This window comes from Nerophis ophidion, linkage group LG06, assembly GCF_033978795.1.
Source record: "Nerophis ophidion isolate RoL-2023_Sa linkage group LG06, RoL_Noph_v1.0, whole genome shotgun sequence".
In the NCBI taxonomy this organism is placed as follows: Eukaryota; Metazoa; Chordata; class Actinopteri; order Syngnathiformes; family Syngnathidae; genus Nerophis; species Nerophis ophidion.
The window spans coordinates 22,742,169-22,844,668 of NC_084616.1; the positions used below are offsets into that span (position 1 = coordinate 22,742,169).

General features: G+C 40.4%; 3 protein-coding genes, 1 long non-coding RNA gene, 3 other non-coding genes and 1 pseudogene across 8 annotated transcripts in view; 7 read left to right on the plus strand and 1 right to left on the minus strand.

Moving 5' to 3' along the window:
• The first annotated feature begins 33,859 nt into the window (after positions 1 to 33,859).
• On the plus strand, positions 33,860 to 40,386 carry rpl10 (ribosomal protein L10). Its single transcript, XM_061903109.1, has 6 exons — positions 33,860 to 34,008; positions 38,119 to 38,177; positions 39,378 to 39,485; positions 39,571 to 39,709; positions 39,776 to 39,938; positions 40,190 to 40,386. The coding sequence occupies exons 1-6, from the start codon at positions 33,986 to 33,988 to the stop codon at positions 40,343 to 40,345; spliced, it is 648 nt and encodes a 215-aa protein (XP_061759093.1). The 5' UTR covers positions 33,860 to 33,985; the 3' UTR covers positions 40,346 to 40,386.
• Positions 38,874 to 39,007, plus strand: LOC133555307 (small nucleolar RNA SNORA70). Its single transcript, XR_009807327.1, has one exon. It is a non-coding gene; the product is annotated as a small nucleolar RNA SNORA70 (small nucleolar RNA).
• LOC133555305 (small nucleolar RNA SNORA70) lies at positions 40,000 to 40,132 on the plus strand. The gene has a single exon (XR_009807325.1). It is a non-coding gene; the product is annotated as a small nucleolar RNA SNORA70 (small nucleolar RNA).
• A 146-nt stretch (positions 40,387 to 40,532) lies between the features above and the next one.
• LOC133554398 (large ribosomal subunit protein uL16-like) lies at positions 40,533 to 42,814 on the plus strand (annotated as a pseudogene).
• Positions 42,428 to 42,560, plus strand: LOC133555306 (small nucleolar RNA SNORA70). Its single transcript, XR_009807326.1, has one exon. It is a non-coding gene; the product is annotated as a small nucleolar RNA SNORA70 (small nucleolar RNA).
• Positions 42,815 to 46,360: 3,546 nt separating the features above from the next.
• Positions 46,361 to 85,870, plus strand: LOC133554400 (solute carrier family 46 member 2). 2 transcript variants are annotated; one of them, XM_061903110.1, is made up of 6 exons: positions 46,361 to 48,572; positions 56,463 to 56,654; positions 64,365 to 64,536; positions 69,304 to 69,387; positions 79,320 to 79,476; positions 81,202 to 85,865. In XM_061903110.1, exons 1-6 carry the CDS (start codon positions 47,823 to 47,825, stop codon positions 81,356 to 81,358), a joined length of 1,512 nt encoding a protein of 503 aa, XP_061759094.1. In that variant the 5' UTR covers positions 46,361 to 47,822; the 3' UTR covers positions 81,359 to 85,865. The 2 variants fall into 2 exon arrangements, with proteins under 2 accessions (XP_061759094.1, XP_061759095.1); XM_061903111.1 differs by lacking the exon at positions 79,320 to 79,476 and having other exon boundaries at positions 81,202 to 85,870.
• Positions 85,256 to 92,390, minus strand: LOC133554401 (uncharacterized). Its single transcript, XR_009807115.1, has 3 exons — positions 90,664 to 92,390; positions 86,765 to 87,041; positions 85,256 to 85,860 (listed from the first exon to the last, which is right to left on the minus strand). It is a non-coding gene; the product is annotated as an uncharacterized LOC133554401 (long non-coding RNA).
• A 4,669-nt stretch (positions 92,391 to 97,059) lies between these two features.
• dnase1l1 (deoxyribonuclease I-like 1) overlaps positions 97,060 to 102,500 on the plus strand; it is a 45,038-nt gene continuing 39,597 nt past the window's right edge. Inside the window, exon 1 of the mRNA XM_061903113.1 lies at positions 97,060 to 97,204. Within this exon, the coding sequence (XP_061759097.1) occupies positions 97,075 to 97,204 (130 nt within the window). The 5' untranslated portion in view covers positions 97,060 to 97,074. The remainder of the gene's footprint in view (positions 97,205 to 102,500) is intronic.

Below are 102,500 nucleotides of genomic sequence, written 5' to 3' on the forward strand. Positions count from 1 at the left end.
AAAGACATGCACCTGGGGATAGGTTGATTGGCAACACTAAATTGGCCCTAGTGTGTGAATGTGAGTGTGAATGTTGTCTGTCTATCTGTGTTGGCCCTGCGTTGAGGTGGCGACTTGTCCAAGGTGTACCCCGCCTTCCGCCCGATTGTAGCTGAGATAGGCACCAGCGACCCCAAAGGGAATAAGCGGTAGAAAATGGATGGATGGACATTTGAATTGGAAAGAGTCTAACTTCCTCACTTTGATCGTCTTCTACGTCTCACATCCATGCAGCAAAACTGCTCTGACGTTAAATTTGTACAGTTTCAATTGGGTTTTCTTACTAATATGATTTGAGTTCCAAATGTTATTTAGTTTTTTGAATGCTGACCTTGCTTTTTTCAATCTGGTATTCAGATCGTTTCTACTGTCGCCCTCCTTGCTCACAACTGGGGTGTCCAAACTTATATATATATACATACATATATATATATATGTATATATATATATATACAAACCCCGTTTCCATATGAGTTGGGAAATTGTGTTGTAATTAAATATAAACGGAATACAATGATTTGCAAAACATTTTCAACCCATATTCAGTTGAATATGCTACAGAGACAACATATTTGATGTTAAAACTGATAGATTTTTTTTTTTTTGCATATTATCATTAACTTTAGAATTTGATGCCAGCAACACGTGACAAAGAAGTTGGGAAAGGTGGCAATAAATACTGATAAATTTGAGGAAGGCTCATCAAACATTTATTTGGAACATCCTACAGGTGTGCAGGCTAATTGGGAACAGGTGGGGTGCCATGATTGGGTATAAAAACAGCTTCCATGAAATGCTCAGTATTTCACAAACAAGGATGGGGCGAGGGTCACCAATTTTGTATGCAAATTGTCAAACAGTTTTAGAACAACATTTCTCAATGAGCTATTGCAAGGAATTTAGGGATTTTACCATCTACGGTCCGTAAAATCATCAAAAGGTTCAGAGAATCTGGAGAAATCACTGCACAAAAGCGATGATATTACGGACCTTTGAACCCTCAGGCGGTACTGCATCAAAAACCGACATCAGTGTGTAAAGGATATCACTACATGGGCTCAGGAACACTTCATAAAACCCCTGTCAGTAACTACAGTTGGTCGCTACATCTGTAAGTGCAAGTTAAAACTCTACTATGCAAAGCCAAAGCCATTTATCAACAACACCAAGGAACTCCGCCGGCTTCTCTGGGCCCGAGATCATCTAAGATGGACTGATGCAAGGTGGAAAAGTGTTCTGTGGTCTGAGGAGTCCACATCTCAAATTATATTTGGAAACTGTGGATGTGGTGTCCTCCGGAACAAAGAGGAAAATAACCATCCGGATTGTTATAGGCGCAAAGTTCAAACGCCAGCATCTGTGATGGTAAGGGGGTGTATTAGTGCCCAAGGCATGGGTAACTTACACATCTGTGAAGGCACCATTAATGCTGAATGGTCCATACAGGTTTTGGAGCAACGTATGTTGTCACCCAAGCAACGTTATCATGGCTGCCACTGCTTATTTCAGCAAAACAATGCCAAGTCACTTGTTACAACAGCGTGGCTTTATTGTAAAAGAGTGCGGGTACTTCCCTGGCCCGCCTGCAGTCCAGACATGTCTCCCATTGAAAATGTGTGGCGCATTATGAAGCGTAAAATAGGACAGCAGAGACCCTGGACTGTTAAACAACTTAAGCTGTACATCAAGCAAGAATGGTCAAAAATTCCACTTTCAAAGCTTCAACAATTAGTTTCCTCAGTTCCCAAACGTTTATTGAGTGTTGTTAAAAGAAAAGGTGATGTAACACAGTGGTGAACATGTCCTTTCCAACTACTTTGGCACGTGTTGCAGCCATGAAATTCTAAGTCAATTATTATTTGCAAAAAAAAAAAAGTTTATGAGTTTGAACATCAAATATCTTGTCTTTGTAGTGCATTCAATTGAATATGGGTGGGAAAGGATTTGCAAATCATTGTATTCCGTTCATATTTACGTCTAACACAATTTCCCAGCTCATATGGAAACGGGGTTTTTAAGTTTTAGTGTTGTTTACTGGCGTCATAGTTAGGGATAATGTTTGTTCAGAAATTATCGAGTTCGAGCCCATTGTCGAATCCTCTTATTGAGCCCATTCCTTATCGAATCTCTTATCGAATCCAGATAGGTTGTTGTGTGTGCACTGAGTTCCAAAAGCCATAGATGTTATATGACTGGGCCGGCAAGCTGTTTGTATGGAGGACAAGTGGACGTGACTGAGGACAGCATGCGGCCATTATAGGGTCAAGATTTCAGGTGAGAGAGGATGCTAAAGGCACGCCCCCAGTGAGCATATAGTATTGCTATCTGTGTTCTAAATTGTGACGGGTCTCCAGCCGTCATGGTGTGGGTTGTGGTGACAATCGATACAAGATGCATCGTAGGAGGTTTGTCTCTGATTTATTATTTCGATAAACCTATCGTCTTGACAATCGGTCGCGTCAATTTCTAGCTCGCCGGCTCTTTCTGTTCGTCGCGGCGCACCTTTCGGTGGTCGGTGGCTAAGTCTGCTGCGGGGGCTCATCTCGCTCAGGGTCAATCTCGTCGCTCTCGTGGTCGTTGTTGTCCGTTGTCTTCTCGCCTACTTCTGCCACGACTGTTCCTCCCTCTCCCCTTTTATGCTGCAGCAGAATATGATGCGATTGAGAGCAGGTGTGTAGTTTACGCACCTGACTCGGCTGGCTGCATCGTCGCTCCAAGTGCATTCCGCCTCTCCTCTCTGCCGCATGCCCCGCCTCCTGGCTGCCATCTCGGGTAGGACCGCCGTCCGCTCCGTCTCTCCACATAAATAAAAACAAAAACTGCTGACAAAAACATTACCAACATGGACGAGGTGCCGCTCACTTTCGACATCCCGGTGAAGTACACTGGAGAAAAAGGGGACCAGCATGGTAGAGAATCGATACCCACAACGGGGCAAGAGAAATCGGCTATTACTGTGGTGCTAGCCTCCTATGCTACAGGACAACGAGACTGACTTTGAAAATGACAAGAGGGAATCTGGCGTGTTTGATGGAGAACTTGCCCAGCTGTTCATTTCGGACACAGAAGATGAGGACTTTGATGGATTTGTGGGTGAGGATTGATGAAAAAAATTATGTGAGTACATTGATAAATACTTCCATAAAGTGAAACCGAACTCAGCTTTGCTCCTGCTGCCTTTTTAAAACAGCGTCCATGCATGCTAGCGTATGCTTTAATATAGCTTATGTTTTAAGCTAGCGTATGTTTAACCATGCATGCGCCCAAAAATACGCTGTGCTATATTTATGCGTTAAAGGAGAACATTATCACCAAACATATGTAAGCGTCAATATATACCTTGATGTTGCAGAAAAAAGACCATACGTTTTTTTAACCGATTTGCGAACTCTAAAAGGGTGAATTTGGAGATTTAAACGCCTTTCAATTGTTCGCCTGTCGGAGCAATGACCTTTCACCCGTGACGTCACAACGTGAAGCAAACACATTACACACACCAAGTCAAATCAGCTCTGTTATTTTCCGTTTTTTCGACTGTTTTCCGGTACCTTGGAGACATCATGCCTCGTCGGTGTGTTGTCGGAGGGTGTAACAACACGAACAGAGACGGACTCAAGTTGTACCAGTGGCCAAAAGATGTGAAAGTCCCTCGTTTGTTCTGCACACTGTACCGTCGACAGCTATGCTACGACAGAGATGGCACATAGACGGCAAGAATGTGTGGATATCCTGCGACACTCAAAGCAGATGCATTTTCAACGATAAAGTCAACGAAATCACAAAGGTGAGTTTTGTTGATGTTATTAACTTATGTGGAGTGTGCTAATCAGACATATTTGGTCACGGCATGACTGCAAGCTAATTGATGCTAAGATGCTATTTAGGCTAGCTGTATGTACATATTGCATCATTATGTCTCATTTGTAGCTATATTTGCATCCAGCCTTTCCCTCCACCCACATTTAATGCCAAACAAACACATACCAATCGTTAGTTACAAGGCGATCGCCAAATTCTTCCACGCTTCCTCCTGTGCCGCTGTCTGTCATGATATGGCTCAAAAGCTTCTGTTTCTTGTTCAATTTCGTTTTCGGTACGTGCCTCCACACTCCCACCATCCATTTCAATACATGCGTAATCTGTTGAATCGCTTACGGCGCTGAAATCCGAGTCTGAATCCGAGCTAATATCGCTATACCTTTCTGTGCTATCCGCCATGTTTGTTTCTGTGTGGTCACGCTGTGACGTCGCAGGATAATGGACGGGTGGATATAACGACGGTTAAATCAGGCACTTTGAAGCTGTTTTTCTGGATATTGCGTGATGGCTAAAATTTTGAGAAAAACTTCGAGAAATAAAATAAGCCACTGGGAACTGATTTTTATCGGTTTTAACCCTTCAGAAATTGTGACAATGCTCCCCTTTAAATATAGAAATAGCACCCGTAACTGACAGCGCCTTTTATTACAGACGCCCTATGGTTGCAAAAATATGGTATAGTGGCTTCGATAACGGGAACCGGTTCTCAAAAAGGGATTCGGGTCTATGGAATATGTTCTTTTCTTGTCAAACAATCGGGAGAACTGGTTTCGAACATCAACCCTAGTCATATTGCAGTCGACACATATCTCTTATGTGTGACTACCATCTTCTGGTCACACTTATCATTACACCATGTATTAAATAAAATTGCTTCGAGGTTCGGTAAGCACAACCAAAATTATGCCGTGCATTAGGCGCACCGGGTTGCAAGACGCACTGTCGATTTCTGAGAAAATTGAAAGGATTTTAATTGCGCCTTGTAGTCCGAAAAATACGGTGTATAAAAGTTTCAATGCATACATAAAGTAACGTTAAAGGCCTACTGAAAGGAGATTTTCTTATTTAAACGGGAATAGCACGTCCATTATATGTGTCATACTTGATCATTTCGTGATTTTGCCATATTTTTGTTGAAAGGATTTAGTAGAGAACATCGACGATAAAGTTCGCAACTTTTGGTCGCTAAGAGAAAAGCCCTGCCTTTACTGGAAGTATGTGCGCGTGACGTCACGAGTTGCAGGGCTCCACACATATTCACATTGTTTATAATGGGAACCACCAGCATTAAGAGCAATTCGGACCAAGAAAGCGACAATTTCCCCATTAGTTTGAGCGAGGATGAAATATTCTTGAATTCAGATATTGATAGTGAAGGACTAGAAAAAAAAAAGAAAAAAAAAGTGACGGCTCCGGGCGGCGGCACTGTGAGCGTTTCAGATGTAATTAGACACATTTACTAGGATAATTCAGGAAGATCCCTTATCTGCTTATTGTTTTAATAGTGTTTTAGTGAGATTTTAAAGATTGTAAAGACATATCTCGAGGTCGGATGGCTGCGGTGAACACGAAGTGTCTCAGAGAGAAGCCGAGGAGCCAAGCTCACAGCTGCCTTTTAAACAGCTGCTGCAGGACGACGAATAATCGAATGATTTGTCCGGTAAGATATATGTCACAATTTCCCCATCCAAAAACATGCTGGTTGACGTAGAGAAAACATGTTAGGTTGACCGCTCTGTGTTAAAGCTTCACAACAAACAAAGAAACACCGGCTGTGTCTCTGTGCTAAAGACAGCTGCAATCCACCGCTTTCCACCAACAGCATTGTTCTTTGTAGTCTCCATTATTAAATTAACAAATTGCAAAAGATTCAGCAACACAGATGTCCAAAATACTGTGTAATTACGCGATGAACAGAGACGACTTTTAGCCGTGTTTGGTGCAGCGCTAATATTTCCTTACAGTCCGTGACATCACGCGTGCGTGTCATCATTCCGCGACGTTTTCATCAAGAAACTCGCGGGAAATTTAAAATTGCAATTTAGTAAACTAAACCAGCTGTATTGGCATGTGTTGCAATGTTAATATTTCATCATTGATATTTAACTATCAAACTGCGTGGTCGGTAGTTGTGGGTTTCAGTAGGCTTTAACATAATGCAAATGAGCCACAAAAGGGAGTATTTTTTTAAATACACAGATGGCCGCCATTGTTCCTCCTTAAAGCAAAATGACAGCATTACCCAGGATGCATTTCTGCTAAGTATTGATTTTTTGCTAATATCATACTAAATAAATTTATTTTTTTACTACAACAAATATATTTCCTGATAGTGTTGCGCATCTACTTGCAGTCAAAGTTCAGTTTTAGGATGAGAAAGTGCAACCGCAATTGAGAATGGTGGGAAGAGTACCAATTGTATTGTCCAGTATTTTGGAAAATAATGAATACTCTAAAAACTAGGAATTTTATGGTTCAAATAATACCAAATTATATTGTCTTAATCAAGAAAAATGTTTTGATGGAATGGTTGAAATTGGTTGAAAGATGTGGGAGGAGTAGTTGAAAGAAAAATTACGAGAACATTATAAATTAAAGCTGCAAGCAGCATTGGTCGGGTCCGCTTTGGCTGTTGCCGCCGCGACTTAAGCCCTGGTCTTAGTCAGACCTACATAGAGGTTTTTGTTTCATATCTCTACGACATTCCTAACAGAAGTTACAAGCAGTTTTGTCTGTGTTTTCTTCCTAGGAGCATTTTTTTTCTGTGTTTCAATCAAAAATTGCGCTAGAGCGCAATTTTGAGTTTTGGGGTTTGATTTTTTTCATTAGATCGCAATTTTAGCCAGTCGTGATGTGTGTGTCAAGTTTGGTGAGTTTTGAAGCATTTTAAGGAGGTCAAATTAAAGCTCAAAGGGACAAAAATTGCATTTTTAGCGAAAATTTTGCTTTGAATGGGTTTTGGCAAAATTTTGGTTGATTTTTGCCATAGGAAGTAAAATTATGCAATCTAGGTCTAAGTCAGCCCTACATAGAGGTTTTTGTTTCATGTCTCTATGACAATCCTAACGGAAGTTACAAGCAGCCTGTTTTTTTTTCTTCTTCCTAGGGGGCGCTAGCGCGCAATTTAGATTTTTGGGGTTTGGATTTTTAATAAGTTGGGAAGGTTTGCCATACCGACGTGTGTGTCAAATTTGGCGAGTTTTGAAGCATGTTAAGGGGGTCAAATTATAGCGGAATAAAGAAAGAATAATAATAAAGAATAATTATAAAACCTTACAGTTTCAATAAGGTCCTTTGGCCTGGCGGACCCTAATCACTGTAAAACTGGGGAACGTTTGTTGAATGAGCCCGCATGTCCTGAAAGCGCCAAACACTTTGACGCTTGAACAGGATTAATCGGATGAACAGTTTAGGAAAAACCCTGCGGCAAAATACGAATATATAAATGAAGTTTGGTGTAGAATAATATTGTGTGAATGCCAGTGTAGTAAAAACCTTAAAATACTGTATCCTAAATGGTAAATATCTCTGATAGTTTCCAGTCAACCTTAACCTATATTTCTGGAAGTCTTGTTAGTTGTTCTTTCTCCCTGGCTGCACTCACACGGGTTCAGCAGGAAGGGGATGACATCATATGATCTCATGACTAAAGCAGTTGAGCTCGGTGCAGACCTGCCGAGACATGACCTGCAGACTGAGAGACATGGACAGACGCATGGCGGTATCAAGCACATTTATTATTCTTTGTATTTCATACAGAGTTTGAACTGTTCTTCACGTGAATGTTGTGTAATACGAGCTGAGAGTCGAGTATCCACACGGACGCATCATGATCAGCACTGTCCAATATCCAGTCAGATAGCTCCCATGTCATCTCTAAGATCCTCCAAAGGTGGTTAGAGTCAGAAATTGGTGAAACGTAACCCATCCAAAACTTTTCTCATTGTCCAACATGGAGGTGGGAACAGTCTGCTTCTCTGGTGAAGGGTACGCGGTCTTGTTCCGTAGACTCTTGGATGACAACATCCTGGACTCAGCTGGTAGAGATGTGACATTTGCAAACAAATCAAGTATTTTGAACGCCTCTTTTAAGTGATAGATGAGAATCGATTGGACTATGTGAGCCCGACGAGCAACAAAACGACAATATAACTATATATATATATATATATATATATATATATATATATATATATATATATATATATATATATATATATATATATATATATACATGATAAATGATAAATGGGTTGTACTTGTATAGCGCTTTTCTACCTTCAAGGTACTTAAAGCGCTTTTACACTAATTCCACATTCACCCATTCACACACACATTAACACACTGATGGAGGGAGCTGCCATGCAAGGCGCTAACCAGCACCCATCAGGAGCAAGGGTGAAGTGTCTTGCTCAGGACACAACGGACGTGACGAGGTTGGTACTAGGTGGGGATTGAACCAGGGACCCTCAGGTTGTGCACGGCCACCCTCACACTGCGCCATATATATATATATATATCCATTCAGCCATTCATTTTCTACTGCCTGTCCCGTTATATATATATATATATATATATATATATATATATATATATATACTGTATATATATATATAAACAATATATATATATATATATATATATACTGTTCATATATATATATATATATATATATATATATATATATATATATATACTGTATATATATATATAAACAGTATATATATATATATATATACTGTTCATATATATATATATATATATATATATATATATCCCTGTGACCCCAAAAGGGACAAGTGGTAGAAAATGGATGGATGGATAGATATGGGTGGCACAGCTCGGTTGGTAGAGCGGCCGTGCCAGCAACTTGAGGGTTGCAGGTTCGATTCCCGCTTCCGCCATCTTAGTCACTGCCGTTGTGTCCTTGGGCAAGACACTTTACCCACCTGCTCCCAGTGCCACCCACACTGGTTTAAATGTAACTTAGATATTGGGTTTTACTACGTAAAGCGCTTTGAGTCACTAGAGAAAAGCGCTATATAAATATAATTCACTAATATATATATATACAGTACATACACACACACACACACACACACACACAGATATATATATATATATGTATATATATATATACAAAGAAGCAAAACCCTATAGAGACTGACATTTAAATGAGAATTTTTTCTCAGTGAAAGCTGAAATTTTTAAATAAAATCATTAAATATAAATACAAATTAAAATAGATATAAATAATATGATTGATATATATCACAAATACATTTTTTTTAGGTGAATATACAGGACATGTCCATCCTTTCCTTGTTTCTCAGCATGGTGACAGCATGTCACACATCTGAAAAGGAGCCGCAGTCTTTCGTCCTTTTAACTCCTCCGACATTTGCTTTGGCAACACATGTCGTGACATCAAATCAGGAACGTTGTAGGAGTGGGGATGGCACACTCCTTTGTTTGTTTTCACCGAGCTTTGGTTTCCACAGCAACAGTGAAACGACACTTCCTGATCTGCACTTATGGTTACAAAAGGTCCACTCAGCAGCTTTTGTGTGTTATTTACTGACAATATTCATTTCAGCACGTGTATTTCCTTCTATTCAGAAACAAATCAGTGACACAACTATAAAGAGACAAATTATTTCCATATGTGTTGCTTTCTTCGTCCCCCGCATAGCTCCTTGACTGACAGCTCTAACCTGGATTTGACCTGAATTTAGCGCCTTTATTTTTTTCCAATATTAGCGCGTTAATCTACATTTCAATATGTCATAGCTATTTGGCTTTGGTCTCAGCGTATGTGGTCCCAGTCGGCAACAACTTTAAAACTGTTATAGTTGGACCAAAAATGTTTGCAGCACAAGGGATTGGGACTAGTGTGGGGAGATTTTGACAAGCTCCAAACTTCACACCGGTCATTTCCTTTGCTTTCTTCCTGGATAACTGACGGATTATAATCAGAGGAAGTTACCTTTTGAGTTAAAAAAAATATATTTAATATTATTTTTCTCCTGGTCAAAAAAATATCGATAACTAGAATTTGCATTTCCTGTAAACCGGCGGACCGCCGATACGCATGATTGGAACTGAATGTCCAGGGTGAGTGGAGTGTGTGGATGTTGGAACCGTTTGAATCAGTTGAGAAATGTGGGATATGGAGAGGTTTTTATATTGGCCAATTCATTGTCGATGGGGGGAAATTCCCTGGTGATTCTGGGTAATCAGGGAATTTTCAGAACCAGGAAACATGCTTTCTTGAATGTCCATGGTGAGTGGAGTGTGCGGATGTTGGAACGGTTCAAATGGGATGAGAAATGTGGGATATGCAGTCGATTGTCTAATGCCCATTGATTTTTAAAGGAGAACATTATCACCAGACCTATGTAGGCGTCAATATATACTTTGATGTTGCAGAAAAAAGACCATACGTTTTTTTAACCGATTTCCAAACTCTAAAAGGGTGATTTTGGCGATTTATACGTCTTTCAATTGATAGCCTGTCGAGCGATGACCTTTCACCCGTGACGTCACAACATGAAGCAATACGCCATTTTCTCAATCTTATTACAAGCACCAAGTCAAATCAGCTCTGTTATTTTCCGCTTTTTCGACTGTTTTCCCGTACCTTGGAGACATCATGCCTCGTCGGTGTGTTGTCGGAGGGTGTGACATCACTAACAGAGACGGTTTGAAGTTGCACCAGTGGTCAAAAGATGCAAAAGTCCCTCGTTTGTTCCGCACACTTTACCGACGACAGCTAAGCTACGACAGAGATGGCACAGAGATGGCAAGAATGTGTGGATATCCTGCGACACTCAAAGCAGATGCATTTCCAACGATAAAGTCAACGAAATCACAAAGGGGAGTTCTGTTGATGTTATTGACTTATATTGAGTGTGCAAATCAGATATATTTGGTCACGGCATGACTGCAAGCTAATCGATGCTAACATGCTATATAGGCTAGCTGTATGTACATAATGCATCATTATGCCTCATTTGTAGCTATATTAGCATCCAGCCTTTTCCTCCACCCACATTTAATGCCAAACAAACACATACCAATCGTTGGTTAGAAGACGATTGCCAAATTCGTCCTCGCTTCCTCCCGTGCCGCTGTCTGTCGTGATTTGGCTCAATAGCTTCAGTTTCTTCTTCAATTTCGTTTTCGCTATCTGCCTCCACACTCCAACCATCCGTTTCAATACATGCGTAATCTGTTGAATCGCTTGCGCCGCTGAAATTCGAGTCTGAATCCGAGCTACTATGCTATACCTTTCTGTGCTGTCCGCCATGTTTGTTTCTGGTGGCTTCATGCTGTGACGTCACAGGACAATAGACGGTTGGATATGACGATGGTTAAAATCAGTCACTTTGAACATTCCGAGAAAACCAGGAAATTTGGGAAATAAAAAACATATTTTGCTAAGATCGATCAAAAAAGTAGTGTGAGTGGATGGTTAAAAGATTGGAATGGGATTCAAAAATGGTGCAACATTTTGAGAATTTAGGGCAATGTAAAACTATGAATATGTCCATTGATCTGAATGGGAATTTCCTGGAAATTACGGTATTTCAGGAAAACTTTTAATATTTGAAAATATTGATACTAGCAGAATTGTCCTAGATTATATGAATGGGTTGGTGTTGGAATCGTTGGAATCGGTTGAAAAATGTTGGCGTGGTAACAGTTTGAGTTGAGAATGGGTATTTCAGAATTCCTTGAATTTTGTGAAAACAGGGAATTTGTACCAAAAAATAAGAGTGTTTGTTATTCCATCCAAGAGCAATGTTTTGAAGGTGGATTAATAAAAAATGTTTTAAAAATGTAAACTGTGAAATCTTTCCATTGGGCTTTGGAAAACCGGGAATTTTGGGAATTCCTGGAATTTTTACGAACTTGGTAATTTGATTGTCCAAGGTAAGTGGAGTGTGTGGACAGGGAAACGGTTCAAACCGTGTGAAAAATTGGGCAGTCGTGCAATATTTGGAAATTGGCCCATTCAATTTCAATGGGCAAAATGTGTCTGAAAACCGGGAATTCTGGGTAATCCAGGATATACATTTTTTATTTTGGGGGGGAGCTCACGGTCAAGCCGAATGTTTAGATACTGAACGATTCCGATCGGATGACAACTGTGGGCTGTGGAGCGTGCCAAACTTTTGCGATGGAATAATAATAAATATATATTTTTTATGGTGTGGAATCTTATGTGTGTGAATGTGCAAAAAAAAAAAATAATAATAATAATAAGTATATTATTTTTGGTGTAGAATCTTGTATGTAAATTCTTATGCAGTCACACAATAACAATGATTATAATAATTTTAATAATAATAATAATAACAATATTACATAATTTTTATGTAGAATCTTATTTGTGTGAATGCTTGGACTTTCACACAATAATAATAATAACAATAGAAATACAACGATTATTTTGTTTGTGTATATTCGTATATGTGTGAATGCTTGGGCAGTCACACAATAATAATAATAATAATAGTAATAATAATAATAGTAAATAGATTATTTTTGGTCTATAATATTATTGTGTGGATGTTTGGGCAGCCACACAATAATAATAATAATAATAATGATAATAATAATAACAAATTGATTATATTTTTGGTGTACAATCGTATACGGTATGTGTGAATGCTTGGGCAGACATACAATAATAATAATAATAACAATAATAATAATAATAAATAGATGACTTTGGTGTAGAATATTATATGTGTGAATTGTTGGACAGTCACACAATAATAATACTAGTAATAGTAATAATAACAAATAGATGTTTTTTTTGGTGTGAAATCTTATAAGTGTCAATGCTTGGATATTCACTCAATAATGATAATAATAATTATCATTATTATATTAAAAAGATGATTTTTGGTGTGGAATCTTATATGTGTGAATGCTTGGACATTCACTCAATAATAATAATATAAGATAATAATAAATAGATTTTTTTGGGTGTGGAATCTTATATGTGTGAATGCTTGGACATTCACTCAATAATAATAATAATGATAATAATAAATATATAATTTTTTGGGTGTGGAATCTTGTATGTGTGAATGCTTGGACATTCACTCAATAATAATAATGATGATAATAATAATAATAATAATAATAATAATAATAAATGGATGATTTTTTTGGTGTAATATTTTGTATGTGTGAACACTTGAACATTCACACAATAATAATAATAATAATAATAATAACAAATTGATTATATTTTTGGTGTATAATAGTATACAGTGTGTGTGAATGCTTAGGCAGACATACAATAATAATAATATTAATAATAAAATAATAATAATAATAATAACAATAAATAGATGACTTTGGTGTAGAATATTATAAGTGTGAATTGTTGGACAGTCACACAATAGTAATACTAGTAATAGTAATAGAAACAAATAGATGATTTTTTGGGTGTGGAATCTTATATGTGTCAATGCTTGGATATTCTCTCAATAATAATAATAATAATAATAATAATAATTATTATTATTATTGTTATTATTATTTTAAATAAATGACTTTTGGTGTTGAATCTTATATGTGTGAATGTTTGGACATTCACTCAATAATAATAATAATAATAATAATAATAATAATGATAATAATAAATGTATTATTTCTTTGGTGTGGAATCTTATATGTGTGAATGCTTGGTCATTCACTCAATAATAATAATAATAATGATAATGATAATAAATAATGTATTATTTTTTTGGTGTGGAATCTTATATGTGTGAATGCTTGGTCATTCACTCAATAATAATAGTGATAATAATAAATAGATGATTTTTTTGGTGTGGAATCTTATACGTGTGAATGTTTGGAAAATCACTCAAAAATAATAATAATAATAATAAATAGATGATTTTTTTTGTGTAATATCTTGTATGTGTTAATACTTGGACATCCACACAATAATAATAATAATAGTAATAATAAATACATGATTTTTTGTGTCAATGCTTGGATATTCTCTCAATAATAATAATAATAATAATAATACTAATTATTATTATTATTGTTATTATTATTTTAAATAAATGACTTTTGGTGTGGAATCTTATATGTGTGAATGTTTGGACATTCACTGAATAATAACAATAATAATAATAATAATATTAATAATAATAATGATAATAATAAATGGATGATTTTTTGGGTGTATAATATTTTATGTGTGAATACTTGGACATTCACTCAATAATAATAATTTAAAAATAATAATAATAAATGGATGATTATATTGGTGTAGAATCGTATATGTGTGAATTCTTGGACATTTATACAATAATAATAATAATAATATGTATAACAACAATATGTATAATCATAATTATAATGTAATATTAATAATAATTAGAAATTTAAACATTTTTTGGGTGTAGAATCTTAAATATGTGAATGCTTGGACATTCACACAATTATTGACATAGACCGATATAAAACATTTATATAGTGAGTTATATCGCCCATGCGTCCTTTCCTCATTATTCGTTTGTTGCAAGAAAAGGTTTACTTTGATCTGATACAGAAATGAAGTAACTTGAGATTTAGGCAGACAAAAGTCACATTTAACAAAACATAACCATCAACCAAAGCTGAGGTGAAGAATTAAGTGTAGAGTTCTCTTACTCACTTCATTTCCTGCTGATGATAGTTTCATTTTTTTCATTCCTTCCCTTCTTATTTGGCCCCGTTGCCAATTTCATCCATCATATCCTTTGATAATATCATTTCCTCCTCTCTTTAATATTCCTACTATTAAAAGTCTTTCTTCTTGTCTTTCACTTATTCTCATGAAGCTGAATTTACCGACCTTCAGTTAGCTCTTTTAGACAGTGTATTATTATTATTATTATTATTATTATTATTATTATTATTATTATTATTATTATTATTTAAGAGCGGGGTTGTCCAAAGTTTGTGCCCTGCAGTTTGTTTTTATCTGCCCGCGACACATTCTAACGATGAAATTAAAACGCTCCGGGTAAGAACATCACACAAATAAACAAGAATATGCAATTTTGAGATAAATTGTGCGTAAATGCTGAAATGTGCAAGCCGCTATTATGCGCAAGCCGAACCTAAACGCTAACGTCAGCATGCTAACAGTTGGTATAGATTAAGTACCAAGCCATATGACCAGGAAGCGTACGCATTCAAGATTAGCTTAAAAAGTTAAAATGCTAACAGTTAGCATGTATCAAGTACCAAGTTGTATAACTCTTAAGTGTTCGGCTGTATGTGTGACGATCTGTCACACTCCTGTCGCACTCCTCAGTGCTCGAAGATTGATTTATGTTTGGTTTTGTTATATGCACGACTGCTTCACTTTCTGTTGATGTTATTAAAATCCTCTCATCAACTCATCGTCCTTTTGGTTCCTGCATCTTGGGTTCGCAAAAACTGCAGCTATGTGAGTTCCTCACAGAATCTTCGAGCTAGACTGTGATCCCGCAGAGACCTCTTCTTGACGTTCTGGACCGCACAGTCTTTGGGGACTTAAAAGCCAGGTTTGTGCGGTCCCAGACTACAGCAGGCTCGGACCTTCTCCCTCCTCCTCGGCCGCCTATTCTGGTTCTCCGACCGGCTAGGCCACCGTCGCCTACGTTCCTCCCGGCTCGGCCGATGGTTCTGGTTTTCCGACCGGCGCGGCCAGTGCCGCCATCTTCCCCGTCACCTGCTGTGCAACCTCACGGCGATCGCCTGTTCCGGCGCATTGACCACCGGTTCCCACACCGCGTTGAATGCCCGTCGCAGCCCCACGTCTAATGCCGGTCCCGGCGCCACGACGACCAACACCGGCTGAGCCCCCAGCACCCGCTCCTGCTCCAAGGCTGCTTCCAGCACCGGCACCACGGCTGCTCTCCTCGCCAGCACCCCCTCTTCCTGCCAGTGGAGCCCACCATGATGTCCTTCCTGGCGTCCAGCTGGGACTTGGCGAGGGACGTGTCGTTGTCCCTCCTCCTGGCCACCTTCCAACCATCCCTGGTTTTCGCACCCTAGGACACCGACATCCAGGAACTTCTTCTCCCAGTAGTGGACGGCGTCTGGCACCCGCCGAATGCAGGGGGGAGACTACCAGCAGTGATGTTGTTAAGCACACGCCCCTCCTCTCACGACATCATCTTCTCTGGCGGGCTTTTGCACGGCACCACCATCTTCATCATCCCCGGTGGGACTCCGCACGGTGCCGTGACACTCGTGATTTAGGGTTATATAAGTAAACATTGATTGATTGATCGTCGGCAGCGGATCCACCCGTGACGCCGTCAGCATAGTCGACAACTCTGCCTATGACGCTGACATCATCATCGTCGCAGCCGGCTCAGCGACCTCCTCCTCGTCGGCCAGAGAGGCGGTCGTATTATGGACTTCCTCCGGGCTATCGACAGCAATGCGCAGGACCTGGGCACGGACCTTTACGACTACTGGTACGCCGGTACCACACGCGACCTTGTCGGCCTCTGATGTGTTCGTTCCGTGGTCACCCGCCTCGCCAGATGCAGCAGCGTTCAATGCATCGCCGCCACCTGACTCTCCCTCGCTGGCTGTGGGGACACTTGGCCTGGCGACCCACCGCCAAGTCCTCCCTCAGCCCTACCTTGACTTTTGAACTATTTCCGTGTTTTTGGGGGGTGGGGACATCTGCAATCTGTCCCCTGTGGGGAGGGTCCTGTCACTGTCACTTCATTTCTGTTTGTTTCCTTGTTTTGCGTTGACTTCCTCTCAGTGCTCTTGTGTTGGTTTCCACTTCCTGCTTGTCACGCTGAGTGCTGTGTTTGTTCCCTCACCTGCTGTTGACTGGCAGCCGGTCCACTCCTCAGTACTCGAAGATTGATTGATTTTTGGTTCTTTTTTATGCACGACTGCTCCACTTTCTGTTTATGATATTAAAATCCTCTTACCTACTCATTGTCCTCATGGTTCCTGCATCTTTGGGTCGCAAAAACTGCAGCCATGCGAGTTCCTCACAGAAAGATTGGCTAAAAAAATAAACATGTTAGAATGCCAACGTTAACATGCTGACATGTGTGAAGTACCAAGTCATATGACTCTGAGGTAGTCTGCAGCAAAATTAGCTAAAAAGTTAGAATGCTAAAATTTTAATGTTAGTGTCCTAACAGTTAGCATGTGTCAAGTACCAGGTCATACGACTATAAGGTGTTCGGCTGCAAAATTGGCTAAAAAAATTAGCATGTTAGAATGCTAACGTTAGCATCCTAACAGTTGGTATGTGTCAAGTACCAAGTCATATTACTTGGAGTTGTTCAACTGCAAAATTGGCAAAAAAAAGTGTTAGCATGCTAAAATGATAACTGTTTGCAACAGTTAGCATATACCAATTACCTGGTTATATGACTCTGAGGTGTTTGGCTTCAAAATTGCCCAAAAAGTTAGCATGTTAAAATGCTAATATTAACATGTTAACAATTAGTATGTGTCAAGTACCAAGTCATACGAGTCTGAGGAGTTCGGCTGCAAAATTGGCTATGAACGTTCGCTTGCTAGAATATTAACGTTAGCACTCTAACAGTTAGCATGTGTTGAGTACCAAGTCATATGACTCTGACGTGTTAAGCTGCAAATTTGGCAAAAAAAAAGTTAGCATGCTAGAATGCTAACGTTGGCAACGGTTAGCATGTATCAAGTACCAAGTTGTATGAGGTGATTGGCTGCAAAATTGGCAAAGAAAATTAGCATGCTAGAATGCTAACTTCAAATGTAAGGAGGCAGTTCATCTCATGCTCGTCAAAGATGAGAAGGAAGTTATTAGCTCAGATGATGAGCCAATAAACTTGGTTGCAAGTAACAAGTTTTATGACTCGGAGGGGTTTGGCTGCAAAGTTGCCTGAAAAGTTAGCATGTTAGCATGTTAAAATTAACATTTTAAATGTTAGCATTTGTCAAGTACCAATTTGTATGACTCTAAGGTGTTCGGTGCAAAATTGGCTAAAAAAGTTAGCATGCTAAAATGCTAACCGTTAGCAATGGTCAACATGTGTCAAGTACCAAGTTATATGACTCTGAAGTGTTTGACTGCAAAATTGCCAAAAAAGTTTGCATGTTAGAAGATTAAAATAAAATTAAAAAATCGGTCTTAGCCTGGGCCCTGGAGAGGGGGTGCAGACTGAGGCCAAGGGGAAGAAAACAACTCATAGCCATAGTACACATCCCTCTTACATGTGTGTAAGAGTGAAACATCAAACATCAAAGAACACAGAGGACATTAAAGACATTAAAGCAGCAGATACAACCAGACACTTCTACATACAGCTATGAATAAAAAGTAAAAGAAACATATCCATGTCTCTGGCCTCTGCGGTGTTCAAAGCCATCGTCCGCTGTGGTGGAGGGAGCATGGCCAGAGACAGGAGCAGACCCATCAAAGCAACCAAGACAGCCGACTCCACTCTCGGCCAGTGTCCAGTCCGCATGGATGAGCGAGGATACGTCCAAGGTGACTGAGGTGTCCGACACCTGCTCACCCAGCCAAGACACCGCGAAGCCTCTCCGTCCCGGAGCTCAGTGCCAGCTCCGCAGCCCTGTCCCCTCATCCGCATCTCCTCCAGTCCCTCAAAACCGACTCCATGGCCAAAAGGCTCCCGGGAGGCAGACCCAGAAGTCCAGTATATGGCAATATCGCGAAATGATCAAGTATGACACATAGAATGGACCTACTATCCCCGTTCGAATAAGAAATCTCATTTCAGTAGGCCTTTAATTTACATTGAATTGGGATTTTGACTAATAATGGAGGTTTACACACACACACACACACACACACACACGCACACACACACACACGCATGCACACTCACACACTCACACACAAATATACATGATAAGTGTTTCTCAATGTTCCAGAATGTCTTTCAACTTGACAGAGCCAAGCCTGATGAACTTCTTGAAAGTGATCATGATTTATTCCAGCTAGTAGTGTCTCCTTGGCACCGTAAAAGGATTTGTTTGGCTGCACTCATCGATCTTCCAATACTCAACACTGGGCACGTCCAAAGAACTCGGTGAAGTCTAAGAAGGAGAATTGTAGATTTATACCAGTTGCACAATGCTTTTTGGGGGACATTTCTGAACAACTGCCGATTCCCAGACAAGAAATTATTTGTCTCCACTTTGCCAAGAGGGTTTCTTTGATGTCATCCGAACCGTAATAATACATTTGATACGACTTTAATTGGTTCCGTGACGCCGCTCATACTTGAAAAACTGTGTACTGCAATACAGTGTCGTCCATCCATCCATCAATCCATCCATCTTCTTCCGCTTATCCAAGGTCGGGTCGCGGGGGCAGCAGCCTAAGCAGGGAAGCCCAGACTTCCCTCTCCCCAGCCACTTCGTCTAGCTCTTCCCGGGAGATCCCGAGGCGTTCCCAGGCCAGCCGGGAGACATAGTCTTCCCAACATGTCCTGGGTCTTCCCTGTGGCCTCCTACCCTAAACACCTCCCTCGAGAGGCGTTCGGGTGGCATCCTGACCAGATGCCCGAACCACCTCATCTGGCTCCTCTCGATGTGGAGGAGCAGTGGCTTTACTTTGAGTTCATCTCGGATGATAGAGCTTCTCAACCTATCTCTAAGGGAGAGCCCCGCCACCTGGCGGAGGAAACTCATTTCGGCCGCTTGTACCCGTGATCTTATCCTTTCGGTCATGACCCAAAGCTCATGACCATAGGTGAGGATGGGAACGTAGATCGACCCGTAAATTGAGAGCTTTGCCTTCCGGCTCAGCTCCTTCTTCACCACAACGAATCGGTACAACATCCGCATTACTGAAGACGCCGCACCGATCCGCCTGTCGAGCTCACGATCCACTCTTCCCCCACTCGTGAACAAGACTCCTAGGTATTTGAACTCCTCCACTTGGGGCAGGGTCTCCTCCCCAACCGGGAGATGGCACTCCACCCTTTTCCGGGCGAGAACCATGGACTCGGACTTGGAGGTGCTGATTCTCATTCCGGTCGCTTCACACTCGGCTGCGAACCGATTCAGTGAGAGCTGAAGCCATCAGGACTACATCATCTGCAAAAAGCAGAGACCTAATCCCGCGGCCACCAAACCGGAACCCCTCAACGCCTTGACTGCGCCTAGAAATTCTGTCCATAAAAGTTATGAACAGAATCGGTGACAAAGGGCAGCCTTGGCGAAGTCCAACCCTCACTGGAAACGTGTCCGACTTACTGCCGGCAATGCGGACCAAGTTCTGACACTGATCATACAGGGAGCGGACCACCACAATAAGACAGTCCGATACCCATACTCTCTGAGCACTCCCCACAGGACTTCCCGAGGGACACGGTCAAATGCCTTCTCCAAGTCCACAAAGCACATGGCAAACTCCCATGCACCCTCAAGAACCCTGCCGAGAGTAGAGAGCTGGTCAGTGCCGTCCTTTGATGTTAACTCAAATCAATTTCATCGGCGCTTGCCCCTTCAAAGCAGCCCAATTTTAACATGGGACGTGCCTTCAAAAACTTTTAGAAAATTAAAAAAAGAATACAAAAGTACAAGCAACTTGAGTAATTTTTTTAAATAATGTAATATAATGTGCAGTATTTACCTTGGAGAGCGGACTTCGAGACTATCTCCTTCGCCGTCGAACACACCACCAGCAGCTTTTGCATATTTTCATGGATAAATGTCACGATGTTATTTCAACGTCCTCGGCTTTCGTTATCGACTCGTCCTGCTTCAGTATGGTGCAGGCTAGCAATGCTACGCATTTACACGCTCTGTCATGTTTTTGATGATTTCTTTCTTTTAATTTATTCATCTTAGCACTCTTTCTTCACAACGGCGCTTGGAAAAATAAATGTATGTTACCATTAGCTCGAAGCTAATGGTAGTGAGGAAGAGCAGATGTTTTAGTCGGACATTTCAGAATTCACAGTGACATTTGCTACAAAGCACGTAACCCGGATTTCTGTTTGCAAACAAACAATTAGCCGAGAAAGAGCTCATGCCCTCAAAAACTCATAAACAGGGGCACTAAAAAAATGTTTCTTTACCCAGATTCCCACCAATTTCTTCATAAATATTTGCTAAAAATGTTGGCCAAAATGTTTTTGTATTTTTAGTGTAATACTTTATAATTTAATGTATTAAAATGATTACTGTGAAAAGTGAATTCTAACCCAACAATGACTACAAAACACACAAAAACAATAACAACCGGCTTCTTTTAAAAACTTGTTGAAATCGCAAATGGCAAAAACAGATTATGGAATAGTAAAAGTAAAACAAAAAATTATTAATGTTCTGTTTTTGTAAATATAATATATCAATTAAATCAAATATGAAGAAGACGGAGAAAGTGTTTAAACTTAATTTTTGTAAATCTCCAACTAGTTGTACCGTATTTCCTTGAATTGCAGCCGGGGCGCTAATTAATTTAAAACCTCTTCTCACTCCTGCGCTTACCAAAGGCATGCGGTAAAAGTAAGCATGCGCTAATTATTTTAAAACCTCTTCTCACTCCGGCACTTACCAAAGGTATGCAGTAAAAATTTGAGTCTGATGTAAGCTTGGACCTTAAATCCTACTGAATAGCTCTTAATCTTCTTCCCTTTATGCGATTTCAAATGACCCGTATTGAAATCAGCCTCCTCCATTTTGAAAATGATGACAGGGGAAGTGTCACTCGTGACGTCACAAGTTTGACCAGGCGGTAATACTAAGCATGCGCTAATTATCTTGCGAAGCGAGTTTGACCCGGCAGTAAATCAAGGCAGGCGCATACTATATGCCCTGCGGCAATTCAAGGAAATACGGTATGTAGAATTGTACTTATACTTCTTTATTTATCCTATACTTAAATTTGATGTAATTGATATTTTAAAACATTTTTTTTTATTCTAAATTTTTTAATGATATACTTTTTTTTTAGTTTTTGTTTGTCTTTAAAAAAAAAAAGTTTCACTCGACATACTAAAGGCTCATATGAGATAGTATAACATAGCAAATGTTGATACTAGTGCTGGGCGATATATGGATGAAAATTATCACGATTAATATGTTCTTTATCGGTCAATATCGATAATTATTGTTATTTATATGACCTATGAAAAATAAGAAGCAAGAGAAAAATATATTTTATTTGAAATGTAACCTTTCTGTGATTAAAATCCCTCAGCTATCAACACTCAAAACAATGTCAACAAAATAGTGAAATCACATTGAACACTTAAAGGGGAACATTAGCACCAGACCTATGTAAGCGTCAATATATACCTTGATGTTGCAGAAAAAAGACCATACGTTTTTTTAACCGATTTCCGAACTCTAAAAGGGTGATTTTGGCGATTGAAACGCCTTTCAATTGTTCGCTGTCGGAACAACGACCTTTCACCCGTGACGTCACAACATTAAGAAATCCTCCATTTTCTCAAAAACATTACACACACCAAGTCAAATCAGCTCTGTTATTTTCCGTTTTTTCGACTGTTTTCCGTACCTTGGAGACATTATGCCTCGTCGGTGTGTTGTCGGAGGGTGTAACAACACAAACAGGGATGGATTCAAGTTGACTTACGTGGAGTGTGCTAATCAGACATATCAATGGTCACGGCATGCTAATCGATGCTAACATGCTATTTAGGCTAGCTGTATGTACATATTGCATCATTATGCCTCCTTTGTCCCTATATTTGCATCCAGCCTTTCCCTCCACCCACATTTAATGCCAAACAAACACATACCAATTGACGAATTCAAGTCGCACCAGTTGTCAAAACATGCGAAAGTCCCTCGTTTGTTCTGTTCTGTCGTAGCATCGCTACCGACGATAGCGATGCTATGAAAGAGATGTGTGGATATCCTGCGACACTCAAAGCAGATGCATTTCCAACGATAAAGTCAGCGAAATCACAAAGGTGAGTTTTGTTGATGTTATTGACTTATATGCTAATCAGACATATTTGCACACGGCATGACTGCAAGCTAATCGATGCTAACATGCTATTTAGGCCAGCTGTATGTACACATTGCTTCATTATGCCTCATTAGTAGCTATATTTGCATCCAGCCATTCCCTCCACCCACATTTAATGCCAAACAAACACATATCAATCGACGGATTCAAGTTGCACCAGTGGTCAAAAGATGCAATCGTTGGTTAGAAGGCGATCGCCGAATTCATCCTCGTTGCCGCTGTCTGTCGCGACATGGCTCAATAGCTTCAGTTTATTCTTTAATTTCGTTTTCGCTATCTGCCTCCACACTCCAACCATCCGTTTCAATACATGCGTAATCTGTTGAATCGCTTAAACCGCTGAAATCCGAGTCTGAATCCGAGCTAATGTCGCAATAGCTTTCTGTTCTATCCGCCATGTTTGTTTGTATTGGCATCACGCAGTGACGTCACAGGAAAATGGACGGGTGGATATAGCGATGGTTAAAATCAGGCACTTTGAATCAGTTTTTTGGGATATTGCACGATGAGTAAAATTTAAAAAAAAAAATTGAAAAATAAAATAAGCCACTGGGAACTGATTTTTATTGGTTTCAACCCTTCTGCAATTGCGATAATGTTCCCCTTTAACAATAAACTCCTAAAAATAAGGAATATGTAAGAAATGCTTCATGAAGTGTAAGTGCAATGTGTGAATATGTAAAAATAGCGAAACCTGAGGACTATTTTCTGCAGTGGCAGGAAGTTACAGCTGTGCTCTAAAAAGTGAGCGCGGCTAAGGTGAGGAGGTATTAGCGGTCTTGCCTTGCATCATTTACAGACCTCATTGATCTGACTACAGTACCTTTAGAAAAATCCATAATCCTGTGCTCAGGACTTTACGTCTTTCATCCACAATTTCTTCAACAAGATAGACTTTAGACTTCCTTTTTATTGTCATTCAAATTTGAACTTTACAGTACAAATAAGAACGAAATTTTGTTGCATTAGCTCTTGGTAGTGCAGGATAAAAAATTAAAAAAAAGCAATAAGGTGCAGATATAAATAAATAGATTGCTGTACAGATAAATACATAGCACTTTTTCACATGCATCCAGGTTTATGGATGTATGTTATATTGTCTTTTTATTTCAGCGAGTTAATCCATTTTGGGGGGAGTTGAGGGGATAATTTAATTGTGATGCGTTCAAGAGTCTTACGGCCTGAGGGAAGAAGCTGTTACAGAACCTGGAGGTTCTGCTATGGAGGCTGCGGAACCTCTTCCTAGAGCCCAGCGGTGAAAACAGTCCTTGGTGGGGGTGGGAGGAGTCTTTGCAGATTTTCTGAGCCCTGGTCAGGCAGCGGCTTTTTGCGATCTCCTGGATAGGAGGAAGAGGAGTCCGGATAAGCTTTTCCGCCGTCCTCACCACTCTCTGGAGAGACTGGAGATGACGCGACCAAACCTAATAGTTGATACTGTTACCTGATTGGCTGTTAACGTGTCACTCCCACTGATCAGTGATCACTTCCTGTGTTGCCCGGTTACCAGAGAGTGAGTGCCTTTGTTCATGTAACCAACCTTGCTTCCATACTTCTGCTTTCTTCCCACACATAAAAATGTATAAATATTGAACGTTTTAACCAACGCATGCACAGGGGTTATTGCATGTGCCTCACAATACGAAGGTCCTGAGTAGTCCTGGGGTCAATCCCGGGCTCGGGATCTTTCTGTGTGGAGTTTGCATGTTCTCCCCATGACTGCGTGGTTTCCCTATAGCTTCCTCCCACTGCCAAAAAACATGCACCTGGGGATAGGTTGATTGGCAACACTAAAATTAACCCCCGTGTGTGAAACTGAGTGTGAATGTTGTCCGTGTTGGCCCTGCGATGAGGAAGCGACTTGTCCAGGGTGTACACCGCCTTCCGCCCGAATGCAGCTGAGATCAGCTCCAGCACTCCCCGCGACCCAGAACAGGACAAACGGTAGAAAATGGATGGATGGATGGATGAATAGCCCAGCCCTAGTTTGTAGTTTGCTACTGCCCTTTTTAGCTGGTATTACTGACACACAATGGCAGATAATTCCTAAAACGTGCCACAGTGATGTCTCACGAGCCCACAATCTGTTTCTACTGTTCTGTCCTGAAGTCGTCTTGATCTTCTTCTACTGACACTCGACATTCAGTCTTGGGTCAAAGAAAACGGAGCACGTGATGATGATGTAAGACTTCTATGGAATTCTCCTGAGTGGCTGTGTTCCTCATTATAGTGTTATTCTAAACAAACACACACCTTTTTTCCACTTCCTGTAGGGTGAAATTGACTTTGACCCCCAGAACCACATTGTTCCCTTCAAATAAGAGCCACCCTTGCACCGAGCTTGTGCACCAACCACACACACTTCCTCTCACATGAGGTGTTTGCCGGCACACCCTGATGTGTGCATCTGTGTCAGCGGCCACCAGAACAAACACTTGCTGAAGAACCATCTTTGGTCTTCGGGCTCCCTTAAATGTCATCCTTGCCTCTCAATTTCCAGGAAAGTCTGGCATGTTTGAGACAAAACAGGACTAGACAAGATACCGCAGCCCATAGCTGATAGCTGACCTTCACAGGCAGGATCCCAGCCAGAGTTCATGAGATAACAAGTCTTTGAGGGGTGGTACTGGTCCAACCACAACTGACGTCTAAAAAGTATGACATCTGGACAATCATTAGGCTGAGTGATATCACAGACGTTTTTAAAATTCCTCTCGTTCTTCGAGGCTGTCTATTGTTCTGCGTTAGTTCAAGGATGAAGTGATGATTACTCAATAGGAAAAGTGAGCAGACAGTGGATCTTACCGTACAATAGTGCATTCTAGTGGTCATTCTACAGCAGGGGGTTTTCCACTGAGGGCCGCAGGCTTGACAATAGCTGGGATTCAAAACTGCAATAACAAACACACAGGGAACTGTTTGTGTTTGAGTCAAATTTGTCCATCCGAGGTTGTTGCGTTCTGGAGGAACTCATCCCCTCATGTTGATTTCAGACACATTTGGACTGACGGTAACAGATTTTCCCATATAGAGTAGTACACATTAAAATCCTTCACAAATTGTATCCCTGTAACTCAGTGGTTCACAAATGGGGGTACGCGTACCCCTGGGGGTACTTGAAGGTATGCCAAGGGGTACGTGAGATTTTTTCTAAAATATTCTAAAAATAGCAACAATTCAAAAATCCTTTATAAATATATTTATTGAATAATACTTCAAAAAAATATGAATGTAAGTTCATAAACTGTGAAAGGAAATGCAACAATGCAATATGAAGTGTTGACAGCTAGATTTTTTTGTGGACATGTTCAATAAATATTGATGTTGAAGATTTATTTTTTTGTGAAGGAATGTTTAGAATTAATTTCATGAATCCAAATGGATCTCTATTACAATCCCCAAAGAGGGCACTTTAAGTTGATGATTACTTCTATGTGTAGAAATCTTTATTTATAATTGAATCACTTGTTTATTTTTTAACAAGTTTTGAGTTATTTTTATATCTTTTTTCCAAATAGTTCAAGAAAGACGACTACAAATGAGAAATATTTTTGCACTGTTATACAATTTAATAAATCAGAAACTGATGACGTAGTGCTGTATTTTACTTCTTCATCTCTTTTTTTCAACCAAAAATGCTCTGCTCTGATTAGGGCAGGGGTCGGGAACCTTTTTGGCTGAGAAAGCCATGAAAGCCAAATATATCAAAATGTATTTCCGTAAGAGCCATATAACATTTTTCAACACTAAATACAACTATATTCATGCATTTTTAAGTATGACCAAAATTTGTAGAGTATAATAAGTCTCTTTTTCTTTTTAACAACATTGTTATTATAAAAGTTAACCAGTAATACATATAATACTTCTTACCATTAGTGCAACATCTTGAACAGGTGCGGTAGAAAATGGATGGTTGGATTAAAATGCATGAGAATGTTTTATAATTTGAATGTTATTTTTAACACTGTGATTGCCAGCGGAATTATTCATTACTTATCGTGTTAAGCAATGTCAGCTAAGATTTATCTGAGAGCCATATGCAGTCATCTGGCTCTAGAGCCATAGGTTCCCTACCCCTGGTTTAAGCATTAGACACCTTTTTACCTGCACTCTGCCTCCCGCTGTTTTCCACATCTACAAAGCAATAAGCTACCGACTGCCACCTACTGATATGGAAGAGTATTACACGGTTACTCGGCATACCTCGGTTGGTATAGTGGCCGTGCTAGCAATCTGAGGGTTCCAGGTTCGATTCCTGCTTCCGTCATCCTAGTCACTGCCGTTGTGTCCTTGGGCAAGACACTTTACACGCCTGCCCCCAGTGCCACCCACACTGGTTTAAATGTAACTTAGATATTGGGTGTCACTTTGTAAAGCGCTGTGAGTCACTAGAGAAAATCGCTATATAAATATTATCTGAGAGCCATATGTAGTCATCAAAAGAGCCACATCTGGCTCTAGAGCCATAGGTTCCCTACCCCTGGATTAGGGGGTACTTGAATTAAAAAAAATGTTCTCAGGGGGTACATCACTGAAAAAAGGTTGAGAACCACTGCTGTAACTCATATTAATCCAAATTCATTCAGGATGTTTTTCCGGAATACTACTTTTGTGATGTTAAAGAGAGTCAATTACTCATTTGATAGGATGTCCCATCTTGCAATTATTTGGGTCTGAACTTTATTTTGTTCTGTGTAGTAATTACAATACAGGTTTTGATTTCAAAGACCAAATGGTTCTGTTTTTACTTAGTAAATTTCAGCCAGACCTGAAGAATGCGGTCAAACTGTTCCCAGCAGGGACAAGACATTAAAACAATGTTGGGAACTTGTTGAATTAGGTCCTGACGCTGAGCAACTCAAACCTAACGTTGAAACAACATGCTCCTCATCGACGATTTATCAATGTTGGTTTCTGTCGTTTATTTTGCCATTGAATTTTGGTCATTTCATAACCAATATTCTAAAACACAAATACATAATTGAAACAACATGTTTTTTGACGGCATTTCATCAATGTTGGTTTCTGTCGTTTATTTTTCCACTGAATTTTGGTCATTTTTCCAACCGATACAACACAAATACAACGTTGAAACAACATACTTTTTGACAACGTTTATTCATTGTTGGTTTCTGTCGTTTATTTTACTATTGAATTTTAGTCATTTCATAACCAACATTCTACAACACAAATACATCATTGAAACAACATGTTTTTTGACGGCATTTCATCAATGTTGGTTTCTGTCGTTTATTTTTCCACTGAATTTTGGTCATTTTTCCAACCGATACAACACAAATACAACGTTGAAACAACATACTTTTTGACAACGTTTATTCATTGTTGGTTTCTGTCGTTTATTTTACTATTGAATTTTAGTCATTTCATAACCAATATTCTACAACACAAATACAACATTGAAACAACATTCTTTTTGACGACGTTTAATCAATGTTAGGTTCTGATGTTTATTGTACCATCTAATTTTGTTAATTTCCCAAACAATATTTTACGACTCAAACATAACGTTGAAATAACATGCTCTTAGACAATGTTCAATCAATGTTTGTCTCTGTCATTTATTTTACTATTAAGTTTTTGTCATTTCATAACCAATATTCTACAACACAAATACAACGTTGAAACAACATGCTTTTTGATGTTGAATCAATGGTGGTTTCTGTCTTTATTTGGTCATTGAATTTTGGTAATTTCATGACCAATAATCTACAACAAAAATACAACATTGGAACAACATGCTTTTTGACAACGTTGAATCAATGTTGGTTTCTGATGTTAATTTGACCATTGAATTTTGGTCTTTTTATGACCGATATTCTACAACAAAAATACAACGTTGAAACAACATGTTTTTGACGACGTTTAATCAATGTTGGTCTCCGACGTTTATTTTACCATTTAATTTTGGTAATTTTTCCAACCAATATTCTACAACACAAATACAATGTTGAAACAACATGCTTTTTGACGACGATTAATCAATGTTGGTCTCTGACGTTTATTTTACCATTTAATTTTGGTAATTTTTCCAACCAATATTCTACAACACAAATACAACGTTGAAACAACATACTTTTTGAAGACGTTTATTCAATGTTGGTTTCCGTAATTTATTTTAACATTGAATTTTGGTCAATTCATAACCAATATTCTATAACACAAATACAACGTTGGAACAACATGCTTTTTGACAACGTTGAATCAATGTTGGTTTCTGTCTTTATTTGGTCTTTGAATTTTGGTAATTTTATGACCAATATTCTACGACAAAAATACAACGTTGAAACAACATGCTTTTTGACGACGTTAATCAATGTTGGTTTCTGACGTTTATTTTACCATTGAATTTTGGTCATTTTATAACCAATATTTTACAACTCCAACATAACGTTGAAACAACATGCTCTTTGACGACGTTGCTTCAATGTTGGTTTCTGACGTTTATTTGACAATTGAATTTTGGTCATTTTATGACCGATATTTTACAACAAAAATACAACGTTGAAACAACATGTTTTTGACGACGTTTAATCAATGTTGGTCTCTGACGTTTATTTTACCATTTAATTTTGGCAATTTTTCCAACCAATATTCTACAACACAAATACAACGTTGAAACAACATGCTTTTTGAAGACGTTTATTCAATGTTGGTTTCCGTCATTTATTTTAACATTGAATTTTGGTCAATTCATAACCAATATTCTACAACACAAACACAAAGTTGGAACAACATGCTTTTTGACGATGTTTATTCAATGTCAGGTTGTGACGTTGATTTGTATTTTCCCAACCAACAATGTTGATTCCCCGCGACCCCAAAGGGAATAAGCGGTAGAAAATGGATCGATGGAACAACGTTGGTTCAATGTTAGACACCAACGTTGTCTCAATTTACAAGTACAACTATTTTGCAACATTGTTTCAATGTCAGTTTTAAAGGACATGTTGATTGATTGAAACTTTTATTAGTAGATTGCACAGTTCAGTACATATTCCGTACAATTGAGCAATAAACGGTAATACTCGAATAGGTTTTTCAACTTGTTTAAAGGGGAACATTATCACAATTTCAAAAGGGTTAAAACCAATAAAAATCAGTTCCAAGTAGCTTATTTTATTTTTCAAAGTTTTTTTCAAAATTTTACATCTCCCGGATTATCCCTAAAAAAAGCTTTAAAGTGCTTGATTTTCGCTATTTGCGATGCCACCGTCTGTTTCCCTGTGACGTCACATAACGATTCCAATCGGGGTCCACGTTAATCAATTCATGGTATGTATGTATAATCAATGTTGTATCAACGTCTTGTGCCTGCTGGGAATCTCCCATATTTTCATAATAATCTGGACTGAACATAACAGATTTCCCTAATAGAGTAAAAGAAGTACACATTGAAATCCTTCACAGTTTTTAATCCAAGATGTTTCTCCAGAATGCTCCTTTTGTCATGTTTAAAAAGAGTCATGTGTTTTTTGAATGTCCCGTCTTCCGGTTATTTTATTTCAAACTTTCTTTTTGTTGTTTAATACTTAAAATACACGTTTTGATTTCAAAGACTAAATGGTTCTGTTTTTACTTGGCACATTTCATCAATACCTGAAGAATGCGGTCAAACTATTTTGTCTTCTGGGAAAATTCCATAGTCATAAATCCAGAGGTATTTTACGCCAACCAAATAGTTTGTTTTATTCTGATTTTTGCAAAACAATAAATAACCCACTAATAATGACAAAGGAAAACAAAAAGTTATGGTAACTTCCCATGTTTCAAAATAAATTATAAAAAACAATTACCATCAAAGAAAAATTGAATGCGTAAATTGTTGTGTTCAGAAAAGGGAAGGAGGCGACAACCAGGGCAGAACTGCGGTTTTCAAGGTTTATTTTAAACCTTTGATGAATACGTGGCGTGTGTATGCTACACTATGTGTATGAATGTGGACTATGTCTAATATTAGTAATGTAAATGTTACCAAGGGTTGTTGTCTGTGAGTGTTGATTGAATCTTTTGTCGAATCCCGAGGGACAAGGCGAGGAGGCAGTTCGTAGACAGGCAGGAGGTCGTGGGCATGAGCGAGGCAGCGTGGTCTGGGTCCGAGCAGGGATGGTCGTGGCTCGAGGAGGGCAGTCAGGAATCCGGATGAATAACGAGTGACTTGGCACGATCACGGAAGACAGGGGAGGAGACCACGGGGGAGGGAATGCCAGACATGATGCTTACAGGAAGGTTAGCGGCGTTCTGGCAAAGGTTCCTCGGGTCTGCTGGTTTTTATGCTGCTCCCTTTCATCAAGTCCAGGTGTGTTGATTCTTGATTGAGTGCAGGCTCGTTGCTGCGTGGGCGTGCTGCGCTCAACACGAGCGCGGGCGTGTCTGAGCGCACTGTGAGCATTCTCCTTTTATTTGCTTTTTATTTTATTTTTCAAGCATTATCCCTTGCACATGTTTCTTATTTCTTTTCTTAGTTTTTTCTTCTTCTGTTTGTGTTTTACACTTTCTTGTTGTTGTATAAAATGTAATTATTTTCATTGGTGAATGCCTGATAATTAAAATGAAGTTTGAAAAACCAAAAAAGCATGCGGGGACCAGGTATTGGGAACAAAAAGGGATTTTAGTCATTGGAATATTAAAAATAGCAGTAGAATCACTAATTCTACTGCTAGAATTAGTGAGGCGTGACATAATGACCCAGTCTTCCCAGTATGGAGTAAATGTCTCCAATTTATGATTAATAAAGGCAGTTATCTTCTCCATTTTATATATATCCTTTGTTGTTTCCATCCATTGCTTCAAAGTTGGGCTCTCCTGGGATATCCATTTCCTAGTAATAGTCTTTTTACAAGCCACCTGTAGGATATTCATTAAGTGTTTATCATTCTTCAGCCAGTCCTGAGGTACATGTCCAAAAAAATAAGTTTTACTTTCAAGGGGTATTTCACGTTTGAAAATATCCTATAGAGCTGGTTGTATCTCTTTCCAGTAATCCTTTATGGCAGAGCAGTCACAGAAAACATGGTAGTGGTTTGCATTTGAATTCCAACATTTTCTCCAACAGGCAGGGGAGTTGTTATCATAGTGAGACTTCTGAAAAGGTGTAATAAAAAAATCCGATCAAACTTTTCCAGCCAAACTCCCTCCACTTGGGTGAGCTGGTACAAGTCCATTGATATTTACATATTTTTGTCCATTCTTCCTCAGATATAGTTATCCCTCCTTCCTTCTCTCATTTTGTTTTAATATATGAAGTTGAGTCTGATTTCATATTCAACAGACCCTTATACAAGCATGAAACAGTTCTATCAATAATTTCTGAATAGAAAGCTTTTGTAAACAGTTCAATCAAACATATACTGGTTTTTGTGACACTTTTCACCTTCATATTAACAAAATGCCGCAACTGCAAATATCGATAGAAGTCTTGGTTTGCTAATACATATGTCCTTTCAATAGCTTCAAAACAAAGCATTTTTTCATGTTTCATTACACTACATAAAAGCTTTTATACCCTTAGATATCCAGTCCTTAAATATTGAGTCTAATTTGTTAGGTGTAAACTCTGTATCATAGGCACACCATTTAAGAACTGCAATATCACTCTTGAGTTTGTATTCTTCTCTGATCATTTTCCACAATTTAAGGGTCCATTTCACCCATGGGTTTAAATGTTAATTATGTGGGTTTGTAAATTGCTATCCCCGAGGATTGCTTGTATGGGATGGAGGGCATTTCAGTAAAAAAATACAAATACATAAATAAAGAAAAAAAGATTACTCCCTATATATATATATATATATATATACATATATATATATATATATATATATATATATATATATATATATATATATATATATATATATATATATATATATATATATATATGTGTGTGTGTGTGTGTGTGTGTGTGTATTTATATATATGTATATATGTATATATGTATGTATGTATGTATGTGTGTGTGTATGTATATCTATATATATATATTATTTCTGATTATTATTATTAGTATTAATGTATTATTAATATTTATTTTTTGTTTATAAAGTTGATGTATTTGTAGATACTACTCTTTTGCAGTTTTTTCTTTTTTTGCAGGGGGGGTGATATGGTTGGGATATAAACAAAACATTTTTTGACATTTAGGGCATACAACAGATATAAGGTGTATGTGAATATGATGTAATAGATGGGAATGTCTGGTGCTGGATGTCAATAAAAATCAAATGAAAAACAAAAATTAAATGAGTCTTTTTTTTTATACTTCCAACACTTTTTCATATTTTATATCAATTGCCATATATATATATATATATATATATATATATATATATATATATATATATATATATATATATATATATATATATATATATATATATATATATATATATATATATATATATATATATATATATATATACGTGTGTGTGTGTGTGTGTGTGTGTGTGTGTGTGTGTGTGTGTGTTTCAAGCCCTTTTATTCAAAGAAAATCCTGTTTTCTGGCAAAAATACAAACCATGTAAGGTTTTCCCCCAAAAAAAGTTCCAAGTTGAAACTTGGTGTAAAATATTTTGGGCCTCAAATAGGTCAGTAATTCATATTAACATTGTTAGTGGTTTTTTGTTGTTGTTTTTTTTGTAACAATGACAGTTAAGAAAATAGACTAAAGGTCTCGGGGATACATAACCATACACTATTGTATTCATAATATGTACATAACCAGAGTGCAGTAGTCCTCATGAATAAAGATGGTGGACATAGTCGAGTCAACACGAACTACATTTCCCAGACTTCCGGTGAAACAAAACATACAGTTGCATACATTTTATAATGTATCTATTTAAAAAAAACGCTTCCATGCTTTTTGTACAAACACGGGTGATGTTATTTAAGAAAATAAGGTATTTGTCAAAAAGAAGGAAAAATGACGTCCATATGACGAAGCGGAAGTGCTTGAGACTTCCTTTCCTCCATTCGGTGAGTGCGTGGCCGCAGCGCCAAGTCTTAGGCTCTACATACATTTGTGCTATTTAATGTAATTTTTCGTAACACGGAACCAAACCGTAACCATATAACCCGTGATCGTTTGTTTATTTACAGATTGCAACCATGGGCCGCCGACCGGCAAGATGGTAAGTGACATTTTTAACCGTTTTACAGACAGGCCAAGGCGGACTAAAATGGCAGCTATTGCCGCCCCGAACATGTGGGCTGTGCTAACATTCGAGGATTTTGACACTTGTGATAACTTTGTTTCCCTCTAATCTTGACCATGTTGTAATTTGGTACATTTTTTGTTGTCACCCGTCTTTAGGCCATGCTGCTTTTTCACATCCTATAGAGCTATTGCGTAACTTAGTGTGCTAGTTGATAGCGAACACAAAGCTACGGCTAACTTAGCATACCGGTGTTAGCATGCGCTATTCCAAAAGTTGTTTAAATTTTCCGCTGTATTGAAATAAATGTATTAACTCAGTGGTTCTTAACCTTGTTGGAGGTTCCGAACCCCACCAGTTTCATACGTGCATTCCCTGAACCCTTCTTTTGTGATTTTATTTTTTTTAAATTCAAGACAAAGTTATATGTTGTTTTTCCTGGTGTATAAAAGGAACCGTGCATGAACTCACAACAAATTACACACCTGCTAATCAGTGTGACTTCTGCTGTTGCCGTATCCACGATACGCCGATATGGAGAAGTTTTTATTTACACGATGAGTCCATCTTGCCAACCCTCCCGATTTTTCCGAGAGAATTCAGAATTTCAGTGCCCCTCCCCGAAAATCTACCGGGGCAACCATTCTCCTTTAGCGTCCTCTACAACCTGTCGTCACGTCCGCTTTTCCTCCGTTCAAACGGCGTGTCGGCGCATTTACATCATTTATGTGGTTTTTACACACACATAAGTGAATTCAATGCATACTTTGTCAACAGCCATACAGGTCACACTGAGGGTGGCCGTATAGACAACTTTAAAGGCCTACTGAAATGAGATTTTCTTATTTAAACGGGGATAGCAGGTCCATTGTATGTGTCATACTTGATCATTTCGCGATATTGCCACATTTTTGCTGAAAGGATTTAGTAGAGAACATCCAGGATAAAGTTCGCAACTGGAGAAAAACCCTGCCTCTACTGTAAGTCGCAGTTGATGGCTCCTCATTTATTCACATTGATTTTAATGGGAGCCTTCAACAAAAACAGCTATTCGAGCCAAGAAAATGACAATTTCCCCATTAATTTGAGCGAGGATGAAAGATTCGTGTTTGAGGATATTGATAGCGACGGACTAGAGAGAAAAAAAAATGCGATTGCAATCGTTTTGCATTGAGACGGATTCATATGTTTTTAGAGACATTTACTAGGATAATTCTGGGAAATCCCTTATCTTTCTATTGTGTTGCTAGTGTTTTAGTGAGTTTAATAGTACCTGATAGTGGGAAGTGTACGTCCACAGCCGGGTATTGACGCGCAGTGGCTCGGGGAAGTCGACGGCATCTGTACGAGAGGCAAAAGCTCAGTTGATATCCGGTAAGAGGCGACTCTGACCACAATTTTCTCACCGAAACCTGCTGGTTGACATTCGGTTGGAATTCATGTTCGCTGTGATCCATAGTAAAGTTTCACGTCCGTGAATTTTAAACAAGGAATCACCGTGTGTTTGTGTGGCTAAAGGCTAAAGCTTCCCAACTCCGTCTTTCTACTTTGATTTCTCCAATATTAATTGAACAACTTGCAAAAGATTCAGCAACACAGATGTCCAAAATATTGTGTAATTATGCCGTTAAATCAGACTACTTTTAGCTGTGTGTGTGTGTGCAGCGCTCATATTCATAACAGCCCATGACGACACGCGTACACGTCATCATTGCGCGACGTTTTCAAGAAAAAAGTCCCCGGAAATTTAAAATAGCAATATAGTAAACTAAAAAGGCTGTATTGGTATGTGTTGCAATGTTAATATTTCATCATTGATATATAAACTATCAGACTGCGTGGTGGGTAGTAGTGGGTTTCAGTAGGGTTTTAACACTGTTACAAATATGCGCCACACTGAACCCACACCAAACAAGAATGAGAAACGCATTTCAGGAGAAAATCCTCACCGTAACACAACAGAACAAATACCCAGAAACCCTTGCAGCACCAACCCCGCCCACCTCAACCGACGCACGGAGGGGGGGACGCGGGGGTGTATAATATAGAGGAAGAGTCATGGATGCAAAGGATTCATGGTATTTGTTGTGTTGCGTTATATTGTTACTGTGAGGATGTTCTCCCGAAATGTGTTTGTCATTCTTGTCTGGTGTGGGTTCACAGTGTGGTGCCTATTAATAAAAGTGTTAAAGTTGTTTATATCACAACTTTCAGTGTAACCTGTATGGCTGTTGACCAAGCATGCTTGCAATCTCGTATGTGTGACGATAGAAGCAACTAAATGCATGCATCTGTCCGGCACGCAGATAGCATGGTGTAATGGCGAGCGCGATGACATGTTGTAGAGGACGTTAAAAATAAAGCCATCCCGGCAGGCCCTCAATATTGTAGTCAGAGTGAAAATCAATTAATCAATCAATGAATGTTCATTTATATAGCCCTGAATCACTAGTGTCTCAAAGGGCTGCACAAACCACAACACAAACCACTACGACATCCCCGGTAGGCCCACATAAGGGCAAGGAAAACTCACACCCAGAGGGACGTTGGTGACAATGATGACTATGAGAACCTTGGAGAGGACCACATAGAATGTTAGCCCCGAGTAATGTCCGGGCGAGGCACCAAAATCCGGAAACCCCCCGAAATAATTGGGGGGGTCGGCGATTATGCAGCTGAACCACATCAGAGTGGGCAAAGAGCCGCATGTGGCTCCGGAGCCGCGGGTTGCCGACCCATGGTGTAGCTACAAATGTAACATTTTGTAAATTAATTGGTTTAACAACCAGTTTAATCATAGAGGTCTTGTAAGGACTACTCAAGTGATATACATATGGTCATCTGATAGATATTAAAGTTAAGGACCTATAAACGGTGAAAATGCACTATGGATCATATTTTTGTTCCTTGGCTATAGTTTGCGTTAGCGTTTATAACAACAATATCACTGATACTTGATTAATATTCAAGTCATAAAATGTAGCCAAAGTGTTGTGGGCAGAGCCGTAACTTTGATTTGACAAATACTGAGGTAAAAAATTGGTGGTCCAAAAGGAGCTTTTGAAAGCTGGAATCATGGGGACCCCCCAGCATTATATAAGTATTACCATGAGCAACACAATGAATGTCCAGAAAAACAAAGCTTTCATTAAGATAGAACTGTCACGTGTTAACTGTCACCTAACATCTTTGACAATCAGCATGGTTTTGTAACAGTCCACTTTTCTCTTAATATGATTAAGTTTAGCATATTAAACAAGTTTGACATATTTTAGAACATTGCAAACCTTACTATATTTTCAACTATGAGTGGGGATCAAAGCCACAACCTTTGTTTGGCAACTGTGTATTAATGGGCACCACGAGAGCTACCAGAAGTCTCGGTGGGCTATTTGTTACCATATTCTTATCAGTGACACGGCACGATGTGGCAAGGAGTACGCTCGAAGTAAAATTGTGTGTTGTGCTTTGTCATCCAATAGTTAACATTTTAATGTGCTTCTTTGCGAAAAACCCAAAAGCTGGAGCTTCCGCGTATTCATGCTTTTAACTATCTGCACACGCTGGAAGCAAGTAGTGGGGAAAGAATAATTAATTTATTGACAGTGCAGTGCAAAAGTCGATGTGTTTACTTTGCAATTGATATGAACAAAGAAGTATAACCTGTGAGGCACTTTCTAACAAAACATCCACATTTAGATGTTTGGCCCCTGAGCTCCTGGACTCTTGAAACTGCGGCCGTCTTCATTATGTAGTTGAATGGCCCGGCAGCAGATGTTTTGCAGTGGGGTTTTGTCGACTGTCAACTTGACGAGTTTTGTCACGGCTTTGTGGTGCAAATATTTGTTCTATTCCGAAAATTTGGGTATTCTTGATAAACTAAAATATGCGTTCTACATCATGAATATTGGTGAAAACGCCATCGCAGTGGAACTCTGAAAATAGCGTTCTGGTCACTGCTCAGGTTGAGTGATTAAGTTTAGCTGACAATACTAACAAAGTGCCAGTTCTTTGCTTTGACCCTGAAAATTAGCACAATGCAATTTTATTTCACAGTGCAATAACACAAAATTGTCTTCTCCACAGCTACCGATACTGCAAGAATAAACCCTACCCGAAGTCCCGCTTCTGTAGGGGTGTGCCTGGTGAGTAAATTACGCTCTGCTTTTATTGTAAGTAGTGTCTGCGTGATATTTATAATTTTAGGCCATGTCCACACCAACAGATATTTAACAAAAATTTTAGCATGCCTCTTGTCCATCATTTCCACCCTCTAAGTGCAATAGCAAACATTGCTAGCAATATTGCTGAAATGACTTATTTGCGTGGGTTCCCTCTGGGCACTTCGGCTTCCTCCCACTTCCAAAGACATGCACCTGGGGATAGGTTGATTGGCAACACTAAATTGGCCCTAGTGTGTGAATGTGAGTGTGAATGTTGTCTATCCGTGTTGGCCCTGCGATGATGTGGCGACTTGTCCAGGGTGTACCCCGCCTTCCGGCCGATTGTAGCTGAGATAGGCACCAGCGACCCCAAAGGGAATAAGCGGTAGAAAATGGATGGATGGACTTATTTTATATGTTATTGTTAATATACTCCTTCTTTTGCTATACATTTACAAAAAGAGAGTTTTTTTCCCTGCTGTGACTTTCCATGTTTACTACAATGCTTTCTCTGGAGATGTCGTGAACGCTTTTGATTGGCTTAAATTGTCCTAAAGTGCCCTATGTATGCATTTGTATGGAGGTATAGATATTAGAAAATAGTATTTTATTATGGAGATATTTTAACACCTTATGAAAGTCTTAGTGTGGACATGACCTAAGACTAACTGAGCACCCTTGCAGCTTATTAAACAGACTAGTCTTGCTGCAGTGCATTTCTGGTGTGCAAAGGCTGCAGACATGAACTCTTTGGTTGTGTATGACCTCAGCTGGGAGGTGCTGAGTTTTTTTAAGGGACCACTGAGACATATTTGTGTACACCATTAACATGACACTTTGACCCTAATGTTATCAATTCACCGCTTTGTTTTATAAGGCGCAGGTTTCAAAGCGTAGGAAAGAAGTAGCTGCTTATAGTTTGGAATTTACGATGTTTATTGCTGATTTGACACTTTTGAGCTGGTCCTTTTTGGATCCTAAACGGGTTTATAGAAAATCTTAATTAGGGTTAATGAGCTAAATACAAATTTCATCTGACTGCACAATTTAAAAGCCTTTAAAAACATTTGAACGTGCACTGTCTTCTAATTATTTAATAGTCCCTTATGGTGTTGTACAAAAGGCTACATGTTTTTAGTTTAAAAAAATGTTCCCACGCACTAAAACAAAACATTTTTTTAGATCCCAAAATCAGAATCTTTGATTTGGGCAGGAAGAAGGCCAAGGTCGATGAGTTCCCCATGTGCGGACACATGGTCTCTGATGAATACGAACAGCTGTCCTCAGAAGGTGAGACCAAATTATTGCTTTTATCTTCAGCCTCTACATCAAAATCATATTGTGGCAATTAACCAATTTTCTGCTGTTTGTGCAGCTCTGGAGGCAGCCCGTATCTGCGCCAACAAGTACATGGTGAAGACCTGCGGAAAAGATGGCTTCCACATCCGCATGCGTCTGCATCCCTTCCACGTCATCCGCATCAACAAAATGTTGTCCTGTGCTGGAGCTGACAGGTGAGCGTGCCATGTCCTACTTTATCTTCAATCGACACCAAAGCTGAATGCTCTCCTCGCTCCTAGGCTCCAGACTGGAATGCGCGGTGCGTTTGGTAAGCCTCAGGGCACCGTGGCACGCGTGAACATTGGTCAGGTGATCATGTCCGTACGTACCAAGCCCCAAAACAAGGAGCATGTGGTTGAGGCCCTGCGCAGAGCCAAGTTCAAGTTCCCTGGACGCCAGAAGGTATTTACCTATTGCTTTCTTTCACGCGCTTTCAACTCTACAAAACTGTTGTCAAAGAACTTTGCAGCCTATTAAGCCGACTGGTCTTGCTGCTGTGCATTTCTGGCGTGCAAAGGCTGCAGACATGAACTACTTGGTTGTGTATGACCTCAGCTGTGAGGTGCTGAGTTCTCCAAGGGACCACTGAGACATGTTATTACTTTAATACTTCTCTTGCAGACATAACGGTCACATCTCCATTTCCCTTTCAGATCCATATCTCCAAGAAGTATGGCTTCACCAAGTTCAACGCCACCGACTTTGACGACATGATGGCTGAGAAGCGTGTCATTCCCGATGGTTGTGGGGTGAAGTACATCCCCAATAAGGGCCCTCTGTCTCGCTGGAAGGCCCTGCATGCCATCTAGGGCGTCTGCAGCCGAACCTACAATAAAAGTGGCTTTCATTACTGCGGTCTACTCTCTGTCTGGGTCATATACGATGCTGCCATTCTGCCTCATCTTTAAGAAGTCAAATAATTAAGCAAAAAAACTGGAAATACACATTGAGTAATTTGTACAAATTGACAATCATTAAATCACAGATTCAACATTTTTTAAAAGTTATAAATCACAGATTTACCATTTTTTAAAAGTTATAACACTATTCAGATACAGGAAATCCAGTCATTTAATTTTGGTGATACAATTTTGTTAGTGACGGGGTTTCTGCGGGTCAATAAAGAGAATTAAGTCATTGAATTTATTTTGCAAAAATGAAGGGTGAATACAATTTATAGTACTGTCCTTATTAGCTGATCAAAGTTTGGCGATTAAAGGCAGGCAGCAGTTAAAGCTTGCAAATTTCTGTGGCGTTCCCAACAGCAACTTCTGCTGTCGCCACGCCACCCCATTTAGCAGTTGCTGCTACCACTATAAAACAAATTCTGATACAATAAACAGTTAATGTCAACTATTTTAGATTATCATTGTGAAAAGCTTACAATTGACTTGTCGGTTTTAAAAATTAACTAAAAGCTGCAGTATTTGTTTTAAGTTTTATTAAAAGCATTCATTTAGAGCTGCAGAAACCCTGAGTGATGAAGCATTGACGCATAAGTATATGAGTAATAATGTTGCTTGTGACTGCTTAAGCTGCTAACATTTGACTATAAAGTGCCAACAAACCGTCACCAGCAAGTGTTGCATTTAGCTCACCGCTTTCATTGATGTCATTCATCCACATGGAACTAAAACAAAAACAAATTGATCATTTTCATCTAGTGTCAAGGTAAATGTTCTTGATCATTGCACATAGTCTTTTTTGCACATTTAAAACAAAGTTTGCCTCCATTTCAGGGCAAATGTTACTTGTTAAATCTAGCAAGTGGTGCAAGGATGAAACACCAACCGTACACAGTGCTGTGCAGCGTCTTTACTACCATACAATGAAGGTGCATTCTACAAGGAAACTATTTTCATAGAATTATTAGCTGTAGTCTCTTCCAAAATAAGAATACAAATAGACTTTAATTGTCAAAATTTTTAGCTTTATTCTTTAACGCTGAAAACCTTTGTTCTTGTGAAATAATTATATCCATCCATCCATTTCCTACCGCTTGTCCCTTTTGGGGTCACGGAGTGTGCTGGAGCCTATCTCAGCCAGTTAACATCTATCTCAGTGGGTTTGGTATGCCTTTGACAGTGGGGTATACCTTGCAAAAGTCTCCACCTCATCGCAGGGCCAACAGTCAGACAACATTCACACATTCAATACATGTTATATTCTCATAAAATTGTTTTATTCTTGTAAACTAAAAATACAAACGTGTCAAATGATTTACATTATTTCGATCGCACACGGGCACACAGCTACTTATGGTGTTGGTACCACTACATATTTGTAGTTTAAAGAAATTATCCCACAAACTAAAACCAAACACTTTTAGAACCCAAAATCAGAATTTTCAGGAAGAAGGCCAAGGTTGATGAGTTCCCCATGGTCTGATGAATACGAGCAGCTGTCTTCAGAAGGTGGGACGAAATTATGCCTTTATTGCCAGCCTCTATAAAAGTCATTTTGTGGCAATTAACCAATTTTCTGCCGTTTGTGCAGCTCTGGGGGCAGCCTGTATCTTCGCCAACAAGTACATGGTGAAGACCTGTGGACAAGACGGCTTCCACGTCATCCCCATCAGCAAAATGTTGTCCTGTGCCAGAGCTGGCAGGTGAGTGTACCTTGTCCTACTTTACCTTTAATTGACGCCGAAGCTGAATGCTTTACTGGCTCCTAGGCTACAGACTGGAATGTGGAGTGGGTTTGGTATGCCTAAGGGCACGTGTGAACATTGGTCAGGTGATCACGTCTGTGCGTACCAAGCCCCAAAACAAGGAGCATGTGGTTGAGGCCCTGCGCAGAGCCAAGTTCAAGTTCCCTGGACGCCAGAAGGTATTTACCTATTGTTTTCTTTCACGTGTTCTGAACTCTACAAAACTGTTGTCGAAAGATATTTGCAGCCTATTAAGCCGACTGGTCTTGCTGCTGTGCATTTCTGGCGTGCAAAGGCTGCAGACATGAACTACTTGGTTGTGTATGACCTCAGCTGTGAGGTGCTGAGTTCTCCAAGGGACCACTGAGACATGTTATTACTTGAATACTTTTCTTGCAACCATAACGGTCACATCTCCATTTCCCTTTCAGATCCATATCTCTAAGAAGTACGGCTTCACCAAGTTCAATGTTACCGCCTTTGACGACATGATGGCCGAGAAGCGTGTCATTCCCGAAGGTTGTGGGGTGAAGTACATCCCCAATAAAGGTCATGTGTCTTGCTGGAAGGCCCTGCATGCCATCTAGGGCGTCTGCAGCCGAACCAACAATAAAAGTGGCTTTCGTTACTGCAGTCTACTCTAAATCAGTGGTTCACCACCTTTTTTTAGCGATGTACTCCCTGAGAACATTTTTTTTTATTCAAGTACGACCTAATCATAGCATAGCATTTTTGGTTGAACAAAAAGAGATAAAGAAGTAAAATACAGTATTATGTCATCAGTTTCTGATTTATTAAATTGTGTAACGGCACTGCTGCTGCCCACTGCTCCCCTCACCTTCCAGGGGGTGATCAAGGGTGATGGGTCAAATGCCCCATCTGGTATGTGTGTGACAATCATTGGTACTGTTAACCTAAAATTTCAAAATATTGCTCATTTGTAGTGGTATTTCTTGAACTATTCTGAAAAAAAGATATAAAAATAACTAAAAACGTGTTGAAAAATAAACAAGCGATTTAATTATAAATAAAGATTTCTACTCATAAGTAATCAACTTAAAGTGCCCTCTTTGGGGATTGTAATAGAGATCCATCTGGATTCATCAATTTAATTCTGAACATTTCTTCAGAAAAAAATAATCTTTAACAATATTTATGGAACATGTCCAAAAAAATCTAGCCGTCAACACTGAATATTGAATTGTTGCATTTCTTTTCACAGTTTATGAACTTCCATTCATATTTTGTTGAAGTATTATTCAATATATTTCTAAAGGATTTTTGAATTGCTATTTTAAGAATATTTTTTTAGAAATCTCACGTACGCCTTGGCATACCTTTAAGCACCCCCAGGGGTACGCGTACCCCCATTTGAGAACCACTGCTCTAAAAATCATATACGATGCTGCCATTCCACCTAATCTTTAAGAAGTCAAATAATTAAGCAAAAAACTGTGAAAATACACATTGAGCAATTTGTAGAAATGAACAATTATCAAATGACAGGTTTGACATTTTTTTAAAAGGCTATAACAGGCCTATTCATTTACAGGTTGGCGATTAAAAGCAGCCAGCAGTTAAAGCTGCCAAATGTATTTGGCATCCCCAACAAAGCAACTTCTGCTGTCACAACATCTAGCAGCTGCTGCTAACATTATAGAAAAATGTAAAAAAAAATAAAAAACACATCTGAGTCAATAAATAGGTTTATGTATAATTTTCAACCATTCAAGATTATCATTATCAAATGCGTACAATTGTCTTGTCAGTCAGTTGTAAAGCTTTTGACTACAATCTGCAGTACCATTGAAGCTTCTAATGAAAAGCTGCAGTAGTATTTGTTTTTAGTGTTATTAAAATTATTATTTTAGAGCTGCAGAATCCCTGAGTAATGAAAAATTGATGCATAACGAAACAAGGAGGGATACTGTCGTTTGGCTAAAACTGCTAACATTTGACTAAAGTGGCAAAAAATTGTCACCAGTAAGTGCTGTGTTCAGCTCGCCATTTTTTATTGATGTCCTTCAAATGGAAACAAAACAAAGGAAATTTGATGCTTTTCATCTCATGTTAAGGTAAATGTTATTTTCCTGTTGGCCCATTGCACATTTCACTTTTCTTTTTGCAGTTAAAAACAAAGCTGGCCTCCATTTATTTGCAGGTCAAATGTTACTTGTTAAATCCAGCAGGTGGCGCCTGAATGAAACAGTACACGGTACCGTGCAACGTCTTAAGGTACATTCTACAAGGAAACTTTATTTTCATAGGATTATTAGCTCTAGTGTTCTAAAATAATATCAAAAATATGGACTTCATTGTCAAAATGAAGTGAATAAAATTGAAAACCTTTGTTCTTATGAAATAATTCCAATATTAATTATATTCTGATAAAATCGCTTAATTCTTGTTAACTAAAAATACTAACTCGTATAATTAATAGCTTTATTTTTGTAATACATATTAAAATGTTCTTCTCATAGAACAGTTTTATAATTGCAAAAGAAAATACCAATTCCTACTGTATTCTCATAATGTAATCACTTTATTTTTGTTAAATAGTTGAATACCAGTATTCTAATTATTTTGTTTGTAAACTTAAAATAAAAATGTCATTAATGTGTGATCCAAGTTGTCCTGCAGCGTGTTTACTATACAGCCAGTTAACATCTAAATGTCCTCCATAAACACATTGCTCTTTTCTTGGGTGCGTTGTGGCTCTGGCTTAGATGGTTTGTGGCCGTCTAGAAACTTGAGATTTTCAGGTCCGAAACCAGATTCCGCCATCTTAGTCACGGCTGTTGTTTCCCTGGGCAAGACACTTCCCCCACCGTGCTCTTGAAGGGTCGTGGTAGCTGAGATAGGCACCAGCGCCCCCTGCGACCGAAAAAGGGAATAAGCGGTATAAAATGGATGGATGGATGAATCTGCATATGAGTGTGAATGTTGTCTGTCTGTCAGTGTTGGCCCTGTGATGAGGCGGCGACTTGTCCGGGGTGTATGCCGCCTTCCGCCTGATTGTAGCTGACCCCAAAGGGAATAAGCGGTATAAAATGGATGTAAATTGTGTATGTGTGTATATACAGTATATACGTATTGTGTGTATATATATAATCTGAATTACGATGTCCACAAGATTGTGGCAATCTTGACAAAATGTCAAGAGTTCTTAATTAGCGTTTCATACTTGGCAGGGCCAAACTGGACATGCCAGGTTTGGACACCTCTGACCTACACGGAAAAAGTACCCCAAGGCGGTATTAGAAAATATCTAGGAACAAATGTGTCTGAATTATTCAATTTACTGCCTCATAACTTGACTTCCTGAATTATTGTCACCAACAAAATAACTGCCATCCATCCATCCATTTTCTACAGCCTATTTCCTTTGGGGTCGGAGGGGTGCTGGTGCCCATCTCAGCTACAATCGGGCGGTGGTGTAAACCCTGGACAAGTCGCTATCTCATCGCATGTCCAACACAAATAGACAACATTCACACTCACGTTCACACACTAGGGCCAATTTAGTGTTGCCAATCAACCTATCCCCAGGTGCATGTCTTTGGAAGTGGGAGGAAGCCGGAGTACCCGGAGGGAACCCACGCATTCACGGGGAGGACATGCAAACTCCACACAGAAAGATCCCGAGCCTGGGATTGAACCCTGACTACTTCAGGACCCTCGTATTGTGAGGCAGACGCACTAACCCCTCTGCCACCGTGAAGCCCACAACTGCCATACCACTTCAAATTAAAGACAGTATACCGTATTTCCTTTAATAGCCGCCAGGGCGCTAATTAATTTAAAACCTCTTCTCACTCCTGCGCTTATTCAAAGCATGCGGTAAATGTAAGCAGGCGCTAATAATTTTCAAACCTCTTCTCACCCCTGCGCTTACCAATGACATGCAGTAAAAAATTGAGTGTGATAAAAAATAAATAATAAAAAATTATTCTACGTCCGCGGCCCGGTGGTTGGGGACCACTGCTTTACAGCATGTCAACGCGCCTACTTTTACACCATGATTGCTGCGTGCCGGTCGGATGCATGCATTTCACTGCTTGTTATACGAGATTGCAATGCATACTTGGCCACAGCCATATCTTTTACACTGATGTTTATGATATAAACAACTGTAAAACTCTTACTAATATGCGCCACACTCTGTGAACCCTCACCAAGCACATTTCTGGAGAGCATTGGCTCTGTGGCACATTAAAAACGCAGCATAGGGATTACCCATAATGGCGTGTATCTGTGACTCTTGGATATAATATACACACGCGCCCCCAACCCCGCCCACCTCAACCAACGCATGGGGAGTCTGGGGGTTTGGTGTCCGCGGGTGTATGGACGGTGTAGCCAGGAGTCGTGGATGCATTGCATTGTGGGTAGGTGTTGTGTTGCGTTTGTGGTGTGTTGCAGGGCATATGTTCTCCAGAAATGTGTTTGGTGTGGGTTCACAGAGTGTGGCGCATATTATTAAGAGTTGAAGTTGTTTTATATCACAACCATTAGTGTGATCTGTATGGCTGTGGAACAAGAGCCCTGGTTTACACACTATTAAAGCAAGAAAACTCCTCCGCCGTTTTGAATTGATGGCAGGGGAAGGATCACTAGTGATGTCACAAATATGACCTAGCGGTAAAAGTAAGCATGCGCTTATTAATTTGGGGAGCGAGTTTTGACCGGTCATAAGTTAAAGCAGGCGCAAATTACATGCCCAGCGGCTATTCAAGGAAATATGGTAAGTCCATTGCAGATGGTTAGCAATAAATAGGTTAGTGTTTTTCACAACTACCATTGTTCTGACTCATTTTATCAAACCTTTTAGAACATTGGACACTACAAAATAAAAGTTCCTGCTGTTATCGTGTCGGTTCATACTCAAGGCTCCAATACAGTGGTTCTTAACCTGGAATCGCTCAAACCCTAGGGGTTTGGTGAGTCGGCCTCAGGGGTTCGGTGACACACCCAACACATCGTGTGAATAAAAACTTCTCCCTAGCGGCGCATTACAGAAACCCCCAAACAATGTTACCTCTAATGTTCCATCTGATTTGCAGATGTGTAATTTGTTGTGAGTTCATGTGTTGGTTTTGTTCTTTGAACAAGGGGATGTTCATGCACAGTTCATTTTATGCACCAATAACAAAACTTTGCCTTGAATTTAAAACCATTATTTTTTTATTTTTCTCTAAGGAAGGGTTTGGTTAATGAGCATATGAAATTTGAGGGGTTCGGTACCTCCAATAAGTTTAAGAACCACTGCTCCAATATCATTAGTGGTGAAAAATGATGGCCATATTACTCCTGAATACTTAACGTCTTCAGTCACCTCTTTATGGACACATTTATGGTCATGTTGGCCCCTAAATCTATATATGGTTATGTTGGCCCCTGAACTGAGTCTTAGGTCCATTGAAAGTGTGACCATGCAGTAATCAATCATAACTCACTTATTAATTATTGCTGACTAGGAGTTATTATGGAGAGACAGCAGCTTCCAGGATCATGTCAGAGGCGTCAATTCCGTGGGTCCTCCGGGGCCCGAGCACCCACGTGGGATTGATGGCAAATTCTTTCTCACCACCAAGCACACACTAAGCACCCACTGACAGAAATGTAGATCGTCGCTTATGGCTACAGTACATACCTGCAGAGTGGAAAGGGGCGTGTCTTTCTCCAAAACCTTTGCTGGGGGGAGGAGTCGCACACGTCAAGTTCCCTGCACATTTGGTGAGTGTCGATATTTGACTGTCATCACTATGCACGCAGGCTGCTCTCTGTGGGGCATCCAGTTGGTGGCCACCGGCGTGCAGCTGGGGAACTCCTTCTTCCTGACCGTGCTGCCCATGGTGCTGAGGGAGCGCCACATGGCGGCCACCAACTCCACGCAGACGGAGGACGGCTGGCGGGTCTCCGTGTCGGGCTTCTTCGTGACCTACAGGGTCCTGAGTCAGCTAGTCCCCGTCCTGCCGGGCCTCTTGCTGGCGTGGCTGGGCGACGCGGGCTGGAGGAGGAGCCTGGTGGTGGTCCCCCTGCTGGGCCTGTTGCTGTCCAGGCTGGCAATGCTGCTCATGCTGGTTCTGGACTGGCCTCTGCAGGTGTTGTGGGTGGAGGTGGTGCTCACTGGACTGTGTGGAGGTTCCACTGTGTTCTGCAGCGGCATCATGACCCTCTTGTCTTTGAGCTCTGCAGGACAGGACCGCTCCAAACTCTTGATGAGAGTGGAGCTCATCAGTGGACTGTCTGGTGTGGTCGGCTGCATGACAGCTGGACATTTGTACGACGTCTGTGGTCCCACCCTCAGACCAGGAGTCCTAATCCTCATGCTGTGTTTGCTGCTTCACGCCCTCTGCTTGTTCTACATCCTCTTATTCCTGCAGGTGACTTTATTCACTTCACTAATCACCACTTGCATCTTAACAGTCAAAAAATGAAGACAGGTATTGGTTTTTTTTGCACTAATGCACTGCAAAAAAACGTCAGCTTTCCCAGCAAAAAACAGTCGCCAAAATATTTCTGTAAAATTAAAAGTGGTGCCGTTATTAAATTTACAATAATGCACTGTAAAGAAATTAGACTTCACGCTGAGATTTTTTGCCAGAATTTTACTATAACATTTTTAAATGTGCCATTATTAAATTACAATAATGCACTGTGAAGAAAAAATGTCAGTAGAATTCACGTCAAAAACATTTTGCCCAGAATTTTACTGCAAAATCAGAAGTTCTGCCTTTATTAAATTTACAATAATGCGCTGTAAAAAAGTCAGATTTCACGTCAAAATATTTTTGCCAGAATTTTTACGTAAAAATAAAAAACGTTCTGTTTTTAAATTTACATTAATAATGAAAAAAAGTCGCCAAAATTTAGAATTGTGCAATCTAAAAAATAAAAATTGTCTGCTTTCCTGGTAAAAAAAACGGTTGTCAGAATTTTACTGTAATATTAAAATTTGTGCCGTTATTTCATTTACAATAATACGCTGTAATAAAAATGTCAGTAGATTTTTGATGTTTAAAAAAATAACCAGAATTTTACTGTAAAACTGAAAGTTGTGCTATTGTTAAATATACAGTAACGCACTAGAAAAAAACATTTTTACAGTATAAAATAACTGTCACCTCTTGTCGCTAAAAATAACAGTAGTGCTGTTTTTCCATTACAGTAATACGCTGTTAAATCAGTTGCAAAAATTGTCCTGTAAAATGTTTTTAAATTTCCAGTTTTTAAAAAAGTTTGTAGATTTTACAATAGTAAACTGGCAACTCTTTTGCCAGAATTTTACTGTAAAAAATAAAGATGGTGCTGTTATTATAATACATTTACAAGTAATTCACTATTAAAAAAAAAGTACAAAATTCAAAATGTTTTTTGCCATAATTTTACAGTTTGTATTAACAGTGGTGCTGTTAATACATTTTACAGTAATGCACTGTAAAAACAACCAAAGTAGATTTTACAGCACAGTCCCTCCCCATACATACACACAAATGTACTGTTAAAATATGAAAACTTTTTTTTTTTTTTTTTTTTTTTTTTTTACAGTAAATCACTGTAAAAACGCCCTAAAATCTTAACGGTAAAAAAACCTTGTAGCTCAGTTGCCAAAGACTTACCGTAGAAATACCAGTGGTAGTGTTTCTACATTTATGGTAATACACTGAGAAAAAGTCAGTAGAGTTTACAGTAGAAAAGTAGCAGCTGAGCCCAGTGTAGGGATTTTTTACTTCTGATGATATTTTTGGCTGTTATTTTAAGTTAAGTTAAAGTACCAATAATTTTCACACACACATTAGCGTAGTGAAGATTTGTCTTCTGCATCTGACCCATCCCCTGGGAGGTAAGGAGAGCAATGAGCAGCAGCAGTAGCCACCCCCGGTAATCATTTTGGTGATTTAACCCCCATTTCCAACCCCTGATGTTGAGTGTCAAGCAGTGAGGTAATGGGCCCCATTTTAATAGTCTTTAGTGCAGGGGTCACCAACCTTTTTGAAACCAAGAGCTACTTCTTGGGTACTGATTAATGCGAAAGACTACCAGTTTGATACACACTTAAATAAATTGCCAGAAAAAGCCAATTTACCTTTAATAAATAAATCTATATATATTTTTTAAAAATGGGTATTTCTGTCTGTCATTCCGTCGTATTTTTTTTTTTCCTTTTACGGTAGGTTTTTCGTAGAGAATAAATGATGAAAAAAACACTTAATACAACGGTTTAAAAGAGGAGAAAACAGGAAAAAAAAATTCATTTTGAAACATAGTTTATCTTCAATTTCGACTCTTTAAAATTCAAAATTCAACCGAAAAAAAGAAGAGAAAAACTAGCTAATTCGAATCTTTTTGAAAAAATTAAAAAAATAATTTATGGAACATCATTAGTAATTTTTCCTGATTAAGATTAATTTTAGAATTTTGATGACATGTTTTGAATCGGTTAAAATCCAATCTGCACTTTGTTAGAATATATAACAAATTGGACCAAGCTATATTTCTAACAAAGACAAATCCTTGTTTCTTCTAGATTTTCCAGAACAATTTTTTTTAAAAGAAATTCAAAATACTTTGAAACAAGATTTAAATTTGATTCTACAGATTTTCTAGATTTGCTGGAATAAATTTTTAGAATTTTAGTCATAAGTTTGAAGAAATATTTCACACGTCGAAAAAACACAACCTAAAATGAAGAATTAAATTAAAATGTATTTATTATTCTTTACAATAAAAAAAAATACTTGAACATTGATTTAAATTGTCAGGAAAGAAGGGAAGGAATTTAAAAGGTATGTGTTAAAAAATCCTAAAATCATTTTTAAGGTTGTATTTTTTCTCTAAAATTGTCTTTCTGAAAGTTATAAGAAGCAAAGTCAAAAAATAAATGAATTCATTTAAACAAGTGAAGACCAAGTCTTTAAAATATTTTCTTGGATTTTCAAATTCTATTTGAGTTTTGTCTCTCTTAGAATTAAAAATGTCGAGCAAAGCGAGATCAGCTTGCTAGTAAATAAAAAAAATAGAGGCAGCTCACTGGTAAGTGCTGCTATTTGAGCTATTTTTAGAACAGGCCTGCGGGCTACTCATCTGGTCCTTACGGGCTACCTGGTGCCCGCGGGCACCGTGTTGGTGACTCGGCCGGGGTTTTTCAATCACGACCTACCAATCTCAGGCCGGCAGACACTATGACCACAAGGCCACTGAATAAGTCTTTTTTCAGGTGTAATGAAAGGCGCCAACAAAAAAAAAGTATTATTATTCTTAATAGCAGCTAATCCTCCATAAGTGTATTGTATAAACAACAGCGATAGTGTTTGTCCATTTACAGTAATTGGGACTAAAAACTAGCATGAATTTTACAGTAAACCTTTGACTTTGTCGGTATTTGTTTTACTGTGCAGACTATATTTGTTGACAGTGTACTGCTTGTGTAACAATGATGACTTTCAGTGACACAACATTTCCATCAACACAAAGACACTCCCTAACAAAAACATGCACCTAATGATGCTGCTGTACATACAGTATCAACACACCACGTCACAACCTTGCTTCTTGTGGCAACACCACACAAAAATTGCATGTGATATAATCTGCGATACAAGCGGTCCTTCAGCGTATTTACTTGTGTGTGATATCATGTGTGGTACGAGCAATCCTGCCGCGTGTTTACTTGTGTGTGATATCATGTGCGATACAGGCAGTCCTGCAGAGTGTTTACTTGTTCAAAGCTGGACAGCCAGTTAACATCTAAATGTTGCTATTTTCTCCTATTGTACTAAAATCAGTTACAAAAAGTGAACATGCCAGGCTATAGGTTACTAGGAGCTAACAGCTACACAACAGCTAAGCACACAACAGCACAGAAACTAGACATAAGTAATCATCATTGAACAATAAAACAGCACATTTGCCAATATAAACAAGTATCAAATAATATTACTTACACATAGAAAGTCTCCAAGGCCGAAGCGAATTAGAAAGTATCCAGTAACAAACGTGTCTGCATCATTCAACTTACTGCCTCGTGAGCTTAACTTCATGAATAATTGTGACCACTTGGTGTCGCTAAAAACCCAACAGGTGTCAAAACGATGTTTTAAAGGCCTACTGAAACCCACTACCACCGACCACGCAGTCTGATAGTTTATATATCAATGATGAAATCTCAACATTGCAACACATGCCAATACGGCCTTTTTAGTTTACTAAATTGCAATTTTAAATTTCGCGCAAAGTATCCTGTTGAAAACATCGCGGTATGATGACATGTGACATCACGGATTGTAGCGGACATTCCAGCCCCGATCCCAGCTATAAATCGTCTGCTTTAATCGCATGATTACACAGTATTCTGGACATCTGTGTTGCTGAATCTTTTGCAATTTGTTCAATTAATAATGGAGACGTCAAAGAAGAAAGATGTAGGTGGGAAGAGGTGTATTGCGGTTGCCTTTAGCAACACAAACACAGCCGGTGTTTCCTTGTTTACATTCCCGAAAGATGACGGTGAAGCTTTACAAAGGAACAGAGCGGTCAAGCGAACATGGTTCCCTACCACATGTCAACAGCAGGTTTCGGTGAGAAAATGGTGCTAATAAGTCGGAGACCTTGCGTCGTTCCTTGTGCACCTGTCAAAGAGGCTACTGCGGACTCTATCGCCTACTCCAACCGGCCGCCCCCGAACGTGGGATGCTTTCACCGTGGAGGAGGGGAAAAAAAAAAAATCTCAGCCTGGCCCCAACGGCTGCCTTTGCTTCGCCTCGTCGAGAAATGTGGCTTCCCTTAGAGACACTGGCGTTCACCACACCCGTGACTTTCACTAAAACGCTAAAACACTAGTAACACAATAAGCAGATAAGGGATTTTCCAGAATTATCCTAGTAAATTTGTCTAATAACATCTGAATTGCCCTGCTGTCTAGTTTTTTTTTTAAACTTTTTTTTTTTCTTAGTCTTTCACTCTCACTTTCCTCATCCACGAATCTTTTATCCTCGCTCAAATTAATGGGGAAATCGGCGCTTTCTCAGTCCGAATCGCTCTCGCTGCTGTTGGCCATGATTGTAAACAATGTGAGGATGTGAGGAGCTCTACAACCCGTGACGTCACGCGCACATCGTCTGCTACTTCCAGTACAGGCAAGGCTTTTTTATTAGCGACCAAAAGTTGCAAACTTTATCGTCGATGTGTTCTACTTTTAGCAAAAATATGGCAATATCGCGAAATGATCAAGTATGACACATAGAATGGTTCTGCTATCCCCGTTTAAATAAGAACATCTCATTTCAGTAGGCCTTTAAGGGCATAGGAAGTGTTTAAAAATGTGTGGAGAGTTTTTAAAGGCGTTAAATGCATTTAATACTCAAATATGTCAAAAAATAAATAGTGTCTCAACTTTTCATCATACACGGGTGGTCCAGGGGGAACACTGTACCTGTACCAAATTAGCTAAGAAAGATAGCGAGCTAAAAGTTAGGATGCATCTAGTACCAAAGTATATAACTGTAAGGTGTATACTTGCGAAATAAGCTAAGAAAAAGCTGACATGCAAACAGTTAGCATGCGTCTCGTACCAAAGTATGAGTCTGAGGTGTCTACTGGTAAAGTTAGAGCAGACATGCTAACAAATGGCATTCGTCTAGTACCAAAGTATATAAATCTGAGGTGTGTAACTGCAAAATTAGCTAAGGAAAAGTTTACATGCTAACGGTTAGCATGCGTCAAGTATCAAACTATTTGACTTAGTGCTTACCTTCAAAATGAGCTAATGTCAGCATGATAAATGATAAATGGGTTGTACTTGTATAGCGCTTTTCTACCTTCAAGGTACTCAAAGCGCTTTGACATTACTTCCACATTTACCCATTCACACACTGACGGAGGGAGCTGCCATGCAAGGCGCCAACCAGCACCCATCAGGAGCAAGGGTGAAGTGTCTTGCTCAGGACACAACGGACGTGACGAGGTTGGTACTAGGTGGGATTTGAACCAGGGACCCTCGGGTTGCGCACGGCCACTCTTCCACTGCGCCACACCGTCCCTGATGAAGTGCTAACTTTAGTATGCTAGCAATTGACCCAACATTATTAGCATGTATTAAAGCAGGGGTCACCAACACGGTGCCCGCGGGCATCAGGTAGCCCGTAAGGACCAGATGAGTAGCCCGCTGGCCTGTTCTAAAAATAGCTCAAATAGCAGCACTTACCAGTGAGCTGCCTCTATTTTTTAAATGTTATTTATTTACTCGCAAGCTGGTCTCTCTTTGCTCTACATTTTTAATTCTAAGAGAGTCAAAACTCAAATAGAATTTGAAAATATTTTAAAGACTTGGTTTTCACTTGTTTAAATAAATTCATTTATTTGTTTTACTTTGCTTCTTATAACTTTCAGAAAGACAATTTTAGAGAAAAAATACAACTTTAAAAATTATTTTAGGATTTTTAAACACATGTACCTTTTTACCTTTTAAATTCCTTCCTCTTCTTTCCTGACAATTTAAATCAATGTTCAAGTATTTTTAATTTTTTATTGTAAAGAATAATAAATACATTTTCATTTAATTCTTTATTTTAGCTTCTGTTTTTTCAATGAAGAATATTTGTGAAATATTTCTTCAAATTTATGATTAAAATAAAATAAAAAAAATTCTGGCCAATCTAGAAAATCTCTAGAATCAAATTTAAATCTTATTTTGAAGTCTTTTGAATTTCTTTTAAAATTTTTGTTCTGGAAAATATAGAAGAAATAATGATTTGTCTTTGTTAGAAATATAGCTTGGTCCAATTTGTTTTATATTATAACAAAGTGCAGATTGGATTTTAACCTATTTAAAACATGTCATCAAAATTCTAAAATTAATTTTAATCCGGAAAAATTACTAATAATGTTCCATAAATTCTTTTTTAAACTTTTTCAGAAAGATTTGAATTAGCTAGTTTTTCTATTCATTTTTTTCGGTTGAATTTTGAATTTTAAAGAGTCGAAATTGAAGATAAACTTTGTTTCAAAATTTAATTTTCTTTTTTTTTTCGTGTTTTCTTTACTTTTAAACCGTTAAATTAAGTATTTTTTCATCATTCATTCTCTCCAAAAAACCTTCCGCTAAGGAAAAAAATGTACAACGGAATGACAGACAGAAATACCCATTTTTTAATAAATTTGCTCAATTTATTAAAGGTAAATTGAGCAAATTGGCTATTTCTGGCAATTTATTTAAGTGTGTATCAAACAGGTAGCCTTCGCATTAATCTGTACCCAAGAAGTAGCTCTTGGTTTCAAAAAGGTTGGTGACCCCTGTGTTATAGTATAATACAGCATTATAGCATGTTAAAGTGCTAACTTTAGCATGCTAGCATTTGTCCCAACTTTAGTAAAGAGTATTCCCATATACATACTACGTGATAAAACTGCATCATGAGCATGATGTCATGCATTATTGTGGCCACTAGCTGTCACCAAACAAGCAATTACAACTCCATTTCAACTTAAAGACAGCTAAGGTCTTTTCCAAACGATCAATAATAAATAGCTAAGTGTTTGTCATACCTATCATTGTTCTCGGTTTACTCGATCAAACCTTCTCTAACGTTACACACTATAAAATAATACACGTATGTATGATTCCTGCTGATATCGCATCAGATTAATAGCGATATCGACCAGTACCAGCCTGCTCAGTGGCCTTGTGGTTAGAGTGTCCGCCCTGAGATCGGTAGGTTGTGAGTTCAAACTCCGGCCGAGTCATACCAAAGACTATAAAAAATGGGACCCATTACCTCCCTACTTGGCACTCAAGGTTTGGAATTGGAGGGTTAAATCACGGAAAAAATTCCTAAGCGTGGCCACCACTCCTGCCCACTGTTCCCCTCACCTCCCAGGGGGTGAACATGGAGATGGGTCGAATGCAGAGAGTAATTTCACCGCACCTAATGTGTGCGTGTATGTGTGTGACACTCATTGGTCATTTTATTTAAGTTTTACTTCAGACTTCAATAGCGGTATAGAATAGAATGGAATTTATCATCATTATATTTGCATATAACGAGATTAAGGACTCCAACTTAAGGTGCAGTAGAGAAAAAAATATGGGGTAAAAATAAATAACACGAGGTAATAAAGGAAAACCTAACAATTGAAATAAACAGACTACTATCCAATAAAAATAATAAACAATCCTGTACAATATACAAAACACTATTGAAATATGAGAAGTAGACAAAGTTGTATCGGGACTCGGCTGGTAGGTGCTGCAACCCATGGAAGTGTGTTCCACACAGGTGGGAGAGTGGCATGACAAGGAGCTCGAGCCCACGCTGAACAGGAGCAGCCCATCAACACGTCCACACAAAGTCGTAGACATCGCACTTCTGTGGGTGGCAGGAATGGTCTACAACGCCGTGGACTCCTCCACCAGAAACATCCTGGTCCTGTTCCAGCTGATGGACCCCCTCCACTGGAACGTGACCCAGGTAGCAATATCTTATCAATATTAAAATTTGTTCCCTTGCTGAACCAGAAAGTCTGGTCACAGTCCATGATCTGTGATGCTTGCCGACCTTGTGTGAGACTTCAGGCACGCACGTGTCTTCTTGCAGCCCATCCCAGTCACGACAATGCAGTCAGCAGCTTTTACTGCCTGCTCACTTTCCAGTCAAGGGCATCACTTTTTTACAACCACCGATTTATGATATCGGTGCACCACCTGTCGGGATGGGTACAGAATTTGGTAGTTTTATTGGTGACGACCAAATTACGTCGATACAACAGACCCCAACTTAAACAAGTTGAAAAACTTATTCGGGTGTTACCATTTAGTGGCATTTTCATATGTTGTTTTTCCACCAAAAGTTCAGGAACTTTAAAGAGGAAATGCATTTTTTTTTGGGAATGTTGCCTATTCACAATCATAATTGACAAGAAGACATTCTAACATATATCAAATTGGCTTGTTCTAGGTGGCTAGCAATGCAGCTAATGGTAGCAACCGATTCTACCTCTGAATCACTTTCAAAAGGCTTTCAAAAACCATCAACAATACCTCATTTACTTTCTGTAACCTGTATAATAACCATTGTTCTGAAAATGACTTCAAAAAAGTTATAATAATTGGTTACTCTGCCAAAAAAGTAGTTGTATTCCATCCTACGTGGCTGTGTCCGTGACGTAAACAAGTTGACAGAAAGTCAACATAAGATCCCAAGGGAAAGGAAGAAAGAGTCCAGGTCTTGTCGGGACGGCGTGGCAAAGTTGGGAGAGTCGCCGTGCCAGCAATCTGAGGGTTACTGGTTCAATCCCCACCTTCTACCATCCTAGTCATGTCCATTGTGTCCTTGGGCAAGACACTTCTCCTTTGCTCCATGATGGGTCCTGGTTAGCGCCTTGCATGGTAGCTCCCGCCATCAGTGTGTGAATGTGTGTGTGAATGTGGAAGTATTGTCATAGCGTTTTGGGTTCCTTAAAAAGGGGTAGAAAGGCGCTCTACAAGTACAACCATTTACCATTTTATCTTTAAGAAGCTTAAGTGGTTTTCACAGAGAATGCACTTTTCTTTCCTCTTGTCTAATTGGTAATTTCTTTGTTTCTCTTTTCCTTGTTTCCCTCTCTTTTTTTAGTTTTCTTCTCTTTTTTGTAAAACTGTTTAAAGAGACACACAATATATGTCAAACACTACTAAGTAACAACATTTCCATAAATGTTTGCTGCTTAACATGTTTTCACACATACACACACATCCCATACAATAGCATGTAAACAGTGCTCATAAACGTATGTAAATAGTACATAGCCCATGTAACATTCAAAATGTCAGGAAGTGTTGGTGACGAACCCCAAGACGCAGAGACGGCAGGCTTGGTGCAGGAAAACATAATTTAAAGTCCAAAATAAGAACAAAAGCACAAACCAAAAACCAGGAACAGCCAAACTGGAAACAGGAACTAGTAAACAGAAAAACTGGAAGCGGCTAACGGCTAACAGGATATAGCTAACAGGAAAACAAGGAGCTAGGAGACAGGAAACTGCAAATAGCTATCAAGTACAGCTTACCGTAGACAGTGACAATGACAATACTCAAGCCCTGACTGGAGGTCAAAGCAGGTTTAAATAGCAGCCGGATGATTGTCACCAGGTGTGGCCAGGTGCCAATCAGCCGCAGCTCAGGGGAAACAGCACTCAGGGAGAAAAGCAGTAAACAACCAAAATAAGAGCGCTGACAGGAAATAAAGAAAAACAGAGAAAAACCAAAACATAACTAAACTGTCAGTGACAAACCTGACAGTAGCCCCCCTTCCAATAACGGATACTAGACGTTCTAGAACCCCCCCCGCCCCCGAAAAAAAACACACAAACAAAAAAACAGTCCAAATTTACGGGAGGGCGGAGGGAGGACAAGGCGGTGGTCCGCCAGGCCAAGTGTCCGCAATCCCACGGGGAAGAGTCCATTAGCGACGGCGAGTTGAGCATTGCCGCCATTGGCGAGGTGGTCGACCATGGAAAGACCACATCCATGGCCGACAAGGGGTACGCATGCTGGTGCCTACTGGCAACCAGCACGTCAGGCCAGCTGCATGTCGCGTAGGCGACGATGCTGGAGACAATGGCAAAGTCGTGGGCCGGCCCGCCGGTGGCGAGGAAGCTGGCGACGACGTAGCACGGCCCGCCGAGTAAGAGGAAGCTGATGTCGTCGGCGTGGGCGTAGCCAGAGACGAGGAAGACGAGGTCGTCGGCGTGGGCGGAGCCAGAGACGAAGAAGACAAGGTTGGGGCCTTGGGCGGAGTCAAAAGAGTAGGCGGCTCGTCTGCCGGTGTGGGCGGAGTCAAAAGAGCAGGCGGCTCGTCTGCTGGCATGGGAGGGCCCACTGGAGTTGGTGGCGTCTGCAGGCCCACCGGAGTTGATGAGGGCGTCTGCAGGCCCACCGAAGAGGATGGCGGCGTCCGCAGGCCCACCATAGAGGATGGCGGCGTCTGCAGGCCCACCGGAGAGGATGGCGGCGTCTGCTGGCCCACCGGAGAGGATGGGGCCGTCTGCTGGAGACCCACTGGGGTGAAATGTAGCTCAGGGCCGGATCCCAGACGTCCGAGAAACCAACACAGGACAGGGATGGGTGGGAGAGGGCTTGAAATGAGGCCAAACTTTTCTTCAATTTAGCCATCATTGCCAGAATCCTGTCAAGACTCTCCGTCATCGAAATCTCCGCGGGGTTCGTATTAGGCTGGAGTATTCTGTCACGAGGTGTTGGTGACGAACTCAAAATGCAGAGACGGCAGGCTTGGTGCAGGAAAACATCATTTGAAGTCCAAAATAACAAAAAAACACAAACCAGAAACCACGAACAGCCAAACTGGAAACAGGAATCAGCAAACAGAAAAACTGGAAACAGCTAACGGCTAACAGGATATGGCTAACAGGAAAATAAGAAACAAAGAGCTAGCAGACAGCAAACTGCATGCAAATAGCTATCAGGAACAGTTTACCGCAAACAGCGACAATGACAATACTCCAGCCCTGACTGGAGGGCAAAGCAGGTTTAAATTGCAGCCGGCTGATTGACACCAGGTGTGGCCAGGTGCCAGTAAGAGGATAAACAGAGGGTTAGCAGCGCTCAGGGAGAAAAGCAGGAAACAACCAAAATAAGAGCGCTGACAGGAAATAAAGAGAAACAGAGGAAAAACCAAAACATGACAAAACTGTCAGTGACAAACCTGACACAAAAGCTACACATGAACAAGATTTACATATGAAATGGTTGCAAACAACATTAAATACTATTACTGAAAATGAGAGACACAAACAATGCACCCTCCCTTAGAGGAGTGAGTTAGCAAGCAAATAAGCTACATGCTAAGTAGCAACAAGCTAAAGCAGGATAACAAGCTATCGTAGCACAGTACTATTTCTACATTTACACGTGCACACAATGTCTTCATGTCACTCATAAAAGAGTCACAGGATTTACAATGTTTCCAAAGCACTTCGTTGGAAGAAACAACAAACTTGGAGCGCTGAAACATGTAAAAACGTCTCGTGTGTAAACGAGTGAGCGTCTTGTTTGTCGCCGGAAGACTATTGGATACAAGAGAATGGAGCACCTGGCCTTCAAAAATAAAGGTCCCTTCTCATTACCTGACAATGTTACGTCACACTCCCCGCCTGGTATAAATACTATGCCACTATTTCGAACTGCAGTAGGAACATACTTCATACAAATTACAGATACTTAACTTCGTCTGTAGCATTAGCTTCTAAGAGAAGGACTGTCTCAGAGACAGGCCTCAGAAAAGTCTTTGCCGATCCAGATCTTGTGACCTTGAGTTATATCTTCTTGACCTTCCTGTCCTGGTCGGGGAAAGTCTTTGTGACGAGAGCCAGGGGCCACTCATTCCTCTTAGCTTGATTGTCTTTGAACAACAAGAGGTTGCCCTCCTTCAGTGAGGGAAGGTATTCATACTCCATCTGTGCCAAAAGGTGTCCTCCACTGCTGGCGGTAGAGATCCTTGTTTTGGAACGTTCCAGGAGGGGAAGAGAACATGCACAACTTCTGCGTCAATAGCGAATCAGGGGTCAGAAGGAAAGGAGATTCTGGGTCTGAAGAGATAGGTGTGAGTGGTCTGGTGTTAATGATCGCTGTTACTTCTGCCATTAACGTAGACAACACTTTTATGAGTGAGGTTTGATCGGCTGGTTTCTTGAAAATTCATCGGAGAGAATCCAATCCTGCGTTCCCATGCTCTCCTCATCTGGGAGGATTTGAGGCGGGTTGAAAAACCATCTACAACCTTCCTCACCCAAATACTCCCTAACATTGGGCTCTTGGGGATCTGTAATGACCATGTGCAGTCGGAAGGAATCTGCTTTGAGGGCCCTCTCAGTGCAAAAAATCAACGTAAAGCATTTTGAAACTTGATGTTTCCATCGATTCGATGAGTTCTTTGTGCACTGTGGGTGTCCTCATGCACGTAAAGAGCACTGCCCACCTCTTGCTTTCAGCTTGACCTCCACGGGATCGTCTCTTCGTGACAGACCAGGGACCGAACACTTCAAGTCCCACATGGGTTAAAGATGGCTCTGTGCACAGATGGTCAGGGGGAAGATCCGCCATTTTCTGTTCAGCTGTCCTTCCGCAAAGTTTGTTGCAAACCACACATTTGCGGAGAATACTGTTGATGCACCGTTTGGCCCCAACATTCAGTATCCTGCTGTACGGATGGATCCTTCTGTGAAGACACAACCCTGATGTTTGACCTTTTGGTGATAGTGTCTCACGAGGAGCTTTCCCAATTTGCTTGTGGGCTGGAATGATAATAGGAAACTGCTCACCAATGTCCAGTGTGGCATGCTTGAGCTTAAGTCATTTTTCATCCATGTAAGGGTGCAACTTTCTTAGGGGACTGTCTTTTGGAATGTTTTTCCCAGCAACCAAGCAGTCGAGTTCAGCTCTGTAATTCTATTTTTTCACATAACTAATTATGAGAGTCTCTGCTTTTGATAGTTGTTGAGCTGTACAGGGTTTAGTGATATCGCCGGTTGTGACTGATGCTCTTTTACATTCCAGCCTGTTGGTTATGGAAGCGATAGCCTGTACTAGTGACTTCCATGTGGAAATTCGCCCAAACCGATGACATCCCAGATTAGAGTGAGGAATGGAAAGTGCTGTACCATGGGAACGTACCTCGCTGTCAGTGTCTGGGTCGACGAGTTTGTGATGTTCCATTTTAGAGCTGGGAACTTCATCAGGCAGGTACAAATAGGTGGATCCTGTGAGCCATGTAGTGTTCTTAAGCTCCGTTGCAGTGACTGTTAGTGTAGCATGATCTGCTGGGTTTTGAGCTGTGTGGACGTCGTACCACAGATCTGGTTTGGTTGACCTTCTAATTCGCTGCACCCTGAAGTTTTCTCTTCTGTGCGGTAGACAAAGTGGTAGGTGAGTACGCTCTAGGAATCTTTCCACATCTTCGGTGAGTGGCGTCCCAGTCAAGGGCTTCGTTGCAAGTCAGTTCTCGGAGTAGAAACTTCTCTGGACTGACGACTGGAGCTACAAGACAGAGAGGGTCGAACAGGCTGTTCACTACTGTTAGAGCACCTCTACGGGTGTAGGGCTTCTCTGTAGCTATTGTTCGGTAGGTGAAGATGTCATGTTTTAGCTCCCAAACTGCGACAAGCTAAAACAGGAGGACAAGCTATCGTCGCAAGGTACTATTTCTACAATTAGACGCACACACAACGTCTTCATGTCACTCATAAAACAGACACAGGACTTACAGACAATGTTTCCAAAGCACTTTGTGGGAAGAAACAACAAACATGAGCGCTGAAACACGTAAATACGTCTCGTGTGTAAACGAGTGAGCGTCTGTCGCGCGGAGACTACTGGAAACAAGAGGAGGAGCAACTCGCCTTCAAAATAAAGGTCCCTTCTCATTACCTGATAATGTTCGTCACAAATTGAATTATAAATGGAATTACTCTGTAATAAATTTAATTAATTACTAGTGAGACCACGAAGGTCCTGAGCAGTCCTGGGTTCAATCCCGGGCTCGGGATCTTTTATTTATTATTTCATGTTTTGTTTGTACACATTTAGCTTGACAGCATATGTAAATTAGTTGCTCAGTGGGGTACTTGCGGCATGTATCATAATCAGTATTGTAGTGACTCAATCCATAGACAATTGTCTGTTTGGTCCAGCTGGCCGGGAACATTGTTATGAAATGTTATTTTCCAGTTGATTTGGGTAATCACTCCATTTATGTTGACCTAGCTTGGTTCCAAGTTTCACACATAAGTGTCCTTGTCTCTCATAAGGACTGTGAACGATAGGCACATTTCCAATAAAAGTGCACTTCCAGACCTTGTTCACACTGCAGCATTTGCTGCTCAAGCCCTAATTAGTGATTTAAGAACACCACAGCACTCTCTGTCCTTGGAGAGCCATCCCCATCGCACTTCAGGAAATAAAAATGGCTATAAAAGTGTCTTATCTCTGACAAGAAATAGACCAATGCAGAGAAGCCGAAGCAACACTTACAAGCACTTAGACTTTAATTGTAGTTTAAACAGGAGACTACAGTATTTTATAAGCCACACTCACTAAATTTCAGATTTTTATTCATATATTAGCCGCATAGGACTATGAGCCACATATATATGTTGTGAAATTAGTTATTTACACATAAATATTTTGTAATTTATTATTTACATAGCTTAATTGTTTCTAAAAAGGTATCTGTCACACGGCAGTAAAACGGCTAATCAAACAAAACAGAAGTCATCATCATGGATCCACTAGCTGCGCATGCTTGCACTCCAAACAGCTAAACACTCAATAATTCCACGGTGACCTTTTAGTGAATTTACTGAGGAATTACATTGCATTAAAACAGGAAGTATGTTCTTACCCCCGCACCACCTGCTCTGAGTGAACTTGTCCAAAAGGTGGCGCCATAGCACGAACAATTATGCATTTCAGTGTTTCTGCTTGTGTTGAATAAAAACTATTCAACACAAAACGTTATGGCCGCTAGTGAAGAAAAATCCATAAATTAGTTGCACCGTTTTATAGGCCAGAGGCTTCAAAGTGTAGGAAAAACGAATCGGTTTATAGTACAAAAATGTAAATTCACCCATAACAGACAGATTTCCGCAAACAAATGAAGAAAAGGAAACAGTGGATAATTTTTTTCTAAGCCAGCAGGTATTTTTCTTTGGTTCTGACTGAAAATTGATGCAGAGAAACACGTGTAAAGAATTTGGTAGTCACAATCCTGAAAAAAGCAGGTCGAGATGTATTTTTTGCGAGTTAGTATCAAAGTATAGATACTTATGACAAACCTAGTGCATGGCAAAAACAAGCAAACAGCCGCAGTGGAATTGAGATTGTTGAGAAAGACGATGATCCATAAGTGCAGGCAGTCCCCCAAATAGTTGAAATCCAGAATATCAAAGCACAAAGAAGCAAGAAATGCCAAAAATGAGTCTATGATGACAAGCAACAAAGAGCGAGAGAGGAGACAAAAGCAGACAAAGATGAGTCACACTGAGGTGTGGCGCAGGAGAAAAACAAAAAAGAAAGATCTTTGATTGCTATTGTGTGAACAAAAGACTTCAAGCGGGACATGGAAGATAAAGTCAACAACACATTGTTGCTTGGTATGTTGTCATGTGGACCCTTGTGACCCCTGCAGGTGGGCTATGGAAATGCGTCCGGCTTCCTTGTGACGCTCTCGAGCTTCCTGAGTACTGTGATTTTATCTCGATGGTTCAACGATCGCACGCTCATCACCTTAGGCCTCGTCTCCAACGCAGCCGGCATGCTTCTCATGGCCTTCGTCACCACCACGTACACTTTCTTCTTGGGTAAGTCCTTCACAACGTCATCTTTGTGGACGTACAATAAGTTCATAAGTTAACAATCTGACAGTAGAAGCACAGAAGTCTGAGGTCACCATTCCATCTTTTAATAATACTTTTCTGACCTAAACAGCAAAGATCTCTGCCATGGCTAAAATGTTAACATAATTAAAAATTGTATACCGTATTCCCTTGAATTGCAGCCGGGGCGCTAATTAATTTAAAACCTCTTCTCACTCCTGCGCTTACCAAAGGCATGCGGTAAAAGTAAGCATGCGCTAATTATTTTAAAACCTCGTCTCACTCCGGCACTTACCAAAGGTATGCAGTACAAATTCGAGTGTGATGTAAGCTTGGACCTTAAATCCTACTGAATAGCTCTTAATCATCTTCCCTTTATGCGATTTCAAATTACAGGTATTGAAATCAGCCTCCTCCATTTTGAAAATGATGACAGGGGAAGTGTCACTCGTGATGTCACAAGTTTGACCAGGCGGTAATAGTAAGCATGCGCTAATTATTTTGGGAAGCGAGTTTGACCCGGCAGTAATTCAAGGCAGGTGCATACTATATGCCCTGCGGCAATTCGAGGAAATACGGTATGTTAGTTAGGTATAGGACTTAGTACCAGATACGATACTTTTTTTGGCACTGATTTGCGTAAAATCTAACAATCCCATGTTACGGCATCTGCGTTGCGCGTGACGTTGCTATTGGTTGCCGACTTCGCACTTTGCGATCACTCCAGCAGCACTGAGAGTGGAGTCAGCCAAACCACCTCTGGGTAATGTTGCAATTTTCAATGCCAACAAATAAATTGACTGAAAAAGCGCTCCAACGTAGTTAAAGTAAGGCTCTGTTTTTTTTTGTTTTTTTTAAATAGGCTAGCTTGATGCAAATATGTATTGGCTTTGCTATTGACATGCTACAGATTAGCACTAGTGATTTTACATGGTGATTTCAACACCTCCAAAGATGTGACTAAAAACTACAACCAAGATGCACGTTACAGACAACAACAAAAGACAAAAAAACACACCTTAAACTGCGCACTACTACTGTCTAACGTCTTGGACTTGCAACTAATACACAGCTAACTATGTCGTACTTGCAAATGTGATACTAAAACAAAACGTAACAAATGGACAGCACTTATCATTGTAAGTTTTGAAATTGTTGCAGTAAAAAATTAGATTTCTATCATCAAAAACCAAATAATATTTATTAACACACACACAAGTTTTGAAAATTGGTACCGTTCAGTATCGATATTGATTCCCAGGTACCGTGAAATTGTACTGTATTAGTTCAAATACCAATCCCTTGTTATTTGGGCTACTTCCTGGTTCATGGAAGAGGTTCATGCTGTAATTTTCCCTTTTTTAACCTACATTTGACTTTGTTTAATCTACTTTTCAATGTATCTTACCTTATAGAATTGTTTTCAATCGTTAATAAGACCATTTTCAAGTTTTTAACACTATTGACATGGGACTGAACATCTTCCTTCCTTCTACCATATTGACCTACCTTTGACAGTGTAAGACAGTGGTTCTCAACATTTTTTCAGGGATGTACCCCGTGTGAATATTTTTTTAATTCAAGTACCCCCTAATCAGAGCAAAGCATTTTTGGTTGAAAAAAAGAGATAAAGAAGTAAAATACCGCACTATGTCATCAGTTTCTGATTTATTAAATTGTATAACAGTGTAAAATATTGCTCATTTGTAGTGGTCTTTCTTCAACTATTTGGAAAAAAATATATAAAAATAACTAAAAACTGGTTGAAAAATAAATAAGTGATTCAATTATAAATAAAGATTTCTACACATAGAAGTAATCATCAACTTAAAGTGCCCTCTTTGGAGATAGTAATAGAGATCCATGTGGATTCATGAACTTTGTTCTAAACATTTCTTCAGAAAAAAAGAAATCAATATTTATGGAACATGGAACATTATGGAACACAAAGATTGTTTCATTCCTGCTGGGTTTCTTTCACATCCAGTCCGACATACCGTAACTACTCGAATAGAAAATCCCACAAACTAGTTTGTGTTGTTTGTTTTGGAAACTTTTGTTTGCCTTTTTTTTTAATGCGCACGTGCACATTCCTCCGGGTTTGTATACAGAAAGACTTTGTGTGGCTTTCCTACGAAAAAATGACTCCAGAACACGTGGTAGACTGAAAACATGTCCAGATTTATGAATGTTGGCCTGCAAGACACAGAGCACATTTCTTATTTACATTCCAATTCATGTGGATTTTAACCACACCCAGTATAAATATGCAAATCGTATTTAAATGAGCCCAACATCTGGGGAGACCTAAAGACCATTCCCAGCAGGCACAAGACATTGAAACAATGTCTAGAACTTGTTGAAATAAGTCCTGACGTTAAGCAATACAAACATAACATTGAAACAACATGCTTTTAAACGTTTATTCAATGTCAGGTTGTGACGTTGACTTGACCATTAAATTTTGGTCATTTCCCAACCAATATTCTACGACACAAATACAACGTTGAAACAACATGCTTTTTAACAGCGTTTTTCAATTTCAGGTTGTGACGTTGATTTGACCATTGATTTTCGGCCATTTTTCAGCCAATATATTACAACATAAATACAACGTTCAACCAACATGATTTTTAACAACGTTTAATCAATGTGTGGGTTCTGACGTTTCGATTTGACCGTAGATATTTGGTCATTTCCCAATCAACAACGTGGATCTAATGCATACTTGCCAACCCTCCCGGATTTTCCGGGAGACTCCCGAAATTCAGCGCCTCTCTCGAAAACCTCCCGGGACAAATTTTCTCCCGAAATTCAGGCGAAGCTGCAGGCCACGCCCCCTCCAGCTCCATGCGGACCTGACTCAGCAATGTTGTGACCCTCTTAAACAGGACAATACTGCCATCTATTGTACATAGAATAGAATGGAATGTACTTTATTGATCCCTGGGGGAAATTCAGCCCTACAGTTCGGTCACAATAAACAATGATAATAATAAATAATATAATATATATAATATATTATATATATAATATATGAATAACATAAATATATTCTACATATATTCTACATTTAGGTGCAGTCAAGGAACATATGCATTAAGGAGTCTGTTCTGAAGCCCACTGTAATGAGACGTAACTTCATCACGTCGCCTGGTTAACAATTGACTCCAACTCAATATATTACACCGTCGACGAGCAAAATGAAGAAATACGCTTGCAAGTTCCAAAACGAATGGAAACAAGAATTTCAGTTTATCCAGGAGAGTTCAAAGGGGTAGGGGTATGTTGCCTGTAAATTTTGTAAAACAGACTTCTCCTTTGAACACGGCGGCCGAGCGGATATACTTAGTCATGAACATTTAGCGAAGCACAAAGCGTCCGCAGCGCAGCATCGTTCACGATCCAGTATTATGGGCCACCTCGCAAAATGGAGACCCGATAGTGTAACTTATGCTGAGACAAAGATGGCTATGCTGATAGCTGGAAGCGACATCCCGTTCTCATTTGCTGATGTCTACAACAAATCCGTGAAGGATATGCTCCCGGATTCAGAGTTCGCTCGCCATTACACAATCGGCAGAACAAAGGTTACTCAAATAGTGAAAGGTAAGTGTTGTTGTTTTTTTTAGTAACCAGCAAGCACAGTACAGTTAGTAGAACAACTGTGTTTTTATTACTGTGTATTTGATAGGTGCCGTCGGAAATTCAACTATTTCTTTTATTTATATATATATAATAAAATAAATATATATATAGCTAGAATTCACTGAAAGTCAAGTATTTCATACATATATATATAAATATATATATATATACATATACATATATATATATATATATATATATATATATATATATATATATATATATATATATATATATATATATATATATATGAAATACTCGAGTTGCCGAATTATACTCCTCCCCTCTTAACCACGCCCCGTCCCACCCCCGACCACTTCCCCCACCCTCCACCCACCACCTCCCGAAATCGGAGGTCTCAAGGTTGGCAAGTATGATCCAATGTTAGACATCAACCTTGTCTCGATTTACAAATACAAGTATTTGGCAATGTTGTTTAGATGTCAGTTTTAAAGGACATCTATGTATAATCAACATTGTTTCAAAGTCTTGTACCTGCTGGGTTGCACTCCTGATACAGCTCAATTTTGCCTTGATTTTGTGTCGAGCCTGCACACTCTTTGTACATGAGCATGGAGGGTAACATTTTATTGAAACATAGATGTTTAAATGTGTTGTTCATTAATTATCATACATAATTAAATACATACGTGTGTTGTTATATGTGCCATCTATTTATTTGTTTAATGTAAAGGTACATTTATAATTACCTAATTATTTACTGAAATATTTAATAAAAAAGGTTTTAATTCTTTCATGGTTCAAATAAAAATTTTATGATTTTACTAATTATTTAAAAATGTAATCAATTTCATGATTTTAATAATGTATGATTTTGTGAACATGTGTGTCATATTGACTTATTTCATCCGTCAAACTTAGCCATCAAAGTTTGTGGGTGGGTCCTAATACCTGATTGGTTACTTCCACTTGTCTATTGTAATTAATTGTCATCAATAACTGATTACATTACTAAATGTACTGAGCAACACGTGTTTTTAATTCTAATTGATCAATGACACATTTAGGTAAGTAAATAAAGTTGTGTTTCTGTATTTGACAAATGCATAAAGATAATGTCTAATGTCAGGATGTTGTCTTTAGCTCGCGCGTTGACACTCTTCTCTCTGATGCCCGTCGCCCTCATCTCATCTCTGCTATCCCAGCAGGTGCACGTTTCTTCATATAGTGAGTACAGTAAATATGTCAATATTGTGTGGTACTTCTTCATATGGTGACTACTGTAAATATGTCAATTTTGTGTAACACATCAATCAATCAATCAATCAATGTTTGCTTATATAGCCCTAAATCACTAGTGTCTCAAAGGGCTGCACAAACCACCACGACATCCTCGGTAGGCCCACATAAGGGCAATTATGCTCTATAGCCCGCAGACTTTTTTTGGGCTTTGGGAATCACTAATAAGCCGGAGTCCTTTGAACGCAGATTTCTTGCCGGGACATATGGTACAATACAATCGGCAAGATAAGATGGAGCTAGACCGTGTAGTATTTTATACGTAAGTAGTAAAACCTTAAAGTCACATCTTAAGTGCACAGGAAGCCAGTGCAGGTGAGCCAGTACAGGCGTAATGTGATCAAACTTTCTTGTTCTTGTCAAAAGTCTAGCAGCCGCATTTTGTACCAACTGTAATCTTTTAATGCTAGACATGGGGAGACCCGAAAATAATACGTTACAGTAGTCGAGGCGAGACGTAACAAACGCATGGATAATGATCTCAGCGTCTTTAGTGGACAGAATGGAGCGAATTTTAGCGATATTACGGAGATGAAAGAAGGCCGTTTTAGTAACGCTTTTAATGTGTGCCTCAAAGGAGAGAGTTGGGTCGAAGATAATACCCAGATTCTTTACCGTGTCGCCTTGTTTAATTGTTTGGTTGTCAAATGTTAGAGTTGTATTATTAAATAGAGTTCGGTGTCTAGCAGGACCGATAATCAGCATTTCCGTTTTTTTGGCGTTGAGTTGCAAAAAGTTAGCGGACATCCATTGTTTAATTTCATTAAGACACGCCTCCAGCTGACTACAATCCGGCGTGTTGGTCAGCTTTAGGGGCATGTAGAGTTGGGTGTCATCAGCATAACAGTGAAAGCTAATACCGTATTTGCGTATGATGTCACCTAGCGGCAGCATGTAGATGCTGAAGAGTGCAGGGCCAAGGACCGAACCCTGGGGAACTCCACACGTTACCTTAACGTAGTCCGAGGTCACATTGTTATGGGAGACACACTGCATCCTATCAGTAAGATAAGAGTTAAACCAAGACAGGGCTAAGTCTGACATACCAATTCGTGTTTTGATACGTTCTAATAAAATATTATGATCGACGGTATCGAAAGCAGCGCTAAGATCGAGGAGCAGCAACATAGATGACGCATCAGAATCCATCGTTAGCAATAGATCATTAGTCATTTTTGCGAGGGCTGTCTCCGTGGAGTGATTTGCCCTGAAACCGGATTGAAAGGTTTCACATAGCTTGTTAGACGCTAAGTGTTCATTTAACTGCTCCGCAACAATTTTTTCAAGGATTTTTGAAATAAAGGGAAGGTGAGACACCGGTCGGTAATTTACCATGAGGTCAGGATCGAGGTTAGGTCTTTTAAGAAGAGGATGAATAACCGCTTTTTTGAATGCTAGGGGAACAGTGCCCGAGGAGAGTGATAAGTTTATAATATTTAGCACTGATGGACCTAATAATACAAAGAGCTCCTTGATCAGTTTCCCAGGAAGAGGGTCAAGTAAACATGTTGTCTGTTTTATTCCATTTACACGTTGTAACAATTCCTCTAATGTTATTTCCTCAAAACGAGAGAAACTATTTTGGAGGGCAGTATCCGCCGTATATACAATCGTGTCAGTGTTAATAGAACCCCGTTGTAGCTGGGACGCATTGTCTTTAATCTCCTTTCTAATGACTTCAATTTTCTTACTAAAGAATTGCATAAAGTCATCAGCTGAGTGGGTTGAGCTACTGGAAGGAGTCCCTTGTTGGGTTAGCGATGCTACCGTACTAAACAAAAATTTAGGATCGTTTTTATTACGGTGGATGAGATTTGAGTAATATTTAGCTTTAGCTAAGGTAAGCATGTGTTTATAAGTTATTAAACCATCACTCCATGCTTGATGGTGCACCTCAAGTTTAGTCGTGCGCCATTTGCGTTCCAGCTTTCTACATAATAATTTCTGAGCTCTAGTTTCTTCTGTAAACCACGGGGTGCGCTTTTTTGGAGCCTTTTTTAACTTTAGCGGTGCTATGTTATCAATGGTTTCGCGCAGGGCGTCGTTAAAGTTGTTAGTGAGGTTATCAATAGAGCCCACATACTTTGGGAATGGTGCCATTACCGAGGGCAGTAGGTCAGCAAGAGTTGTCGTTGTAGCTGTATTAATGTTGCGGCTGCTATAGCAGTTATTATTATTATTAGTTTGACGAACATGCGTCTGAACCTCGAATTTTATAAGGTAATGATCAGACAATACTTTAGTATACGGGAGTATCGTAACTTTGGAAACGGTGATGCCCCTGACAAGCACTAGGTCTATCGTATTACCGTTGCGATGCGTGGGTTCATTTATTATTTGTGTGAGACCACAGCTATCAATTACAGTCTGGAGCGCTACGCACGGTGGGTCCGATGGGGTATTCATATGGATATTAAAGTCCCCCATTATGATTATATTATCGGCGTGTGTCACTAGATCAGCAACGAACTCTGAGAATTCATTAATAAAGTCCGAATAGGGCCCTGGGGGGCGGTAGATAACAGCCAGGTGTAGAGGCAGCGGTGTGACAGACCTCATAGTAAGCACCTCAAACGATTTATATTTATTATTTATGTTAGGACTAAGGTTAAAGTTTTCGTTGTATATTAGTGCAACCCCCCCACCCCTTTTGAGCGGACGGGCAATATGCGCATGTGTAAAGTTAGGAGGACATGCCTCATTTAGCGCAAAAAAGTCGTTTGATTTAAGCCAGGTTTCGCTGAGACCGATGACGTTAAGATTGTTGTCTCTGATAATATCATTAACTAACAACGTTTTAGGAGACAATGATCTTATGTTTAAAAAACCTATATTATAGGTAGTGGGCTGTTTTAGGGAGTTTTTGATCAAATTATCCGTAGTAGCAATATTAATAATGTTGTGTTTATTATGCCCGGTGCATTTAGTATAGTTACGACCATATCTAGGAATTGATACGACAGGAATTTTCCGATTGTTTGATTGTTGCTTTGATAAACTGCACGCATCATGGTTAGCCACCTCAGTAACGGGGATTTTCCGATTGTTTGTTTGTTGCTTTGATAAACTGCACGCATCATAGTTAGCCACCTCAGTAACGGGGATTTTCCGATTGTTTGTTTGTTGCTTTGATAAACTGCACGCATCATAGTTAGCCACCTCAGTAAAACACATGTCCAACTCTGAAACACTCAAAGCAGAAAAAACTTGTTCTAATTTAACTGACTCCTTACCCAGACCAGTAGTCTCGCATTTTCCATCTAAATCCGTCTTCGGGATGGAGGAAAGTGGTGTTCTGTGGGGATTAGCCTTCTGCTTTGTTTTTAGCCCCGCTCGGCATCCGCGTTTCCGATCACACCGCTGGCGTCTGCTCCGTAGACGGCCCCCGCTGCTACTAGACTCCCCTGCTTCACAGGCCGCTGGATGTAGCCGCCGATGTATTCCCATGCTAGTTAGCAAGTCTAGCACGCAAGTGTCTATCGGTCCAAAACGGCCCGATGTGTCCACATCCAGAAGTGTCTGGCGGTCGTACGTGATCACGGAGTGACCACGATGTGAGCCAGCCATAAAGTTTGTGGAATTGTCCGGTATTTCTGCCAAATGTTTCATCTTTAGCAGGAGCTCCGCAATGTTGCAGCCCGTGAGTACAGTAAATATAATGTCAATATTGTGTGGTACTTCATATTGTGAATACAGTAAATATAAGGGCTGCGAATCTTTGGGTGTCCCACGATTCAATTCTATATCGATTCTCGGGGTCACGATTCGATTATAAATCGATTTTTTTTTTCGATTCGACGCGATTCTCGATTCAAAAACGATAGTTTTCCGATTCAAAACGATTCTCTATTCATTCAATACATTGGATTTCAGCAGGATGAACCCCAGTCTGCTGACATGCTAGCAGAGTAGTATTTTTTTTTTTTTTTTAAATCTTTTATAATTGTAAAGGACAATGTTTTATCAACTGATTGCAATAATGAAAATTAGTTTTAACTATTAAACAAACCAACAATATGACTTATTTTATCTTTGTGAAAACATTGGACACAGTGTGTTGTCAAGGTTATGAGATGCGATGCAAGTGTAAGCCACTGTGACACTATTGTTCTTTTTTTTTTAATATATATATATTTATATAGAAATGTCTAATGATAATGTCAATGAGGGATTTTTAATCACTGCTATGCTGAAATTATAACTAATATTGATACTTTTGTTGCTAATATTCATTTTTGTTTCACTACTTTTGGTTTGTTCTGTGTCATGTTTGAGTCTCCTCAATTGCTCTGTTTATTGCAGTTCTGAGTGTTGCTGGGTCAGGTTTGGTTTTGGAATTGGATTGCATTGTTATGGTATTGCTATGTATTGTTTTGTTAGATTGATAAAAAATAAAATTTAAAAAAATCAATTAAAAAAAAAAAAGAGAATTGATTCTGAATCGCGATTCGTATTCAAATCTATTTTTCCCACACTCCTAGTAAATATAATGTCAATATTGTGTGGTATTTCATATGGTGAGTATAGTAAATATAATGTTAATATCGTGTGGTACATCATACAGTGAGTACAGTAAATATGACGTCTATATTGTGTGCTGCAACATGAGTGTTACAAAAGTATTAGCAGTCGCTGTCTACTTGAAATGAGACAATTATTTTATTGTAAGTCACATTTATTAGCCAAATGTACCAACGTTTAATGTCTGTAAATATAGCGACTATTTTTAGTCTCAGAGGGATTTTTTTTATATACCGTATTTTTCGGAGTAGAAGTCGCTCCGGAGTATAAATCGCACCTCCCGAAAATGCATAATAAAGAAGGAAAAAAACATAAGTTGCACTGGAGAATAAGTCACATTTTTTGGGAAATTTATTTGACAAAACCCAATTAAAGTTATAGTACCAATGATTGTCACACACACACTAGGTGTGGTGAAATTTGTCCTCTGCGTTAGACCCATCCCCTCGATCACCCTCTGGGAAGTGAGGGGAGCAGTGGGCAGCAGCGGTGCCGCACCCGGGAACCATTTATGGTGATTTAACCCCCAATTCCAACCCTTGATGCTGAGTGCCAAGCAGGGAGGTAATGGGTCCCATTTTTTTATAGTCTTTGGTATGACTCGGCCGCGGTTTGAACTCCCAACCTACCGATCTCAGGGCGGACACTCTAACCACAAGGCATTTGAAAGGCAATTTAAAATAAATAAAGAATAGTGAAAAACAGGCTGAATAAGTGTACGTTATATGACGCATAAATAACCAACTGAGAAGGTGCCTGGTATGTTAACGTAACATATTATGGTAAGAGTCATTGAAGTAACTATAACATATAGAACATGCTATATGTTTATCAAACAATCTGTCACTCCTAATCAATAAATCCCATGAAATGTAATATGTCTAGTCTCTTACGTGAATGAGCTAAATATTATTATTTGATATTTTACGGTAATGTGTTAATAATTTCACCCATAATTCGGTCCTGAGTATAAGTCGCACCCCTGGCCAAACTATGAAAAAAACTGCAACTTATAGTCCGAAAAATACGGTAGTTTATAACAAATTGCAGTTTTGCAAATAAAAATATTTTAAAGATGTCAAATTGATATATTTGTAGCAAACTACAGATTTTTCATCGAAAAATATTTTGAAGGGGTCATATGGCAATTCTTATGTACATTACCACACTTCCTTCTGGTCAACATTATCTATAAAAATCAAACCCAGGTAAAAATTTCACATACAAAAATGCATCGATTTGTGTTTTGCGTGAACAAAATGTTTTTTGGGGTGTCTTCCATCCATCCATTTTCTACCGCGTGTCCCTTTTTAGATGCAAATGAATAATCACGATTGATCGCATTGTATTTATGTAACTCATAATTTACTTTATTTATTTATTTATTTATTTATTTTTTTTACCTCTTTTTACCTTATTTTACGAACTTCTTATCTTCTTTTACATTTTACATACTCTTTACTTTGCTTTACCCCTTTTGACCTACTTTTTACCCTTTTTTTTTTTTTACCTCAAATAGTGTTTTAATCTTTAATAATTGTACCTTGGACAAATCCTTTTTAAGTTTTTAATACAATCAACATGGGACTGAAAAGGTTGTTTGCTTTATGCAACTCATTTTTTGAACTACTTTTTATCTTTTTTTTAACTTACATCTTCCCTTCTTTGACCTTTTTTAAACCTACTTTTTATACACTGTACATCTTTCCTTCTTTTACTTTTTTAAACTTACTTTTATGTAGATCTTTCCTTCTTTTACCTTTTTTAAACCAAATTTTTTTTATCTACATCTTTCATTCTTTTACCTTTTCCAAACCTAATTTTATATACTGTGGCAACTGATTCTCACCAAGACACAGGATTGGGTTTGCAGAAAGCCAAAAAGGGAATTTATTGTACAAGTCTTTGTAGGAAGGGCAAGGTGTGGAAGTATCAAAATTAAAGTGTCCATTAACAAACTTAAATATCTCCCATCCGGGGCTCTCAATCACACAGCACACTTCTTTAAATGTTGTAGCTATTTGGCTATAAAACAATAGAAACACAACATAAGTAAAACATTTCACTAGTATTGTCCTTAGTGGTGAAATAGTGGATGCCTCAACTTACCGCCTGATGCACCTACCTTGACACAGAGGACAGCCAGACCTGAATGAGGCAGAGTTAAAGGCCTACTGAAATGAGATTTTCTATTCAAACGGGGAGAGCAGGTCCATTCTATGAGTCATACTTGATCATTTCGCAATAATGCCATATTTTTGGTGAAAGGATTTAGTAGAGAAACATCGACGATAAAGTTCGCAACTTTTGGTCGTTCATTAAAAAGCCTTGCCTGTACCGGAAGTAGCAGGCGATGTGCGCGTGACGTCACCGGTTGTGGAGCTCCTCACATCCTCACATTGTTTACAATCATAGCCACCAGCAGCGAGAGCGATTCGGACCGAGAAAGCGAAAATTTCCCCATTAATTTGAACGAGGATGAAAGATTCGTGGATGAGGGTAGTGATAGTAAAAGACTAGAAAAAAAAAAAAGGCGACGGCAGTGGGAGCGATTCAGATGTTTTTACTAGGATAATTCTGGAAAATCCCTTATCTGCTTATTGTGCTACTAGTGTTCTAGTGAGATTATATGGCACCTGAAAGTCGGAGGAGTGTGGCCACGGGTGTGGTGACCACCAGTGTCTCCGGTGGGAGGAGGTAATGGTCCGCAGCTGCAGGAGGACGCAAGTTCCGCCCATGTCTACGGTAAGAGCCGATTTATTAGCACAATTTTCTCACTGAAACCTGCCGGTTGACATGTGGTCGGGAACCATGTTCACTTGACCGCTCTGTTCCATAGTAAAGCTTCACCTCCGGGAATGCAACCAAGGAAACACTGGCTGTGTTTGTGTTGCTAAAGGCAGCTGCAATACACCGCTTCCCACCTACATCTTTGTTCTTTGACTTCTCCATTATTAATTGAACAAATTGCAAAAGATTCAGCAACACAGATGTCCAGAATACTGTGTAATTATGCGATTAAAGCAGACTACTTATAGCTTGGATCGGGCTGGAAGAACATGTCCGCTACCACAGGTGACGTCACGCGCACGCGTCATCATACGCGTCATCATTCCGCAACGTTTTCAACAGGATACTTCGCGTGAAATTTAAAATTGCAATTTAGTAAACGAAACCGGTCGTATTGGCATGTGGTGCAATGTTAAGATTTCATCATTGATTTACAAACTATCAGGCTGCGTGGTCGGTAGTAGTGGGTTTCAGTAGGCCTTTAAGAAGGGTTTGTAGCTGAGGCCCCACCTGGCCGCACAGCAGGTGGCACTTCAGGCTGATTGAGAAGGTAGAGGGGAAAGTACCGCCCCTCGATGATGCGGACAAGGCTGGGGCGTTGTCTTCTGTGTTCCACTCTGCCTCCATTCCCTGGCTCCTCCCCTGTGAGGTGCTTACCTGTCAGGCGGTGCTTGAGTGAGACTCCACAACACATATTCCTTTCTTTTACCTCTTTAAACCAATTTTTATCTACATCTCCCCTTTCTCTACCTTTTTTAAACCTACTTTTTATGTACATCTTCTGTTTTTTTACCTTTTTTAAACCTACTTTTTATATTCATCTTTCCTTCTTTTACCTTTTTAAACCTACTTTGTATCTACAGCTTCCCTTCCTTTATCTTTTTAAACTTACCTTTTCTATACATTTTACCTTCTTTTACCTTTTTTTAAACCTACTTTTTATATACATTTTCCCTTCCTTTCCCTTTTTTTAAACCTACATTTTATATACATCTTTCCTTCTTTTACCTTTTTAAACCTACTTTTTATCTACATCTTCCATTTTCTTACTTTTTTAGATCTAAATTGTATCTACATTTTCCCTTCTCTTACCTTTTTCAAACCCATTTTTTTGTATCTACATCTTCTTTTCTTTTACCTTTTTTAAACATACTTTTTATATACATCTTCCCTTCTTTTACCTTTTTTTAAATCTACTTTTTTTACATTTTCCCTTCCATTACCTTTTTCAAACAGTTTTTTATATAATTCTTCCTTTATCTTACCTTTTAAAACATACTTTTTATATACATCTTCCCTTCTTTTACCTTTTTTAAACCTACTTTTTATATAAGTATTGCCTACTTTCACTTTTTTATAAATTTACTAATTACTACCGGAAATATCCTAATTACTAATTTGATTTACTTCCCTTCTTTTACCTATTTTTAAACATACCTTTATTGACATCTTCCCTTGTTTTAAATTTTTTTAAACCTACCTTTATCTACATCTTCCCTTCCTTTACCTTTTTCAAACCTACTTTTTGTCACCACCTACTGACACCTTGTGGTTTGTATTCAGTTTTCCTTTGTTGGTGCAGTTGACCTTGTGTGTTCACTTCAATTCTCCTTCCCCTTAGAGTTCCTGAGTTTCCATTGTGGGCGGAGTTGTGAGACGTGCACAGCTGCTCCCAATTTACCCTGGTGCTGTTTAACCAGCACCTTGGCAGCTGGATGGCACTCGGTGATTCCACTCTTCGGCTCTCCACATCTGATGACTTCCATGCTTTGTGTTTTTGCTGCTTGTGATCCTGGCCAGTCCCGGTGCCATCCAGCTTGGTGTCTATGTCAGCTGTAGCACGTCTTGCAATGCTGAACCAAGTTTGTTCTATTTTTATATGTACTAGTTTTTGTTTTCTCCACGGTGCACATTTTGTGTTCTCCTTTTTGCACCGTCGCCTTGTGAGGAGAACCTTGTGTGAGTATGCAACTCTAGTAAAAAAAACTTTTGACTCACCTTCTGTCTGTATCCTTGGGTTCCTCTCAAACTGTTATACAGAATTGTGACACTTTTTTATCTAAATCTTCCCTTCCTTTGTTTGTTATACCTACATCTCATATACTTTTTACTTTTTTACATTTTTTTTATCCTACATCTTCCCATTTACCTTTTTTGGACTTACTTTTTATCTACATCTTTTGTTTCTTTACCATACTTTAATCTACTTTCATCTACATCTTTTCTTCCTTTGTTTCTAACCTTTTTATCCACCTCTTCCTTTCCTTCACCTTTTTACCCACTGTTTACCTTTTTTAACGTACATCTTTTTTTTTTTACCTTTCAACTTTATTTTTATATACATCTTCCCTTCTTTTTACCTACTTTTCACCTGTTTTTAGTATTGCAACGACACTTACCGGTGGAGGTGAAGTGAGCGTATATTTATTAAATCGTGCAAGATTATTGAAAGAAAATTATGTGAAGGTATTTGAAGAATGAAGAATTCAACAATATTAATTTCTGAGAAACAAACATAATAGTTTCATTGGTGTCACTCTCATTTGCAGGTAAAGTCCTCACTTTGCTGCAGCTTTCTCTTAAAGTGTCCAGTGCAGGTTCTAACTTGCTCTACGCCAAGATATACCAGCAGACTTTCACTTGGTTTCCTGGTCTGGTGCTGATAGTGTCCAGCATTTTGTCCATTGTGGCCATCGTACCTATAAGGTAAGATTCCACCTTACATAGTACTCTGTATATACACATACTGGATATACAGTAGTAGCTTAGGAGTCTGTTTTTTCAAGCTGATAACTGTAAAACCTGCTTTTCACGACCAAGACCTATAACTTATTTATTTGTATTTTTAAATGTAGATGTAATTGTAGTTTGTGCACACCTGGAGTTAACAGTCAAACGAAGATAGATTTCATGAAGTGACCTGTAGATTTGTGCTACAACTGGGGGAAACTGCTCAAAGTTATATCAGGGTATTAAATCGGTCTATCGATAACTTATTTTTTTATGACCTATGGAAAATAAGGAGCGCAGAAAAAATATTAAATGTAAACATTTATTTGAAATGTAACTTCCTCTGATATATAATCCCTCAGCTATCAAGGTGGAAAGGAAATGTCAACACAAGCATGGAAGACGCTTAAAAAAATGTAAACAAAATGGTAAAATCACATTGAACACTTGACAATAAGCTCTTAAAATGAAGGAACGTGTACGAAATATTTCGCAAAGTGTAAAAATGTAAACATTGAGACCCCTGAGAAAAATTATTTTCTGCAGGTTTCGTGGCAGGAAGTTACAGTTGTGCGGTATTGGGGGTCTTGCCTTGACTCATTTACAGACCACATTGGTGTGACAACAGACCCTTTGAAGAAATCCTAAAACCTGCACAAAACTTTCATTAGGGCATCCTCTTTTGGCGCAGGCATCTTCGTAGGCTTTCAAAACACCGCCGTAGCAATGCTTGTTTCATCGCAATGTTTTTTTTTTGGTATTGTTGTCTTTTTAGTGGAAATGTCTTCCTCTGAAACGGTGAAGTACTACATGTTAGTTTACAAAAGGTGTCCAAACTTTTTGACATGGGGTCAGCAGTGGGCCATGAAAATTTTACTTGAGTTCTACGTTTTCCCATCACGCATTGTAATGGACTTAAATGGGTGTAATTTTTTTTTTTTTTTTTTTTTTATGGCGCTTGGTCTTTTTTTTATTTTTTATATAACGTCTACAAAGTTCAAAGGTATGTGTGAATTTTTGTGTTGGTTGCATTTTTATATTTTTTGCGCCAAGAGCGGGAACGGTTCATTGGATTGGTTCATACAAGTGTATGCTGTGCTGTGTTTACTTCCTCCATGCACAATTCATGGTCATTGATCCTATTTTAACCATGTTATCGGTGGCCAAATAGCAACTATTCGATCGTCAGACATTTAAACATTAAATTGGAAAAACACATTTATAAAACTAAAGATTTCGCACGGGCCTAACTGTAAACGCTGGTGGGCCGCATTTGGCCCAAGGGTCGTAGTTTGGACACAAATAGTTTACAATAAACTCAGACGCTTACAACCTCCTACATGTAGTACAATAGGAGCGCTTGGTTTGCTCACCTTCACCCACCTACAACACAGGACGAGTAATCTCACCAAGGTTTTTCAGTTGATTTTACATTGATTATTCATGTTGTATTTATCAGTGTGACATCCTCATAATGACACATCATTCACCTCTAAGTAACATATTTACAGATATTAGTATTGCAGTACTACACTGATGTGCACTTGTACATTATTCATTCATACATACATGTTGAATACTATTGTCACACCTTGTTTATATCAAAATAAATCAGGCAGAACATGAGTAGTATTCCAGTCTGTAGTGTCAAACTGTAACGTTAATACGCAGCAAGTAACGCATCAGTCTTTATGTTTGCAGGATATTTGACAGCAGACTCACTGCCGGGTGCCGCTATCGAGTCCTCGCAGAGGAAGATGACGTCTTGGTCCTGACCGAAGACCCCGGTGAGAACCAAGTCTTGCGTGAGGAGTGTGAGTCTTGTGTGTCCTCAGGCAAAACACCAGAGTGTGAATGACATTTGACCTCTTTGGAAGAGGGGTTCCAAACATGATGACATCACACCTGATGCAACATGTCACCTGGTGACAGAGCAGTCAGTGTGGACAAGAAGCAGAGATTACTCTTATATTTAATATTTATAAACCATGCTCACCAGCCTGGAAATTAGTTCATTAATAACCGACAAAGCAGTTATTTTATTGTACTTTACAGATTCAGTGTTCTCTCGCCACAGCGCAGTTCACTTACTGTGGCCTCAGGTTTTACATTATGAATATATTTTGTATTTTCTAACTAAGGCTGTCAAAAATAACATCTTACCTCATGTGATTAATAACAAATACAATTTCCGTTACTCATGTATAGTTGCAACAATTTATGTATTTTTTTTCAATTTTTTACATGAATTTTTTTAGTTACGTTAACATCGAATGTTACCTGGCTTTTAAAGTCAGCGATCAGGTCAATACTTATGCATACATCATTTTGCTTCAAAATAATTCCCGACAGAACTATTCGTAACAGTTTTTGAGCAAATAAATTATCTGCATTTAAATTAAAACAATAAATGTCTTAACATTCTGACTAATAAATTGCTTTTGTGTCAACATTAGGGTCTTATTTTTTCTATGAATAATCATTATTCTCAGTCGTCCTCAGACGAGCTACCATCGGAGTCTCCAATCGTTCCGGTTCTCCATACGCCCGGCCAGCTCCGTAGAGCTTCAGCTCCCGCATCTTTATTCAGGATGTTAGCACGGGACGTCCTCGCGATCGATGTCCGTGCGTTGTTTCCCATATTAATCCCAATTTAACAGTGTGAATAATCTCACTACATATATGAATACCATACCCACGTTATTTATAAAATTTGACATTGAAAAAATAGTTTTTTAATCTCAATTGGACTTTCTTTGTTAAAGGTTAAATAAAATCTAACTAGGGCTATCAAAAATAGAGTTAACTCAAGTGATGACAAAAAAGTAGTTTGTATTGTAGTCTGTATGACTGATAAAAAATTACATTTGTGTGAAAATATTATTTTTGAAATTTTTACTGTTTAATCAAAATTTAAACGTGTAGATAATCTGAGTTATATTTTCTTACGCTGTCAAATGAGTTAACTCATCAAAAACTAAAAATATTGCATTAATCATGTATGCTATAGTTGCAGATTAATCACATACTTAATTCAGTTTTTAAACATTTTACATTACTTCATTTACACTAACACCAAATGTTACCTGGTTTACATTCAAGTAAAACATTTAACAAATGTTTATAATTTGAAAAATATAAAATTTTAATCATTTGATGACAGTGGTTTATTTTACAATTAGAACTTTTAAAAAAATAACAAGTTGATTAATCAAAAAATATTGAAACAGTTGCAAATTAATCCTTCAATTTATTTATATTTCAAATATTTTTTTTACATTCATTTATTTTAAGCAAGCTTAATTTAAGTTATGTAAGAAAGTAATTTACTGTAAATCAAGATTAATTCACATTCAGAAATGGTCATATCCACACATGGTTTGTAGTTGTGCTAAAACTGCTAATATAATGGTAAAAATGGTACCATTGACACATTTTTTTAATCTTAGCATGATGAATTGAATGTAATATTCTTGTTGCCTGATTACCTCATGTGCGATACTGCTTGTCCTCATTTGGGCGAGCTGGAGCCTATCCCAGCTGATTTAGGGAGAGAATCGGCGTACACACTAGGCCGCTCAATAGTCAATAGGGCATGTCTACATAAACAAGCACAGGATTTTATTCTGAAGCCGATATCTTCCTTATTTTTAAGACCAATACTATGACTTATTATTGTTTTAATGAGCTTTAAGTGTGGTTTGTTTCGAGCGGCTTCTTTAGCAGCTGGCGTCTTCGTAGGCCTTCAAAACAGTCGTAGCGATGCTGCAGTTTCATTTAATTTTATGTAATGAAGCGTAGTTGTTTTTTTTTAATCCCTCATGAAATGTTTACTGGACAAATGCGTGCAAATACAAACCCCATTTCCTGAGTTGGGAAATTGTGTTGGATGTAAATACAAACGGAATACAATGATTTGCATATCCTTTTCAACCCATATTCAGTTGAATGCACTACAAAGACAAGATATTTGATGTTCAAACTCATAAACTTTTTATTTTTTTTTGCAAATAATAATTAACTTAGAATTTCATTGCTGCAACACGTGCCAAAGTAGTTGGGAAAGGGCATGTTCACAACTATGTTACATCACCTTTTCTTTTAACAACACTCAATAAGCGTTTGAGAACTGAGGAAACTAATTGTTGAAGCTTTGAAAGTGGAATTCTTTCCCATTCTTGTTTTATGGAGAACTTTAGTCATTCAACAGTTCGGGGTCTCCCCAGTCGTATTTTACGCTTCATAATGCGCCACACATTTTCGATGGGAGACAAGTCTGGACTGCAGGCGGGCCAGGAAAGTACCCGCACTCTTTTACTACGAAACCACGCTGTTGTAACATGTGGGTTGGTATTGTCTTGCTGAAATAAGCAGGGGTGTCCATGATAATGTTGCTTGGATGACAACATATGTTGCCCCAAAACCTGTATGGTCCATTCAGCATTAATGGTGCCTTCACAGATGTGTAAGTTACCCATGCCTTGGGCACTCATGCACCCCCATACCATCACAGATGCTGGGTTTTGAACTTCACGCCTATAACAATCCGGATGGTTCAATCAATCAATCAATGTTTATTTATATAGCCCCAAATCACAAATGTCTCAAAGGACTGCACAAATCATTACGACTACAACATCCTCGGAAGAACCCTCTTTGTTCCAGAGGACACCACGTCCACAGTTTCCAAATAAAGTTTCAATCAATCAATCAATGTTTATTTATATAGCCCCAAATCACAAATGTCTCAAAGGACTGCACAAATCATTACGACTACAACATCCTCGGAAGAACCCACAAAAGGGCAAGGAAAACTCACACCCAGTAGGCAGGGAGAATTCACATCCAGTGGGACGCCAGTGACAATGCTGACTATGAGAAACCTTGGAGAGGACCTCAGATGTGGGCAGTGATTTCTCCAGATTCTGTGAACCTTTTGATGATTTTACAGACCGTAGATGGTAAAATCCCTAAATTCCTTGCAATTCTTCATTGAGAAATGTTCTTCTAAAGCTGTTGGACAATTTGCTTACAAATTGGTGACCCTCGCCCCATCCTTGTTTGTGAATTACTTAGCATTTCATGGAAGCTGCTTTTATACCCAATCATGGCACCCACCTGTTCCCAATTAGCCTGCACACCTGTGGGATGTTCCAAATAAGTCTTTGATGAGAATTTCTGAACTTTATCAGTATTTAGTGCCACCTTTCCCAACTTCTTTGTCACGTGTTGCTGGCATCAAATTCTAAAGTTAATGATTTGTAAAAAGAAAACTGTTTATCAGTTTGAACATCAAATATTTTGTCTTTGTAGCATATTCAACTGAATATGGGTTGAAAATGATTTGCAAATCATTGTATTCCGTTTATATTTACATCTAACACAATTTCCCAACTTGTATGGAAATGGGGTTTGTAGTACGCACATTTTCTCTCTCTGAATCAGCAAAGAAGTCCCACACCATCGATGCCATGTTTATTTACAATGTTTACTACAGCACGCCATGAATAGAAAAGGAGCGCTTTATTTTCTCACCTTAATTCACCTACAGCGCATTGCAGATATTAAAACCCTCGAAGCGCCTGACTGTGACCACTAGTCCACTCATGTTTATCCTTTTTCAATGTTTTGTGCACATAATTGGTCAGTATTATTTAGGAGAGAAGGGTATTTTACAAAAAATTCTGCCTGTAAAAATGAAAAAAACTACAAACATAAATACATTTTACATACAAACAGCTGCTGTGTTTTTATTCAACTACTCAACTATTAACTAGAAACCAGTAAAAACAAACAGTATAATTTATTTTTTTTAATTTTTTTAGGGTTAAGGATTTTGTGTCAGGAAGAAGCTGAAATGAAAATCAGTATCATTGTTACAATCAATATTAATTTGTTAAAAAAAAAAAATTGTATTTTGCAAAAATTTTGTGTGTTTTACCAAATGTTGAATGAGGAGGTGCAGATAGTCAGGGAGAATGAGGTCTGTGTCTAAGCGAAGGTCGAGGATGAATGGAGGAAGTCCAGAATCCAGAGGGGAACAACAGGGATCACAGAAGAAACTCGTACACAGGATAGAAGCTAGACAAGGGGTGCTTACTAGGGTACAGAAGACTAAATTCCGGCCAGGATCCTTGGATACACTGGTGTTTATACAGCCCCAACCACATCAGTCCAGGTGTGCAGAGTGCTGATCGCCCACAGCCTTGCCGGCATGTGGGTTTGACGCGGCCAGCGCGAGCAGAGGTGTGTCTCAGCGCACTGCCAACAGAGGTGCTGGCAGACCCAGCTGCCGGAGAAAAGTGGGTTCGAGCCAGCGCCGTGACAGTACCCCCCTCCTATGAACAGCTTCCAGATGTCCTATGACCCGAAAGAAGAACAAAAGTCAAGGGAGGGTGGAGGGGGGAACTGGTGGTGGGTCGAGAAAAGTGGCTTCGGGCCAGTGCTGTGACAAAAGAGAAAAAACTAATTTAACAATACTAAACATTTTTTAAATTAAATAGATGAATATATTTTCAAAAATAAACAATGTTAAAGAGAATAACTGACTGAAGACTTTGCTGACTATAGTAAAGCTGTTCCTGCTGTTTTCTTGGAAAGTGAGTTTATGATCAGTTGTAGTTTTATGGGTTTTATACATTTTTATGGAGTTTTTAGAAGCAAAGAACATATATATATTTGATGTAAAATATGAGTTACACCAGTGCAACACTTAAAAGTAATAAGAAATTGTATGTTTAAACAAACAAAATATAAATACCAAAATACTAATTAAAAAGACATTCTAAAGAAAACACCTTAAAGGGAATAAATGACTTAAGACATTGCTAACATTTAGTAAACTTACATTTTGTTAGGAGTTTTCAGAAGGAACATATCCATAAAAGTAAAATGTATTTGTTAAAAAACATACAAATTGCAAAAAAAAATACATTCTAAAAAAAGAACATCTTAAAAGAGCTAATAAGATAATGTGGCTCGAAATAGTACTGCAATTCGGTCAAAATTCTGTAGTCCCCTCTCCCCAACTGAGGTTGCCAGATACACAACCAAATCCAGGTCGATGGACTGGGCTACTCCAAGGAATTTCAAACTTCCACTTACTACTTACTAGGTTTTGATGTGCTGGGACCATAATAGCTGAATAGACAAGCGTTTTGTCAATAAAGAATAGCTAACAACACATTTTACACAGAATTTGGCTATTTTTAGGAAGAAATACATCATGCCGTCAGCACGGTAGACCAGGGGTTGGTGCGTGTACCTCATAATACGAAGTTCCTGGGTGCAATCCTGGGCTCCTAATCTTTCTGTGTGGAGTGTGCATGTTCTCTCCGTGACTGCGTGGGTTCCCTCTGGGTATTCCGGCTTCCCCACACCTCCAAAGACATGCACCTGGGGATAGGTTGATTGGCAACACTAAATTGGCCCTAGTCTGTGAATATTGTCAGTATCTATGTTGGTCCTGCGATGAGATGACCACTTGTCCAGGTTGTACTGCCCGAATGCAGCTGAGAAAGGCTCAAGCACCCCCCGCTACCCTGAACGAGAGAAGTGGGAGAAGATGGATTGATGGAAGTACATCATGCCTGCGTACAATATCGCAACAAATGGCAATCATATGGTTTATTGTCCGCACTTTCAGAAACCAAAGACTAAAACCAACTATAACTAACGCTAGCAATGGATATACTGGTGAAAAGAAGTAGAGCATGCTCAGCAGCCTAATGTATGTTCAAAACTAAAAAGCAGAAACGTTACCAAGGTATGCCTATAGGCTACCTGAATGAGGAATTATTTTATCGTGTGATTTGGCTGTCTCCATACGTTTCACATCGTCATGACAGCCGTGCTAATGCTGGAACCCATTTCCTCAGCGTATCAGCATATTGAGAACGAAATAGGCACTGACACTACCCATACCCACATAAGTTTTATTTATTACGAATACACATCGACATTCAGGCTAACAGGCATATATTTCCCCCATTAGCCTATATGTCTGTCATTGACCGGGCTAGCATGCTAAGCATTTGTAGCAAGAACATGCTAACTTTGTTAGACAAGATCATAGACTGTATGGCACAGCATTGTTTATATACTAAATGTCCATTTCCATTTATTACAAGAAATTCGAAAATGTAAATGCCTTAGTTGCCTATCACGGAGGAAATGAGCAAGTTTGGCGTCAGATGAAAAAAAAACTACTTCTGCGCCCTATTTTGTCTCCATCTTTCAAAGGGCGCATCACCGATACGAATCCTTTTTTGTTTTCTCTGGCTTTGTCATAAATAAATTGAGAACCATAACGCTTTTTAGATTAGATTTACTCTTACATGTTTAGTAACTTTACCAGTGGCAGTAGCCAGACAAAGAGGACGGTGTGTAACTGGGAACCTGGATGTGAAACAATCACAGACTTTCTAGTTGGTCAAACGGTGGAGGGCGGGGCATCGAAATGAAACCAATAACAAGATTTCGGGGCTGTAAATCGTTTTTTCAAATGAGCATGTCCAGGCTGTTATCAGTTATAAAGGTATTTGAAAATAACATGATTTATTAATGCCATGTAATGACTTGACATGAAATTATTACATATGGCTCCTTCAAGGGATAAAATTAAGACATTGCTAGTGGTTAGTGTCCGCCCTGAGATCGGTTTGTTCTGATTTCAAACCCCAGCCGAGTCATACCTAAGACTATACAAATGGGACCTATTATCTCCCTGCTTGAAACTCGGCATCAATGGTTGGAATTGGGGGTTAAAACACCAAAAATGATTCCTGGGCGCAGCCACCGCTGCTGCACACTACTCCCCTCACCTCCCAGGGGGTTATCAAGGGTGATGGGTCAAATGTGTGTGTGACAATCATTGGTACTTTAACTTTAATTTAGTAAAAATGTTCTCGCTGTTGACTTGGAATGTGAGTTTATGATCAATTTAATGATAAAAACAAATAGATAAAAATAAATACACTTTAAAAAGAAACAGGCACCAATTAACTGAACATACATACATATGCACACATGCAAACAATCCCACTTCAAGCCTATCTTCATACATACGAGTGTACACAATCATACGCATTCCAATACAAACCCACATCACAAAACACAACACACTGCTAAAGCTTAACCCAGTTCTACCATAACAATATAAAAGGTTAATGTAGTCTGTTCCCCCTACTTTTATTTGCTTTCTTTTGGCATTCAAACATTTGTGTATTGTTGCATCTGCAGCCATTGCAATGTAATGTTATTTCTATTTTATTTTACTTTAATAATATTCATTGTCATTTCTGTGTTACTATCTACTTCATTAATCTGCTCGTTATCATTTTTGGCATCATATGTGTGTATTTGCTGATGAAGTTCTGTTGTTTGTTGTTGTCTCTCTCTGTCCTGTCCCAGCTAGGGTCCCGCTGCGCAAGACATGAAATAAATCCATTTAATAAAATCAAATACAAATAAGGGAAGAAAAGTATCCAACACTTCTCTTTTCTAAAGTAAATCTGTACAGCAGATATAGATAATCTACATCATGGGTGTCAAACTCTGGCCCGCGGGCCAAATCTGGCCCGCCGTGTAATTTAATTTGGCCCTTGAGGCAATATCAATTTAGCATTAGAGCTGGCCCACCGGTGTTATACAGCGTCGGTGGCGCTGTAACACCGCATTCACCGCTAATACTCATACTTGCCAACCCTCCTAATTTCCCGGTAGACTCCCGAAGTTCAGTGCCCCTCCCGAAAACCTCCCGGGGCAACCATTCTCCCGAATTTCTACCGATTTCCACCTGGACAACTACAGTATATTGGGGGCGTGCATTTAAGGCACTGCCTTTAGCGTTCTCTACAACCTGTCGTCACGTCCGCTTTTCCTCCATACTAATAGCATGTCACATAATATTTGTGGCTTTTATACACACACACACACACACACACACACACACACACACACACACACACATACACACACAAGTGAATGCAATTCATACTTGGTCAACAGCCATACAGGTCACACTGAGGGTGGCAGTATAAACAACTTTAGCACTGTTACAAATATGTGCCACACTGTGAACCCACACCAAACAAGAATGACAAACACATTTTGGGTGAACATCCGCACCGTAACACAACAGAAAAAATACCCAGAATCTCTTGCAGCACTAACTCTTCCGGGAAACTTCCAGCAAACTGACCAATAATTAACGTTTTATTCATGCATTTTCTCTTGCTACTTCAAGGCTTGAATGTTTGGTTCATTAATTATTTTATTTTCAAATTTATTATAAGCCTGTGGAAAAAATTTGATATTTACCTCAGAAGATTGCAAATAGAAATAAAGGCATTACATTTTTATTAAATTTTTATTTGATATGCCATTGATATTTTTTTTTGTAATTATTATTATTATTTGAAACTGGATTTTGCATGTCACTAAAGTTATATAAGCCTTGCTTGTTCAATATTTAATGCAAAACTTGTTTGGGTCCCTATTAAAAGGTTAATTTGTTCAACCTTGGCCCGCGGCTTTGTTCCATTTAAAATTTTGGCCCACTCTGTATTTGAGTTTGACACCCCTGATCTACATCAACTCTATGATTTTACGGAGTGGCTGGACAGGACATATTTAAAAAAAAAAAAAAATCAAATTCAATTTAAAAAAAGTCACAACTGACTAAAAACACAGTAAATGTTTTCGCTGTTGATGTTGTGATCCGGCTTCCGGATCACACATCTCTAGCATGTTTGTCTTTTTTGTATTGTCCTACTATGTTTTGATCATGTTTTGGACTCTACCGATCCCGTTTGTTAGCGCACTTCCTTATTTACATTCATCACCATGACAACTTATTTGCTCCTCCTGCATGGCTCATTCACACACCGGTTTGTAATTATGTTTTCTGTATTTAAGCCCCTCTGCTACCTAGTTCGCTCTCGCCAGTTTGTTTGCACCTGCAACCGTTACGTGAGTGGTCTCTGATTATTTTTCTGCTTGCTAAATGTAGCTTGCCTCCGCGCGCTTGGCTCGCGCTTTATGGACTTCGAACTCTGTCTTCTGTGTATATTAGCATTTAGTTTTCTGTGCTCAGACACGCCTTTGATTTGCTCTTTTGTACCAGTGTTCTTTTGTAACTTCATATTAAAAGGCTGTTCATACCTTCATTCCTGCCTGCTGTGATCCTGCGCATCGAGAGGCGACACTCCCCGCGCATCCACGATGCCGCGCAAACGTAACAGAAACTGGCGAGCAGAAACGCGTCACCTCGCGCTGGATCCTCCAGGACACCGTTCCCGACAAGCAGCATACCCGACCAAGTACTCCTCCGCTCCAACCCAGGACTCTTCTCTACGGGTTGGTACTTTGTTCACTTCTCCCGTTCCCAGTCACCATGTTGTTATTCCCATTAGCATCCCACCATCTTCCGCCTTCCCTGTCACTCACAGTGACGTCACTCCGTTCACGCCCCCCTATGACGTCACCGTTAACACCTTAGTGGATTCCTCTGCACATTTTTTTGACCTTAGTGACAAGGAGTTTTTTGAAGATGAACTTTCTCCCATTCCACCCAAGGACCTAATTTTATATAAGAAGATTTTCAAGGATAATTGTAGCACATCCAAGCCCAGTCACACCCCCAACAATGACTTTAATAATATAATTAATTATTACCAGGACATTTTCCGCCACTACTATGACTCTAGTCAGTCTTCACCCCCCATACCCGCTTCCCCCCCTCTCAAGTCTCGTTCTCCGCCTGAATCCGTGCCTTTTTCCACCTCATTTAGTGAGGATTTTGAACATTTTAGAGGGGAGGAGCCTGCCCTCCTCCAAACCTCCCACCGCCCGCCCTTACGGTCAGCCTCTGTCCAACTGGGCCCCGTCTGGAATCCGGGTCTTGAGGGGAGGGCCAGTATTACTACTAAGCCTCCTAGACCTCCACCACCGGTGTTCACCCCTGGTAAACCTGTTAAGCCACTACGGCCTCCTAGACCTCCTCCACCGGTGTTCTCCCCGGTCAAGTCACGCCCTCTTAGACCTCCTCCACCTGTGTTCCGTCCGTGCCCTAGTTCTAGTTTTAGTCACAGTCTCTCTCAGAGTTCGAGTCCCAGCCTTCTTCGTAGCCCATGCTCTAGTCCTACTCGTAGACCGACTTGTAGACTGAGTCGTAGTCCAAGTCCTGGTCCGAGTTTCCGTTCTGATTCTAGTTGTAGTCCTAGTCTTTCTCGTAGTCGTCGTAGTCCTAGTTCCACTCGTAGACTGATCCGTAGTCCGAGTCCTGTTTCGAGTCCGGTCCCGAGTCTTGTTTCTTGCCTTTGTAATATTAGTACTGATTCCCCTCGTGGTCTTAGTCCGAACCCTAGTCCTTACCCAAGTTCTTGTCCGAGCCCCAGTGTTACTGTAAGTCCTAGTCTTTGTCCTAGTCCTTGCCCGAGCACCAGTTTGATTGTTAGTCCCAGTCCTTGCCCAAGCCCTAGTTTGACCGTTTGTCCTAGTTCTTGCCCAAGCCCTGGTATGACTGTAAGTCCTGGTCGTTGCCCAAGCCCTTCTCAAAGCACTAGTGTGATTGTAAGTCCTGGTCCTCTCTCAAGTCCTTGCCCGAGTCCTAGTGTTTGTCTTATCACTCATCATAGTCCTAGTCCTGCTCACAGCCAGTCCCCTAGTTCTCCTCGGCAGACCCCTGTGCCTGCTCCTCGGCTGAAGCCGACACCTGCTCCTCGGCTGAAGCCGACACCTGCTCCTCGGCTGAAGCCGACACCTGCTCCTCGGCTGAAGCCGACACCTGCTCCTCGGCTGAAGCCGACACCTGCTCCTCGGCTGAAGCCGACACCTGCTCCCAGTCTGGTTCTCACACCAGCACATGACTCTGACCTGGTTCTCACGCCAGCACATGACTCTGACCTGGTTCTCACGCCAGCACCAGTTCCTAAGCTGGAGCCCACTCCGGTACCAGCACCACGACAGGTACCGGTGCCAGCTCCGCGCCGCCAAGCACCGGTGCCAGCTCCGCGCCGCCAAGCACCGGTGCCAGCTCCGCGCCGCCAAGCACCGGTGCCAGCTCCGCGCCGCCAAGCACCGCCGACGACGGGGCTGGAGCCCACACCAGCGCCGACGACGGGGCTGGAGCCCACACCAGCGCCGACGACGGGGCTGGAGCCCACACCAGCGCCGACGACGGGGCTGGAGCCCACACCAGCGCCGACGACGGGGCTGGAGCCCACACCAGCGCCGACGACGGGGCTGGAGCCCACACCAGCGCCGACGACGGGGCTGGAGCCCACACCAGCGTCGACGACTCCTGCGGCTCCCAGGCCGCCTCCGACGACTCCTGCGGCTCCCAGGCCGCCTCCGACGACTCCTGCGGCTCCCAGGCCGCCTCCGACGACTCCTGCGGCTCCCAGGCCGCCTCCGACGACTCCTGCGGCTCCCAGGCCGCCTCCGACGACTCCTGCGGCTCCCAGGCCGCCTCCGACGCCTTCTTCGGCTGCAGTCCCCGCACCCTCGTCTGCTGCTTCCAAGCCTGCTGGGATTTCGGTGCTGAGGCGTCGTCCACCACGTCGACCACGGGCGTGGCCTCTGCGAGGTCATCCTCCTCGCCAGATACTCCCTCCTCCATGTCGGCCACGGATGTGGCCGTGCCCGGGTCGTCCGCCTCGCCGGGCACCTCATCCTGCGAGGCGGCCACTAATGTGGCCTTTTCGAGGTCGCCCGCCAAAACTTTTTCGGCAGCAGCGTTCCACCCGCCGCCGCCACATGATGTGTCCTCGGTGGATTCGGGGACATGCGATCTGGCGACCCTCCACCGTGGACTCCCTCCGCCCTCCCTTCGTTTGTGAACTTTCTGGTTTTGGGAGGGGGTTCTCTTTATTGCAGTTTTTTGGGGGCATCTGGGATCTGCCCCTTAAGGGGGGGGTAATGTTGTGATCCGGCTTCCGGATCACACATCTCTAGCATGTTTGTCTTTTTTGTATTGTCCTACTATGTTTTGATCATGTTTTGGACTCTACCGATCCCGTTTGTTAGCGCACTTCCTTATTTACATTCATCACCATGACAACTTATTTGCTCCTCCTGCATGGCTCATTCACACACCGGTTTGTAATTATGTTTTCTGTATTTAAGCCCCTCTGCTACCTAGTTCGCTCTCGCCAGTTTGTTTGCACCTGCAACCGTTACGTGAGTGGTCTCTGATTATTTTTCTGCTTGCTAAATGTAGCTTGCCTCCGCGCGCTTGGCTCGCGCTTTATGGACTTCGAACTCTAGCATTTAGTTTTCTGTGCTCAGACACGCCTTTGATTTGCTCTTTTGTACCAGTGTTCTTTTGTAACTTCATATTAAAAGGCTGTTCATACCTTCATTCCTGCCTGCTGTGATCCTGCGCATCGAGAGGCGACACTCCCCGCGCATCCACGATGCCGCGCAAACGTAACAGTTGATTTGGAATATGATTTTAATATCAATAGTAATTTTTTTTATTTTTTTTTCAAACCTAATTTTTATTGCAGTTTTTAGAAGGAATATAGATTTGATTAAACTAAATATATCTTACTTAAACTAGTGCATACCTTGAGGGAGAGAATAAATAAAAACAATTTTTGTTCACTTGAATAAAATAAAACAAATATAATAAACAAATTTAAAAAACACATTATAACTCTTTTTTTTAAAGTGCACAACTGACTGAAAATGTTGGTGACCATCCATCCATCCATCTTCTTCCGCTTATCCGAGGTCGGGTTGCGGGGGCAACAGCCTAAGCAGGGAAACCCAGACTTCCCTTTCCCCAGCCACTTCGTCGAGCTCTTCCCGGGGGATCCCGAGGCTTTCCCAGGCCAGCCGGGAGACATAGTCTTCCCAACGTGTCCTGGGTCTTCCCCGTGGTCTCCTACCGGTTGGACGTGCCCTAAACACCTCCCTAGGGAGGCGTTCGGGTGGCATCCTGACCAGATGCCCGAACCACCTCATCTGGCTCCTCTCGATGTGAAGGAGCAGCGGCTTTACTTTGAGTTCCTCCCGGATGGCAGAGCTTCTCACCCTATCTCTAAGGGAGAGCCCCGCCACACGGCGGAGGAAACTCATTTCGGCCGCTTGTACCCGTGATCTTGTCCTTTCGGTCATGACCCAAAGCTCATGACCATAGGTGAGGATGGGAACGTAGATCGACCAGTAAATTGAGAGCTTTGCCTTCCGGCTCTGCTCCTTCTTCACCACAACGGATCGGTACAACATCCGCATTACTGAAGACGCCGCACCGATCCGCCTGTCGACCTCACGATTCACTCTTCCCTCACTCGTGAACAAGACTCCTAGGTACTTGAACTCCTCCACTTGGGGCAGGGTCTCCTCCCCAACCCGGAGATGGCATTCCACCCTTTTCCGGGCGAGAACCATGGACTCGGACTTGGAGGTGCTGATTCTCATTCCGGTCGCTTCACACTCGGCTGCGAACCGATCCAGTGAGAGCTGAAGATCCCGGTCAGATGAAGCCATCAGGACCACATCATCTGCAAAAAGCAGAGAACTAATCCTGCGGTCACCAAACCGGAACCCCTCAACGCCTTGACTGCGCTTATAAATTCTGTCCATAAAAATTATGAACAGAATCGGTGACAAAGGACAGCCTTGGCGGAGTCCAACCCTCACTGGAAACGTGTTCGACTTACTGCCGGCAATGCGGACCAAGCTCTGGCACTGATCGTACAGGGAGCGGACCGCCACAATAAGACAGTCCGATACCCCATACTCTCTGAGCACTCCCCACAGGACTTCCCGAGGGACACGGTCAAATGCCTTCTCCAAGTCCACAAAGCACATGAAGACTGGTTGGGCAAACTCCCATGCACCCTCAAGAACCCTGCCGAGAGTATAGAGCTGGTCCACAGTTCCACGACCAGGACGAAAACCACACTGTTCCTCCTGAATCCGAGGTTTGACTATCCGGCGTAGCCTCCTCTCCAATACACCTGAATAAACCTTACAGGGAAGGCTGAGGAGTGTGATCCCACGATAGTTGGAACACACCCTCCGGTCCCCCCTCTTAAAGAGAGGAACCACCACCCCGGTCTGCCAATCCAGAGGTACCGCCCCCGATGTCCACGCGATGCTGCAGAATGTTGGTGACATTTAGTCAAAATGTTTCTGTTTTTTACTTGGAACGTGAGTTTATGATCAATTGCAGTTTTATTTTTTATTGCTGTTTTTTAGAAAGGATAAAATATACATGATCTGATTTAAAAATAGAAAAAACATATACGTACAGGCCAAAAGTTTGGACACGCCTTCTCATTCAATGTGTTTTCTTTATTTTCATGACTATTTACATTGTAGATTGTTACTGAGGGCTTTAAAACTATGAATGAACACGTGGAGTTATGTACTTAACAAAAAAGATGAAGTAACAGAAAACATGTTTTATATACAAGTTTTCTCAAAATAGCTATCCTTTGCTCTGATTACTGCTTTGCACACTCTTGGCATTCTCTCGATGAACTTCAAGAGGTAGTCATCTGAAATGGTTTTCACTTCACAGGTGTCAGTTTTGATGCCTTCAGTGACAATCTAGAATGTAAATAGTCATGAAAATAAATAAAAGTCATTGAAATGAGAAAGTGTGTCCAAACTTTTGGCCTGTACTGTATATTTTAGCTAAACCGGTGCAAAACTCATAAATAAAACAAAACCACTATATAATTCTGATTATAAAAAATAAAATTATATATATATATATTCCTCCCACTTCCAAAGACATGCACCTGGGGATAGGTTGATTGGCAACACTAAAGTGGCCCTAGTGTGTGAATGTGAGTGTGAATGTTGTCTGTCTATCTGTGTTGGCCCTGCGATGAGGTGGCGACTTGTACGGGGTGTACCCCGCCTTCCGCCCGATTGTAGCTGAGATAGGCGCCAGCGCCCCCCGCGACCCCGAAAGGGAATAAGCGGTAGAAAATGGATGGATGGAAAATTATATATACACTTGTGGGAGCATACATATCAAAATCACTTTTCCAGTGGGATACTTTTCTAAAAGGTGCTTTGTTAACAACATATTTTTTCTAAATAAACGATCCATTATAATAAGTCTTTGTCCATATTTCCTTTTTAAAAGTTCCGGCCACATATTTCGAGTAGGCGTCCAGTTTGTAACCGGTTGGCTTGAAAGATCTATCGATCTTGTGTCCCAGATACATAATTGGAATATTATATTATATCCCAGCACTTTAGTCATGATTGACTGTACTTCTTCCCAAAATTATTTTAGTTTGGCATATTTAAAAAGAAAAAAAGCATGTGATGTGTTTTCAATGATTGTCTCCAACATGGCTAAGGTATTAATATTTTACTTGTTTCAAGGTATTCTATTGCTTCACTACATTTTTGTTGATGATCCCTAAACCAATAACCACTGCTTTTTAATGTATTGCGGTTGTAGGCAGATCAATCACACCTCAAACAATAAACATGTTATGAAGTAATAACATGTTATAAAGGTCTGACTTTTAGGTACCACAAAGTCTTCCATGGGACTTATTCCACTAGACTGGAGTGAGTGACAACCGATGGTCTCCTCCCATGGTCACAAAAAGGCAGAGTTATGTGCAACAGGAAGTCCCGCCCACAGGAAACAGTCAGGCTTCTCTGGCTTCAGGTTTCACAAATGAGGAAGCAGTCAGGAACACACAGGCGGTCAAAGAACAAACGGGTAAGAGACTCTTCTAAAACACACAAACTTGATTGGTGTGTGTGTGTGTGTGTGTGTGTGTGTGTGTGTGTGTGTGTGTGTGTCATTACAGTTAAAGAGAATCTCCTGTCTAAAAATACTCTGCTGGGTATGAAAGTGTGCCCAGCAAAGACTCCACTTGTTTCTGTTTGTCTTGCTTGAAAAATGTGAAACCGGAATTGGAAAAATTCATTTCCATATTTTTAGCGTTCGGTCATCTGAGCTTTCAGTTTAACCCCCGAGTCCGAATAACTAATCTTAATGATTAACATCAGACAATCCCTGGGAGGAAAACGGAATCGGCAGACTTGGGGGATGGTCATGCAGTTGTTTCAGTGAACAAAAACCATTTAAAAAGGCAACTTTCTGGATTTAAGAGACTAAAAGAAAACAAGGATATCAATCAATCAATGTTTATTTATAAAATCACGAGTGTCTCAAAGGGCTGCACAAGCCATGATATCCTCGGCGCAGATCCCACATCGCAGGCAAGGAATAACTCAGCCCAATGGGACAATGAGAAACCTTAGAGGGCTGCTGATGTGGGACCCACTCCCAGTCCATAGTGGAGCCAGCAGGAGACCATACCGAGCGGAGACAGGTCAGCAGCACAGAGACGTCCCCAACCGATGTACAGATGAGTGGTCCACCCCGGTTCCCGACTTTGGACAGCAAGCGCTTCATCCGTGGCCACCGAACCTGTGCCCCACCCCTGCACAAGGGAGAGACGGGCAGAGCAGAAAAGAAAGGGCAGATCAACTGGTCTAAAAAGGGGGTAGGGGGAGGGGGGTCTATTTAAAGGCTAGAGTATACGAATGAGTTTTAAGATGGGACTTAAATGCCTTTTAACTGTTACCGGGAGGGCATTCCAGAGTACTGGAGCCCGAATAGAAAACGCTCTATAGCCCACATACTTTTTTTGGACTCTGGGAATTACAAACAAGCCGGAGTTCTTCGAACGCAGATTTCTTGCCGGGACATATGGTACAATACAATTGGCAAGATAGGCTGGAGCTAGACCATGTAGTATTTTATACGTAAGTAGTAAAACCTTGGAGTCACATCTTAGGTGCGCAGATGAGCCAGTATAGGCGTAATATGATCAAATTTTCTTGTTTTTGTCAAAAGTCTAGCAGCCGCGTTTGTACCAGTTGTAATCTTTTAATGCTAGACATAGGGAGTAATCGAGACAAGACATAACGAATACCTGAATAATGATCTCAGCGTTGCAAGTGGACTAAATGGAACACATTTTAGCGATATTACAGATATGAAAGAAGGCTGTTTTAGTAACACTCTTGATGTGTGACTCAAACGAGAGAGTTGAGTCGAACATAATACCCAGATTCTTTACCGAGTCGCCTTGTGTAATTGTTTGGTTGTCAAATGTTAAGGTGGTATTATTAAATAGGTGTCTGTGTCTAGAATTGATTAACGTGGACCCCGATTTAAACAAGTTGAAAAACTTATTCGGGTGTTACCATTTAGTGGTCAATTGTACGGAATATGTACTGAACTGTGCAATCTACTAATAAAAGTATCAATCAATCAATCAAAATCAGCATTTCTGTTTTCTTAGCGTTGAGTTGCAAAAAGTTAGCGGACATCCACCCATCCATCCATTTTCTACCGCTTATTCCCTTTTGGGGGTTGCGGGGGGCGCTGGCGCCTATCTCAGCTACAATCGGGCGGAAGGCGGGGTACACCCTGGACAAGTCGCCACCTCATCGCAGGGCCAACACAGATAGACAGACAACATTCACACTCACATTCACACACTAGGGCCAATTTAGTGTTGCCAATCAACCTATCCCCAGGTGCATGTCTTTGGAAGTGGGAGGAAGCCGGAGTACCCGGAGGGAACTCACGCATTCACGGGGAGAACATGCAAACTCCACACAGAAAGATCCCGAGCCTGGATTTGAACCCAGGACTGCAGGACCTTCGTATTGTGAGGCAGATGCACTAACCCCTCTGCCACCGTGAAGCCTTAGCGGACATCCATTGTTCAATTTTATTAAGGCAAGCCTCCAGCTGACTACAATCCGGCGTGTTGGCCAGCTTTGGGGCACATAGAGTTGGGTGTAATCAGCATAACAGTGAAAGCTAACACTGTATTTGCGTATGATGTCGCCTAGCGGCGGCATGTAGGTGCTTCAAAGTGCAGGGCCAAGAATCGAACCCTGGGGAACTCCACATGTTACCTTAACATAGTCAGAGGTCACATCGTTATGGGAGATGGACTGCATCCTATCAGTAAGATAATAGTTAAACCAAGACAAGGCTAAGTGTGACATACCAATACATGTTTTGATACACTCTAATAAAATATGATGATCGACGGTATCGAAAGCAGCGCTAAGATCAAGAAGCAACAACAAGGATGACGCGTCGGAATCCATCGTTAGCAATGAATCAGTCATTTTTGCGAGGGCTCTCTCCTTTGAGTGATTTGCCCTGAAACCGGATTGAAAGGGTTCACAGAGATTGTTGTGAAGTGAAATATTATATTTATAAAGCGCTTTACATAGTGAAACCCAATATCGAAGTTACATTCAAACCAGTGTGGGTGGCACTGGGAGTAAGTGGGTAAAGTGTCTTGCCCAAGGACACAACGGCAGTGACAAGGATGGCGGAAGCGGGGATCGAACCTGGAACCCTCAAGTTGCTGGCACTTGTTAGACACTAAGTGTTCATTTAGCTGCTGTGCAACAATTGTTTTGAGGATTTTCGAAATAAACGGAAGGTGGGACACTGGCCGGTAGTTTACCATGAGGTCAGGATCGAGGTTAGGTCTTTTGAGCAGAGGATGAATAACCGCTTTTTTGAATGCTAGGGGAACAGTGCCAGAGGAAAGTGATACGTTTATAATATTTAACACTGATGGACTTAATATTACAAAAGCTCCTTGGTAAGTTTCCCAGGAAGTGGGTCAAGTAAATGTTTGTTTTATCCTATTTACACGCCATAGCAATTCCTGTTTTTTCATCAAAAGGCGAGATTCTATTTTGGGAGGGCAATATCTGTTGTATATACAGTCGTATCTGTGTTAATAGAACCCAGTTGTAGCTGCAATGAGTTGTCGTTAATCTCCTTTCTAATGAGTTAAATTTTCTTATTAAAGAAATTTATAAAGTCATCGGCCGAGTGGGTGCAGCTACTTTGAGGAGTCCCTTGTTCAGTTAGCGTTGCTACTGTACTGAACACGTAGGCCAGCAAGAGTATTACCGTTGCGATGCGTGGGTTTACTTGTGTAATACCATCCATCCATCATCTTCCGCTTATCCGAGGTCGGGTCGCGGGGGCAACAGCCTAAGCAGGGAAACCCAGACTTCCCTCTCCCCAGCCATTTCGTCTAGCTCTTCCCGGGGGATCCCGAGGCGTTCCCAGGCCAGCCGGGAGACATAGTCTTCCCAACGTGTCCTGGGTCTTCCCCGTGGCCTCCTACCGGTTGGACGTGCCCTAAACACCTCCCTAGGGAGGCGTTCGGGTGGCATCCTGACCAGATGCCCAAACCACCTCATCTGGCTCCTCTCGATGTGGACGAGCAGCGGCTTTACTTTGAGTTCCTCCCGGATGGCAGAGCTTCTCACCCTATCTCTAAGGGAGAGCCCCGCCACCCGGCGGAGGAAACTCATTTCGGCCGCTTGTACCCGTGATCTTATCCTTTCGGTCATGACCCAAAGCTCATGACCATAGGTGAGGATGGGAACGTAGATCGACCGGTAAATTGAGAGCTTTGCCTTCCGGCTGAGCTCCTTCTTCACCACAACGGATCGGTACAACGTCCGCATTACTGAAGACGCTGCACCGATCCGCCTGTCGATCTCACAATCCATTCTTCCCTCACTCGTGAACAAGACTCCTAGGTACTTGAACTCCTCCACTTGGGGCAGGGTCTCCTCCCCAACCCGGAGATGGCACTCCACCCTTTTCCGGGCGAGAACCATGGACTCGGACTTGGAGGTGCTGATTCTCATTCCGGTCGCTTCACACTCGGCTGCGAACCGATCCAGCGAGAGCTGAAGATCCCGGTCAGATGAAGCCATCAGGACCACATCATCTGCAAAAAGCAGAGACCTAATCCTGCGGTTACCAAAGCGGAACCCCTCAACGCCTTGACTGCGCCTAGAAATTCTGTCCATAAAAGTTATGAACAGAATCGGTGACAAAGGACAGCCTTGGCGGAGTCCAACCCTCACTGGAAATGTGTTCGACTTACTGCCGGCAATGCGAACCAAGCTCTGGCACTGATCGTACAGGGAACGGACCGCCACAATAAGACAGTCCGATACCCCATACTCTCTGAGCACTCCCCACAGGACTTCCCGAGGGACACGGTCGAATGCCTTCTCCAAGTCCACAAAGCACATGTAGACTGGTTGGGCAAACTCCCATGCACCCTCAAGAACCCTGCCGAGAGTATAGAGCTGGTCCACAGTTCCACGACCAGGACGAAAACCACACTGTTCCTCCTGAATCCGAGGTTCGACTATCCGACGTAGCCTCCTCTCCAGTACACCTGAATAAACCTTACCGGGAAGGCTGAGGAGTGTGATCCCACGATAGTTGGAACACACCCTCCGATCCCCCTTCTTAAAGAGAGGAACCACCACCCCGGTCTGCCAATCCAGAGGTACCGCCCCCGATGTCCACGCGATGCTGCAAAGTCTTGTCAACCAAGACAGCCCCACAGCATCCAGAGCCTTAAGGAACTCCGGGCGGATCTCGTCCACCCCTGGGGCCTTGCCACCGAGGAGCTTTTTAACTACCTCAGCGACCTCAGCCCCAGAAATAGGAGAGTCCACCACAGATTCCCCAGGCACTGCTTCCTCATAGGAAGACGTGTTGGTGGGATTGAGGAGGTCTTCGAAGTATTCCTTCCACCTATCCACAACATCCGCAGTCGAGGTCAGCAGAACACCATCCGCACCATACACGGTGTTGATAGTGCACTGCTTCCCCTTCCTGAGGCGGCGGACGGTGGTCCAGAATCGCTTCGAAGCCGTCCGGAAGTCGTTTTCCATGGCTTCCCCGAACTCTTCCCATGTCCGAGTTTTTGCCTCCGCGACCGCTGAAGCTTCACACCGCTTGGCCTGTCGGTACCTGTCCACTGCCTCCGGAGTCCTATGAGCCAAAATGACCCGATAGGACTCCTTCTTCAGCTTGACGGCATCCCTCACCGCTGGTGTCCACCAAGGGGTTTTAGGATTGCCGCCCCGACAGGCACCAACTACCTTGCGGCCACAGCTCCGATCTGCCGCCTCGACAATAGAGG

Coding starts and splice junctions, on each gene's coding strand:
- rpl10 (XM_061903109.1), top strand. CDS start 33,986: ATGGGCCGCCGACCGGCAAGATG. Junction 34,009..38,118: donor GGCCGCCGACCGGCAAGATG/GTAAGTGACATT, acceptor TCTTCTCCACAG/CTACCGATACTGCAAGAATA. Junction 39,710..39,775: donor TCCTGTGCTGGAGCTGACAG/GTGAGCGTGCCA, acceptor CCTCGCTCCTAG/GCTCCAGACTGGAATGCGCG.
- LOC133554400 (XM_061903110.1), top strand. CDS start 47,823: ATGGCTACAGTACATACCTGCAGAGTGGAAAGGGGCGTGTCTTTCTCC. Junction 69,388..79,319: donor GGTGCACGTTTCTTCATATA/GTGAGTACAGTA, acceptor TCTCATTTGCAG/GTAAAGTCCTCACTTTGCTG. Junction 79,477..81,201: donor GTGGCCATCGTACCTATAAG/GTAAGATTCCAC, acceptor TTATGTTTGCAG/GATATTTGACAGCAGACTCA.